This window comes from Sturnira hondurensis, unplaced genomic scaffold (assembly GCF_014824575.4).
Source record: "Sturnira hondurensis isolate 20B ecotype Veracruz unplaced genomic scaffold, ASM1482457v3 Scaffold0022017, whole genome shotgun sequence".
NCBI classification, from domain to species: Eukaryota; Metazoa; Chordata; class Mammalia; order Chiroptera; family Phyllostomidae; genus Sturnira; species Sturnira hondurensis.
In genome coordinates, this window is record NW_028094648.1 from 6374217 (window position 1) to 6499510 (window position 125294).

At 45.5% G+C, this 125294-nt stretch overlaps 1 protein-coding gene and 1 pseudogene across 4 annotated transcripts; both read right to left on the minus strand.

Moving 5' to 3' along the window:
- Positions 1 to 4309: 4309 nt before the first annotated feature.
- On the minus strand, positions 4310 to 53174 carry PDGFRA (platelet derived growth factor receptor alpha). Of its 4 annotated transcripts, XM_037034189.1 has the most exons (24): positions 53017 to 53174; positions 51845 to 51963; positions 43318 to 43378; positions 40118 to 40435; positions 38564 to 38824; positions 37298 to 37428; positions 35499 to 35670; positions 35218 to 35407; positions 32608 to 32723; positions 31559 to 31685; positions 30285 to 30478; positions 29451 to 29545; positions 29115 to 29247; positions 27097 to 27201; positions 26608 to 26718; positions 26197 to 26350; positions 25168 to 25334; positions 22217 to 22332; positions 21742 to 21864; positions 20281 to 20392; positions 18908 to 19007; positions 18669 to 18774; positions 12025 to 12266; positions 4310 to 7185 (listed from the first exon to the last, which is right to left on the minus strand). In XM_037034189.1, the coding sequence occupies exons 2-24, from the start codon at positions 51872 to 51874 to the stop codon at positions 7038 to 7040; spliced, it is 3312 nt and encodes a 1103-aa protein (XP_036890084.1). In that variant the 5' UTR covers positions 51875 to 51963; positions 53017 to 53174; the 3' UTR covers positions 4310 to 7037. The 4 variants fall into 4 exon arrangements, with proteins under 4 accessions (XP_036890084.1, XP_036890085.1, XP_036890087.1 ...); XM_037034190.1 differs by lacking the exon at positions 51845 to 51963; XM_037034192.1 differs by lacking the exons at positions 51845 to 51963; positions 53017 to 53174 and adding an exon at positions 50141 to 50297.
- A 13488-nt stretch (positions 53175 to 66662) lies between these two features.
- Positions 66663 to 121146, minus strand: LOC118978599 (40S ribosomal protein S2-like; annotated as a pseudogene).
- Between the last annotated feature and the right edge of the window lie 4148 nt (positions 121147 to 125294).

Consider the following 125294-nt stretch of genomic DNA (forward strand, 5'->3'; position numbering starts at 1 on the left):
CTTGCCTGTTGCATTAACTCCTGAATCCCAGAACCTAAAACAGTGCCTCACTAGATACCATTGAAAAACAGAGGGATAATAGTTGGGGAGAATGTGTATGAAGGTGGCCATGGAAGTATCTAGAACCAATCAGGGGCAGGAGTCGCAGGTAGCAAGTCCACCAGGTGAGGGCTACAGCAGCCTCAGCAACTCGCTCTCAATTGTTCCAACAGCACGCTGTGTCCTCCACTTGCAGAAAAGCTTCAGGTTTCTCCGCAGGCTCCAATAAGCTACATTCTGTCTCCCACTCTTCTGACTTTTTGTTGCTTCCAGGTTAGGACTGTGGCTTCCACCTACCATGATTTTCTGCTCTGCGCTACACTGCTCTGTGACATAATGCTCCCCCTCAGGTGATTAGCTGGGCAGACTCCACTCTGCCAGCTGCCTCACTTAGGCGTTTAGAGATTTAGGCATTTGAGAGACGGAGTAAACAAAGAAGAGGCTGTTCTCTAATACAGTTTGTTGAAGGAATTAATTAAAAAATAATTTTCTGCAGCAGGATCATTGCCTCCTGTTCTCATGCATTTTCCTCATTCAGGAAACCAAGCCCCCACCTTCCAAGGGAGAGAGAAAGGATGTCTAGTAATCCCGGGGTGACAAAAGACACGTCCAACTCTGCCATTGTCTTTGGGCACCAGATACGACACGCCGCCCCGTGGGAGAGCAAGCTGAGGAAAATGAGAAATGGGCTGCGATATTCGACACAGAGAACAAAACCGTTTTCCTCATTTCAAAGAGCTACTCAATTCCTAATCTAGTGCCCAACGTTGACCAACCGGGCGGTGCGCAGCTTCGTCGCCACCTAGAAGAGACTGGATCCGATTCTGTGTGGAGCAGTCGGCATGAAATGTAATGCAATTCAAAGCAGACAGGATACACATGCTCCAGAGGGAAGTCATTAATACCCATGAATAACAATAAAGCAAAATACCATCTGCCAGGATAATGTGGCAAATCTTTTTAAAATTCCAATTAGCCTCTAAACCAGAAACAGCGAGCGAATATGCTCCCCCTGCCATGTGAGACAATGTGCTCTCGATGTCTCCATCACTTTGCATGTAGACTAACATGTGAGTGATGGAAACATTAGCCACGGATGCATACATTTGGGGGATGCATTCGTTATTCTTTAGGGCACGGTGCTCGTCGTGTAGCCAGGCAGAACAGAATGTTAATTAAGGCCACATATGTATTTTCATATATATTTTAATTGCGGAAAAAATTGTGCCCATTATAAACGCAGTATATTGATTTTGCTGTAACAATGTGGTTCAGTTTAATTCATATATGTGTTTGGTGTCTGAGATAATGAAGCATTTCTGTCGCTCCGTTATCCCAGGGAAAATTGCCTAGTTTATAATGGATTCAGGTATTCTAAGCCATTTCCCTGAATGGCATTTTATGAAGCACGTAACTATTAAAATCATAATGTCCATTATTAGAACGGTTGTGCTATGGACTGAAAAGAGACTGTTCTTATTACAAATGCATGAGAGAATTCTGCAGGCCGACCAGTCCACCCCTTGTCTCTTGAAACATCTCAAGGAGCAAAGCAACCTACTGCGCGCCTGAGCACAGACGCTTCCCACGCGCTCTTGCTTTTCCATGGTTTACCGCAGCACGTAAACAGCGCTGGATTTCGTGTATTTGAAATTTCTGACCTCAGTGCTCTCCTTCATCGGCCGTGTGCTTTTCACAAGTCACTTGGTTTCCTCATCTGTGAAATGTCTCCCCAGCTTCAAAGCTCTATGCTATGCATCAAAATAAGTCAATGTAAAGAGTATCTTCAAAAAAATGTCAAAATGCTCCAGTGGTAATGGACGAGACAAAGGATGCAGAATTGTCCGCATGATATTAAGAGGTAAAATTGCACATTTAAGAGAAGAACAACAAGATCTCTCTGCAGGCTTGCAGCATGGATTTGATGCTAGATGAGGCCACCATTGTTCAGTCAGCAGGATGATCTGTCTCCTTCCCGGGGTTGGAACAGAGGCCGAGCCCATACTCAACCTTCAGCAGCTCCTTCCAGCTCTTAACTCCGAGGAGGTGTGTTTGAATTCACAGACTACTTGAACTGGGGTAATAGGAGTTAGGTTGGGATAGGGCGCTAAATTCCAATTATTAACAACATAACCAATTTCCATTATCCCGATGCTGACAGTGAGCTGTATCATTTTTTAAATCCCCAGTCATTTGAGTGGGCATTGTTCAGATTACAAAGGCCCACACACTCCCGCACATACGGCATCCCGGAGAGCAACACGAGGCGGGGAGAGCCTGGAGCTGCAGGCAACCTCCAAGCAGGTGGTTCATGTGCGGATGTTCAAGAATTCAGTGTGCCAGTCCTACCTGAAGACTTGGGCTCAACAGCAATTCATCTCTGCACACCCTTGGGCCTGGTGATTTCATTTCTAGGAATCTGTGCTAGCGTGAGGGCACAATTATAATAGTTACATAGTGGGATACTATGCAGCTGATAAAAACATGAGGGAGGTCTATCTACATATACTTCTCACATAAATCTCCAAAATGTAGTACTGAAAATAAAAAGCACCAGGAACACCTTGGTGATAAGGACATGTCATCAACTGTAACAGGTGCACCACTCACTCTGTGGGGGTGGTGATGGGGGAGGCTGTGCAGGGGCAGGGGGGTATGTGGGAAATCCCAGTACCTCCCTCTCAACTTTGCTGTGAACCTGAAACTGCTCTAAAAAATAAAGAACCTTTAAAAAGAAAAGCATATTACAAAGCATAACCTAAAGTACCATCCTGCCTAGGTAAATATAAAGCAAAAATCGCTTTATTGCACTTTACAAATGTTATGTTTTGCACACTGAAAGCAAGACCCTGCACCAGCAAAAAGAGGATGCCTCGCTTTATCGCGACGCTTGCTTCGTTGCGGTGGTTGGCATGGAACCTGCAATGTCTCAGAGGTGAGTCTGTGCGTGTGCGTGAGCAGAGGCACAGAGAGGGGGGTGGAAGGATAAAAGAACGCACAGCAGATGATGCATGTCTGTCTCTGGGACACCGGATGGAGACAGAGAATAAGGTGTGGTGGAAAATGTCTTTAACTTTGTACTTGACACACTTCTGTGGTGTTTGAATGCTGCGCATGGTGAATGCAGTCTTTACTCTTTACCTAGGGTAGTTACATGGGGTAGAAAATATCACACAATAATACACTGCCATAGACACAGAGAGCAGACGGGTGGTGTCCAGAAAGGAGGGGGTTGGAAGGCTAAGTGAAAGAGGTGAAGGGATTAATAAGTACAAACTGGTCCTTGCAAAATAGCCAGGGGGAGGAAACGGACAGCAGAGGGAATACAGGCAGTAATATTGTAACAACTATGTATGGTGTCAGATGGTTACCGGAAATATCGGGGGGACACTATGTAAATACTCTATGACGGTCTAACCACTATGCCGTCCACCTGAACCCACTACAAAATAATACTGAAAGTAAACTGTAATTAAAAAATGAAATTTAAATTTGAAAATAACAATGCACCCCTATAACGACCAAACAAGTAAAGATAGAATCAAAGATGAGCCAAGTGCCAGTCATCTTTAATAAGTCAAATGCTGGGTCTGAGAACTGACACGCTGAAAAGGTTTTTAAGCCTTAAGTTTCCAGTCGGCTTCATCAAAACCTTAATACAATTTTTTAAAATTGTAAATAAATAAATAAATAAATAAACAAAACAAAGGAAATATAGTGGAAATGCATTATAGGAAAGCGAAGTTATGTTTTTAACCTACCGCTAGCAATATTTTATTTTTTTAACTTTAGGAAAATTTTATTAATCTCTTGAGCTTTAAATCCTGTTCAGTCAAATAAGTTTTAGTACCATTTTTTTCCTGAAGCCTATGTGGTTTTTTTTGTTTGTTTGCTTATTTGTTTGTTTGTTTTCTGTGAATATTCAATATAGTTAAAAAAAAAATTTTGAGAAAACCTTAACCCAGAGTCCTGCTGGAATGTTGCTAAGAAAAAAAAATGAACAAGATTGCTTTAATTTATATGATTCAACTAGAGACAAAAATGCTGGAACCTTAGCATAACTTTAAATTATATATATCTCATTTATTGAAATATAAAGATCTTCATTTACATGTTTAAGAACAAAAACATGAACGGGGATTTGTAATACATTTTGTATCGGTAGACCCTTACGATCGAGTTAGTTCTCACACATTCACCACACCACGGTTTTGGGAACACTTACGTATTTTTCTCTTTATTATTTCTAAAATATAAATTTTGGACATTCAAAAGTGCAACAGTTAATGTGCCTGTGGGGAATATCACAGTTAAAAAAATATAAACAAAGGCAGTGATACAGCTTGTCATAAATGTTTTGGCAGTATTCTCCAAGTCTACACAGAAATATATATATACATATTGATGTATAACATCATCTTATCTTATGTCCCTCTTCACGAAAATAGGACCATTTTGTTACAGATTGGCAGACCACATTTTAAGAACATCATTGATCATTTTATAAGTCACAAATTGTGTCTCTGAGGCCAGCTTTGATTGTCTTCATAAACACAGAAAATAGGAAGAATTGGCAAATTTTCACCTGGGGACTTCGCAGGAGGCCATTCAGGAAACAAATCTATGATACACTGAAAACACTTTTTAAAAAATGCAATTACACACCAGCTCAGGTGGGACCTTCATTAGGACTGGAACCTGCCGGCCTGAGAATTTCCAGCCAGCCTGCTGATGATGGCACAGAAGACTCAAAGGAACAGCAAAATGCAAAGTACCAAAGAGAAGGCTGTACAAGGGAGAGTGAGTGATAAACAGAACACTTGAGCTGTGATTCTAGAAACACAAATGTATTTCAAGTCTAATTGGCTCAACAGAACCTAGTCAGGTGGGGCTTGTTTTTTCTTTTTTAATTGGCCAAGCTGGCTCAGTCTTCATAGTATGAAAAAGGTGGATAAGAAAGCTGGAGCTTGCACTGAGGTTACACCAGTAGGTAGTCAAGTACCTTGTTATTGCTTTTATGTCTTCCCAAGGATCACCTGCCAGGAGCACACACAGTGATTGCAGCAATCACAGCCTATGTTTCATTCATCCGGTGCCAGCGATTAAGCAGTATTGCAGAGAATGCCAATGAACCCACACCAGCCTCTCTGACAGTTTCAGTGGATGTGACAGTTTGTCCTCCCATCTGACCCCAAAATATCAGTAAAACTTTTTATTTAATTATATTTCTACCAAAACATTGACCTGGTTCTAGAGATTTGGCACACTGGATCGCACCGTTTTTGCACACGCACCTTGGGGACGGAGGGAAGAGGGAGCTCCGTTTCCCCGTGCAGTGGGAAGCAGTGTCTGTACTTTCATCTGACGCTGAGCACGTAGGTCTTCGAACACTGACAAGTTAACGTAAGGGTAGCAGTTACTAGACATGCGGCATTACATGGCACTGACGCGAAGCCAAGGAGTTAAATAGGCTTCCCGCGTAGTTGATTTCTGGCCCGGTTCCTAATTTTAAATTATTTTTTTTCCCATGGCAGTTTCCTATAACCTAAGCCGGCATTTCCCAAACCGGGCTAATCAGAAGAGCAGGGGCATTTATAAAAATAGAGGCTTCTGCTCCCCTCCCCAGACTTAGTAATTCAGAATCTCTGGAGTGGGGATTTAGCACTGGGGGTTCCAGTTGCCAGTTCCATTTGGGAACCAAAGATCCAAACAAAGGCACACACAGCCTTCACTGAGCAATGCCTTTATGGTCTCAGAGTTTCACACCATTTCTCCTTGGGCTAAGAGATGAAGATGGAGGACTCACATTGAGGACACTCTTCTGACTCTTTTAGGGTTCGTAGAATTTTTAAAAATATATATGTCAAGATCCAAAGTTACCACGGGGCATGAAAAGACCTCTGCCAGTGCGTCTTTCTGCTGATGATTCTATTTTCCACTGGTAACAACGTGAGGAGTCATCTGAGCCACAGGCTTAAGTCTTCATACTGAGAACATTTAGGATCCAGGGGTTTCACGTGTTTGTTTCGAGACCCATTACTTCCGAGGGCCGTTCATTGTTTTTCGTACAACAATCAGGGGACCTACTCCACACACAGTCAAAAAACTGACTTCCTGGAAGACTCTGCTTTTACTTTGTTCTCTACCTTCAGCTAAATTTAATCCACTAAAGCTATTACCATACTTTATAGAGACACAGATGTTATTTGATATAAATGTCAGACACTGTCAAACGTGTCACCTACTTAGTAAGGATGTTTTAAAAATTGTGCTTTCTCTGTAGGGAAAACGTGTTACATGTTACACATTTAGCATTACCGATAACAGTAGTATTATTATAAACATCGATTACAATAGGAAAATGAGTTGTCGGGCTTCTAAATGACCCAAATCTATTAAACAAGGTTGGTTAATCATTAGCTTTTACCTCTTTAACACTAAAAATAAAAAGTAAAATGCTGTAGTACCAGTACCTTTTAAGGTTCAAAAGTGGTTGTGCATGTACTTCGTAAGGAAGTTCAACAGCCGCTGACAGCAGGTTCCAAGCAGGAAGTACATGGATGGGTTGAGTGGTCGGTCTCTTCAGAGGTCCAGAGAAGATAGTTAATACAAATCTAAACACATCCTTGGTTAGAGTTATTTACATAATTACAATGCTGGAGTTTTGTTGCAACAGAAATCGTGCATGTTGGAACCGCACCAACGCCTGGAAACACAAAGCTCATCTTCCGCGGTCCACCACTTCCTTGTCCATCTACCTCCACATTCCACGTGCTGAGATGCTACTGAAGCATTGCAAGAGGCAACGCTGAAGGAGTTCACTTCAAAATGTCCCATTCACTCATACGGAGAAGGCTCCCTGACGCCCTTGGGCAGGAACTTCCCATTACACATCATCCAAGTCCTCCGTTCAAACTTTGCATTGCAATAAAGTGGTTTTTTTCTTAAAAGGATCCAAAGTGGCTCCAGGAGTGGAAGGTACCCCTCAAACCCACCAGTTAAAGGAAGCTGTCCTCCACCAGGTCTGAGGAGTCAATGCCAATGTCGTCCATCATGTCGATGTCCTCAATGGTCTCGTCCTCTCTCTTGATGAAGGTAGAGCTGCTGGAACCTGTCTCAATGGCACTCTCTTCAGAGGTCTGTGAGCTGGAGAAGGAAAGACAAGAAAGATTACAGCCAAGTACAGACCAACCTGACCACAGTGTTGTTCCTAGGGAGGCTCCTCAAAGGCAAAGGACCTCTTCCTACAAGATCCTTTGCGTCCAAAGGTGGACTACCCAGTTGGGCAAGATTCTACCACCAGGCCAGACAGTACTCATTGCCCATCACACTGCAGTGGGCCACAGGAAGACCAAGGTCCACAGGGCGTCTCCACACTTCCCCTTTCCTTTTCTTCTGCTAAATCTTTCATCCGAGTTGCTAACAAGCTACAACTACTTTTCTAACTCAGTCACGGAGCAAGAGAAAAGCAGCAATGCCTGATCAAAGGCCTGGGGAAGGAAAAGCAGAAGGAGTGAGAAATAGGGGCAAACTGCAGCTAGCCCAGGCACTTGGTCTCCCCGAAACTTCCTGAATGTCCAAACTGTGTTCTCAGGATGTCACCCCCTGCCCAGGAAGGCCCTCCTTCCCTTTCTTTTTACATCCAATCCCCCTGAGTCTTGAAGGCCCACATGAAAGCCCTTAGTAGGGTCGTGGCAGAGAGGGGACATTCTGGAGTCAGAAAGCATTAGGTCTGGGATGGTTTAATACTCTCACTGCGAGACTTCACACTAGTCACGTAACGCCCTTGTGCCCCTGCCTGTAAGATAGATGACAATAGTGCCAACAATACTTCTGTTTGTTCAGGTGACTAAATGAGGTAATAACCATAAAGCACTGAGCACAGTGCCTAGAACATAACAGGTGCTCAATAAATGTTCACTGGTATTATTGTTAGTATAGGGCCTGGATATTAGATGTTAGGAAATAGTTCATTTTCTCATGTGTGACCATGCTTTTGGAATTATATAGGAAAGTTATCTTTATTCTTAAGGAATGTATGCTGGAGTTTCAAATGATTTACTTTCAAACTATTTTACAAGGAAAAAATGTATGAGTATGTACGCATGTGAAACACACAATACCTATTATACACACAGAGTTATATAAAACCAAAGGTGGCAAAATGTTAACTACTGCTAAATCTAAGTGGGACATGTATTCTCTCCATTTTTCTGGACATTTGAAAGTTTTCACAAAAAAAGCTTTTGGAAAATAATCTTCCCTAAAATCTCCAGCCTGTAACAATTCCCTGTCTGTCCTTCCTTCTCTGAACTCAGTAATTACTGTTTCATGGCTATCCTGCCTTGTATTGCTATATCTTTATGCATATCTTTTGGCTCCAAGCAGGCCATCAGCTGCCAGGCAGGAAGGGTTTCTCCTCCTCACTGGGAGAGGGCAGCACCGGGCTGGATGCACAGCATGGAAGCCACACTGTCGGCTGGCTGGCCGGCCAGAGGCTCTGACACACACCAGCAACAAGGGCTCTCAACCCTTTCAGCCATTTCCTGCCTGTGGGGCCTCTCTCCCCTCCTGTCCACATCATTTCCAAGCTGAGAACGGAGCCTGGCCCAGTGGAAGCCTGTGGAGAACAGTCTGCTGCCATCTATCCTAAACCCCCATGGCCTGGACAGCTCTTAAAACATGTGGGGTTACTGGGCTGAAGTTTCCTTTCACAACCCCACAGGTTGGGCCCTTCCCAACGATGAGCTTTTGCCTCAGACACTAATTTGTACTCCACCTTTCAACAACACTTATAGCCTGGTGCTGGAGCCTCGCTGGGAACCCCGGACCACTTGGCTGATCTTAATAACTGTCTAGTTCTGACATCCCCTCTTCCCGGGTAGGCCACTCTGTTTCTGGGGCCTTGGCCAATGGCTAGAGGCCAGAGTCAACCCTTGGATATTAATCCCAACTCGGATGGGACCTGCATTTATGACACTTCCTTGGATGCTGTGATTTGGACTGCTGGCCCCCTCCTTGAGGGCAAGTTGGACAGCTGAGTCCTGCAGTAGAGGCAATCCCCCTGGAACTGGCCCTCCAGGCCCGGCATAGGCTTCTTGCTGACAGCCTATCTCACAGAGAGAAGGCAGGTGTGTGGCCACCGAAGCTGATTCCCACAGAAACTCAGCCCAAGATCACCCCTGCTGCTCCTCAGGCTGCAGGGTGGACCCGAGAGCTGACGGCTGTGATCTCCCCTGTTCCCAAGCCACGGTGCCCACCTCATAGCCCAGCGCTGGCTCCCAATCGTCTCTGACCCACAGCCCTGAGCTCTCTGCAGCAAGCCATTGTCCTCTACCTGCCCACTCCCTGCCCAAGACCAAGCATCCTGGGCCTGATGACTGGGCCCCTCACTCCTGCCCGCCACACCCAAAGCCCCCTAGTTCAGGGATTCTCCTTTTCTACGGGCTAATTTGTGCCCCTCCCCAAAATTCACATGCTGAATTTGAAATCTTAATATGACTATACTTGGAGATAGAACTGTTAAAGAGGCAATTAAGGCTAACTGAGGTTATAAAAGTGAGGCCTTAAGCCAACAGGACTGGTGTTCTTATAAGAGGAGGAGGAGATGCCACAGGTACTCAAACACAGAGGGTCACGTGAGGACCCAAGAAGGAGGCCATCTGCAAGCCAAGGTGAGAGGCCTCAGGAGAAACCAAACCTGCCAACACTTTGATCTCAAACTGCCAGCCTCCAGAACTGTGAAATAATAGATTTCTGATGCTGAAGCCTCCTGAAATTGTGTTCTGTGTTACGACAACCTGAGCTGGCTAAGAAATGCACCATGTCCAAATGGTGAGCAGCCTACTGAGCAGCCTACTGTCCCAGTCTTGTCCAAACTCGTGTAGTCATTTGGGACTCAGTTTCCACAAATCAAAGAGCAAATGGATCACCCTATCACACGTCCAACACAACTACTTACCAACTGGAATTGTCCTCTCTATTGAATATGTGTCAGGTTCTGCAGTCTAGCCTCCCGTGCCCCCCAAAACTCTGGGGGTACCTTTCTGATGCTATTTATCCCAAAGCGACTTTGTAGCTCTATTTAGATGCAGGATCCTTTTCAAAACTAAAACATTATTCAAAGCCCCAAACCCAGTAACCAGGCCGATGACGGACCTGCGGAACGTGCCAAGACCCACTGTTCGGCCATCCACGGACCCCGAAGTCCTACCACGGATACCCAAAACTCGAACCAACACTCTTTGCTAAAGGAACATAGACATGTTTTTAAAATTGTCCTGAGCTAAGGAGAATTAGAAAGGTAAGTCAGACAGACTACTTTGCCCCATCTCCGAATCTCATACAAACCACACATCTCCAAACAAAAACAAAAGCCGTTCTTTCCAAATCATCGGGTACATGAGACAAACAAGGGCTGTCTAGACCTTGTCCCTCAGTTGGCTGAGCCGTCACAATCATAAGCCTCCAAAATAATAACGCCTGTGCTTCCAACTAAGTAATTGTATGTAATCAACTGAATGAGGAAGAAGGAACAACGACGGCATGACGAGGGGAAAAGGAGACTCGCAGCAACTTGGACCTTGAACCAGGGGCCCCTGCCCCTTCCCCTGGCTCTGTTCAAGGGCTGGGCAAAAGGAGCGAGGAGCTGGGACACTCCCTCTGGACTGCGTCAATCAGGGGTTCTAGTCCTGGCTGTGCGCATGCAGCATCTTGGTAATAAATTAATGGGCCTAGGTAACGATCACCAATGGCTGCTAGCATCACAGACAGACAACTGGACAGCAGGGAGCTCCTGACAGAAGGACATAGCACCATCTTTGAAGCATGCTTGCCTCACAATCTAACCTGAGTTAGATCGAGTCTCACGACAAAATACCTATTTACAACAAAAATACGAGACAGGAGCACATAGTAAAATACACTGCAGAAAGCAACCAGCAGAGTTGTAAGTGTGAGAACTCTACAGGCAAATGTTCTGGTTGCTTTACAAATAACATGCAAGGGGGAAAAAAGAGGCGGGACAAATTTATAGAGATATATCAACTAAATGCTCTGTGTGACTCTTATTTGGGTCTTGAACAGAACAAACTGAATGTAACATATTTGTGAGAGGATAAAGAAATTGGAAGGCTAACTACTAGACCATAATTTATTGTCAATTTAGGGGATGAGCTAATGGTATTCTAGTTATTTTTAATGAACTCTAGTTATTTTTAAAACAGAGCCTTTATCACTTAGAGATACATACTAGAATATGTATGTCTGAAACGATACAATGGCTCAGATGTGCCTCAGAATAACCCAGAGTGGGCAGAGGAGGACGAGTAAACACAGCTACGCATGCAGACTGGCCGTGGGGCCATACACGTCGCAGGTGAGTGGTGGACACCTGTGAGCTCACTATACTGTTTCAATCGTGCATGTTAAAACTCTTTCAGAATACAAAGCTAAAAAGAAAAAACAAATCAGCTAGGCCATGCTTGGGCCCACACCCAGAGATTCTAAGATTTTGTTCTGGGTGAGGCTTGTATATCAGTATCTTTAAAATTTCCCCGGGTGATTCAAACTTGCAGCTAGGGTTATAAACCGTTACGCAGGGTCAAATAGCCCAGTCTGGCCCCTCTCTCGCCTTTCAGGATGACCAGATAAGAAAACAGCAAAAGAGGCTTATATTGTCTCAATGATCTCAGTTGCTATGTCAGTGTGATCAAATTTCCTGAGAACGTAGGTCAAAGATTCTCCACCAGGGAAGCACATCCTTCCCTCCCCTACACCTCCCCCAGCCCCAGGGGGCGCATATTAAAATCACTTGGAAAGCACTGTGAAAACTAAACAGACCCCTTGGGGATTCTACCCCTTGTTCCCCTAAAACAGATTCACCACCAGAGCCTGGTCATCCCGGCAACGGCTCCTCTCTCTGTGTCAGCAGCGCTGGGGCCTGGGTCGGGCTCTGCTGGAAGTGGAGGCCACGCCCACATCTACCTGTGTCTGTTCCTCTTGCCCAGGTCTTCCTCCTCAGGAACAGGATCGATGTCAGGCAGAGGGATGATGTAGCCGCTGTCAGCACTCAGCCTCTGCTCATCCAGGCCACCCTCCCAGTCCTTCAGCTTGTCTTCCTCATTTTTGTAGGTGACACCAATGTAGGCATTGTCAGCATCCACTCGCATGCGTGCCACAGCGGGATGGTCACTCTTCAGGAAATCCAGGTGAATCTTTTCATAACTCTGCAGACATTCATTTCCCATAGTTAATCAGGTGTTATTGATCAAACTGCATACGCATACACGCACACACACACTTTTTAACTGTTTTCAAATTATCTCACAGATGTGGGATTTATACAACTGAAGGAGAGTCAGATGTCAACTGTCCCCAGAGATATGGGACATGAAGAAAGGGCTACCACTTCCAATGACCACATCAACATTACAACTAAATTATTAACCTGGAGAATCAGCTGGGACTAAACAGAAGTCCTATGACTAAGGATATAAGGAAGCAGCCATGTAGGAGGGGCAGAGATGCAAAACAGCTGCCCCTGTTCCCACGTGTGGTAGTTAAAAATCAGAAGATACATCTCAGCTATAGAGGTCCCCCGACATGTAATTAAATGTGTTAAGGTTAAAGACAGAAAGAATCTTAAAAGCAGTAAGAGGAAGATAGTTATCTATAAGAGAACTCCATAAGACTGTCTGCTGATTTCTCCACAAAAACTCTGCAGGCCAGAAGGGATGGCACAAAATATTTCAAGTGATGAAAAGCAAGGACCTACACCAAGACTGCTCTACCTAGAAAGGCTATCATTTGAAACTGAAGGACAGATGAAGAAAGTCTCAGACAAGAAAAAATTAAAAGCTCAACACCACCAAACCAGTATTACAAGAAATGTTTTTAAGGGGAAAAAAACATAAATATCATGAATAAAATGGCAGTAACTATGTACTTATCAATAACCATTTAAATGTAAATAAACTAAATGTTCCAATCAAAAGACATAGGGTAGCTGAATAGATTAAAAAAAAAAAAACAAAAAACAAGACACCACCTGGCTCGCTGGTGTGGCTCAGTGGATTGAGTGCTGGCCTGCAAACCAAAGCATTGCCGGTTCGATTCCCAGTCAGGACACATACCTGGGTTGCAAGCCAGGTCCTAGTAGGGGCACGTGAGAGGCAACCACACATTGATGTTTTCTCCCTTTCTTTCTCCTTCCCTTCCCCTCTCTCTCTAAAAATAAATAAAGTATTTTTTTTTAAAGACCAAAAGTTCAATTTAAAAAGAAAACACATACAGGGACTTCTGGTCCAGATGGCAGTGTAGGCAGACAGGGCTTGCCCATTTCCACCACCACAGCAAATTTACAACTAAAATATAGAAAAACCATCACTCAGAACCATCAGAAACTGAGATGAATGGAAGTCTGACACTACGGAATTCAAGAAACCACATCCATCCAGACTGGTAGGAAGGACGCAGACGTGGAATGTGCTGGTCCCTCACCCACCTGTGGTAGACAAATATTCAAGGGAGATATCGGGAGCGAGGAGTCCCAGTCTCATACCAGGGCCCCCAGCCCAGGGTTTCAGTGCCAGGAAGATAAGTTCCCACAACTTCTGACTGCAAAAACCAGTGGGGATTGAGTTGGTGGAAGAAACTTCTGGAGCCCCAAGCAGTTTCTCTTAAAGAGCTCACACATGGGCTTACCTACTCGGACTCCCTCTGAGTTCCAGCATGGGGGTGGCAGGTTGAAAGGCACCAAGGCCATATAGGGAAAAAAATGAAGTGTCTGGCATCAAGGTGAACAGAGGCCATTGTCCTTTCCTAAACCCTCCCCCCAATAGAGCCGACAAGCTGATGCCATATCTGAGACTCCATCAACCTGCTAACACTGTTTAGCCTGACTTGGAGATCCCCAGAGACTCCACCCCAACCAACTTACGGGCCAAGCCATGCTGCTTTTCCATATGAATGACTCTCAAACAAGCAACAGCTGGCCTCAGTGAGCCCCAGGCCCAGCACTAGCAGCAGCCATCTCAGATTGCTTAACAGCTCAGACAGTATGGCCCTAGGCAAAACAAAGGTGGAAGCTGACCTTGGCCTGCACCATCTGGGAAACCCCATGGCCAGCAAACCCAGTGGACAGCTACAGACCATGTCAGAGCACCACCACCCTGCCCATACACAGCTGATCTTCCACAGAGGGCAGAGGTTGGTGGTCACAGACAATTCTTGCAGCTGACTGGCCTGGGCAAACCCCTCCCACTGATCTGCAAGTAGCAACAAGGCTCAGTACAAGAGGAGGGTGTACTTAGCCTACACAAATGGCACACCTTGAATAGCCAGCTTGGGTGACAGGGGAGGCTGTGCTCCTGGACCCTACAGGACACCTACTACATTAGGCCACTCTACCAAGACAGGGAGTCAGAGTAGCTCTACCTAATACATAGAACAAAATACAGGGGGTTGCCAAAATGAGGAGACAGAAAAACATGGCCCAAATGAAAGAGCAGATCAAAACTCCAGAAAAAGCACAAACAAAATGGAGCTAAGCAATCTATCAGATGCAGAGTTCAAAACAATGGTTATAAAGATGTTCAAGAAACATAGTGAGGACCTCCACAGCATAAAAAAGATCCAGTCAGAATCAAAGCATATGCTAATTAAAATAAAGAACAATTTACAAGGAAACAAGAGAGTAGAGGAAGTCGAGAATCAAAACAATGATTTGGAATATAAGGAAACAAAAAACAACCAATCAGAATAACAAGAAAAAGAATGCAAAAAAAAAAAAGATCATGTAAGCAGCCTGTGGGACAACTTCAAGCTTTCCAATATTTGCATCATAGGGGTGTCAGAAGGAGAAAAGAAAGAGCAAGAAATTGGAAATCTACTTGAAAAATCAATGAAAGAAAACTTCCCTAATTTGATGAAGGAAATAAACATTCAGGTCCAGGAAGCACAGAGAGTCCCAAACAAGATGGATACAAAGAGGCCCACATCAGGATACATTATAATTAAAATGCCAAAAGTTAAACATAGAGATCTTAAAAGCAATAAGAGAAAAGAAGTTAGTTACCCATGGGGGAGTTCCCATAAGTCTGTCAGCTGATTTCTCTAAAGAAACTTTGCAGGCCAGAAGAGATTGGCAAGAAATATTCAGTCATGAAAAGCAGGGACCTACAGCCAAGATTGCTCTACCCAGCAAAGTTATCATTTAGAATCCAAGGGCAGATAAAGAGCTTCTCAGACAAGAAAAAACTCAAGGAGTTCGTCATCACCAAACCATTATTATACAAAATGTTAAAGGAATTTATTTAAGAAAAAAGATCAAAACTGTGAACAATAAAATGACAAAAAATATATATTTATCAACAATTGAATCTAAAAAACAAACTAAGCAAACAATAAGAACAGAGACAGAATCATGGATGTGGAGCGTGTTTTGATGGTTGCCAGATGGGAGTAAGGAGTCGGGGAATGGGTAAAGAGGTGAGGGGATTAAGAAGTACAAAAAGGTACTTATAGAATAGCCATGGGGAGGTAAAGTACTGTATAGGAAATGGAGTGGCTGAAGAACTTATACACATGACCCATGGACATGAACAATGGTGGGGGGATTGCCTGAGGGAGTGAGGGGTGTTAGGTGGTGGGGGACCATGGGGGGGAATAAGACAACTGTAATAGCATAAACAATAAAATATAATCTTTAAAAAATAACAAGATATATATATATATATATGTATATATATATACACACACACACACATACATATATGCTGTCTGTAAGAGGCCCACTTCAGATCAAAAGACACACAAACTGAAAGTAAAGGGATGGAAATCAAGATTTCATGCAAATGGAAACCAAAACAAACAAACAAATAAACAAATGCTGAGGTACCAGTACTGACATCAGACAAAACAGATTTTAAAACAGAAGTTATAGTAAGAGACCAAGAAGGATATTGATAATATAAAGATCAATTAAACAAGAGGATATAAAGTTTGTAAACATTTATGCACTTAATATAGGAGTATGTAAATATATAAAGCAAATATTGATGGACATAAAGAGAGAGATTGACAGTATGGGACTTTAACACCCCATTGCTATCAATGGATAGATCTTCCAGACAGAAAATGAAGTAAATAGTGGCCTTAAATAACACATCAGACCAGATGGATTTAATTGATATTTTTAGTGCAAAGCAGCAGAATATACATACATCATTTTCAAGTGCACCGGCATAGAACCAGCATTATTTTCAATAGCCCAAATATGGAAGCAACCTAAATGCCCATCAACAGACAATTGGATAAACATGCGGTACATATATACAATGTGCTATTGCATGGCCATAAGGAAAAGAAGAAATCTTTCCATTTGTGGCAATGTGAACGAACCTAGAGGCTATTGTGCTCAGTAAAATAAGGCAGACAAATACCATATGATTCAGGGGTGTCCAACCTTTGGGCAGCTCTGGGCCACACTGGAAGAAGAGTTGTCTTGGGCAATACGTTAAACCCACCACAACACATAATCACAAAAAAATCTAATAATGTTTTAAGTAAATTTACAATTTTGTGTTGGGCCACATTCACAGCCATTCAGAGCCACGTGTGGCCACAGGTTGGACATCCCTGAATGTGCGAAACCTAAAGAACAAAGTACTGTAAGAGAACAAACAGAACAGACTCACAGATACAGAGAACAAACTGATGGTTGCCTGATTGGAGGGGGGTTCGGGGTGAAGAAAGCAAGGGGATTAAGAAGTACAAATTGGTTGTCACCAAATCAGCACAGGAATGTAAGTACAGCATGAGGGAAATAGTAATATTATAATAAATAATGATGTATGGTGCTGTGGGAACTACGCTTTGGGCGGAATCATTTCATAGATTATAACCACTATGCAGTACACCTGAAACTAATACAAAGTCATATTCATTTTATACATATACATATCACATATAAATTGTCAACTGTGGTTGAAAAAAACTTTTAAAGGGGACCACCAATGGCAGAAATCTTGTGCCATTGGGCTAGTCCCCCGCTTGGGGACTAGCATGGACTCATCTGACCTCCTCGCACAGTCTCTCCCAGGCTTGAATGGGTCCTGGTAAGAGGTGACAAGGACTTCCATAAGGAGTGCCACACCTGAAGCCTGCCTGATTCCAAAACACTGAAGAAATTTAACTTATAACTGACAATCTTTGATCTAAAGAGACTGTACTTTCAACACTAATTCCAGTCTCGTTCCATGAAACCACATTCGCCAACCAGGGCGTCTTTGAGGGACCTACAGTGAATTTCCTTCTGCTTCCCCACTGCCTCACTTAGGGCCCTTGTCATGGGCAGCAAGATAGTGAATAGACAAAAGTATCTCACTTCCAGTCCAGCACTGCTCCTCCTCAAGAAGAAGGAAGAGAAGCAACAAGTATGAAAAGCCTACAGGGCGACTCTAACTTGAATCTAAGAAATTGATTTTATTATACAAGTGTATCTGGGTTTCTTTCTCAGCATCTCAGCAGAAAGTTTTTTCATTCGTTAACATATCCTGCTTGGTTCCATGAAATTACATTTGTTCCTTTGAACAGTGCTTCCTATTCCACAAAAAACCAGCTGGAGCCACAGATAACAGCTGAGGTTGCTCCTTCCAGTCGGCTGGCAAAAGCCAATTCTGCATGGATTCAAGTGCATTCGAATTTGTGGTGTTACGGCTGTGGATGCCCTGAGACTTCTAACTGCACAGTAGCTGCAGATACGCAAACATCTGGAAAATAAAGTGCTTACAGGTGTTGCACCCTGAAGATGAAAGAGGAGCCCTGTTGGAAGAGGTTTTCACTTGCCACTGCCACCAGGGCCCTGGAGAGCCCTCACAAAACCTCAGCCGCTGGGTCACACCATCTTTTCCCTTGTCTGAAAACGTTCCTTTAAAACAGTGTTGAACGGTGCTGCCCACTCGCATAACCACCAGCTATCATCTCCTCCCTTTGCGCATTCCTTTCCACTCATCTTAAGAGGCCCAGACAAACCTTTCATTTTTTAAATACTTTTTAATTATAGTTGACATACACTCTGACATACACTATGACATAGTGCATGCATGACATACACTATGTGTGCATGATAGTGTATGTCATATATGCAGGTGTGCATCACATGTATGTATGGTGGTGTGTGGTCGTGTGTGTCATACAAGTGTATATGCATTACATACATATGACATGTGCTTGATGTATTAGTTTCAGGTGTACAACATGCTGATTAGACATTTATATAATTTATAAAATGATCATCTGATAAATCTAGTACCCATCTGACACCATACAAAGTTATTACAATATTATCAATTACATTCCCTATGCTATTCCCCATTCCCTTACATCCCTGTGACTGTTCTTATATCTGTCAATTTGCACATCTTAATCCCCTTCCCTTGGTACCCAGCCCCACAAACCTTCTCCCATCTAGCAAACATCAAAATGTTCTCTGTACCTATGAGTTTGCTTCTGTTTTGTTTATTTTAGACTCCACACATAAGTGAAATCATATGGTATTTGTCTTTCTCTGCCTTATTTCATTTAAAATAATACACTCTGGGTCCATCCATGTCGTCCCACAGACAAACCTTTTTATATTGTCCAGGCAGCAGGTTCTCCACAATCTCTCTCAGGTGGTAAAAGGAGGGTCTCTTCTCAGGCTCACTGTTCCAGCACTTGACCATGATCTCGTAGCTGGAGAAGCACAGAACTCAGAGTGAGCCTTGGGAGGAGTGGATGGTACCACCCCACAGTCCCTCCTGCCCCCACCTGCCCCACAGACCCACTGGGCAGGAACACAGGGCCCACAGGATGGGGAAGGGCTCACATTTCACTGGTGGCGTGGTCAGGCTTGGCCATCCGGTACCCACTCTTGATCTTATTGTAGAAAGTAGAATCCACCATCATGCCGGGGTAGGGTGTGCCCCCTGAAAGCCAAAGAAGAAAGCAACCAGGATTAACAAATGCCTGGTACATTTTTTAAACACTTGGGGTGATACAGCACATTTAGAAAACATTTGGGGATCCCCACTGTGAAGTACTGGTTCTCTCAAGGAAAGAAGTATTATCTCCCCACCAAAACCTTACATTTTATCAGGACTTCTAGGTTGGTCAAGTCTGAACCCCCTGGGCAAAAATCCGGTATCTCTAGAAAGAGCTCAAAAGTGCTTTTCGATGTTCCTGACAACTGGAGCTACACATACAAAGCAAAATAGATTTTGAAATAGAAATAGAAAAGAAATTTTGAATCACTAAGGTCACAAAAACTCATTTTCACCTGAAATTAAAGCAAAAGTCAACGTTGGGGCTTGAAATATTGAAACAATTCTCTGCTTTTCATGAACCGTCTCGCACTGGGATGATCCACAGTGACGCCCAAGGAGGGAGAACTGAGAACAAGGACGCCAGGCAGGGAGAAGACTCCCTCCACTGCCTTATCAGAGTAAACGTAAATTCACATGGCCAAGGCCAGGGCGAGCTTAGTTTCCTCTGTAAAGCCTTCCACAGCCACTTTAGGGCTCCTTTTTCCTTTATCTGCACTTTCATCAGGATATTTAATCAGGACCAAACAGTTTATCACTAAGTGTGTGAGTCTCATCTCCTGGGATGGACCATCTGGCGGTCAGGCTCGTGAATCAGCCCCCACTGCAGAGCAGGGGGCCCCTGTGCTGTTCAGCAGCTGGTGACTGACTAACTAAACAAATGAATGAATGAATGACTAGGAGGTGTCACTCCTCCTGAATGACCACCAGGAAGGGGAGCCACACCCTTTTCCTTGCCACACGACCTTTCACCTGAGCATCTACCACCATGATGTGAGGGAGAGCAACTCTCTACCGGTGAACCCACTTAACCCAAAGTCTGAGGTGAAAAAGCAGCTGGTGAGTGGGTATCGTCAGGAGCACTCCCACTGGGAGAAAGTCACTCTGGTGTGGCCCAAAGAAGAGGAAGGGCAAAGGCCAGGAATGAGGGCAAAGGTCAGGGGTGAGGGCACAGCTGCCCAAGACCCCCGCCTCATCCTGCACAGGCACACACCGGACATCACACGGGCACAAAGTGTGCTAAAAATCGGCCACAGTGCACTTGACTCACACCGGGTATCTCAACCCTGATGACCTCCTGGAGCATGGAAACACACAGTGTTGCCCTTCCGATGTTGTTCCAGAACCATGCAAATGAGCCAAGCAGCCAAGTACGTACCAAGGGAAAAGATCTCCCAGAGCAGGATGCCGTAAGACCAGACGTCACTCAGTGTGGTGTAGAGGTTGTCGAAGATGCTCTCAGGAGCCATCCACTTCACGGGGAGGAAGGTCTACAGGGAAGAGGGATGGAAGTTAAACCCAGGGGCTGCACTGATGATCCACAGCAGCAGAAATAGGAAGAAGTTCTCTCCCCACCAGGCTGAGAATAACTCGGACTAACAATGTTGGCCCACACGAGTGCCTTCTGTGTGCTGTTCACTGCTGTTCACCCAGTGGGCACTCAATAAGTATCTGATGAATGCTGGATGGCCAGTGTTCCCTCTGATGTTCTTCCAAGGAATAGCATCCAAACATACATAATCTTGAATTTTTACCCCAAAGTGTTGAGTCCTGACTGGACCTGTGCCCTAGTGTAAAGCGTTCTTAGGAACAAAATTAAGAGCAGATCCAGGGATCTGAGAGCCAATTACATTTTGAACTGAAGAAACGCTGTGAAGAGTGTGACAGAACGATCATTTCACAGCCTCCTTTTGCGAGGCTGTCCAACCTTCTGTGGAAACACTAACCTGGGCAGACACTTCAAACAACCATGTCGGCATCCTCCAACCTTCTAAAACTGCTGGGCAGATTATAGAGATCCATAACCTGTTTGAACAGACCTGGACTCCACCAAAGCCCACTTTTTCCCAAGAGGCCTAAAGCTACAGGTCATGGCCACAGAGCCCATGAAACACACAGAGCGTGGGCATAGCCCAGTGTCCGTCTGCAGGTGGCTACGGCAGCCCCGTGGGCCGCCTCACGGTCTGTGTGGTGGGGCATCTGGACTTGTACCTACAGGTGGCAGACGTATTCCCAGCTACTCCATCTGCTTAGATGTCAAAGGGGTGGGCAGAAAAGTTAAAGTGTAAGATAGAATGACTATCTTTAAGAAAATTATGCTTCTAAGATATATGAGTTCAAATGGTTTTCCAATTTTAGGGGTAGAGATGCCATTTGAAAACTTGTTAGAAGTTAGAGATGCTCTCCCTGCAAATGCATGCACATACACCCTTGTGCACAATTCACACATTAATGGCTAATGCTGACTGGGGGCTGTCTGTGCCAAGCACTGTCCTAAGCATTTTACATGGATTCACTGATTTAATAATCCCTCACAGCAACTCAGGAGGGAGGTATCCCTGTTGCTTCCTTGCTACAGATAGGGAAATTGTGGTACAGAGTGGTCAAGTAACTTGCCTCAACTGCCACACTAGTAAGTCCTGGAGCTCAGGCTCCCAGCTGGGCAGTCTGCTGCAGAGCCTGTGCTTTCCACACTGACCCCGGAGCCCACCCACCCATGGGTCTTGTGGACTCCATGCTGAAATGATGGGCACCCCAATGGCTGCAAACAACACCTGATTTCAGAGGGTTGAGTGAGGGAGGTAAGCATGCCAAATGGGGGGAGGGGGGAACCACTTACGCTGCCTTTCGATACATAGTTCGAATCATGCATGATGTCCCTGGCTAGGCCAAAGTCACAGATCTTTACGATTTTCCCTTGTGCCAGGAGGACGTTGCGAGCGGCCAGGTCCCGGTGGACACACTGCGAGAAAAGAGAAGAAATGGCGTCAGTGTTGATTTACCCACCGCTAGGCGGCATCACCCCTGCAAGACTGGTCATGCCATGGTGGCACGTGGAGCTGCCTGGCACACCTCGGAGAGGCTCATCTGGCAGAAAGAGCTCACTTCCCAGGTTCTCATTCCAACTTCTCCCAAGAGCAAAAAGGTTCTGGAGAGGAGTAGACACTGATGGTGTCAGACTCCCCACTCTGCTCTGGGAAGAGGAGGAGAGGGGCAGCCATTGCTCCAGGTCTCTCCAAGAGCTACTTTCCACGCTCACCTCACTCAGACCTGCAACCTGAGTCTAAAAACATCTGTTCCATGGACGCACTTACATTTTTTGAAGCCAAAAACTCCATTCCTCGGGCAACTTGGTAGGTGAAGCTCAACAAATCCAACAAAGTAAGGCCCTCCGAGCTATCATCCGAAAGGAGGTTTTTGACTTCTGACTCTGCAGAAAAACCAGTAAGATGTCAGTGCTGTCACAGGGCAGGAGGCCTCAGCCCCAACCCCTGTGCTGTCCAGCAGGGGGCGCTGCTCGTCAGATGGCTGAAGAACATCTAAAGTGACTTCTTTAATTTTTCTGTTTTTTTTAAATTTCTTCAATTACAGTTGCAGCCCAACACAAAATTGTAAACTTGCTTAAAACATTTTGAGATTTTTTCATGATTACATGTCACAATGTATTTTATGTGTAGCCCCAGACAGCCTCTTCTTCCAGTGTGGCCCAGAGATGTGAAAAGGTTGGAAACCCTCAGGCAATCATATACTTTACAAAGTATTCTCTCCGATATTTCCAGTGCCCAACTGGCTCCATACATAGTTATCACATTGTTGACTATATGTCCTATGCTGTACTTTACATCCCCATAAAAATTATTTTTTTACTTTCATTTTTATTTTTTATAGAGGGGAAGGGAGGGAGAAAGAGAAATATTGATGTGAGAGAGAAACATCGACAGATGCCTCTTACACACACCTGGACTAGGGACCCAGACTGCAGGCATGTGCCCCGACTGGGAATCGAACCAGTGACCTTTTGTTTTGTGGGATGATGCCCAACCAACTGTGCCACAACAGTCAGAGTCCCATAAAGTGATTTTCTTATTATAGAGTTTCCACACCTCACAGGTGGGTATCTAAACTATGCAAACTCTAGACAAAAAGCCTTGGAATTTAAGTAATGAGCTCCTCAGATAGAAGGAAACATCTGGCCCTGGCTGTTATTAAACACGTGGCTCCATGGAAAACTGGCCTGAGAGCCAAAGGGTCGCTGGTTGGATTCCCAGTCAGGGCACATGCCTGGGTTGCAGGCCAGGTTCCCAGTGGGGGTACTCAAGAGGCAGCCACACATTGATGTTTCTCTCCCTGTCTCCCTCCCTTTCGCTCTCTCTAAAAAATAAAGTTTTAAAAAGAAATATGTATCTGATGTATATATCTATGAGAACCAACCTAATAGATTCTCACACATTTTGTTGTTTGCCTCCAAAGTTTCTTTTTTCAACCTTAGCACATCAGCTCAAGCACCATTAAAACACATAAAAACTAAAATCTTCCGTGATGAATATGCATGAGGGCCTTTTGAAAAAGCATCTTCTAGGAATTGCTCCTTCTTTTTTTTTTTTTTTCTTTTTAAAGCCACCTTCATAGTACTTGGCTCATTTGGTGAATGAAATCAACCACCAGTCAGACCAGAGGTAGCAAGCTTAAAGATGGGTGCCAACAACTCTGCGTTTAGTTCCCTTTATGACTTGTCTACTTTCCTGGTTTGTCCCAGCTGGAAGGGTCCCAGGGTTTTCGAGGAAGGAGGCAATCTAGGCCAACAGTTCTCAGTTCTTTTTGAAAATTTTCAGGCAAGTGCAGAGTAGCTGCAGCCATTCACATTTTTCCAGCCAGCTAGAGGCAGGCCAGGAAGCGGCGGTCTGCCTGCCAACAGGGCCTGGGCCGAGCATGAATCAGGTTCCCCTGACATCTGGAGCCAGGTCCAGCCTGGGAAGCAATGTAAACTATTTTTAACAATACAGGAGTGGAGAGGAAGCACTGATTCCGACAGCCCTCACTGGCTCATCTTTAAAAAGGGCTTGGAAGTTTACCCATTTGGCAATGGGGAATGAATGGAACTTGGAACTGCAGCAATGGAAAATATTATTGTGTACTGAGTGAGCTTTGCAAAATGAGCACATTCTTTTTTTTTTAAATCCTCACCCAAAAATAAATTTTTTTTTTAAATTGATTTCAGAAAGGAAGGGAGAGAGAGAAGGAGAGAGGGAGGAAAGGGGAGAGAGAAAAACATGGATGTGAGAAACATCCATCAATTGCCTCCTGTATGCATCCCAACCAGGGATCGAACCTGCAACCTAGGTACATGCCCTGACCAGGGACTGAGCCCACAACTGTTTCGTATATGGTATGACACTCCAAACAACTGAGCCACCTGGCCAGCGATACAGATTCTTTTTGTAAGAGATTGTACCTTCCACTTAAGAACCCTGAAAGCATTCAGAGCACATTAGTAATTTGCAAAGCAATTCCCATAGCAGCTAAATTTTTTTTGTCATTGACCAATGTGGGGGGCTCAGAGCCAATAACGAAAGATCATAGGACAAGCTGACATTGGTCCCATCTAGTAGCCTCCTCTGCCTGGCAAGCCTGCGATCAGACTAGGACTGTGGAGAGACCACCCCCCAGCAGATGTGGGGTGGTCCATCTGGTACGGGCATCGGCTGGGCTCCCTAGAGTTTATAAATCAACTCAACCCTGCCACGTGCCCATCTGCTTCGAAACAGACAGGTCTCCCTCCAAACAACACCCTTGTCAGAAAAAATAACCTCAAACGGTCCACTTTCCACTTTCTATCACAAATTGGATATTAGCAAAAGCTAAAGCAAGGGCCATTGAACTCAAAGATATCAGAGATTTACATAATTAAATTTTACAATGTAAGATTGCTGACTTTTAATTTGGCCAAGTTAGGGCATTGGGGGCTGGGGGGGGGGATCATCAATACTACCTTCCCTTAAGAAAAAAAAGACATGTCATAAAAAGATCATTATATTAGAATAAACAATTCTTTAAAACAATTATATTTAAAGTCTGAAAAATTCATTACATCAGGTCTGTCTTTATTGTTTTTCGTCTTCTCAAGGTCACTGGTAGGTTGTACAGGGACTATGAGGCCTGGCAGTTCTACTTAGCAGGTGTGCTCACCTTCTTCTGGGTATTCTGAGTATCACATTAAACCTCTGGGAGAGCACAACACCCAAAGAGCCAACATACACACTGTTACCTAACATAGACTTCTTCTTATACGAGGCTGGGCGGTCATACAGCGATCTCTGGATGTCCGAATACTTAGAAACCTCTTTCCTTTCCAGCATGGGGACATACTGGGTGGTGTCAGCTTGCTTCATGTCCATGTAGTCGCCGTTGTTTTCAAAAGATAAAACAACATAACTGTAAAAACAGAAAAAGAAACCTTATCCAGGTGCCCCTTAGAGTGATCATACAGCGTTCAGTAAATGATGACCAGGTACCTACAGTCTGCAAGACAGCGTGGTGGGCACGGGGGTGGCAGGGCTGAGTAAAAGTAAGACCCATCTGCAGGCTCCACATGGGGTGGTCTATTTGGGGAGGTGAGCCTTAATCAGTAATCAGACAAATGCACCAATTAACTCAACTCAGGTGTGGCTGGACTGTTATTCAGTTCACAAGCCACAAACCTCTGCCATGTGACATGTGGCTTGGCAGACAATTCCTGCTGCTCAGTAAATTTAGCACCAATTTGGTGTCCATCGAGTAACTTAGTATAAAGTGAACTCACTGTACTTCCTGATGTTACAGAACATCAGATCTACAGAGACTGTTACAGCCATTTGTGGGTTTCTGCCCTGGGGATTACTATCATTGGTTTGATCTATGGACCCAGGTTCAGCAAGGACCAGTATCTCAAGCTTTGGGACCCTCAGGCAGTTTCTCTGAAAACATAAGCACTGAGGCATCCCTGACCAGTGCCGCATTTTTGATAGGTGTTTGGACCACATACAAACAGGAAAACGGCTCCCAGAACAATTCCAACTCTGGCTTTCACTCCAACCTATCAGCAAGGCTCCGTCTACAACAGCCTGCTCTCAAACACCGGCAGACACCATGTACTCATCGGCACCGTGTCATGGGACGGTGGGGCAGGGTAGTTGGACTCTGAGTCTCGCTGCCTCCTGGCACAGAATCTACAGACACGGATTCTACCCGGACATGGGTTTTCTCCGCGGTGAGACTTGCAAAACAATGATTCACAGCAACGTCTCTCTGAACCCACCTTCGAGTGCTTTCATCAGCAGGGTTCAATCCAAAGATGTCCAGCTCTTTCTTTGGCTTCTCTGGGTGGTGGCTCAGGAAGCTGTCCCTGTTCTTATGCAAATAGTTGACCAAATCTCCATAGAAGCAGTACTCAGTAATGATGTAAATGGGGCCTGTGGGGACCACAATTGGTTAAGAGATGGTTTTGAATGTGAACAGATAAGCCAGGAATTGCTGTGTTTGCACTAGTAAGAGATGCTGCTCAAACACAATGAGCTTTCCTCAATTCAGTGGAATCCAGTCGACTCCATTCAAGGGATTTATTCGCTGGCATGTTTGGAGGTACAAAGTGGGGATTTAAAAAGCTGGGTTTGACAGTTTGTACAACCACCAGAGTTCTATGAACTCCCTCCCAGGTCAGTAGGCCTACCTGACTTGGTACAGGCTCCCAGCAAGTTTACAATATTTAAATGTGGCCCGAGGTGGGTCATTATCTTCAGTTCAGACATGAGAGCTTGTTTTTCACTGGATCTGGCTGTGGCTGTTGAAGAAATAAATTACATATCAGTTCTGAGCAACCTACTGCCCTGAAAAAGCCAAAAACATGGCTCATCCTGTGACTGGATATTCTTTTATTTCCCAAGAGTTTAAAAGAGAGAGACAGTGACTCTGGTCAACACTCTAGTAACTGATCCCGAGCCTTCAGGGTAAAAAGAGAAGTCATTAAAAATAACAACTCTTGATTTTCCAACATACGGGCAACAGAAGCAATCTAAATAAATCTAACTGACAGGTGTCCAAATAGAGTCAGAAGAATCAAGAGCTATCCTAAATTTGGCATTTACTGGCTTTGTGAGTTTGAGCAATTCATTTAATATCTCCATGTTCAAAAAAAAAATCTTCAGGAAGGAACACTTACGTTTAAGCATCTTCACTGCTACTTTCATGACAGGTTGGGACCGGCTTAATCCATAGGCAGTGCCTTCAACCACTTTCCCAAATGCACCAGATCCCAGTATACGGCCTGTGGGCAGCCAAAACACAGCACACACACACGTCAGGTGTCTCACCAGCTTTTTTTAAAAATTTATTTTTAGAGAGAAGGGAAGGGAGGGGGAAAGAGAAGGAAAGAAGCATCCATGTGCCAGAGAAACAATGGACCAGTTGCCTCTGACAGGCCCCCAACTGACCCACAACCCAGGCATGTGCCCTGACCAGAATTAAACTGGTGACCCTTCGCTTTGCGGGAGGACACCGAGCCCACTGAGCCATGCCAGCCAGGGCTCATCAGCTTTATTTACCACAGCCTGTGCTTGTGAGTGCACAGCTGGGTGGTGTTTTTCCTCCACAGAGGAAGCATAATGATTCCTCCAAGTCATCGTGTCAAAGCCAGAATTGAGCCCACAGGGAAGGAAATTAGTATAATTGCTTTTGTCAAATAACATTTGCAAGGAAAAGGATAACACAGGCAGGAAAAAGGAGGGCACAGCCCTCCCTGGTGGGAGCACACTGTCTACCAGCTCATGTGCTGGGCCAGACCCCAAGCTCAAGTGCACTTGCTTTCTGTGGCTCTCACCCAAGCCCCCCAGATTCTCTGCCCTTCTGTTTTCCATATACAAACAGCGGCTCCTTTTGCATCCATAAGTCCTTATCCACTGCAAGTACTTCAGTATTCAAGATGTGCCCGGCTCCAACGAGCAGTGAAGTGAACTTCAGGCTGGCCCCTTGTCTGTCAGTGTGACCAGAACCGCACAGTAAACCTGCCCTGAGAGCCCAACACTTTGCTGCGTGTTAGGAGAAACAAAACGAAGTGCAAGCTGTCATCCACACTCTTAAAGGGCTCAGAGTCTAAAAGGGACACTCCAGAGGGGTTGGTCCCAGCACCTAGAGCCACACCAGGAAATCCTCAGCTCCTCAGGGATGCTGACAGCAAGCAAACTGGGAAGGCACTGCCCGACTGCACCTTGGCAGTGCCCAGGAGCAGAGGGACACCGGGGTGCCTCTTGGCTTACTGGGGATTTTGCGGTGTTCCCTCACATTTTATTACTGCTTAACTTTCATCAGCTCCTTGTCCCTTTTTATAAAACAAGGGGAAATTTTTAAAAAATAGTAAGTTTAGTGCCCAGGTATAAATATTTGAATTGGGAGTAGCCAGAGTGTCTTGTTTGACTTCAGGTTAAGTGATACTAAGAAAACTTAACCTTGCTGTGTTTCGGAATTACACGTAGACTATTAAACACTGCCTTTGGCATCCTCCAGAGCACGTATTGTTAGAATATTCTCGGTGACACACCTCGAGATCTAACTTTCATTTCTTTGTCCTGTTTTCCTTCATTCAGAATGTGATGGGATTTTTTTTTTGAAAAATCCTCTGGACTAAAGCTTCATACATTTGGTCTCAACCCAAGATTAAAATATTTTAAAAGACTGTGATAAACTGGCTTGATCATTTTTACATGTTTTGCTTAAACATGTACCTATAGTTTTATAGTCTATATTCTAAATATTCAATATATATTGTAAAGAAGTATCTAATACATCCTCAGAATGTATTGGATCAAAATCCATTTTGTGGTTGTCCTCATTCATTTCTCATCTGTTACCTTTTAGTCACAGATATTCATCTCATTTTCAATTTGTGTCATTTCTAAAGCAAAGCCATTTTGATGGATATCTTTGGCAAGTCTCATATTTTCCTCTTTTATAAAATTTTCTTTCACCATAATTTTATATAAAATGAGATTTTAAGGAAATCACTGCAATTATCCAATTAACTCATTTTCAAGACCAAAAAATATATATCTGAAAGCCAATTTCTACCACCTAGCTGTTATTAAGCACAAGCTCAGATCCCTCCTTCCTCCATGGGCCTGCAAAGAACAAAGTTATGTACAAATTGAAAGGGAGTCTTGGGAGATAACCCCAGGAGAAGCTTACCCAACACTAGTCCATCTCTGGGAAACTCCCATCTCGAGTCATAAGGCAACTGCATTGGGTCCACATAAATATATTCATGTCCATCAGGGCTGATTGATTCAATGACCCTCCAGCGAATTTCATACCTCGGTTTCTGTAAATGACCAGGTCAGGTAACTGGTGAATCACCAAAGGCTCAATGCACCAAAGCTTAACTGCAGCAGCGAAGCGGGTGGACACAGTGACTCAACCCATTATCACTGAGCTCCTTCTCTGTGCCAAGCACTGAACCTGGTTGCTATTCTCCCTGTTCTTAATGGCTTCAGAGATTTTTAGTTCTTTGAGAAAGATACCTACCTGTTTCCAGATGACAACCAGGACAATCAGTGAGATTATCACAATCACCAATAGCACCAGGACTGCGGCTGCCACCGTGAGTTCAGAACGCAGAGCTAGAGGGGAAAGAGAGAGGCAGGATGGGAAATTCGCATGAACACACAGGAGGGTGGGAAGGCAGTGCAACTGGGACAGGGACCAAAATCCCTGAATGTTGTGGAGAAGCACGAGGGCTGGCTGGCTCAGTTTAGGGATGGGCAACAGCATCTCTCAATTACCTGCACCCATGAGACTACTCCAACTCTTTCCTTGGAAAAGAAAGGGACAAAATTCACTCAGGGGAATGCGATTCATTCTCTTAGATGCTCCAACATTAACCTTCTGGACAGAATGTGAATTGGAACATAAAGACTGATAAATGAGATTGAGAGCAACCATAAGCTCAAAAGCTTAGGTTCAGTTCATTTTGAAAGGTTGCATTTTGTTTATATTAATTTCAGCTTCATTAATTTTTACTCAAGGAATTCAACCTGACTCAGCTGTCATAAGGAGGATAAAGGCCGAAGATCCTTCTTCCTCCTCCATTCCCACACTCACACTAGAGAGACTGGGTAGCTATACAGTTGGACAAGCAACATGCCACGGGGCCTCTGCCAGGTGAAGTTCTGGATCTGAACCTAAAACAAGGACTCCCATACAGATGCCATGAGAAGGCCCTTTAAGAGCAATCAGAGCTGAATTTCGGATGGGGGATCTTCATTCCTATAGGGCCCCCAACTGGCATTCAAAGTTCCACCTCGGGGAGAAAGGGCCTGGCTGATGACTTAGAGCTGTCCTCACTGATAAGCAACTCACTGGGGGCCACCAGCTTCAGCTCTCGGTTCTCCACCCCAAGGAGATTCTTCGCCAGACACCGGACGGCAATGGTCTCCTCCACTTTGGCGAAAGTCACCTGGCCCTCCACCACACTCCTGTCCAGGGGGTGGACCTCCGTGATGATGTTTGAGATGTTGCTGGCCAAAACTGTCCACGAAGTCTCATTATTACATCTGGGAAGAAAAAGGGCACAAATACAGAGCCAGTTGTCTGGAGTAAAGGAGGTGAGTGGAACAGTGAGAATTATCTGGGAGAGCTGGCTGTTCTAACCTGGTCTACATTTGGGGGTGCTACAAGTTGATTTCTTATTTTACATTCACACGAACATTAAAACTTGTTTGCACATATTCAAAATTGAACAACCTATATGCGGATAATTGAAAGTTAACTGATTATGAAGACAAGGCAGAGATAAGTCCAGTCAAACATAACTGCCAATCCTGAACCCTGAACCCAGGAGCAAATTGACAGTTTTTTTTTTACTTCCAAGAATGTTGAACTCTCCCAATTTCCTACCCCTTCAAAAAGGCCTGGAGTCCTTCCTTCTCTCTAACCGCACTGTAAAGAGGCCCCGAGGGTCATAGGGTTGGAGCGAGCACCTGGTTGAGATTTGAGACCTAGACTGTAGCTGCAGTCACATCCAAATCTGGTCCCTTAGCCCTTAGGAAGGCGTTAGGTCTCAGCCTGTACGAGAAGCAGTCAAGGCTTCTGAACACAGCCAGTCTCCATGGACAGAAGGGTGAACAGGTTGCTCGTGTGCCCACTGGAAAAGGTTCAGGAATGGGGGATGAGGGAGGAACTGGTGAGTTAAATCCCATCAGACTGCAGGTAGGCATACAAGGCAGTGTGCAGTCACATGGGCAGTATTTTCATTTATGTTCACATGCCAGTCCAGCCACCAGTTAAAGTTCACCATGTAAAAACTACGAGGTGAAAATGTGGGTCAGGGTAGCAAAAATCCTCCTGTAACAGTAGCTCTTTAAATTCGTTTTCTTTTTAAATGAGAGACCCTTGGAGAACCTGATGAAAGCCATGGACCTTTTGCTCACATGTTCATGAACACACAGGCACAGGTGCACATGTGCACACACATGTACATGCACAGACAAGGACCATGTAAAGAACCCTATCTTGTAGTTTAGGGGCCAAATAAGACTCTCAAATACAAAAGAAATAAAATGCATTTGAGGTCCTCTGCATCAAGGAAGAAGCATTCTGACCACAAATGCAAAAGGAACATCCGATTTCCATACTTTTTAATATCCTTGCAAATCATCCACTCGATATCAGGAAGCGGTGTCCCTGCAGCTTTGCATTTCACGGTCTGTGCCCCCGTGGACCCATGGTGGTCATCGACCAGGTCCAGGATAGATGAGGGAACTGCAAGAAATCAAAAGTGAATGGTTCTTGGCCCAAAACTCTGGAAACTACAACAAGGAACATGACTTCAGAACTTGCCCACAGGGCATTCGAACCTACAAATCAAGTAACCACCCGAGAAGAGGTTGTGTGCACAGTAACACTCCAGTTTGCACAGATCCACTTGGTGAAGAGCATTTTCACAGTTGCAGTGTTTTGGGATTTGTGCCCCCTGGTGTTTTAGATCTGGAGTGAAGGAAGCAAAAAGCCCCTGTGGTTATTTGGCTGGAAAGGCAAAGAGGCTCTTAAAATTAATATAGCTTGGGATTCAACTAATGGATTCAGCTCAATAGGAATCTGAAGCCCCATTTACCAGAGTGCATCTGCAGGATATTATTAAGTTTTAAAGATTCTTTAAAATCTGTGATCAAACAACTTAGAAATAGGCTACTGCTTTTATCCTAGACTTACCGGGAGGCACAAATGAGCCCAACCAAGAGGGTCCCTGGCACATGGTAGGTGCTCAGTCAGTGCATGCTGAACCTGAACGTGAAAGGACTTGGGTTTCTGGTCAGGGCCACTGTACCACGTCTACAAGGGAAGCTAAGCAACAAGGGCCAAACTCTCTGGAATCATCTAAGGTCCTCTGGACCAAAAAGCATCATTTCACTCTTCCCTGAACTTGTCGGTGCCAGACTAAGAAGTGGGGGGCAAGGAAGTTGTTAGAGCTCAGAAATTTCCAATCAGACTGTTTCAGAGCAGCCTGGAGCCCCCTAGAATTATGTGAATTCTTAGGTCCAACAACACTATCCAGTCCCTGCTTCCCCCCTAGAAGTGTTGCTTTTCCCTCCTGACCTGGGACAAAAGTACCAGACTCTCCTCGGGAGACACTCACTCACTCACTCGCCAAGCAAACATTCTCTTCAGACCGCCCTGAACTTACCTTGAGTTAGGAGTTCAAAAGTGTAGCTCTTCATGTCATCTTCATTTTGAACTATGATAGTGTAATGGCCACTGTCTTCTTCCTTAGCACGGATCAGCTTTAACTTGCTTCGATACCTGAAAAGAAAAGGACTCTGTTTCAGCAAGAGGCAGCCAAATACATTCCAACCACTTCAGCAGTTACCACGTTCAAGTTAAACTTTATTTTTGTAGAAAAAATAAAAACATCTTTTTTTTCTCCTCGGGGTCATCAGGACCCAACACACTTGGTACATACTGAAGGCTCGAGTTGCAGACACTTAATTCTTAAGCAGAAGCCCAGATATTCTGAGACAAGCAATGGCTCGTGTGGCCTCAGGTGCCATTGACCTCCGGTAAGGCCTGCCTTCTGAATGGGAATAAACATGCCCCACCAATTTGCTTTTTACCTGTTTAAAAAACACTTGCTTCCTCTAAATATCTACCATTTTGGTGGTTTGGCCAAACCACGAAACACCAATGGAAAAATAAAGGGGGGGGGTTCTCTATATATGGATATGGAGAAGTTTCCCAGATACAACATTCCTTCTTACTTGTATTTGCTTTTAAAAAGAAAACCTCTGGAAGATTACATGGAACCTAATAAATGGTTTCCCTGTGGGTGGCAGGAGAGAAGTGTGGGGCAGATGGGGACAGGAGTAGAATGAGGCTTCCTACAATGCACCTTCATGTCTAAACAGTTTTAAAGCACAGGATTCCATCACTTAGTAAAAAAAAAATCAACTTAAAAAAATGTATTTCTCCATACTTTATTAAAGTGAAGTCCCCCCCAAAGTTTTGCACATGTGCATTATAAATGACACTGTGCCTGGCATACGTGTGTGCGTGCGCATCAACACAATATTCGCCTGCTTGTCCTTCCTTATCAAACATCACAGGATGGAAGAGCAACGAGAGTGGAGAAGAGCAGTAACTAAGGTGAGGAGAGCTCGGCCGTTCTTGACGTTCTTGTGGGGAGCAGACCCTGGGCACTACTGACATTCTCATTATTGAAATGTCTTAGTTTCCATATGTGCAGCATAGAAAAACTGTACGCCTAATGCAGAGTCATTGACAGAAGTAATTAAATAAAATTATATGTGTCGAAGCATTTCGTAGCCTCAAAAGTGTCCTGCACATCACAGTCTTCTAGCCCAAGAGGCTGGGCACTAGGACACGTGTAAGAGCACACAGGGCCGGTTTCCCCTTGGCGGCACCATCCTGGACATGCTCCAGGACTGGATTTCCCTAGGGCACATCTGGCTGCTGATTACCCAATGATCTTCTGTCCTTCACTTTCTATACTGTTCAGCCAAGAAAGCTGGTGGATCCACTAGGTCTGAGCTCCAGGGATCCAGACACCCTACTCACCCTGTTCCTCTCTCGCCCATAACTAGTAGAGTATGTGCTGAAGGCACGCTGCGTAACTCTAACAGGCAGCTTTCCCGAACCACTCAGTTGTCATTGCAATGGACTCTCACTTGCAGACAGTGCTGGTACAAGTGTTTGAAGTGCTGGCTGTGCCAGAGGCACCCCATTCCTCCTGGCCTCACAGCCCAGTGGAAAGTCCGGCACTGCCCCCCTCTCTGTGTCCCTGCATTTTGGGTCACCAGAAAGCCTTTCAGAATCAGCATTCCACTTCATTTTCCATCATCGTCTACAGAGGTTGTAAAATTTCACGTTCTCAGACACTGTTCTCAATTACACGTAGAACTTAGGTCAGAAAGGAGAAAGCAAATTCGGAGGTGAAGTGAACTGATGAGAGAGGCTCTGTCTCCTCCTCCCTGGTGGCTTGAAGGAGAGGGCTGACTCTGGTCTCTGCAGAGCAGTTTCTGATGAGGACACAGGGCTGGATTAGCTGGGTCCTTCAATGGGGTACCCTCTGCTCCTGGATTCTAATCAGAGCTTCAAAGTACAAGAGACCTGAAATATCACTGGCTCCAATTCCTCGCCTTGAAGGACACAAGGTGTTACTGACCCTACGTTATAGATGAGGAAACTGAGGCTGAGGCGTGACTTACCCAAACCTCTACCACCAGTGAAGAGAACAGTCTACCGCTCTCTGGAGGGAGGGGTCCAAACTCCTCGTTTTACCTTTTCTCTTAACCAATTTGACCAGGCTCCACCCTTGTTTCCTGTGGAGGTCTCGCTGGGGCAAATGTGTCTCCAAGGAAGTTGGTGATGATTTATGTTATGTCAGTTTACACGATAATTGCCTTGTGACTGTAATCACTGTACCAGTCCGACTGCAATGTGAATGATGCCCATCAAGGAGCGTATTCAGTCCAAGTGGGTCCAATTTTACTGCCTTTCCTCCACCCCTCACTGGATCTGGGAGCCTGCTTGTCCATGGGGGACAGAGATTTTTACTTCTTCTTTCTTCGATGTAATCATTAAATACTTACCAACATACTATTACCGCATTGCAATATTATCCTTTAAGGTACTTGATTTCCGGTTTCTCTCCAATCCGATTGCTGGATTTTCTAGATGGACTCCAGGTTTGGGTTGTAGGACACACAGATCTCTGTCTATCCAGGGGCACACAATAAAAAGAAAAGGCATGGGGCGGGGGCGGAGGGGGGAGTGTTACCTTATTTCCTGAATCTTTTCGATGTCGGTGGTGATCTCTGTGAGGTTTTCAATCAGAGTCAGGTTGTCCTTGAGCCAGGATATCCTGGGAGGCGGGTAGGCCTGCACGTCCACCACAAAATGCTTGACTTCATGCAGGTTGACAGCTTCCAACTGGCTGAAGTAGGGTTGGATTTCAACGAACCCTTTCTCTGTACAGGGAAGAATTTCCAGTAAATAATGATTACCGCACAGTGGACCCCGAGCAGCGTGGATGCTGACATTTTAGAAAGCAGAATGTACCATGGACAGAAATGGTGACTTTCTTCATTTCTTTGACCTCGCTGGTGGCCTGGCGGGCAACACACTCGTAATCTCCACTGTCTTTCACTGTGGCCTTGGGGACCATCAGCGTGTACACCAGTTTGAGGGATGGGTCCTTGATTTCTTCCAGCATTACAACACCTTTGCTCTTCTACAGCAGAAGAAGGAAAACTGATTTTAAAAAGACAGCTCCTAGGAGGGAACCCGCCTGTAAACTAAGGACGGTGGGTGACAATAGGTGGGTGACAAAATACTGCCCTGTGAGGATGGTGATGTGGGGTAGGCCGTGCACATGTGGGAAATCCCTGTACCTTCCACTTAAGTTTGCTGAAAACTGAAACAGCTCTCAACAATAAAATCTGATTTAAAAAATTGATTTTAAGCTAGCTCCTTACAAAATCATGTTTTGTAAGGATATTTAATGACAAGGTGTTTGTGCTATATTGCCAAAGGGGAAAGGATATAACAAAGTACTATTAAAAGTATAATACCTATTGATTATTGAACACTTATCACATATGCAAAGTATTTAAAGGATTTATCTCCCTAAGATACTAACAGTGATGCTCTGGGAAATGGCTTTTCCTGTTTCCCTATATTTTATAAAGTTTCAAGAGTAATGCTGCATTACTTTTATTATCAGACAAAAAAATTGATTACATATCTGTATATTTGGAGGCCAAATAGCATGTACTTTGGTTTGGGGAGAAAAAGTGTCTCTCTCTAATAAATGAAAAAGAAATTTTACGTTTCAAGTATTAAAGGCAATCAAGTATGAACAGAAAGATCAAATAGCTTCATTATTTCAGGGAGGATGTACAAAAGCAGAAATTTGCACATCAGGAGTGAAGGGGAAAACATATGTGTGGCTTTTGTCCTCCAAGGCTGCTGTAATGAGCCCTGTTCATCACTTCTGTGTCGGACTACCACTGCCTTTCACACCCAGTTCTCCTGTGTACATGTAGCACAGGCATTAGCAGGAGTGAGACCCTGTGTGTAAATGCATGGTGACCAGAGATGGCGCAGCGGCCCCTCTTGCCCACCCCCACCTCCCTCCACTCCCCCTTCTTCCTCCTTCTGTGCATGGACTGGCTTCGAGCAGACTGCTTGGAATTTAGCAAAGCCACTGAATCCTTGCTGAATGATTCAAGTGATGCTTGTTCACTAAAGATGAGCCAGGCAGAGAAAGACTAGGCAGGTAGGGGGCAGAACTGTGTCCTGGGTCGCCGGCAACAAAGCAGGAATGGAAGGGGTCGGGCAAGGCACAGGAGTCAAGAAAGTGAAACTAAATGACTGTTTCACCAATAAGCAGTAAAGTACATTCTTTTTTTCTTTTTGCTTTGCTAACATTTTGGTTGTTATCTTGTAGGCACTGAACCTTCTTATTTCTTTTTTTAAATTGTTGTTCAAGTACAACTGTCTCCATTTTCCCCCCACCACTCCCACCCACCCCAGCCATCCCCACCTCCCACCCTCAATCCTACCCTGCTTTGGCTTTGCCCTTTATACATTGAACCTTCCTATTTCTTTCTGACTTACAAACAAGAAGGTTCAGAGTACAACCTTGATACATGCTGGATGTCCATGGTCCAGCTATTGTCACCTCAAACTCTCCCACTGCTCAAAAAGCCATCAGGTCATCTAGCCAAATATGTCCGCTGTAGAGACGAGACGCTGAGGTCTGGAGAAGCAAAGTGCCATGCCCTGTCCATGACGAACAGGGCTCTTGAGCCCTCCCTGCTCCTCACCACACCACCAGGAGCCTCGCAAGTACCCACCACTTCTCCAGGGTAAGTCCACTGAAAATCCACCACCTCGTTGTTGAAGACGATGCAGGTGAGCGCAATGGTTTCCCCTGACTTGTACACAGTTTTTGGAGCTTCCAATTCTAGGTCAAGTTCTGAGGTTGCTATTTCAAAAAAGAACAAACAAAAGGACCTAAATATCTGTGGATCTTAGAGGAGATCTTAGAGTTAGGATCTTAGGAGGTTTGGGGCATTTGGGTTTTTTTAAGAAAATCACAAAAAATAACCTACAAACCACTTTGATCAAGGCAAAATTTTGAAAATCTCAGAAGCCTTGATTTTGAGTTGGCATATATAATTTGGCATGTAGTTATCATACAAAATAACACAAACACACACACACAAATAAGAACAGTAAGAATGAGTTCCAATTGAACAGAACACCGCATTGCCAGGCATCTGGGTTCACTGTACTCTTCTGCAGTCGCCTTTGCTGGTGTGTTTAGTCATTTAATCAACCAGCCTCTACTGACGAGCACTCCTCTGGGCACTCGGCTCCCATCCCGTCCTTCACGTTCCCCTTCTCTCCTACTCTGCTCCCCAGCCATTCTCAGAGCTTTTCAAGAGCCCCACACAGTGCCTGGCATAAAACAAGCCCTTAATGAGAGTTCAGTGGCATACTCTCACTGCTGCCTTACCTGTGTGTGAAGCGTGCAATCAATTGCTGACACGAACGTGTATTATACTTTCCCAGTCTCATTAAACTATCACATCAAAGGGATGAAGTCTACAACTACATGCTTTTCTCAAAATCAAAATCACTTTTCTTTAGTTACTAAAATGAACCTAGGCATCCACCATGCCCCCCACCCCAAGTGTGTGCTTGTTTTTAGGGCCTCTGTAGTCAGGAATGTGAATGAAAATGTAAGAGGCTTATACAACGAAAAAATTCCTTATGGTATTCTGAAGTCAGCTGATGAAACACAAAATCTGACAGGGGTAAGAAAGCTTTTACCTACAGTAAGGCTAAGCTTCGTGTTACTATAGCCACAGAGGTCAGCCTAACAGTGCCCGGGAAAGGCGGGCTCGAAATCCCCAAGTCGGAATTCAGGATCTCCATCACCAGGGACTACTAAAACAATATTGTATGCATGTGATTATTTTCCCTGTAACTCTGATTTTTTTTAATTGTTAATATTTTTGTTTTCAATCACAGCTGACATACAATATTATATTAGTTTCAGGTGTACAACATAGGCCTGTAACTCTCATTTTAAGAAGGAGGGCCAGGGCGGTTACCTTTTAAAGCATAAATGTTAAATGGAATGGTCTGGAACTTCTTCCCTCTGACGATGGCCTCGCAGATGTAGGGCCCACCGGTGAAGCTTCCATTAAAGCCCTGTCTGCTGTCATAGGCAGCGAGTACCACTCCATCCCTGCTGAGTAAGGTCACCGGCGTCTGAGGATCAGTCGTGCGACAAGGTATGATGGCAAAATCGTCGTTCTCCACGATGACTAAATAATCTGTCATTCCTAGAGGTACGAAGGCTACATCCGGGTCTGTGGTTTAACAAAGAAAGAGAAGCACATTAGGTATTAATTTCACATATATATATATATACGCACATACAAAATTTACCCCATTGGCATTAATCTTACTAGGTATGAATCTTACTTTACACATATGTTCAGAAGCTGTCACCTCACTAACATTAGTCATCATAATATTGCTAGAAGATGATTTTAAAGTATGAACAATACAAAATTGCTTATACCCTAATAAAAAAGAGTGATAATACATATATTAGCCAGGAATTGAAATCAAAATTTAAATTACTAAAACAAACAAACATGGGCAATAAAATAATCAACTCTGTTCAAAACTAAAGAACATTGAAGTTTTAAATTAGGAAATGCTTTTTAAAATGCCTGCCCCCTACAGTCAGCTCATGGCTAAACCTAGTCAATCGGAGTGGCAACAGTGAGGAGGCAACGCACAGCATTCCTCCAACTGCAGGCGTCAGCTCTGAAATCCATCACTACCAAGGCCACGCCCCCCGGGGCTGCTTTCAGCCAATGACCGTGTGGAACTAGGTTGCTTAGGCTGGAGAACTCCAGGGCCTTCCATAGAGGGTAGAGGTCGAGGACTCCTCTGCCTCAACTTCCCTCCCACTCTCCTTCATTCAGGGTCACGCTTACCATGCAAACAACTCTAGCAGGCTCTGCGGGATCCCTCCCCATTTTCTCACATAGGTCTCTCCCTAATAAAGCCCTCACATGCTTAACCCCATCTTACTCCTACCTTGGCATCTGCTTCTCAGAGGACAGAAGATAACATCATTACTAGGAAATGTGCCCCTAAATTTAATAAAATGAAAAAAATCCCTTCCAATTCATTGAGAGTAGACACGTGTATTCGTGAATTGGAGAAACAGTTTGTTTATTTGTAAACTATTATAATGATCTATAAGCAACTCCAAGACAGCGCATACCTAATAAACTTGTGCCCCCAACACGCGCGGCACAGTGCCTGACACACAGGAAATGTGCAGCAAACATTTGTGGAACGTGATCAAATTGAATAGAAACGAGCACATCTCCAATTTTTGGATGCTGACAAAGGAGATGCCACCATAAAAATGATTTCTGAAGCTTACTACCGTTCTAAAATGTTAGCAATGAATTCTTTCATGATGACATTACAAATGATCAACTTAATGTTGTGTGTTAGCCTGTATTTTTCTAACTTTCTCCTATAAATAGTTATTACTCTTCTAGTCTTTTAAGTCTCGACAAGAGAATACAGAAGAGACAGGACAACTGCCAGCTTGGTCCAGGGACCGGTCGGCTCACCTGGCACATAGATGTAGATGTGACTGCCTTCGATCTCGTTTTCTTCCGTCTGCGTGTGGTTGTAATAGCAAGTGTACAATCCCGTGTGGGCTGCCGAGGCATTGGCCACTTCCAGCACTTTCACAAAAAGGCCACTGTTGTTCTCCTCATTTCTGATGGTCACATTGGCCTTCTTGTCCTCAGATATGGGGTATAGCCAGGACACTTCACTCTCCCCAAAGCATCTCAGAGAAAAGGATGAATTCAGCTGCACAACCTTTTCATTTTCGTTTGGGAGGATGGAGGGTAATGAAAGCTGGCTGAAAATTAGGCTCGGCCCTAGAAAAGGAAACAGGCTCTGAATAGGATGCAGCGAGAAGGGACGGTTTCACCCAGAGAACCAAGAGAAGCCACAGTAGCCGCTCACATGAACAATGACCGTTTCTACACAAAAATCCGTTAGCCTAGAGGCCCATGAAAGGCGCCCCCTTATAAGAGCCACCGCATCTGCTGAGAGCAGCAATCGCTCCAAAAGCTTCAATAGCTGCACTAAGCCCTCCAGACTCACAGCCCCCAAACACTCGGAGAGAGGACGTCTGAGTCCAATTCCATATTTCAGACTCTCATGCGTGACCATAAAATATCCCAAGACGGTATAGGCTCAAGTACATATGGGTTCTTTATCGCCCGCATCCCCTGCAGAGGCCTCCCTGAGTAAGAAAGGGGAGGAGGACAGGGGCGGGGAGACTCACTGAACCAAGCACAAAGCAGATTTGTGCTCAAGAATGACCCGTTTTTCATTTCTTACCACACTCCGGCGTGCCTTCTCTCTAACGACTTCCAGAGACCAAAGAAGGACAATGCAGATTTCATTCAAAAATAAGAGTAAGTAAAGCCCAAGAAGGGAAAGAGTCTGAGTTTATCTTAGGGCCTGAAATTTCAGCTTCCCCTGTCTACAAAATTGATAGAAGATACATTGTGAGTTATTTTTTAATCTTTAAACAAATTTTATTTCAGCTGGTGTTGAGTTACCCATACATACTTTTTTCTCTCATTCACACACATACATGTGTATTTTGTTGAACTATTTAAGAGTTACTTGTAGACACTGCGATTCTTATTTAATACGTCAACATGTTACCTCCTAAAAACAAGGACATTCTGCATAACCAAAACATGATGATCACACCCAATAAATTTCACATTAACATAATGTTACTAGCTAGTGTGTGTGTGTGTGTGTGCGTGTGCGTGTGTAAAATCTTTCCCCAGTTGTTCCAGGGTCTTTACAAGCCTTTTTGTTGTTGGATCCAGGGACCACTCAAGGACGATGCGCATCTACAGTCTAAGGTCCTCAGCCTTTTTGTCTTTCATGATACTGACATTTTTTAATTTAAAAGAGTTGACAATTTTATTTTTACATTGCACAATACACATGAAAATAGCATTTTGGGGTTTTTTTTTTCAGTCCCACTACTTCCCTCCAAAACTGTTCTTCGGTAGGAAGGGGGAATGAGTCTTCCCTGTCCTGCTGTTAGAAAACACCCAAGTAATTAATGATCTCTAATCTGCCTCGGAGCCCGAGATCCCACCCATCTTTAACGAAGGCCACTATAAGCCCTGTAGCTTGTTAAGAGAGAAGTGGTAAGCACAACTGAGTCACCTACCGCTCTGTTGATGACACATGATTAGTGGAGTTTAGAACTATTAAACCACTGATCTTACTCAATTCTATAGTATCCATATAGATAAAGCCTAAACGTGGTAATAGGTTTGAGTTAAACACCTCAGACTAGAAAAACTACTGGTTTTGTGGTGAACATCTGCAATGCATAAATATCTGGATCGTAATTAAGAAAAGCCCAATAAGTATTTCAACAAATGGCTCCAATGGCATCTTCGTGGTGAAGAAGAGTTGGTGGGAATCCCAAGAGCCAAATATTCTATTAGATCCTTTACAAAAGAATGGCTGGAAAAGGTGGTTCTAAGATTTCCTAGCAATTTAAGCATCTTCCACTTGAGACAGGTATGACTTACTGTAACAGGGTGCATCTGAAGAAATTAGCTGGTGTGTTAATAGCATTAAAACTTGTGCCTGCGTGGGACCAAGGAGATCAGCATGACTTGGACCCATGATGCAGCTGGGAGGCAGCTCCTCCCCAGTTACAGCGCCTGCCTGAGAGCTTGGACACAGTTCACTTCACACCTCAGGGCCACACCTGCCCAGACCAACTATGACAGCCCAGAAGGGCAAAAAAAATACGGAGTCCCAGCAGGTTTAGCCAGTGGTGGGAAGAGTTGGAAATGGGGTTAGGGAGCACGATCCAGCATGGGATTTGAACAAAAAGGCAGGTGCCAGGTGAGGCGGAGACCACATGGGACCTTGCCGGCCCACTTAGGTCAACAGGGGGTGAAAGGACTCTCACAGGCTGTCCAGGAGGAGGTGCCACCTGGTTTCTCGTGGTTTTGGATTGATAACTGGAGATCCCGGTGACCCAGCTGTGGTGCCGGGAACCAGGGAGACCTGCCCAGCAGAGCACGGATTACTGGGAGGCACCGGGAGAAGTGAGTTGCAGACTTCTGTTTGTTTTCTTCTACAGGGCAGTACTTCTGACTGGCGTGCTCAGACTAGCCTGACTGGGCAAAGGGGGAGGGCAGGACTGCGTGTTCACGGTGTATCTTTGTTTCTGAAGGGAGATTTAACGGCAGAATTCCACCATTACTCTAAGCCTGTATAACTCTTTATTAAATAATTCCTTTCCTTTTTACCAAACTCCTGCACTGAAAGTCACAGGTCCTAACACGGCAGCAAGCATAAAGAACCCAGAGTAACAAAGACCCCGGGAAGGGTGGGTGTTTCTCTAACATCACAACAGGTGTAATTTCCTTGACTAGAATTTTCCTTTTCTTTTTAAACTTTCTTGAGCTTCTCTGATCCACCTGTACTGGAAGCCCAAGTTAACTGGAAGCCCATGTCTCGAGAAAAGGAAGAGGGAGGGCAGTGAGATGCGTCCTAACAATATTTCAATACTAGGATTGACATACCCCTAAAACTGCCCCTGGAGAACATTCTTTTTGAAATAGGAAACAAAGGTTTGTGGTCAGTCTAGATAACACTCTATAGTTTTCTACTTCTCTTCACTCTTGGATTGGCTACGCCCTGGAGCCCAGAACATGGACAACAAGGCTTCCCCCAGGATAACAAACCCTGAGACCCATACCTGTGAGGAGACAGCCTACGACCAGGAGTGCCAGGTGGGGCGTCCCCATGGCTCCGGAAAACTGAAAAATGGAAAGTCAAACAGAAACAGTATTAGCCAATAGAAAGAGCCCGTGAGCCTTGCTCTCTTTGTGTTGTGAGCTACAGAAAATGTCAACAACATCATTTTAGTAAAAAAAAAAAAAACACCCCAGTGTAAGAGTCACAGTTAAAATAATACGATGTCTATAAAAAATGAGTCAAACAGCCCGACAGGGCCCGAGTCCATGACAGAAGCCATCTGAAGCCGAGACACTCTGGATGGCACACAGTTTTCAAATTCCGAAACGTCTCACTTTACAGTTGTGGCATGTGTCCAAGAGAACTGTTCCTTTTACACATTTCAATTAAGAGCATGAAAAACAAAGACGTAAACACATGTATTTACTCAACTTTCCAAACTGGAGCTGTTTTCACTCAAAATGGATTGTCACTCGCTGTGTTTCACCACAGAAAGCACAGGAAGGTCACATCCTCTACAACCTTTAGAAAAGATGCTTGGCTGGAACAAATATCTCATTCTCTAAGATCCAGCGTGTTTGAAAGTCCCACGAACCAAGGTCACCTAGAGGATAGTGTCACTCTGTGATGCAGAGGCCCACTCCAGGCTCCGTTTTCCCAGGCGCATTTTGGTTCTCCTAGGGCCTCCTGGGCTCATTCCAGCCAAACGAGGCACAGAAAGCCCCACCCATGGGTGTGGAAGGGAGATGAGCAGAGAAGGGAAAGGAAATGGGAGAGGGAAGTGTGACTCAATGCCTGTGTCTCGAGGGATGTGGCAGAGCACAGGACCACATCTGATGGAGACCGATGGTTCACTTTCATGCGAAGGTTACAATAGCACCTACAGAAGCCAAGTTCAGAACCCTGATTCCCTGCAGCCAAATCTGGGGAATGAAGAGAAATGGAACAAGAGACTGAAACCGAATGAGCATCACACACAAGATGGGAAAGCAGTGAGCAAAAAGGAAGGAAGGCGAGCAGGATAATAAATATTAAGGAAGAGAACAATTGAGGAGGGTCCCCTGTTGCCCCGTGAGAAAATCGCTGATCCAGCCAACCCTCTGAAAAGTCCTTTTCTTGATCTTTATCTTTTCATGCATACCCCCACCCACTTTATTTTATCTCCCTCTGCCCTTCCCACACGAAGTCACTGATAAAGGGGTCTTACAGAAGGCAGTGAAGAGGACCTGTAAGTGGGCTTGCTGGTGTCGGGCTGCTAAGCACCCACATTTTAACTGAAGCAGCCTGGGCTGTCCTGGGTCCCCTGAATAGCTCGGAACCCAGCTCAAGCGTGAGAATGACACCGCAAGGCTGAATCTGGTCCATCACTGACTTTGGAAACTAAGATGTGCCTACGCAATTCCTGAATTAAACTGCCTCAAAAGCACAATTAAAAAGTAGAAATTCAATGTATGCGTATTTATTCTAGGTATTTGGTTTTGGTTTGGGGTGCGTGTGTGTTTGGGTGGCGGGGGGGGGGATCCAGGAGATAATAGCCTACTGGTTTTGGGTGATACCTGATCACAAATTTTGGCTTTAATGTGATGAGGTGATCTATTTGCAGAAATCGGATTTCTGCTTCATTGAATTCTCCCAGGAAAATGAAGGAGGAAGAAAGATGAAGTACCGGTAACAGGGAAGAGGGTGGGTTAGACAGGGAAAAAAATTATTGTTTTCTCCAAGGCAGGAATGAGAAACCAACATTTACTCTGCCAAAGTTTTCCTGTGTGCGTTGTGATTGTTAATGATAACCCTGTGACCGATTTAAGTGGCAACTGAGGCTCAGAGAGGTTTAGCAAATGACTAGAAGTCACACAGCTGGTGGCAAAGCCAGGATTCTAACACAAAGACGCTTTTGCGTCTATGCGATGCAAAAGCCACGCACTCTCCAATCCACCATATGGTCCCTCTCAAGGGAAGGTCAGTGTTTCAGCCTCGTGTTCCCCTCCCCCACTCCCAACTATTTCCTTATGCAAATTGGGGCCCTGCTTTATCTCTCTGCTCACCACAGTGAGAGGAGCACAAGGCAGAGCTGTGAACCCGACTGCAATTTGTACAGTGATGGCTGGCTGAGGGCGCCTGAGGACCTGGGCATGTGCCCCTCCTGGGTGCAGGGTTTCCACACAGCTGCTGAAATGGGCCCAGTGGGCCCCAGAGCCAGGATGGCTAGCCTGAGTTACCTCAATTAGCAGTGGGGGCTGGTGTGTTTGTCCGTATTTATATCAGCCTCCCACTGATAATCCACTTAGACAACTTCAAAGGAGCCCTCCAGAACCAGCTTGCTGTCTTAGGTTTTATCACATTTATATCCTGTATTTCTTTAGCAGGGCTTGCCAACAACCCATCTTTAAAGCATTCTCTGGCTTCAGAGAGGCCTCTGCCGCTTTTAAAGGGCGGGCTCTGAGCATCGTTTTGCCCTGGCCAGGCCCCACCAGATTTCCTTCTGTGCCTCCAGATACAGTGGACCCGCTGCCAGGTAAGACACTTACTGACATACAAAGTGGGCAATGAAAACAAGGCCTGGGGATAAGCGATAATGATGCCAATAATAAGAAATCAACATGTTTTTGCTTAAGATTTCGAACGCCCTTCTCTGATAAGAGTGGTTCCCTGGCTAGAAATCCAAGTGGATTTAAGTTTCATGTCATTACTCATCAATTGCCTTGTGAGTAATAGCAGTGTTCACCCTGCCGGGAAGTAACGGAAAACCACCAAAGAGAACAGAGGCTTCCCTACCTCGAGGCCCTGCAGCAACAACCTCCAGGACACTTGCTGTATTCGTGCTCCTCTCCTGTGGGAGTAAAAGCTCGTCCTCGATCAGTAACCTCTCCCCTGGAGCTCATGCAGAAGTCACATGTGCAAATATGACTCACGGACATTACAAATTCAGAGAAACACGGCACATGACGAGTGAGCTCGAACAAATCAGTTTTGAGAAGAGAAACAATACTTTTCAACCACAGCTTTTCCTAAATAAATCATAATCATTTCTCTTGTGCCAACTACTGGTATATGTTGGACTTCGCTCTCAATCCTCTATAGTCACAACTCAAAAACATTTGCCACAAGTTCGAGAAACGTTCAATTTCAGGCAAGGATTTGTGATCCTCCCCACAATGCCCCCCTCCCAACCCACGCGCACACCTTTCTCTTGTCTTTCTCACTCCTTCCCTTAGAAGATATGATAGAAACCAGCCCTGGCTGGTGTGGCTCAGTGGATTGACTGCCTGACTGCAAAGCAAAGAGTTGCTGGCTGGTTCAAGTCCCATTCAGGGCACATGCCTGGATTGCAGACCAGGTCCCCAGTAGGGAGTGTCAAGAGGCAACCACACAGTGATGTTTCTCTCCCTCTCTTTCTCTCTGGCCTTGCCCTCTCTCTAAAAACAAGTAAGTAAATAAGTAAGATATTTTTTTAAAGAAAGAAGGTATGATAGAAATCACATTGGACTAGGCTCTGATTCCGCATCTTTCACCTCTCTGAATCTGCGTCTCTTCTTCTGCAAACCAGGGATAATCCCACCAGACTTGCTAGCTTGCCCTACTGCATCATTGTAAAGATTAAATTATATGGTTTAATTGCTTTGGAAATTACATCTACTGGTTTTCATATTGACTCTTTTTCCTGCAGACTCCTCAGCTGTTTTTGACGAGAGGAATGTCAAGCGAGGCTACTCCACTTCTTCCTGAGAAAGCCAGGCCCCAGAGGCTGTGCGACGTGCCCTGAGTCATCTGCCTAGGGGAGAAGCTGATCTGAGCTCAGTCTCTGCTGGGGCCTGGTGTAGCAATTCAGACTATTTTCAGTTGAACCAACACACCATCACATAAACAGAGATCGTATCTGTTCGCAGCCATCATTCTCTCTCTTTAGTAAGTTGCCATCTAGTCCTGCAAGCAGAAGTGAAGAGCCCTTGAGTGTGGCTCTACAACCAACGACAACATGCTGAGTGGGAGAGTTTACAGAGCAAGCGATGCAAGGGCCCTATTTCCAGACGTCCGCATGCAGCATTATTCTCACAAAGCCGCAGACCAGCATCCCACTCACCCACTGCACGACGCGCCTGCTGCAGAGCTTGTGAATATTGAGATGCACCCCACCCTGGCCTGATTAAAGGCCACAGGAGACGCTCTCACAGTCCCAAAAGCCACTGACGGCTTCAAGATTCAAATTTCCGAGGTTTAGTTAATTTCAGCTCTCCTAAGTTAATTCTAACTGTGAAAATTACATATCCTGTTTTTCCCCCTGTGACAAATGTTCTACTCAGTCTCATAACTTCAGCCCAGTCAGTCCAAGGGCCTTTCTACACCGGTGGTAACTTCAGGGAGGGTGTGCTGATCAGGATGTGTATCTCAGTACAGCGCGTTTTGCTGTTTTGGTCTCCCTGAGCTCCGTTAGACATTCCAGCGGTGGGTTGGGGCTGGAGTATTTCTACATGGAAGCATTTAAGGGGACCACGTGCCTCCGCAAACACTTCTGCTCTCCCTGCATCAGACAGTTAACCATGGAGACTAACATGACACTCCCCTTGGGCTGTAACCAAGCTGGTGCGACTCCGAGTGGGACGACCTTAGGTGTAAAAGCCTGTAGTACCCCTGAGCTGGGGATCATCAAGCCTGGGACACTAGGGCTTTCCTCATAAAGGGAAATGAAAATTCTGCTCTAATATGCCAAGAAGGAACAACCAAAGCAAAAAAGAAAGTACACAAAGATCCACAAAATAAATGCTAATCTCCCAACGATTCTCGCAGCTTCATAGGGAAAGATCTTCAGTCATCTTTCACTAGGTCCCACCCGCTTGCCCTCCCCCCAAAATGCATCCTTCTGCCACAACTTGGCTTAGAATCTCCGCAAAGGCCCTCCCCTCAGAGAGGTGCTGCAGTTCTCAAGTGTGGGCAGCAGATGGCAGTGTTGGTCTAAGAACGAGGGTCCACAGATGCCTCCGTAAATTCTGCGCTAAAATGTCCCAAAGCTTAATTTTTCATTTCTTCCTTTCTTAGATGGTACTTTTAGGTTTCATAGTGACGTCCTTTCAAAGACCGAAGAATGGAAGCAGGAATGGAGGCACTGTTTCTGAATCTCCCGGAGGCGGGGGGGGGGGGGCAGGAGAATTCAGGGGTCAGGGGACAGGTACTATCACTATCTCACTGCGAACAGGGGCAGCCGGGCCTCGCGAGCCAGGAAACGACACTGCCATACCAGGCCTCGAAAGTTCAGGAAAAGCCCCTGGAGAGGAGGCTCGGTGGCTCAGCGTTTTGTTTAGCCAACGCTCTTCCCATCTCGGAGTTTCCACCCACTCGAGGAGGAAGGCCACCTGGGTCCCGTGCAGCCCAATCTGTTCCCATGCCATTGTCACCCCTCTAATCCCTCCGGGCTGGGCCGTGACAGCCGCGCGGCCACGGAATCGAGGACTGGAAACGACTGTTCCCGTTTACACAATAACGCGGGGTCGTAAAACAAACAGCAACAGGCGCCTACACAGCAGGAAAGTTTGCTAGAGGTTGGAAAACAAGTCAGGGACTAGTCCCTCCTACCCACCACGAGCTCAGGGGACCTTCCAGCGTCTGTGGTCCTCCGCTTCTCCCATACTTAATTATTGCGACGCTCCATCCTCACTCCCAAACCCGGGGACCCCCGCTCCCTACCGCCCACCCAGCGCCTCACAGGCCAACGTAGTGCCTGCGAGGCGCCTACTGGAGGCCTCCAGAAGGAGAAAAGGTGACCCGGGGTAGAGTATGGGGCCCCCTTGGGCTCAGCCCGGCTCTCCGACGCGGGAGGCTGGCGGAAGATTGGACCGCACTCTGGAAGCCCGCTAGAGGGCGCAGCAGCCCCGCAAATCTTACCAGCTGGCTTGCTACCTTTCCCGTCTGCTCAAGCTCCAGGTCCCCGACAGCGCAGTCCCAACCACCGCTCGCCCTCCGCCGCTCGCCCACCCTCGCCTGGGAGGTTCCGTGATAACACTGTCCAGCCCCTGCCCCGCCACACCCACACGTACAGGGAAAGGGCCGCTCCCACTCCTGCCACCTCCACGCCTTCCACGGCTCGAACACCAGGGGATGGTAGTGACGACCCTCTGCTCCGACCGTCCGCTCCGGGGCTCTGCGCCCTAGTCCTCCGCGCTCCTGACCTCAGAGCTGCAGCCGCCGCAGCGCCCCAGGCAAGACGTTTGGCGTTTGCATTGTTTTCAGTTGAGACCCAAGAGGGGGCTGGACTGGGTGGAGGGAGGGGAGCTGGGAGGGGTGTAAAAAGAGAGGAACCGGGGGTTTAAGGTTACAGTCGCGCGCCAGCGCCTCCTGTGGGCTGGAAAGCAACACGGCCGCGAGCTGCTGCTTGAGGAGAAGGCCCCGGCGATCCGTCGGACACTGCGCCCCCTCGGCTTCTAAGCACCGAGCCTCCCCCAGCAACCCCTTGCTCGACGCTCGCCTTTGCGGCCGCTACCAAAGTACACACTCGCGCCCGCCGGCACCTCTCGCTCCGCTTCCGCAGGGAAGGGAGATTGAAGTAAGAAGAGAAGAAAGCCACGGCCGAGGTTTTCTTTATCCCCCTCCATCCTACTTCTAACCGATCTCTGGCTCACTGTTCAGTTTTTGAACAAAAGGAAATGCCACTGAGCAAATTCAGCAAAAGTGTATCAGTCCCGACTAGAAAGCAGTGGGCAAAAGCAATTTGCCCTCTACCCTGCATCCCGTGCAGGGAGACCAGCCCGCAAGACCTCCCCGCATCGCCCCCGACAGCTGATGCTACTCGGGGACCCCGCGAAACCAGATGCGAGGGACGCAGAGAGCCACACCTTTCAGTCCCCGAGCTGGCTTTTAGCTCTTTCCCCAGAATTGCTACTTTTCCATCAGCAAAAAGGAATCGTCTCCCAGCTCCACAGAGGCCAGATGAGTCCCCCACCCCCAACTGCTGGAGTTTGCGGGAAGGCTCTGACCACCATGTCCCCCGGACGCGTCCCAGCACTGCGCGCCGCCCACGGCCGGTCCCCAGGAGAAACAAACCCAGCCCGCCTCGGCGCCAGACGCGTTTGCAGCTGGAAAGCCTACCCCATGCCCCTCCCCTTTCACCCTCCCCAGCCCGGGCCCTGGGAGGAAAGCGGACCTGGACCGGCAGCCGAGAGCTGGGGTGCTGCTTAGGGTCCTTCTCGGTCAATATACGGCCGGTGCCAGGGCAGAGGGTCAGTTATGGGTTCCTCACCACTATCTCCTCCCCCTTCCCCATCCTACCTCCCCTTTCTACCTCCCCGCTCGCTCTCTGGACTCCGATTCTGGAGTCCAGATACACTTGGGTCAAACCAGAAGCAATACTGCAAGAGCCCCGAAGCAAGAACTGACCGAGGCAGTCAACGCTAGGCTGGTCTGGCCCTCGCCTGTCGGGGAGCAGGAGAAGGGCCGGCCCCCTTTATCGTGAAGACTATAGGAAAGAGGAAGCCGAGGGGCTGGAAAAGAGGAAAGGGATGCAAAGCAGCAGCACCACAGACCGGGTGGGTCATATGGCGGGGGTGGGGGCGTAAAAACAGAGCCAACGCGGCAGCGTGTGTGCGCACGCCCGGGGCGCTCCTTCTTCCCCTCCTGAGGCCCCTGGGGCTCACTGAGCTCCGGGGTGTTAGTCCCCGGAGCCGCGCGGATGATTGTCGCGTCCATTTGCCCTGGATGTCTCTTCCTGTTCTAAAAAGCTGCCTAGTCCTGGTGGGGAGCGACCGTAGTGAGGCGGTCCAAAACGTTGAGCAATTAGGCTGTGGAGCCAAAAAGCCATTTCCCACACCGCCCAGCCCCAAGCTTTTCCAGGCAGCCCGGCCAGGCGCGGGGCAGCTCGGACCTGATAAGAGCCATTCTAGCTCCCTTTCCAGCCCGGGTTTGCCTCTCACTCTCAGGGATGAGTGGCAAGTTCTTCCAAACACTCTTTCTGTACATCGTAATGTCTTCGTGGGGCTGGGGGAACAAAGTGCCGGACGGACGCTCTCGCTGCAGGATAGACGGACAGCCGACTGACAGCTGAGAACTTCCTTCCCGACCGAAAGGCCCGGTCAGGCCATTGGCAGCTCCAGCACACCTGGCCAGGCAGCCGGGACCTGGGGCTCCCTCACTGGGTCACACTCCCTCTGACTCTGAGCTGGCCACGGCCACCCTTTCCGAACAGAACCGTTGTTCCCAGTTGTTTCCGAGCCAAGTGAACGTCGCCCGCTTCCTTTGCTCTGCGGGGGAAAATTAATCTCACGTGTAAACGTAAGAGCCGTAAAAAAACGTAAAAGCCTATTTCCACGGGGATAGACGACAGAGAAAGTAGGGACGCAGGAAGACCGCTCCGCAGTGAGCAGGAGGCCCGCTTAGAGAGCGGAACAGAGAGTGGACGCCGGAGAGGATGAAGCAGCGCAGGGCTAGTGCAGGCGGCGAGTGCCACGCATTCCCGCGCGGAAAGAGGCGTGGGAGGGAGATCCGGGGCTTTGGTGCCCGGAGGGGGTTGGTGAAGATGGTTCACCTCCCTCTTTCCGTCTTACCTGGAACCAAGTTTCTCTGTTCCAACTCATCCCTAACCTTCCCACAAGAAGTCGGACGCTCTGGAGATCTTCCTTCTTTCCTCCCTGCGGCCGGGACTGGGCAGTAGCAGAGCTCCGGCCTTTGCAAAAAACGGTTCCCGCGAGGAAGGGGGCGCGCAAAGACGGGTAGTGGTGGGGACCACAGCGCCGATGAGGGCCCCTTGGAGCGCGGTTGGAAATTCCTCAAATCCCAGTTGCTGGAATGCGAGGCGGCGACGACTTCTTCACTCCGGGCCAAATGTGTTTGTCGTTACTCCAGACAGCCTGCCCGCCCGCGCGCGCCTCCGTCGCCCCCGCGCTAGGGCGCGCAACCCGAGCGCACTGCGGGGCTGGCGCCCTCTCTCCCTCACACTTCACTGATCCCGCAAACCGCTGGGGAGCTCCCCAGACCCTCTGCCATTCCGTGCCCCCTCTACTTGTCTCGCAGCCGCCACCGTTGCACTAAAATCTGGCCCCGGCTCGCAGCCGGCGCTGCGCCGTCCAGTAATTATGCGCCCCGGGCCGGCGCCGATTGCGTCCAGCGGGCACCCAAGGTCCAGCCTCCTCCAGCCGAGCCCTTCACTCCAATCCTCCCCGCAACTCCTCCCGCGCCCCACGCGCGCTCTTCTGTCCCCACCTTCCCCGGGGTTTCAGCCGCGCTCCATACCACCAGCGGCAACGTTGTCCCGCCAAACCGCGAGCGAGGAATGAAAAATACTCATTAAAAACCTGTCGTCTTCCAGGACCCACTGCCAAAAAGAGGGCAAACACCTCTGCCCCCACTCACAGCAATACTTGGTGCTCGTCCCAGTATACACTAATTCCACCCCAGCCCCAAAGGAAACCTCAAAAATGTGAGCCTAAACAATTTCTTTGGGAGGCCATAGAGTTGTTAGAAAAACACTGTTTTTAAAAATAGGTCTGGAAAATGTTTTTTTTTAATCCTTAGACTTTCGAACTCTATGGTTATCTTCCTTCCAACTGAAATTTATTCAAAATAAATTACTTTCTGGACATTCCACTGGAATTCAACTTCAATTTTGTTTTTTCCTCATTGCCAAAGTTTGAGTGAAGTTACTTCACTTCTTCTAGCCCAAAGGGCCTGACAGGGACTTCTCTTAGAAACAAAAATCATTTTTTTTCTTCTCCCTTACCTTCTCCTGTTATGTCAATTCGAAATGAAAATCCTACATATGTAGTAAAAAGTGTGTCCACGGCCTGCAGTCCCCTCCTGTAGTCCCCTCCTCTGTTTCTCTCCCTCTAGCTCCAACTGAATTGGGCTCAAAAACCGCGTTTTGTAATTGATTCAATGTTATAGTCCATCCTTCTAAAACTAATCATTTGCCCTAAGTAAATAGCTGTCAGGAAATGAAGCCCCACCCCCTTGGCCTCTTCAAAATAAAAGTTTCCAAGAACTCAGTGCTCTCCGAAACTCCCAACCTTCAGGTTGTGCCTTCGCTGCTGCTCTTACGCAATCAGGGGGTCCAGCCCCAACCCCCAGACTTCGACAACAACTGGGGGGCGGGGAGAAGCAGACCAGATGGGGTGGGGGTGGAGGAAGAGGGAGGCGTTGATGCTTCGTGGGGAAAGATGTTCGTGAAAATACAAACTGCCCATCATTTCCCGAATGAGTTTACCTCCTCGTTTGGGGGTATTTCCTACTCTGCTACGTTGCTTTCTCTTGGAAGAAAAACGACACGTAAAATTGTACTTAATGCCCAGAGAAAACATAAGTCTGGAATCGAGAAGTGTGCTTCTGCAGAAATCCCCAGCCCATCTAGAAACAGGGCCCTCAGGAGAGGTCTCCAAGCGGTTGGGTCGTTTGAACCTGAGGTCTTTTAGGAAAAGTGCGGCGTAGTTGCTAATCCTTTAACGAGATTAGACAAGCTGTTGAGCCCTACGTGAAGATGGGGGGGGGGGGTGAGGAGTTCTTGCTTGTTTGTTTGTTTGTTTGTTTGTTTCGAAAACGAGTTTAAAAGAAGGTGCAAAGAATCGAGAGTTTGTGTAGATTTTGGAACGATCTCCGACAGAACGACCTCTAACGGGTCTTTGTTTTCGGGGCGGGAGGTTGCCCCGGCTTCTCTCACATACACTAAAAGGCTCGGGCTTGGGCGTTTGGAGAATCGTCCACGACGCGCCCGCCACCTCCGCGCTCAGCGGGAGGGTGCATTCTGACCTGACCCGAGCTCCTTCTAGCCGCGTGGGTGGGACCCTGCCTACGCCGCAGGGTTCAGAGCGGAGGAGCCCCAAACCCTATCCCAAGGCGCCAGGGGAGACAGCGATCCTGCTCGCGAAGGAAAGGGGGCGCTAACGCTCCAGTAACCAGACCTGGGCGCAGTGGGGCTTCCCAGCGAGCGCGGGGGAGGGGAGTGCGTTGACCTCCTGGCCTGCCCCAATTTTGAATTCTCTTGCAGGGGGGTTGAGGGGCGGGGGTCATCCTTTCCCTCCACCCCATCGCAGTAAGAATTCCCTGGGCCAGGTTAAGACTGGAACGTTGGCCAGCCATTACCTTCTCCTTCATCAGAAAGGTGGACGCGGGACAGTGGGCAGAGAAGGGTCACAGAGAAGTAGTCCAAGGGGTGCTAGGCTTAACTGGGACCGGCTGCTGGGGTGTTAGGCTCGGGAAGACATCTGGGGCTGGGCCAGGGGCCCCATTACCCAGCTCTTCTGCGCGCCAGCCTCTTGTGCATCTTCAGTTCGGGTGACTGCACGGCTCACTATTACTTCCACATGTTCCTCCAGGAAATCATTGAAGGCAAATATATGAACAGCCCCTTGTTCGGAATGCTAACAGGATACCGTAATGTTTGTAGATAACGAACGGGGACTAACGACCCCCATAAAAATTAGAGCGCGGAGAAATAGGAAAAAGCGGGTACTGGCTTCCAGGCTATTTAAGAAAAGTTGAGATCTGAGTTTTTTTATCAAGTACCCAAGAGGGTAGGAGGCGAGTCCGAGAGCTACCCACCGAAGGCCTGCTCTGCTACCCGGACAGTGCCCACCTTGTCGGACCGGAGTCTCCTGAACGCAGGACCCCAGCGCTCTGGCCCCCAAATAGTGACTTCGCCGTTCATTTCCGAGGCGCTTGTGCCCGAAAAGGAGGCTAGGTGGGGACTGTCTTCTAGCCCTAACTCCTCGCGAATTTAAAGCAGAGCGAGTGGATGAGCAAGAGAGCACCCAGTTGTCCTTCTGGTAGTAATTACCTGTCTAATTCGAATGATGCCTTTGTTATGATCATTAACAAACATTTGCTAAAGGTTTCCATGTGTGACATTCCAGAAGGTTTAAAGGCCTGGGGAGCTGACTCCTGGGATGGGGCGCCGGTGGGGGGTGGCGCAGGGAAACAAATGGTTGGGGGGAAATGTCGCCGCGTCTGGGCCAAGCAAAGATGGAAGAGGGCAACATCTGCCTTCCCTGCAAAATCAAAATAAACCCAGTGGTCAGGAGCAACCTCAGGCTGGAGGCCCTCGGAGAGAGGCGGTTCCTCCCTTAAAATGAGTCTTGCCTGCAGCCCCCCACTCGCCCGCCCCTCCCACCGCTCAGAGGAGTTCGGATCCTGCCCTACGCTCTCCTCCGCGGCTCCGAGGCTCGGGAGAGGTCGGGTCTGCTCCCGCCGAAGGCCCCGCTCGGGGAAGGGGGGGAGGGGGCGGCGGCGCTGAGGCTACCTAGCCGCGCTCCGCCGGTGTTGTTTTAAGATGCTTCCAGATTGTTCCCCGGACGCCGGGTGTCCTGGGTGGTCCTGGAGCCGCGGCCCGCAAGAATCGGGGTCTGGCCCACGTGGACTGCGGGGTCTTGTCTTCGTGGCTTCTGCCCAGGGCATCCTGGGGGGCCAGGCTGCCCTGCGTCCCCCGAGGGGTGACCGTCGCTGGCCTGCGCCGCTGTGCGAAGGTCCCAGCACGCACCTGGATTTTATTTTTCAACCTCGTGTGTTGTTTCCTTCAGAAATAGTCGTGGGGTTAAGAAGGGGCGTGCTCTCCTCAAACCGGGAGTCTGGACCCTGGGGCTGCGCTGGACGGGGAAGTTCGGGGAAAGCGGCGGGGCCTCGCACGTCTAGGCCCTCGGGCCGCCCGAAATTGGATGCGATCGTACGAAATAGAAACGTGGTCGAGCCGGCCGTCACAGAGCGGACACCCGCAAGCGTTTTACTACCGACTCAAAACGGTCCCTGAAAACAAAAACAAAATCCCCCCTTCCCCGCCTCCCAGACTCGCTCTGCAGTCCCCGCCCCGTGGTCACCCGGCGGCGGCTCGGGCGTCCCTCCTACGGCTTTTGGGGGCGTTTCCCCCAGAGTTGGCTTTTGGTTTCCACCCCGTCCTCCGCCGCTGTCAGCAACCCCCGCCCCCCCCCCCTTGGACTTTCCTTGGAGAAGACCGAAGGTCCTTTTGCCTTAGGAGACCTAGGGATGTAGCAGTTATCAAAGCCGTTAGTTGTGAAAATCACATGTAAACAAACTTGTGATTTTTGATGGGGTGGGGACACATTTTTAGCTTCCTGATTTGAACATAAAGGACCCTCTCTGGTGGTTTGCCAAAGAAAACAGCGCTACCGGCCCCTTCCCCACTCCGTTCAATCCTGGCCCGAGAACCGCCTCCCTGAGCCCAGCGAAGGGACCCTTCCCGGGAAACGCTAGGAGGAGGCTTGTGGATGCGGCGCACAGATGCGGGGTTCCCGCGGGGAGACCGGTGAGGGCGCGGCCCTTGCCTGGGTCTGAACCCGCGGAATTCAGAGGGGCCCGAGTCATGGAAAAGGGGCAGGAGGAATTCTACAACGGGGTCTCCCCCGGCGTCTGTAACTTGGGATGACAGTTCTCTCTCAGACTCCTTGGACATTTCCCCTTCTTCCAGTCGCTGGCTGGACCTAAGGGTGCGGCATCTCTTCTAGGTTCCCTAGGGCTGGCTCTCGCTCTCTCTCTCTCTCTCTCTCTCTCTCTCTCGATTTGTCTCCGGAGAGAAGTAGCAAGCAGTTCCCTACTTGCAAGTGCGCAGCTGCACGCTCTCTACGGGTTGCTCCCACCACGGCCGGCCTGCGGACCTCCGCGGGGACCAGAGAGGGCAAGCTCTGTTTGTGGCCCGCCCAGCCTAGAAGGGTCTGTGCTCCTCAGAGGTGGGAATGATGTGGCTCTGCATGTGGACTTCTGACACCCTTCTCCTAGGGAGAGAGCCTCGCTTCCTTAATATTTTTGTGTCTCCTACTCCCCTCTCCTTTGTAGGCCTTAGCACTTAGTACTTTTAATTTGAAAACCACTGCGAGGGGAGGGGAGGGGAGGAACCGAGGAGACTGGGAGGCCTGCTCTCCATTAGGGGCCTCAGCCATCCAGCTTTCCATTGCACAGCTGTGGCTTGGGAGGGGAACCAGGGGGCCGGCTCTGTTTAGGTCAGCCTGACTGAAGAAAGGGCCTTGTCCTCTGGAAGTCCCAGGAGTACAAGTACTGCAGAGCCCTGTGATTTAAAAAAGAACAAAAAAGAAAAAGAAAAAAAACTGCCAGAAAGGCATTGTGAAGTGCAAAGCCAGTAAGCCATTGGAACCTGGGTTCCACAATTACACTAATTATAGTGCATACGTTTGAATATGAGCCACATTACTTAATCATTGTATTATTTTATGTAATCCTCAAGACAACTCTCTGGGTTGTGCATGATTATCCTCATTTAATAGAGGAGCAAACAAAATCTGGGGGCTGAGTAATTTGCGTACAGCAGTGCCAGGATCTGCCTAATCACTGGTCCCAGTCACTCTGTGATGCGAGGAAGGCAGCTCATTTCTCTGAGCCCCGTGTCCTCATCTGTACAAATAGGCACAATGTCCGGATTGTCATGATTAAATGAGATGATGTATACGAAGCCAGGGAAGAAGCTAATCCATGTTCTTGCTCCTTCTTCTTCCAGCTTTTCCACAGACATGGTCCCTGTCACATTCATCTCTGGTTCTCTTGGATCGGCCTCCACAGCTGAGTGTTCTACTAATTTTCTATTTCATGTTCTCTCTCATGAGGGTGGGGTGGGGGTCCCCGAGGGCCTAGGCACTACCCCCTGGTGTGTCAGGCCCTCTCAAAACACAGGCTCAGGAAGGAAGGCAAGCAGAGGGAGGTGAAGCAGGAAGGATCAGAAAAAGCAACTGACAATGAAAAGCCAGGCCTGGCAGTATCAGTCCAGGACTCTGTCGTGACCCCAGCAAGAAGGAAAGCTAAGGCCGCTGCCTTGAGGAACTTAAGGTGAGGCTCAGTGAGTCCTCACCTCAGGAACCCTTGCAGGGGTGTACGTGAGACACCCTAACTTTGAGAGAACTCACTTGGTGGGGCAAGGTGTCCCGTGTATGTGTCTCACAGGTAGCCACCCTCCCCAACATGGCTTCCCCCTAATCTTAGTTTTAGAAGACTTTCTTTTTCCACCTTTTGATTAATCAAAAATGTATGGCATGTGCTAATCAGAACTTCTTCTCAGGTTTGGAGAGTTGCTTCATGGATTCAAGAAACACTCATTGAGCATCTCCCTTGTGTCTGGCTCTCTAATAGGCATTACGGATATAGAAGGAGGTAGAATGGCTATGATTCTTGCCTTCAGGGAATTTGCTAGAATACTCTCATCTAGCCACCTGGGTTTCCCCCATTGCAGTCTCACTGCTGAGTTCTAAGAGAGCATCCATTAGAACGACACTCACTTCTTTGTGACACCGTTATGAAGAAGATGGCCAGAGAAGGCAGACCTAGGAAAGTCTTGAGTCCTGGGCCATACAACCTCCCCAAACTCTCCAGAACATGTCCAGCTGGGATCTGCACCATGGGCTGAGAGGAACTTGCTTTAATCCAATTAAAGACAAAACTTACTGAGTCTAATTAATATACCTAAGACTCTGTCCCAAGTACTAAGGATACAGCCCTGCCAGCATAAGGTTGTAGGCTAGTAGAGCAAACAATCACTTAAACATAAAGTTGCTATGAGCAGATGTTAGGGGTGCACAGTGATGTCAGAGCGCAGAGGAGCCCAACTCCAACTTGTGGGGCAGAGAGGACACTCAGAGGGAAGAGACATCTCTCTGAAACTAAGAGGAATAAGAATCTTGCTGGGGAGAAATCTAATGTGCACATGCCTAACGGTGAAAGAGGGCATGAGGTCATCAGATGTCAAAGAGGTTTGAGGAGGCTGGAATTTGGAATGTGGAAAGGTCTGGATGAGGAGGACCAAGAGAGAGGCCAGATCATGGAGGTGTCCAGGCCATGTTAAGAGTCTAGATTTAATTCTTTGAAACTACCACAGTTAATTTAAGGAAGGGCAGGACTGGGGCAGAGTTGAATTTTAGGCAAGATCAGCATGGATGTCACCAGGAGGCGTGGAGGCTCCTGGCCCTGGCGCTGATGGCAGGGGCTGGAAAAATGAATCAGAGAGAAGGAAGTAGAATGCCTGGCAGTCTTGATTGAATGGGAACTGTGAGGAAGAGTGGAGTCCCTGGCTCAAACCAAAGCTGGTGTTGTTTACTCAGCGGGGGTACAAAAGGAACACAAATTTGGGAAGGCAAAAGATAAGTCTACCCTTTTTTAAAAAAAAATTGGATTTATTTATTTTTAGAGAAGTGGGAAGGGAAGGAGAGAAACATTGATGTGTGAGAGATACATCAACCAGTTGCCTCTCACATGCCCCCATCTGGGGACCTGACCCGAAACCCAGGCAGGTGCCCTGACTGGGAATTGAACCAGCAACACTTTGGTTCCCAGGCCGTCACTCAATCCACTGAGCCCCACCAGCCAGGGCACACTCTTAGACGTGATATATTTGGGAAATCGCAGAAAGAAAGGATTAAAATGAGAAAATCCAGAACAGAATCTTAATCCACTCCAGTATTTCTTGGTGGACAAAAAAAGATGATGAGAAGAAACAATGAAGAATCTTTATCTCCTAAATACTCAACCATTGTCTCTGAACTCATACAATGGGAGTTAGTTGAATTTAAAGAGCTGTCTCGACTTAATCTAAGTTCAACATTACAAATCTTGGCTAGTCCTATTTGGTGATTTTGTATGCATTTTGCATGCATGTTTTCAGGGAACGTTTGATTACAAACATTCCCTGAAAACATGAGGGCTTTAATTATTATGGGACTGGTAATATTAGATTATTCTTTACCTTATTTATACTCTTAAGTTACATTTGTACCCACCTTTGGGTTTCGGATCACGCGAAGACCCCAGTGGGATAGAAGCCAGGTCCTTGTCCTGAGGATGTTCTCCTAGCCTGACCTCGCACCGGAGATGTGGAAGCAGGGCTCACTTTCAGGGACTCTGTGCACGTGATGGCAGTAACAAAGGTTGCATGCTCTCCTCAAATGATCATTCTCCTTTCGCAGTAACTGAGCCTCTCGTTTCTCGCTGTCCCTCCCCTACCCCCATCCCGGGACAAAATCTATCTTTCACAATCTTTCCTGTAGTCAGATGCGGTCATTAAGAAAACGTCTGGTCACTGGGATGTAAGCAGAAGTTGTGAGTGCAACTGCCAAGAAGCATTCTCAGTAGTAAAGGGCACATTCTTCTCAATCCAGTCTTTTTGCTGGATGGAAAGCAGGCATATGACTGGAGCTTCAGCAGCCTTCTTATACTATGAGACGACTCTAAAAATAGAAATTGTGCACAATAATGTAATAAAATGAAAAGTCCCTGACCCGTGAACCTCCAAACAAACCCTGATAGCCTGCTGTCTTCTTGAAATAAAGGAGAAATAAAATTTCTATCTTGTTAAGCCTCTTCTTTTGAGTTTTTCTGTTAAATGCAGCCAAGCTTGATCTTGTGGATGAAATAGGGGTCCCATACTCCACACCAGCCAAGCTTGGAGGAGGCCTGCATGGCGGGCCTTACAAACTCAGAAACCAAAAGTAATCACATAGGATGGTCTGGACATAACAATTCCTAAGTAAAAAGAGCTTATGATGGTAGTCACATCCTGGGCCTGCAGCTTCCCTGACAAAGTCAGCCTTTACTTAAACTGAGCTTGTCTATTGTCTTTTTGCATCTAAGATAACATATTCTTGGAATCTCAGAGTAATCTCCTTTGCCAGACCCCTCACGTCATATCTACCCTACCAGAGCGGGAGACCATAGAACCTGTCCCTGTAATCTTGTTCCCCTAGTAGCAACTCCACGTGCTATAAGGTTAATAATTAAGTATCCTGTATCCACCAGTGTAGAAGAAGTATTTGTCGCTCCATTTTATTTTTCCTCCGATCACCAGGATTTCCCGCTTTGCTTTCTCCCACTCCCTCAACCTCCCACCAATGAATGGGGGGGGGGGCGGGGGGGTTCAGAACAAATCAGCCCAAGATGGGTCTCTTGTAAGCAGACTGTTTTGCACTAAAGAGAACTTGAGCAGCCGCTTCAAAAGAAACTTCTTCCCCTCCACTGACTTCCTGGAAGAACTTGAATTAGAAGCCTTGCTGATAATGGGAGATTATCAGAAACAACGTCTTTCGATCTATCTACAGGGCAGGGCAAACTCTTCTTTGCTGAACATCTGCTTTTCTTATCATCCTGCAGTGACCCTTTGAAGCCCCAAGGCACCTCACCTGATCCCTGGCTCAGGACGTCCTCAGTGCCTGAGCTCCCTTCTCCCTCTGAGCCTCTCGTGCATTCGGGGTCCCTGGCTCTCTCATGTATGCAGGGTTCCCATACACATATAGGTATTAAATTTGGTTATTTTCTTCCCCTAATCTGTCTCGTGTCTATCTGATGACTAGACCAGCCAGAAGAACCTGGGGGGCAGAGGAAAGTTTGTTCCCCCCCCCCACAATTTCACATAGCCCTTGATTATAATATGACTGGTAATTCTACATGTTTAACTTATTTATACTCTTAAATATACATTTGTACCAACATTTGGGTTTCATATCACCCAAAGACCCAAGAGGGGTTGATTCTAATGCATAAAATAAACTGCAAAACTACCATTCTTTTCTTTTTAAGATTTTGTTTATTTATTTAGAGAGAGGAGAAGGGGGGGGAGAAAGAGAGAGGGAGAAACATCTCTAGATGTACAGATACACAGGCCCCAACTTGGGGCCTGGCCCGCTATCCAGGCGTGTACCCCAACCAGAAATCAAACTGGTGGCCTTTTGGTTCTCAGCCTGTTACTCAACCCACTGATGAACATCAGCCAGGGAAAACTGCCATTCTTTCGAGCACTTTCTCCATCCATTGAGATGTTGCTTCCCGGCAACTTTCACCATTTTGGCTCAGGTAGGCTGGCTGTTCTTTCATGGACAGTTACTTTGCATAGTTGGCAGGATTCCAAAGAAGTCTACCGAGGACCACCCTGCGGACCTGGATGGGGGGCTAGGGACCAGCAGAACCCACTGCGCCCAGCTCCTCACTTTGTATCAGGTGAACTTGGGTGAGTTTTTCTTGGAATTGTTGATTTCCCTGTTTTAGGGTCAGAGGCCCAGACATTATTTGAGCTGTTCTTAAGGAAAAAAAAAACTTGGGGTAATACTCAAGGTTAAGGATAGAGATAGTCCAGGCTAAGGATAAGGGTTGAGATAACTCAGGGGAAGGAGGGGAAAAATGAGTGGCTGATTCCTAAGTTTCACTTTTCAACTGGAACCACCTACTGCGCACCTGAACAAAGCCCTGCCCTGGATAAACCAGAGTCTAGACTTGTTTGGCTCTAAGATAAAGGGTGTTTCCTTACCTCCAGCTCCAATTTTAGGTATCCTTAGGTGATGCAAAACCTATGTGGAGGCATTTGAGGGCACCCCTCAAAATGAGGAGAGCTTTGTAGGGAATTCCAACAGAACTGTAATTAGAGGATTGGCTAGCCTGAGGACACACATGTAAAGGCTGGTTACCTTGTGCTCCGAGTCCTCATAGTAGCATTAGACACCTGAGCGGATGGTTCAAGTGACCTGGGTGGTGACAGGCCCTTGGAGCCCAACCCATAAGCAGCACACTTCAACCCACTCCACGATACCACTGGAAATTTATCCAGACTCTGCAGATCTCAAAATAAAACTAAAATTAACATGGAAAATCATGTCTCCAAGGCCAACGTGGCAAATCGTGCCTCCAAGGCCAGCATGGCTTCATACCACTGCCCCCACTAGTTCTCCTACACATGTGCAGTGAGCAGTGTACAGGAAGCCTTTGCTTGCAAGTACTGACAAAAATGGGAATATTTAACCAAAAAGCAGCATCAACTTAATAAGATGGCCAAAAAGAGTTTTTTAACACCTAAATTTGTGTATGTGTGTGCACACCATGGGGGGGGAGTGGGATCTAAAACTCAAACTGAATGGACAAGAGGCTTACCCCAATTGGCAAATAGAAACCTCTGAGATGTAACACAGAGAAACTTCCTTCTCTCCAGGGTGTTAATAAGGAGAGTTTAGAGACTGTCTCTGAATTAAAGACGGTTCTGAAGCTGCTCAGTGCCAACACCCCCTCCCCCCTCTTCTTCACCTGCCCCCACTGGGTTGTCCTTTACTTTGTCGTCAGGACTTACTCTTCTTCCCTCCTCTATCTTCTCCCCCTGATCTACATGCACCTCCCCACTGCAGCTCCCTGCTCTCCTAGGGGAACCTCGGAACAAGGAAATCTGGCAGCTCCCTTTGGAGGAAAGTTGGTGTCAGGTGGAGGCGAACCAGCCATTGTATGCATTCCGTGGACTAGAACAGAATTGAGAAACCCACGGAAAGGTTTCCCCATCCCTCTCCAGGACTCTGATGGGTTGGTTCACAGAGGGATTTGGTTTAACTGCTAGAACACATGGTCCTGGCTGTTCAGACCTATGATGATGAATGCACCTACTGGTTTCTGAGAGGAAAACAACAAGTAGATAAATAAGGTCTGCTGAGAAACTCCCATAGAAAACTTTTTACAACAGAGAGAGACGGCCCTGGCTGGGTAGCTCGGTTGGTTAGATTGCTGTCCGGGTACGACAAAGTTGTGGGTTTGATCCCCAGTCAGGGCACATATAAAATTCAACCATCGAACGCCTAAATAAGTGGGACAACAAGTCTTTCTCTCTCTCTCTCTCTCTCTCTCTTTCCCCTCCCTTCCTTTCTCTCTCCAAAGTAAAAAAAAAAAAAGAAGAAGAAAACAAACAAACAAACAAAACAAAAAACAGAGACAGACCAGGATAAATGCAGAGAATTAGCCCACCCGCTTTTCCAAACCATACCTGGCATTTTTTCCCTGGAAAACGGACTAGACCAAGACCAAGACCAAGACCCAGCAATGCAAGAGAGCCAGATGAAACAGTGCTTGATTTCGAACATTCCAGAAAACTTTCAAACAATACTCAGGTCTGTCTTCAAATAGTTTTAAGGGTCATTATGATGACCCCTTGCTAAATTGACATTTTTGGAAGGACTAGATAGAGGGCTTGTAATTCTTATTAAAATGTATAAGCTACACTGGCTGATCCTGGATACCAATAAACTGGCCATTCTAGCTGATCAACTATCTCCAACTATTCAAAAGAGAGAAAGACAAAGGTGCCAAAATCATGAACGTGTACCGCTAGCAATTAAGCAGATCAGGTCAGACCTTCCCAAAAGTCTCTGAGACAAGGGGACAGGGGAATTTGTCCTTATTATAAAATGCCAAGTCACCTTAAAAAGGATTATAGAAAACAATTGGGATTTGGAAAAACAAAATAAACAGAAGCAAGCATGGGGCTGTTCCGGGGACCATGACAGGAAAGTTCCCCTTCTCCTTCCTGATACTTCAGGAGAAATGGAAATCACCATGACAGAGGAAACTACTAAGGCCCTCGTACAATGGATAACGAGGCTACTTTATCTATTCTTAACCTTCTTCAACCGAGTTGCCTTCTGCCTTGGAGTAAAGCTTCTGTACAAATGCCAGGCATAGCCAACCAACCAATGTCCAATCAATCTGTTCCCTTTTAACTGGGAAATGTCACAGGGCAGCGTATATTTTGGCTCATCAGATCTTCCCCATTTACCTGATATGGTAAGACTTTATTGAAATCAAGGATGCCCATGTATCCTCTTCCCAGAGGGTGAAATTTGTTTAGAACTAAATAAGTCAAATACTGAATCAATTAGGGAAATAGTGACTTTAACAGAACCTCCACAAGAGGAAAGTAATCTTGAGACTGACGGAATGTTTGTGATAGGGTGTCCCAGTGTAACTCTGGGCCTTCCCCAGTACAAATACTAGTAAGACTTAATCAGCCACTCCTGTTAAAACAACTATTGACAATACTTTGCTCTACCTAATATTCACCAGTATCCTTTTAGACCGGATGCACTAGCTGGAATTAAGCTCATTTTGCAAGATTACTTTAAGAGGGAATTGTAATTCCATGTGTGAGCCCCTGTACTTCTCCTATCCTTCCTGCATAATAACCTAATGGAGAAGGATAGAGATTTGTACAGAATCTTAGAGCTATATATAAAATAGTTACACCGCCCTGGCTGGTGTGGCTCAGTGGGTTTAGCACTCCTGCAAACCAAAGGGTCGCTGGTTCAATTCCCAGTCAGGGCATGTGCCTGGATTGTGGGCCTGGTCCCCAGGAGAGGGCACATGAGAGGCAACCACACATTGATGTTTCTGGCCCCCTCTTTCTCCGTCCCTTCCCCTCCCTGTAAAAATAAATACATAAAATCTTTTAAAAAATAAAATGTATTCCTAGACATCCTATGATTCAAACCCACATGCTCTATTATCAGCTCTTCCTGCAGACTACCAATATTTTTTAGTGATAGATTTACATAGTACCTTTTTCAGCATTTCTGCTTTTTAAAAAAACCAACAGTAAATACCTCTTTCCTTTCCTCTGGGAACATTGGGAGTTGACTTGAACAACAATGCCCCAGGGACATACAAAGACTTCCACCTATTTCTTTCAGATACTAAAGGCTGATTTGAATGATGTTGAGTTTCCCATAAATTCCACTCTAATCCAATACATGAATGATTTACTTTTAGGTTCTAGGACATATTAGACTCTCAAGAGGACACAATTAACCATTATAACAGCTTAGAATGCCCCTAGGTCTGACTGGATATTGTCACAGCTGGATTCCAAATTATTCGTTAATGGCCCAGCCTCTATGTCTTATTAAAGTCAGATCCATCTGATCCAGTTCAATGGAACCCAGAAGGGAACTGAGCTGTAAAATCTCTAAAAATATCATTATTTAAATCTCCTTCTCTGAGATGCGTTATATAGAAACCTTTTTCATTTTTACACAGAGTTAAAGGAAATACTTTAGGAGTTTTTAACTCAAAAACATAGACAGCACACCCTGACCAGTGTGGCTCAGTTGGACAGGCATCATCCCACGAAGCAAAAGGCGCTGGTTTGACTCCTGGTCAGGGGACAGGTCTGGGTCTCCGGTCTAGGCCTTGGTTGGGACATGAACAAGAGACAACCAATCAATGTTTCCCTCTCATGTCAATGTTTCTCTCCTTCTCTTTCTCCCTCCCTTCCCCACTCTCTAAAACTAAATAATCTGTTTAATAAATAAATACAAAGCATAGAGATCATCACAGACCTACAGAATATTACAGTCCATAGCTAGACTTAGTAGCTAAAAGGTTCCCGTCTTGCATGACACCCACCTCCACTACAGCCGTGCCGTGCAAACGAACAGAAGACTTGGTCACGGGCTCTCCTCTGCCTGTGCTCCTCATTCAGTTGAATTTCCACTGAATTCTCATCACACTGAACACTTCTGTCAGTCGACTGGCTACTAATGACCTACTCTTGCTTTCTGTACCAAGTGTTACTTGAACTTGATGTAACAGTCTTTAAAAAAAAGGCTTAATTCATTTTATTTTTCTTGTATAAAATTATGTGGTGGCCACAGCTGGAGCCTGGGTCCTCTCTATAGAAATTCTGGTGCAGTTCTCTACAAGATGGTCAGTAAGTTTCTAGTAGGGAGACTTGGTGAGCAAGTCTCTTTCCAGAGGTCGAAGTGAGGTAGTTGTAGGTCTTGGAGATGGCATCATAGGTGGCCTTGGCCAAGTTGGCCAGGGTGGCAGTGCTGTCCCTGGCAAAGGTGTAGCTGTTGCCGATACTAACCATCAGCAGCAGCTTCTTGGACACAGGAGCTGAGACGACACCAGTGTCCCTAGGCTTGGGGATGAGGTGTGTCAGCACAGAGCCTTGCAAGGCATGGTGTGGGGCTTGCCGATCTTATTTCCCTAGTAGCCTCACCGCACAGGGACAACAGAGACCGTGACCAGGATGATTGTGCCATGAATGGCAGTGACTACCTCCTTGGGGCACCCAACGCTCAGAGCAACATGTTCATTGGAGATCCCAACAAAGATACACGCCTAGGACCTGGTCCTCCGGCCAGGGTGGGTCTGCTTTTGCACCAACGTAACATTCAAACCTGTGCTCTCGAGGGATGGCCCCCAGGAAGAAATCAATGATCTCAGATTCCTTGGTGGGCAGGGAGAAGAGACAAAGCTCCTCCAGGGACTTGACCTCCATGTCCTTGACCAGGCATCCCAGCTTGGTGACGAGAATCCACTCCTTGTCCTTGTTCTGGCCTCTGTGAACCCCACAGCCTCAGCCTGGGCTCAACCCCAGTCGCGACCTTTCCCTATATACCACTGTCACATCCTCCAGAAGAACAGCCATGGCCTCTCATTCCAAGGCCCCTGGGGTCTCCAGGCCTTCTGAGGCACCAATGTCATTGCCCTTTAGTGTTTTCTCAAAAAGGAAAGATGTAACAATCTTAACCCAGTAATTTTGCTGCCTTGTTTGGATGAATACATCCAACAAATGCGTTTCGCTTACTGGCCACCTTCTTGTTCCCCTGAATGATTTATAGGGAACTTATTGACAAAGCTGACTTAATTTGGTTTACAGATGAATTGCATCTGAAAGATGAACAGGGACATTACCAAGCTGGATGTGCAGTAATCTCCACGATGGACATTAACTGAAGGTTTTTATTCACTTGAATACGATCTACCCAACAGGGTGAGTTGATTGCTCTAACTCAAGCTTGTCAATCAGCCAAAGATCTAATCGCCAATATTTACACTGATAGTTGCTATGCCTTTGGTGTAGCTCACAACTTTGGAATGTTATGGAAGCAGCGAGGCTTCTTAACTTCCTCAGAGCAGCCCATGCAGAATGAAAAACTGGTTGCACAATTGTTAGATTTCAAACAGCAACCAAGACAATGGGCAATTATCAAAATTCCAGGACATTCTAACGCTGCCACCATGGAAGAAAAAGGAGATCATGTGATTGATGCTGCAGCTAGACAGGCAGAATTAAACAGCCAAATTATTCAGACCCAAGGATGCCCCTTGCTTCCCATTAAGTCCATAAGACTGTCTCTTATAGTTCCAACAAACAGCTACAGAAGAAGAAAACAGGATATGAAAAAAAAGTGGGGGGCAGAAATTGTGACCCAGATAAGCAGATCTGGTTTGGACCCTAGAAAACCAATCCACCTGTAGGAGCTCGATTACCTGTATGCATTTCAATATGCACTTGAGCTAACACATCGAGGTCCTTAGAAGATGATTTCATGAAGTAAACAATACAGGGTGGGGACAAAAGTAGGTTTACAGTTGTTTGTATGGAACATAATACACAATTAATGAGTAATATAAGAGTAAACTCTGTTTTGTGCATTCACAACTGTAAACACACTTTTGCCAACCCCTGTATTGCTGGAAACCTTCTCCTGTGGCTCATAAAGTGTATAGAAGATGTTCTATGTGTCCCAAATATGACCCTGGAAAATCGCTCCATGGATCCCAAGGATATTTCCCCATTCCTTTGGGTTCAGGTGAAGTATGGCCATTGGATTTTCTCCAAATGCCACTGTCTCAAGGAGACACACATGTGTTAGTTGTGATCTGTAAGTTTTCATAACACATGTGTTAGTTACAATCTGGGTGTTTTCTCAGATGGTTACATAGTGATTGGGGGACTCTCTTCTCTGGACAAAGACAGCAGCCTGTCTGTAAGCCTTGGCCTGGGCAACAACATTTTCACTGGGCTTCTTACCCCAGTCCTCTGGGTTAGTAAAATATACAAATGGCACAATTAAAACTCAACTAAAAATTTTTTTAAAGCTTTTATTTTTTAAAATATATTTTATTGATTATGCCATTACAGCCATCCCATTCCCCTTCACTCCCCTCCACCCTGAAAATCCCTCCCCCACCATTCCCCCCCTTTCATTCATGTCCATGTGTCACAAGTTCTTTAGATTCTGTATTTCCCATAGTATTCCTGCCCTCCCCCTTGTCTATTTTCTACCTACCATCTATGCTACTTATTCTCTGTACCTTCTCCCCCCTTCTCCTCCTCCCACTCCCCTGTTGCTAACCCTCCATGTGATCTCCATTTCTATGGTTCCGCTCCCAATTTAGCTGTCCTCTTAGTTTACTTTTATTTTAGGTGCGGTTGTTAATAACTGTGAGTTTCCTGTCCTTTCACTGTTCATATTTTTCATCTTCTTTTTCTTAGGTAAGTCCCTTTAACATTTCATAGAATAAGGGCTTGGTGATGATGAACTCCTTGAATTTGATCTTATCTGAGAAGCACTTTATCTGCCCTTCCATTCTAAATGAAAGCTTTGCTGGATAGAGCAATCTTGGATGTAGGTCTTTGGATTTCATGACTTGGAATACTCCTTTCCAGCCCCTTCTTGCCTATAAGGTCTCTTTTGAGAAATCCGCTGACAGTCTGATGGGCACTCCTTTGTAGGTGACTGTCTCCTTATCTCTTGCTGCTTCTAGAATTCTCTCCTTCATTTTAATCTTGGCTAATGTGGTTGTGATGTGCCTTGGTGTGCTCCTTCTTGGGTCCAACTTCTTTGGGACTCTCTGAGCTTCCTGGATTTCCTAGAAGTCTATTTCCTTTGCCAGACTGGGGAAGTTCTCCTTTATTATTTGTTCAAATACATCTTCCACTCACGGCTGTTTCTTTTCCCCTTCTGGTACCCCTATAATTCGGATGTTGGAATGTTTCAAGATGTCCTGGAGGTTCCTACGTCTCTCCTCATTTTTTTTGAATTCTTGTTTCTTCATTCTTTTGTTTGGTTGTTTCTTTCTTCCTTCTGGTCCACTCCCTTGATTTGAGTCCCAGTTTCCTTTCCATCACTATTGGTTTCCTGCGCATTTCCCTTCATTGCAATCAGTTTAGCCTTCATATGTTCCTGTAATTTGTGACTAAAATCAACCAATTCTGTGAGCGTCCTGATCACCAGTATTTTGAACTGTGCATCTGAAAGGTTGGGTAGTTCTTGGTCACTTAGAATCATAGGCTCTGGGCCTGTGAGCTGTTCTTGAGTCATAGTGTTTGGTCTGTTCACACCTGTTATGTATGAGGGACGGAGCCTTAGGTGTTCACCAGGGCGACCCAGTAGCTGGGTTACAACGCTGATGTGGGAGCGGGGTCAGAGAGGGGAAAAAATGGCGCTTTGCTCCGCTCGGCTCTCTCTCAGATTTCTGTCCCCTCTGTGGCTTCCCACAAGCAAATTGGGCCCCTCTGGTGCTGGTTCCTGGGTGTGTGGGCCCATGTACTCTCCAGGACCCTGTGGTCTCTCCAACAAACTCTCTGTGAGCCTGGGAGCCTCTCCTGGCCCCTCGACCCTGAGAAAATCTTTCCAGTTGGTGCTTTCAGACTCTACTTCCCGTTGCTGGGGCCCTAGTCTGAGCGGTCTGTCTCACTGTTCGCTCCTTCGCTTGGTTTATTTGCTCGCAAATGTGTGACGCAGTCAGCCAGCTGCCCTGTGCCCTCACTGGGTCCTCCTGTCACCACCCCACGCCTGGCATCCACCAACCGCCTCCGACTCCGCTCCTGTGTCGGTTGGACCAAAGATCTTTCCAGCCCGACCCCACTGCACCGCTGACTCCGCCCTTCTTACCGGTCTGGCTGAATAGTTCCTTGTTGTCGGACTTCGGACTTCCGTACAGTTCAATTTTCTCTGTTATGGCTGCATTTTTGTTACTAAAACTTCGTTGTCTTTAAATTTAATTGTGGGATGGGGCACAGTGATTCCACCTACGCCTCCATCCTGGCCGGAAGTCCCTTTTGGCCTTTGCTCGGCACTAAGTCTTATACGCGCCCCCTGTAAAGCTGCGAGGGAAGGGCTGTGCTGCTGGGAGCCTGTGCAACAAGACAGCTTTTTAAAGCTTTTGATCTCCCTTGGCCAAAAGCTCTCCCTATAGTGCTCCTCAACCTGAAAGCTACTCCTTTCAGTAAATATGGCCTTTCTCATTTTATATTTGTATAAAAAATATAAGGCCTTTATATATGGCCTTTCTCATTTTATATTCTCATTTCTTATTTTACAGTCACTGGTCACCCTATGCATCTGGACAAAGGGTCCTATGAACCAACCTTCCTAAATGGAGACTTTCTGAGTTACTGTCAAGGACTTAAAGAAATGAATAAATTAGTAACTTATTTATTTCACAGCGTGCTCCTGGAAGATGGAGACTTCAAAGATCATGACTTACAACCAGGAGAAATTGTCCACTGGAAAAAACATAAATTAAAGACTCTCTCCTACTTCATTGGAAGGGACCTTACCAAGTATTCCTAACTAATCCGTGTGCAGCTAAACTTACAGATAACATACAAGGCTCACATTTCTCAGGGGGAAAAAAAAAGTGCCTGACTGCAAAGGGGCGTCTGCCCCGTCTGACAGTCACCTCCCCCTCCAGCGGGCAGCACAGACCCCTCAAAGGTGAAAGCTGCTGCCGTCAGGGGTAGCAGCTGTCCCAAGACATCAGGAAGGTCTGTGAACCTGACAAATTGACGTTGACACTGTTTTATTGTCTTTACCTGTCTGCTAATAATAATAGAACAATAGTTATACCTGTTCTCTGGGCTTTTCTCAGACCTTGTGCTTATATAGCCCAACTCTTAACAATTGTTGAAAGTGTGTAAGATAACTTCCTATTGTCAATGACACTCTGCTTATGGTTTCTATTTTGAAATTTAGAAGAAATGCTATCACAAAAGGATGGAAAGGGATGTGTGTGTCTTTGAGAAAAGTTAAAAGGCAGCAATTTATCCTAATAAGTTGGTTAGTTCTGATGAGTAAAAAGAGACAAACTAAGAAGGACAAGGGAAATTGAAGACGGTCAATGGGAAAAAATCTTGAGAAAGGAATTTGATGTATAAACACTATCACCCAATTATGGGGACACACTCACCTCTTAACCCAACAAAAACTACTAACTGTGTTCATTCCAGTGGACACTGAAGTGGCCATTTTTAAAAAAGACCACCGTATCAGATGCTGAGGCACAGGACACTTACTTATCAAGCTCTGACTGTCCTCTTGATCTCTGGAAAATTTTAGATGGTAATTGTAATTTACACCACTGTGGTCTTATAGCTTTGGCCCCAATTCCCCATTAAACCTTGAAGCTACAGTTCCTAACTGCACAACTAGCAGGAATCTGGTCAATAATGGATGACACTGGAGTATTTCCAATGGGAAATAAATGGGTTATATTAAAATAATTAATAATAAATAATAATACCACCAGTAAATGGTAACCTATTACACGGTCAGATTGTGAGAACTGAAGAGATGCACGACTGTGCCCTTGAACTATAAGTAAATATTATATTAGATGCAAAATGCAGAAAAGTGAGACAGACAGCAAAACCTAGGTCATGCCAGCTTGCAGGTTAAAAATGACCCAAAGTGGGGTTTTTTCCCCCTTAGTGAAGGCCCATGAGACCTGACTGCCTCCCATTTAGTTGCCTTTCCCTTTTGAGAAAAATTCGACCTTGATTTGCATCCAAGGTTATGGTCTTGCCCCACCCCCAGTGGTCCACCATTTCAGCAAGACCAACACCGACACTAAGACTTCCCAGGAAGGAGCCCCCCTAAGCACCATGGGAGTACCTTATTCAGCCAAGAGGATGATGCATCCTGTGTGTTGATTAACGACCAAAAGGGGGAACTGTGAACCAAAAAGGGGCCACATACTAAACTTGACGAGCTCAGGGGAGGCCTACATGGTGGGCCTTAGACACTCAAAGACTGAAAATAATCACATAGGATGGTCTGAACATAAAAATTTCAAACTAAAAGCAGGTCATGACAGTAGTCATGTCTGAGGCCCGTAGCTTCCTTGACAAAAGTCAACCTTTACCTTAGGTAAGCCTGTCTATTGTGACATTTCCACTCTGAAATGGCAGAGTAATCTCTTTTCCCAGACCTCTGGGAGCATCCCCACTGCCACGGAGCAGAAGGCCACGGAACCCCTCACTGCTATCTTGTTCCCCACATGCCACCTCTCTGTGCCGCAAATGTTCATTGTCAGCTCTCCCGTGTCCACCAACGTAAAGGAAGTTTGCATCTCTCCCTTCCATCCAATCCCAGAGGTTTTTCCGCTTTCCTTCTCCCACTCCATTCATCTTCCACCAACGGATTTCACATAACCCTCCTCAAATAAGCTACAAAACTGCCATTCTCCAGAGCATTTTCTTAATCCATTGAGACTTTCTTTGCTGGCCACTGTTGTCATTTTGGTTCAAATAAACTCTTCTAAGACTTTTGCTTAAACTGGACATTCTTTGGTGGACAATCCTAGCAGAGAAAGTTAGAACGGGTCTGCTCGTTCCAATCATGCACACAGCCACCCTCCCTCAAAAGTGAAGCGTGTCGGGGGTAGGAGGGCTGAAAGTGTGCACACAGCTGCGCGCGGTCCCGGTAAGCCTACGGAGACTTGGATGCGTCCCTGCTGACGCACGCACACGTACAGCGTTCCTGTGGGATTCCAAGTGCATGCGTGTTTACAATACTGGGTTTCAGACATGCCGCTTGTTCAGCTCAATTCATCTCTGGGTAGTCAGTGACACCAATGGAAATCTGAAGGAGACAAAAGAAGAACACATCGGTTCTCTTCTCCATCTCCTCTCTCCTTGTCTCATATTTTCATTCTTCATTATAGTCTTGTTCTTGCCCTTTGTTATATTCTTCGGGTCTGCACACTTCCAGCCTTCTCTCCTTGCAACTTCCAAATCTTCCATGTATGTACAGTCTCATCTCGTTTTAGTGTTTCAAAAATATGCCTTCAGAAATGTAAACTCCACGCCCACATTTTGAGGTAATAAAATAATCCTTAGGTCAGCCATCGCCAGAGTTTAGGCCAACCCCCACAAGGCCTTTGGCAGAAAAATGCAGCCCCATGAGGCATGGAAATGAAGGTTCCTGCTTGATTCGGGAATTTAAGCAGAGAACTCCGAGTTTCTCTTTTCCCTACATTCATGTGGCTACATATGTGCATTGTCCTCTGGGTGCTAATCTCAACCATCCCAACCAGCTACCACTGAATCTTTAACCATATGTTCCTTCTACTCATTTTGAGTGAAGGAGCCCCTCACGCCCCTAAAGTAAGAATCCAAATCAGCTTCCCTCTGTGACCTCGCGTTACACGTCTCCTCTGCAGGCAGTGACCCGCTGGGTTGCTGGATTTTATCAGGCGTTGACAAATGTTTATTCAGCATCTCCTGTGCCAAGCATTGTGCTAGACTCTGGGGTGGGGGGGTGGCAGAGAAACAAACAAGACCTCTGCACTAGGAGGCTGAGCTTCTGGTGGGGAAAACAGATGGAAAACAAACCAGGCCCTGATTACATGGCGGCATAACAAGGGCTCTGATGTCATCTGGGGCTGCAGGCGGCTCTTGTGGGAAGCCGAGCTGGTCCCATAGCTCAGGGAATCTTCCCTGAGGAGGTGATATTTAAACGTGTGAGCAATTCTGGGGAAAGTGGGTATATTCTGCTATTGTTTCTTAAGTGACTCAGAAAGTTAGGTCCCATAAGAAGTGTAGGTTTGGGGCAGTTACAGAACATCCTCTCCTGTTTTTGAAATGACGGTTGGTAGTGTCCAACAGGAACTGTAATTTTCTTATTATTGAATCACAAAGTGATGGAACGCATTCAGCTAAGAAACTGTCCTTGTTCAAAAGAGACAGTTTGATTCCCCTAGGACTGGAATTTGAATACAGCCGAGACTCCTGACATCCCCAAATCTCATTCCTGAGTCAACCTGGGGTGAAGTTGTCTTGGGAAGATAAGAGAAACACGTGCTGTCATCCAGCTCCCTGAGCTAATGTTTCACAGGCTGACAATGACAGAGTGATTGCCTTTGATTGAGCACATATTCAGTTATTCACTGGGTACATACAGCCTGTTAGAGCATGCACTACAAAATAATGAACACAAAGCCCTTCAAGGGCCCCGCAAGATTGTCCAAGTCTAAATTTGCATGCATTTAGTTAATTATTTTATTTTTCGCTGTGTATTTATGAAATAACTTGACTGTGTGGTAAACATCTCAATAGTTAATGCGGATTCCCCCTTGCAGAAAACCGGACCTCTCTGTTCAGTTCTTGCTATGCTTGGCTGCGATTTTGAACCACTAGAGGGCGCGCGAGGCCAGCTCAGGCTCTAGCTAGGTCCCTTCTGGGACAGTCCACAATCGGAGCGTGAAAGGACGCCAAGTGTTCCCAAATGTTCTGGAGAGGAACCAGGTCAGGGCCTCTCCCTCCCCTCAGAGTCCCCAGTCTCCCCTAGAAACCGGTTCAGTTCCAGTCCGGCGTTCAACAAGCCTGAAATTCCACTTGAAGTCCAACCCTGTCTGGAGTCGTCTCAGAACACTGTGTGTGTGTGTGTGTGTGTGTGTGTGTGTGTGTGTGTGCGCGCGCGCGCGCGCAAGCACGCGAAGGAGAAGGGAGGAGGGCGTGTGGTGCAATAAAAACTAAAGCCATTTTCCATCTCCTACCAAGTGTCAGGCTCTGTGCTAGGTCGACAGGTAATTTCAACATAAAAGAGCTGGTGATAGCATAGAGGTATAAATAGAAAGCCGCGAACGCGCAGAATCAGGGTCCTTTGCCAAACTTCAGAGGTTGGGGAAGGCTTCTAGGGGCAGTGCCTGAGTTCGGACCTGGAGAACTAGTAGAAATGACCAGGAAAGAAAAGTAAGAAAGGGGTTCCTTACAGAGGGAGCAGCTGGAGCGAAGGCGCAGAGGCCAGATCGGGGAGAGGCACCGCCGTGGCTCCGTCAGAGACAGGGATGGTGCTGGTGCTGCTGCGCAGCTCTGGAGCAGCTAGAAATCCAGCAGGCCCGCAGGGACTTCAAAGAGATAACCCAGGGCCTGAACTTCAGTTCAACTCAAATTAAAATGTCCCAGATTGGCTCCCGTAGCCAATATCAGTGCCTCACCATGTTCAATCTGCATTGACTGCTAAAATTCTCAAACAGTAAAACAAAAATCTTAGCTGCTAGTAAGTGAAGCATGGCACCACTCCATTTACTACACACATAAAATAGTACTTTGACAGACTGTCCTGCTTTGTGGAGCTCAAAGATTCAGCTTCCTGAGGCTCCCCCATGGAAATAGGGGTCGTAAGTCAGCAGGCATTATTGGAAATACGTCTTACTAACAGTTTTTCCATGGCAGCCCGGTGAAATGCCCAGTATAATTACTATAGGTTAGCCTTGTTTATGTCTACTCGGGAACACTAAGGCCAATTGAACCAAAGTAATTTATCCAGTTAAAAGGCATGCTTTTATGGTTAAGTCATGTTCCCACAGAAACAAATTACACTGAACAGATACATGCACACATCTTGAAGAAGAACCTTGATAATTCGGATCCGATACCTATTTCCACTGTGGTTGACTTCAGGCATGATTGTGATGACTTCTCACCTTTGCATTTCATTCTCTACGACTAACCCGTCTTCTACTAAGTAAGAGTGCAATGGCATGATTTGATTTGTAAAAACACATACAAGAGTGTAAATTTCATTTGAGATATGATACAATACTCCTTGAGATAGTTAGAAACACACCAAACCATGATACATGCAATAAGTAAGGAATGACTAACACGAATGCTGTCAAAGACTTCTGTGGGTCACCTGGATTTCCCAGTGACAGAGTCTGAATTACACTTGACAACTAGTATATGAACTGTTGCTTATAAACTGTTATTTAGTATATGAACTGTTGTTTCTCTAGAACAGAACATCAGCAATTCATGAGGTTTTACCTAATGCCTAGCCTACTAAACCAATCTATTATTGCAGGTAGAAATTCACATTGTATATCTATTCTGCATGCTTGATGAATGAATTGTCTGTAGGTATGTGCTTGAATACCTAAGTTTTGGCAAGACATTTAAATGAGATTTAATGTACTCACAACAAAAAACAACTTAAAATTGCAGGCTCACACTTCAGATAGTGGTTATCTTATCTGCCTGTCTGAGTGCTGTTTGCTTTCCCTGAAGTCGCCAATAAAACCTGAGAAAGTGGAATTGGCCACCCAAGAGTTCCCTGCCCATCCATTGCCTCCTCCACCAGGACGATAGAGGAAGTTTATTGATGGGTGCTGCTTAATTCACTGGCTTGCCAAAATGACTGGTTAAAATCACAGCCCTCTCTCCACGAGCATTACACGTGTCTTTCTAAAGCTGTGTGACAAAAAGCTTATCCTTATATCACAGTCACACATCCTTCCAGGGGATAAATGCCAGCTGCATCCACATCTTGCCTAAAAGGTAGGTGGAAAATAAATATTTCAACTATCCCGATACGTTCAAACCCAGACAGACCGCTGAAAGGATGGGTAATTTATTTTATTTATTTATTTATTTATTTTTAGAGGGGAAGGGAAGGAGAGAGGAAGAGAAGCATCCATGTATGGTTGCTTCTTGTGCACCCCCTGCTGGGAACTGGCCCCTGCTGGGAACTGGCCTGCAACCCAGGCATGTGCCCTGACTGGGAATCGAACCGTGATCATCTGGTTCGCAGGCCTGTGCTCAATCCACTGAGCTACACCAGCCAGGGCAATGGGTAATTTTTTTTAATTTCAGTTTTTCTGTTCCATTTTAGATGACCCCATTATCCCATGTCACTTTCCAAAAGTGTCTTCTGATAATGCTAGTTTACCTGATGCCCCTCACAGCCATGGGCTGAATGGGTAGCAATCCATTGCCATTTGACCACACAGATGGAGGGAGAGAGGCTGAGGAAGTATCTGAGCTGCCGTTCTCGGGTGAGGAAAGAACGGGGACCTCCAGTCTTCCGACGACGGTCTCCCAACAATGGGAATAGAGACGCTAATCAAGAAACTCAGAAGTAAAATGCGTTTTTCCTCCTCTAACCCGAGCAGGGTAACTTTTCCTGTGCCTGTGCCTTTTTTCTAGTATTATGATTCACACCACATAAAATCTGCAAAAAGTAAAAGGCTTATTGAATCCCTTCTCTGAGCAAGGCTAGATGCTTGCTTGGTTACCAGGAAGCAACACCAGAGAAATTACAGGAAATAGAAAGCTATTTCCCAGAAGTTTAAAAGCTGCTTATTAAGAAACAAAGTATTAGCATATAAATAAAATGGAGCACTCAGGGATTCTGTGCCTGGAGGCAAGGGTAGGGATGTGTCTTGAACAATGAGGATGTTTCTGGAAACGGGACCTAGGCTCTCACCAGGTCAGGATTCAACTAGTCCAATTCAAACCTCTCCTCCAAACATGTGTCTTTTCTTGTATTCTCTCCACTGAGATATCACAACTCCAAGCATCCCTCCAAGCAGAACATTATCCTTGACTAGCCCTTTTCCCTCCCCAGCTGAATCTGTTCAGTCCCCAAGACCTCCAGATTTATCTCCCAGATCTCTCCTTGCACTGTATTTTCCTTTCCTTCCGCTTGCCTCCAGGGCCCTATTTCAAGTCCTTGGCATCTCTCCCTGAGATTGATCACAGCCTCCTACCTGCTTTGCCCAACTCCAGCCTCCCCAGCACTATGGGAGGGCCCCATCTGAAATGCAAACCTGACTGCTACTCCAAGCCCTTCAGTGGTTCCCCCAATGACTAGAAGATCAAGTTGCAGAATCCTTGGCATTGCCCACCCCAAAGCCCTCCTAACAGGTCTCTGCCGTCTCTCCAGCTTGGCCCTGGGCCCCTCCACCAGCACCCAGCAGCCCCAGCACCGCAGCTCTGTCAACATCCTGTTGTTCGGGTCAGGACCAAGACCCCTCAGAACACCCTCTATTTTCCCTTCCCCTGTGTCTCTGCTGGGATTTGGGATCCTTTCCTTTTTTTCCCCGGTAAAAGTTTTTTCTTTGCTTGCAACTGTCTATGGTCTATAGGGAAGAGAAAGGAATTTTCTGCTTTCTGGCTGAAAAAGAGGAGGGTAAGGCTACCTTTGGCATCCCTCTATGTAGTGGCAGTTTGCTTGTTAGATCCAGCGCTAAGGGAGTGGAGAGGAATTGGAGGGGGGACTGGGGAATTCTAGGAAGAGAATATCTCGTTCTGAATGGGAATGTTCCTTATTTTTCTGCTCAGGGGTCATTTCAGGACTGGCAAGGTCATAGCTGCTCCGAGTCACTTTGACTTTCTCCATTTCCCCTAGGATCAGCCTCACACCAGTGGAGGTGATAGGAAGTCTTGATTCACAAGCTATAGATTTCCCCCCCAACTTGATTCTTCTGTGGTGTTTTCCATCTCAGGTAATGGCATCACTACCATCCTCTCAGTTGCCCAAATTCCAAACTAGGAGTTTACTTCGTTCTTCCTTCTTCCTATCTCCCATTACTCAGTTTTATTGGTAGGCTTAACTGATTTATGCCCATGGAACCTTGTTACTCTAGGAATTGGAATGCTTGACCTATGTGACTCCAGGAGCTTGACAAGTAATTCAGCCTCTGGACCAGAGGGTCTGCAAGTCATCAGGATGTGCCTGAGCCATTGTGTTTCAGGGAGGGAACATCAGCGATGCGGATAAAGAATTGTCTGTCCTGATGGGGAGCTCAATTTGCTAAGATGTCTTTGTTAAGACATCTTCCTGATATGCCAAGGTTGTGAATGGGATCCGCAGTCAGGTCACAAACAGGAATCAACCAATAATGCCTAAATAACTGGAATGACAAAGTGATGTCTCTCTCTCTCCTGTCCCCACCCTGCCTCTCTCTCTCTCTAACAAAATCAATTAAAAAAAAACTTTTTTGGAAAAGGATTGTTGATCAGCAAATAAAGAAATCCAAGGAAAACCACTGCCTCTAACTCTTACCTTATTAACCTTTTATTCCAAACCTTTTACCTACTCTGTCTTCCCCTCATAGAAAGGTTGGTTTGAGACGGATGTTGACATGGGTTTTAGGGTACATAACCCACCATCTTCTCGGATTGCCAGCCACCTGAGTAAAGCGCCCATACAGATTCAACCAACCCCTTTCTCTCCTTGTTGGTTCCGGTAGGATCAGGGAGCACGAACGCCAGCTTTTCCAGTTTCAATAGTATCTGAACTCTGCCCCTTGCTCCCTCTCCAGTGCACCCACCTAGTCCCAAGAGACTCCTGTCACCAGGAATCACCTTTTAATTGCTTTTCTCCATCTCTTGCCTCCAGTCAACCCACTTTCCATTCAACAGTCAAGGTGCTCTTTTTAAGTGTAAAGTCGTATCTTTTATGTCAGTTAAATATATGCTGTTGAAATATCACCTATATAGAAAAAGAACACAGGTCATAGTGTATAACTCGGGGGGTTTACATAAAATATATAACTCAGTGACGATTTCACAGAAAATGAACACACTCATGACCAGTATCTCAGAAATCCCTTCACCACCACCCCCCGACATACACACTTACCCCCTTCCAGGGAATCCCACTGTCCTAACTTCCAACACCATACATTGGTTTTGCCTCTTTAAAATTTTCTGTACATAGAATCATACAGTGTGTGCTCCTCTGTATCTGGCTCCTTTCACTCAACACTTTGTTACTGAAATTCATTCATGTTCTTGCTTGTAAGTCGTAGTTTGTTTATTTTCATTTCTGGGAAATATTCCATTGTATGAACTCCTCACAATTTATTTACCCACCTACTGGTGATGGCTACCGTGGACCCAGTTTTTAGCTATCAAGACCAACACTGCTCTGGACACTCTCGGGCCTGACTTTTGGTGAGCCTGTGTCCGCAGTTCTGTCGGGAATATACCTAGGAGTGGAGGTGCCGGGTCCTGGGTTGTGCGCGCTCTAGTAGATATGCCCGTTTTCCAAGCAGTGGTCCCCATCTATGCTCTCACTAGCAGTGGTGTGTGAGCATTCCACTCGCTCTGTGTCCTTGCCAACTCTTGAGGTTGGTCTGTCTTTTTAATCCCAGCCATTTTAATGGGCAGTATGCTTGTTCATTAATCTGACCAATGTCACTTTCTACTGGGCCTTCAATGGATTCTCACTGAATTTAAAACAAAACCCAACCTCCTGTATGCGGCTCTGCGTGCTGCCCCCAACAATGTTACCTATATCACTTTCTTTTCTTACTCTCCTTCTACACTGCTCTTTTCTTTCTTAAAATCATTCCAGCTCTTTCCCACCTCTGGACATTCACCCAGCTCTCCCAAACCTGTTAAACATCACTCCATCCCACCTTCTCTCCACCCTCTTCAAAGCCTTCCTTCCTACCCGACGTATCTCAGATTTGAAGTCTGTTCTCTGTGAGCACTCCCTCCTGTTTCTCCCTTCGAAGAACTGATCACATAGTACTATGATAAGTTACTTCTTTTTCATCTTCTTTTCGTCTCTCCCCTTGGACTGTTAAGTCCTTGAAGACTGAGAGCCTGTGTGCTTCACAAACTACTCTGGGTCCTACGACTGGCAGACAGTGCTTGGCATATACTGGGCACTCGTCAAATGTTTACTGAAAGAGCAAGTGAGCCCTGGCTGGTGTGGCTCAGTAGATTGAGCACCTGCCTGTGAACCAAAAGGTTGTATGTTCAGTTCCCAGTCAGGGCCCATGCCTGGGTTGTGGGCCAGATCCCCAGTGGGGGCACATGAGAGGCAACCACTCATTCATGTTTCTCTCCCTCTCTTTCTCCTTCCCTTTGCCTCTCTGTAAATAAATAAAATCTAAAAAAAGAAAAGAGCAAGTGAATAAAGTCTATGTCATATTATGAATAAAATAATGTTTAATATCACCTTTGAGTGTGGAGTTTGGACACCCACTGAAGAAAGGAATCTGCCTGGGGCCGTGGACGAAATACAGCCAGAAGTGGGTGTGGAGAGGCCCTGAGGGGTGACTCAGTGACACTAACACAGGCAGCCCTGTGCACGTCCCTGAGCAATGGGTCCCAGAAAAAGACAGAGTTGGGGTTAATCCTAAAGGAGCTAAAATGACTTAGCCTCTGGAGGAAGGTTTGGCTACTCCAGGAAACAAATCTTTTAAAGAAATGCAATCTCCCTCCACGTCTCCAGGAAGCACCTTAGTCTTCCAGGAAGGAACAGTCTTTTCTAAGGGCATAAGTTGTCCCCGGGGAGTGGGGTAGGCGCAGGTAACAACGGTCTGAGATTCTAAAGCCAGTAACATCCGTGTACAAATATATATGTGCTTCAAATATTCTATCGTTTCAATAACAATAGGGGCAGAATTCAATAACACCAAAAACAGTGTTCCTGGCCAGAATTTTGGGAACACATGTATTATTATAAATTGGTAATTTTGTGAATTCCTTAAATACGTTCAGCTCTCTGGTGTAACCCAATTCCCCTCTATGGCCTATACCCTCAAACAGCACCCATCTTGCCTCAGGTTCCCAGAGGACTAGCTAGGAAAGTACAGCATATTCAAATGAGAACAAGAGCGGGGGTTACTGTTATTTTTACTTAAGTGCCATATGAGCTTTCCAGAGAATGGGAAGGCATTTGTCCTCCATAGCATGTACATTTAAAAGATTTACTTTGGCTCCGATAATCCTACTGAGTTAGCCACAAAAGTATGTTTCACATAATGAGCTGCGTGTTGGACATAACTCAGCACTATATAAATGTGCATTTCTGTAGGGCATCTGGTATTTTAAATTAAATGTAGCCACTTTGTTATGTAGAAGATCTAATTTCAGGAAAAAATGATGGTGGTAGATCATATCAGTAAACCCTTGAGGGTCTCCTACTTGCTTAGGGATACAGAGACATCCAGACAGGTCTCTGTTCTCAAAGAGCTTACTTTACTGGGAAGAGACAAAAACAAAAACAAACAAACAAAAAAAACCCAACCAAGCAGGCCACTGCAGGGATGTCCTAAGGGCACAAACAGGGGATTCCGGTTGAAGACAAAGCCCAGAGGAGGAGGGATTACCTCAGAACTGGAGCAGGGGAGGGGCTGTCAAAGGTTCTGGGAATCTGTTCTCTCTGGCTTGACATTTCTCTTCCTGTTTTTCAAAATTCCTTTCAAATGTCAGCTTTCCCGATCTCTTGGCTGGAATGACCCCTCTCTGAAGATTGTACTTGCATTACTGCCATTTGCACACACTTCGGGGGGCAATTTAATGTTGGGGTCAGGAAGGAGACCCTGGGATCAGACAGCCTAGATCTGAGTCGTGTCTTCTGCTTGCTAGCCGTGACACCTTACTTAAATTTCCTGTGCCTCAGTTTCCTTATCTGTGTGAAGATTAAGTGAGTTAGCACAGTGAGCACTTAGAACAGCGCCTGGCACCAACTGAGCCTCACTAGGAGTTCACTTATTCTTCCACAAGCATCTCGTCTCTTTCATTTCGTCGTCAGTTCCTTAGAATCAGGCTCTGTGGTGGGCATCTTTGGGTCCCTCCCACGGAGGCCCCAAGCATTCTCCACCCTTTCAGGGTCTAAAATGTTTCCTCGTTCATTTCAAGTGCAAAAAAAAATAACATGTGCTGTGATTCATAACGGTTTACCAGGTGCTGTGGGTTAAATTTGAGTTCTTGTGGAGGTGATTTAAAAAGTGCATACAGTGAGTCATTTATATTAAATGCTTACTTAGTTACACGCTGTTGCCAAATGATGACACCTAACACCTCCTGAGCATTTACTTCGTGCCGAACACTTGGCCACGCACGTTTCACTCCTTATGTTGCTTCGATCACACTTAAATCTCCAAGGTACTTTCACACTCTTACAGGAAGCCTGAAAATCTGCCATCACCCTTTTTCCTGGCACCGAAAACCGTGTATTGCCAATAAAATTAGATTTCATATCATCTAAATACAATACACTTACATTATATACTATTTCAAAGCCGTTTCTTTCCACAAACTTGCTATAATTACAGCGGTATTATACTTCTTCATGTTATAATTCTAAAATTACCATGTGCATAGAGGGGAGATTCCTTTGTACTTTCATAATGGAGTCCCCCACCACTCCCCAGAGTGCAGACATACAAATGCGCAGTCAGCGATGTTGTTAGAATATACCGCACAGGTCAAACCGTAATTAAAATAATTGTTGTTTACATAGCATGGTAAATGTATCCACTACTTGAGTCATAATCACAGTAGTTAGAGACAGAAAACAGCAATTAAATAATCCAGTCAACCCCAGCCAAAGTGTGTCAGCCAAGATCCCAGCAGAGAAGATCTGAGAATTAATTTCAAGGGAAGAAATATATACGTATATTACATATATATATCAGGCACATGGCATCACTCTTCATTCTCATTTTCTTCCCATTAGTGTGGTTTTTATTCATTCATTCATTCACTCACTCACTCACTCATTCAACATAGCTCACCATTTACCACAGTAACCATCTACATGGTTTGCTATGTGCCGGGCCCTTTGCTAGGAACAATATCTAGAAGAGCGAGAACAGGTCCCTACCTTCAAGGAGCTCTCAGTTCCTGAAAACGGACCGAGACGAATGCCCTGAGTCTGCTCCTCAGCTACCTGGAATTAAGTGGGAGTGGCCTGCATGTGTGCGACCAATTGCAGTGTAAGTATCGCGGGGAAACTGTAACTGACGTTTACGGAACTCTCACGGCAGGTGAGGTGCTGTGCTAGATGCTTTACACGCGTTATTTTATTCAACCCTCACTCCCAACAAATGATTATGGAGAAATTGTTATTGTTATTCCATTAATAGAGAAGGACAAGGAAGCCTGGAAAGATTAGATAAACCAGTCTCCACCAGCCTCCACCCTTCCCAGTCCCCAGTCCCGTCCCTTATCATTAAATATCTCCTGAGGCCGTAAACAGGCAGAGGTGCACCTGGGCTGCTTTGCAGGAGCTGACGAAAGGCTCGAAGGCGGGTGGGGAGGCCCAATCTATAATGGCTTGCCTGGGTGAGGGGTGCCAAAACTTGGTTCTATCCCAGCTATGGCCCTGGGCACGGCCCAGGCATGGCCCCCACTGCAGTGTTTTCCTCTCTCTGTGGTCCTAGCGGCCCAGGACCCCGGAGCTTGGTGCGGGTGTGGACGCAGGCAGTAGCAACCTGGCAGAAACTACCCTTCCCCCCAAACATTTTCTTCCCACTTCTTGCTCTCTTACTTCCTGTCTCTCGCTCACTAAGTCCACACTCTCAGAGGATTAAACCGTCTCTAACAAACACCACCAGGGGCCAAAGCGTCTCCCTGAGCTGCAAAGGGACTTTCTGAAGCCCCTTTCCTTAGACTGGAAACACACATACGCGTGCACACGCCAGCTCAGTCTCCATCCGGGCTTCTGCTCCGGAGAACTGCGTGACGGCGCTCACATTTGAACATCACAATGTTTCCTAAGTATGAGGCTTCCATCGCTGGTGACCTTGGTACCACCCCTGTTTGCGGAGGAGGAAGTGGGGGGAAGTGGCTGGTCATGTCATCCTCTGAGGCCAACAGTGCTCTGTCATCTATTGTACCAGCAGGCGGACTGTGCCTCTGGCACTTCTGCAAAGGTTTTTCTGCTTCCTATTGCCTGGCAGTGGGGAGCAGGAATGGCGATGGGTGCGCCAGGGGACCAGCTCTCTGCCAGGACCCAGTGGCGGCACCCATGGGAGGTGGCAAGGTGCCTATATCCTTGTTTCAACCACTCGCTCACCTCCTAAGGTATCCTAATTCTAGCTCTCAAAGCCTCCGCTGATTTCTGGCTCCAAAGGTAAAGCGCAGTCAGGATGCCCTACTGCAGCACCTTCAAAATTCTGTAGGAGATGCTTTGCGCCTCCTTGGAAAACCTCTCTTTGGGTAACCTTGCCATTGTTTCTGCCGCCTACCAATGACTAAAGTGCTCTGATGGCTCTCAACAAATATGAAATAAGATATGGATGACTTAGCACTTATTTGCTGTTGATCTTTCTTTCATCAACTAACACCAAAGTTGTAGAATAATGGTTCAGTCCTTATTTAAATATCAGCCCTCAGTGGGAGACATACTATCAAAATCATCGCAGTTAGCAGCAAGCACACACTGAGTTCTCACTGTGATGGTACAATTCCACAGCAATGAAATGATTATGACTATTTTAAACCCATTAAAGGAAAATTTATGGGAGAAAAGAGAGCATTCACTTGGTGTCCTTCTGCAGTACTTGACCCAGATGATCAAAACCCCCTTCTAGAAGCAATTGCATATCCTAAAACAGAAAACAAAAGTGTTTCCATGCTGCCCTGTTTCAAACAATAAGCCTCTCATTTAGAATATAATAAAATGGGACTTCCGGCCAAGACGGAGGCGTCGGTGGAAACACGGTGCCTACTTGCACAACTAAGGTTAAAGACAATGAAGTTTTAGTAACAAAAACACAGCCAAAACACAGAAAATTGAACTGTACAGAAGTCCGACAACAAGGAACTATTCAGCCAGACCAAATCACAACCCACCGACTGGGTTGCTCTGCCCTGGTGAACATCTAGGGCTCTGTCCCTCATACATAACAGGTGCGAACAGACCAAACATTATGACTCAAGAACAGCTCAAAACCCCAGAGCCTATAATTCTAAGTGACCAAGAAATTAGCCAACCTTTGAGATGCACAGTTCAAAATACTGATGATCAGGATGCTCACAGAATTGATTGATTTTAGTCACAAATTAGAGGAATGAATGAAGGCTAAACTAATTGAAATGAAGGGAAATGCACAGGAAACGAATAGTGATGGGAAGAAAACTGGGACTCAAATCAAGGGAGTGGACCAGAAGGAAGAAAGAAACAACCAAACAGAAAAGAATGAAGAAACAAAAATTCAAAAAAATGAGGAGAGACTTAGAAACCTCCAGGACATCTTGAAATGTTCCAACATCCGAATTATAGGGGTACCAGAAGGGGAAGAGGAACAGTCACCAGTGGAAAACTTATTTGAGCAAATAATAAAGGAGAGCTTCCCCAGTCTGGCAAAGGAAATAGACTTCCAGGAAATCCAGGAAGCTCAGAGAGTCCCAAAGAAGTTGGACCCAAGAAGGAACACACCAAGGCACATCACAACCACATTAGCCAAGATTAAAATGAAGGAGAAAACTCTAGAAGCAGCAAGAGATAAGGGGACAGTCACCTACAAAGGAGTGCCCATCAGACTGTCAGCGGATTTCTCAAAAGAGACCTTATAGGCAAGAAGGGGCTGGAAAGGAGTATTCCAAGTCATGAAATCCAAAGACCTACATCCAAGATTGCTCTATCCAGCAAAGCTTTCATTTAGAATGGAAGGGCAGATAAAGTGCTTCTCAGATAAGGTCAAATTCAAGGAGTTCATCATCACCAAGCCCTTATTATATGAAATGTTAAAGGGACTTATCTAAGAAAAAGAAGATGAAAAATATGAACAGTGAAAGGACAGCAAACTCACAGTTATTAACAACCACACCTAAAACAAAAGCAAACTAAGAGGACAGCTAGATCAGGAGCGGAACCATAGAAATGGAGATCACATGGAGGGTTAGCAATAGAGGGGTGGGAGGAGGAGAAGGGGGGAGAAGGTACAGAGAATAAGTAGCATAGATGGTAGGTAGAAAATAGACAAGGGGGAGGGCCGGAATACTATGGGGAATACAGAATCTAAAGAACTTGTGACACATGGACATGAACTAAAAAGTAGGGAATGGTGGGGGAGGGGTGTGCAGGGTGGGGAGGAATAAACGGGGGGAATAGGACAACTGTAATGGCACAATCAATAAAATATATATTTAAAAAAGAATATAATAAAATGAATCACGTAAGTATTTCGTCACTATCCTTTCCCACCACCACCTCTCCTTTAAGTTATTTGATATTCTGATCTCTCACTCACCGAAGTCTGGGTTGACACAAACTCCCTGTGAAGCAGGCAAGGCAGGTAGAATTAGCTTCGCGAAATGGACGGGAAAACTGAGGCTCGGAAAAGTTAAATGGTCTATCCCAGTCACATAGTCTGTGACAGTATCGGTTAAATGCAGATCTCCAATTGACCTCTCCCCCTAACTCTGATTTTTTTTATCCTCACTGGAGGATATGCTTATTGATTTTAGAGGGAAGAGGGGAGGGAGAGAAGCATTGATTGGTTGCCTCTCATACACACTCCCATTGGGGACCACACCCACAGCCCAGGTATGCGCCTGATCAGGAGTCAAACCTGAGACCTTTCAGTTTACTGGACAGTGCCTCACCCATGAGAGCCACACTGGCTGGAGGTAGGCCTGGGGATTACTGGTCCTTGACCTCTGAACTCGGGGGTCCAAAGGTCACCTCTTCTCTACCTGTATGTTAATGGTTGGCTCAAACCTTCTGCCCTCTGAAGAGCTGTCAAAGATATGGCTAATACCAGATCCTATGACTATTGCAATTAATCAAGACTAATAAAGTAAAAATTTGCTAGCAAGTATCCTAAAAAAAAAAAAAACAAGCAAACACACACATAACTTTTGAGCTCCATTTTTACTGAAATCCGGACTTAAATTTGTTCTCTGACTGAGCGGTCAGTCTTCTTCCAACAGTCACTCCAAAAGCACTTATTAACCGACCACCACGCCGGCGGAGAGTGAGAAGTGATCCCTGACCTCAAGGAGTCGGAGTCTAATTGTGGGGAGACAAACAAAGGAACAACCAGTAAGTAACGCTAACAACTCTTCAATGCCAACTCTGATGGTGTGTAAGGGGAAAAGTGAGCCCAGGACGTGGGAGAACAACCCAGGAGCCCGCCGGGCTGGCTAGGGCTGGGCCTGGTGAATGTCCTAAAGGGAACAAGAGCTCAGGCCCCACTGTTGCCTGAAGTCTTCCTGCCTAGCTGTCCTGAGACAAAATCCCCTCAAGGAGCAGACCATTTGTTGATAAATCTCTTTATTCCCACAGCTCTCATTCAGGAAGCACTGTCGAAAGACTGTGGAGCAGATTTTCTGGGTTCAAATCTTGGTTGCATCACTTATTGGTCCTATAACCTTGAATAATTACTTAAACTCTCCATGGCCCAGTTTCCTCATCTGTAAACAAGTACTTATTGTAGAGGGTTATTATAAGAAGTAAATTAATTACTACATGTCAGGGGTCTAGAAAAATACCTGACACACGAGAAATATTCCAAATGTATTAACTGCTATTACAATGATTTGCATTTGGTCAAGGTCTATCTGTTCAAATAGAGCATAACAGCATAAGAGCAGAGTCTGAATGTCTAAACCTTTGTGAGGATATTCCTTCAGCAGTTTTTCTTGAGCACCTACTTCGTGGGATGGGTATATAGTGATGAACAAGAAACACAAAGGTCCTCAATAAACCAGCACAGAGACAAGATGCAGTAGAAAGCAGAATTTTTCTTTATGATGAAAATTGACCATTTTGAGTCATATTGAGTTTTTGAAACAGACTTTACTTTCCAAAACAGTTTTAGGCTTACCGAGAAACTGAGCAAATACAGAGAGCTCCTGTACCCACACACATGTACACACATGGTTTCCCCTATCATTAACATCTTACGTTAGTGTGGTTCCTTTGTTAAAAATGAACCAATTTTCATATAGTAAGAACCAATTTTTTATTAATAAATGCTATGGTCTATATTAGAATTCACTCTTTCTGTTGTACAGCTCTATGGGTTTTGAAAAATACACACTATTGTGCATCCGCCATGATGGTATCATAGCAAAGAGTCTTGCCACCCCACAAATAACCACTGACCGTTTTATTGTCTCTATACTTTAGCTTGTTCCAGAATGTCATGTAGTTGAAATCATAAAGTATGTAGCCTAATTTATAAACCGACTTGAACTTGGCAATACACATTTAAATTTCCTCCATGTCTTTTTATGACTCGATAGCTCATTTCTTTTTATTTATTATCTGATGTATCCCAATTTATCACATCCACTGCCAAAAAGCATTTTGGCTGTTTCCAGCTTGGGGCAATTACACATAAAGCTGCTATAAACGTGTGTGCAGGGTTTTGGATGCACGCAGTTTCCATTTGGGTAAATACCTGGGAGTATGATTGCTGGGTCGTATGGTATGACTATGGTTAGCTTTGTAAAAAGCTGCCAAGCTGTCTTCCAGAGTATCTGTACCACTTTGCATTCCCACCAGCACAAACGAGAGTTCTTCTTACTCCACATCCTTGTCAGAACTCGGCATTGTCGGTGTTTCGGATATTCACCATTCTAAGTGTACAGTGGTATCTCGTTGTTTTCATTTGCAATCCCCTAGTGGCATAGTGTTGATTACCTTTCGGTATGCTTATTCCATCTGCTTATTTTCTTAGATGGGTGTCTGTTCAGATCTTTTGCCCATTTTTAAATTGGACTTTTTTTTTTATTGCGGAGTTTCAGGACTTTTGAAAATATATATATTTTGGATACAAGTCCCTTATCAAATGTACTTTGCAAAGCATTTCTCCTGGTCTGTGGCTTGTCTTTTCTTTCCTTAGAAGTCATATTATTTTGAAAGCAAGTTAATACTCGTTGACCCACTAGGGTTAGTTTTCCACTGTGCCACGGCTTTAGTACCAGTGCCACATTCTTTCACCAAATCAGTGTAGAAGGAGGAGACAGAAACAGATAAAAAAATCTTAAGGAAAAAAAAAATCGTAGGGACCATGGAACAATTTCAGTTCCTCAACTGAACTGAATTCATAGCCACATTGCATCTCACCAGATATTTTCTGTTGTAATATTAATTTGAATGAATAGGCTCAAATAGCATCAGAAAAATTACATCCAAGTGGAGTTGCGTTAGGAAAAATCCTGTCCTGAATAAATGCGTGGAAATAAAGGCTAGGCTTCAGCCCCCCAAACCCTACCCCCATCTCTACTTGTATACCAAGAGAGTTTCTTTGCTGTAGAATAAGCCTGTGTTTAATAAGCTCCATCGGGAGCTTGTCGGCACAAGGGTATTAAATCCTTGATGGGTTGTTATAAATTTTGTTTTTGGCCACACTTGCTGAAACCCAGCCCAGGAGCCCCTCACCCCACCTCTACAGAACTTTACAATGTCCGTTAGTCATCCACGTCAATGACTTCATTCGTTACCTATGCCCAGCCAGTCTGCCAGGCTGCACGCTGCAGTCAGGCTGCATCAGAAGTTAACTCTGCCCCACATCTCAAGGGGAGCGGAGGAACAGGGAAAACTGGAGGGAGAGCCTAGGCATGGATGGGAATCAGCTGAAAGTTTTCCAGGGGCACTGAAACATTCTTTCTTCACTTGTGGCAAATGACATGGGTTTCCTTAATGAGCACATGCAGCCAAAAACCCCAGTTTACACACTGGAAGGCGAACAGTCTCCGGGAGCAAGCAGCAATGCCCAGAGGAAAGGACTGAGACACGACTCCAGACCCACAATGCTAAGAGCTGGGTCCTGCACCCCCAGTTCTCAGACCACGTAGGCGTGGGATCTGGGCCTCTCACCGTGGCCTTTAGGAAGTCATCAGGGCCACCTCTTTCAAGGTTTCAGCCGTGGACAGCAGCACCATTAGCACGAAGGATAATGCAATCTGAGGCCTTCCAGCAGACAGAGAAAGAAGGACAATATTTTCCATATGGCTGCACTAAAAAGTTCATTAAAAAAAAACCACTTGCAACTATTACAGAAAAGTCCAAGTTAAATGTGTTTTTTAAACAAATCTGGTCAATATTTTGCTGGGAAATTTACACTTAAAGAGATGGTCTTTGGGGCTCCTGGGGAGACGGCATTAAGCTGACACATTTTTTCAGATCAAAAAGGCTGCCCTAAAAATACATACCTTCCCAGGAAACAGTGAAGAGACCCAGGTCTTTCCATGCTGGGCCACTCACAGTCCATGCCCAGAAGTCCAACCTGAAAGAATCCTGGCTTCAGCCCTCTTCCTATTGGCCAGTGGAGAACATGGGGCCGTCCCTTGGCTTTCCGTTTTGCTTTGTTTTGTTTTTCAGACTGTGGTGATCACATCTGTTACTTATCTTTCCTCTTCCATAGGAATTGTTTACAAGGGTCCCCCAAACAACAGCGTCTGTCAAATCTCCACAGAGATGACAAAAGACAAGACACGGGGAATTTGGCCCGTCTGCAGACCTTGGAGCCAAAGGCGGGGTTTTCAGAGTGGCCGCCAGGGCTCTCCAAGTGACTCAGGCCCAGGAACTGGGAAGGAGACTGGAAAGAATAGGGCCTTGTCTCAGGAGCTGCAGAGAAACACAGATGCAGCCTCTCTAATGTCGTCTCTGCAAGGGCTTCCCACTTCCTCCCCACGCAGAAGCCCTTGTGTTTTGTAGGAGGCTTTCTCCCGGCTCTGCCGTTTCTGTCTCTGGTCTTCTCTGTCCCTCTTTTCCTCTCTGGATTCCCAGAAGTCAGGGCCAGAGCAGCCTTACCAGCCTGCATATGCCATTATTTTGGAATGTTGAAGGCCTGCCAAAGGTGAGCTGGCGGCTTCACCTCGGCACCCACGAATTCAACAGCACACCTGTGACTTCTCACAGTAGAAGCCAGGCCCTCGGTTTTATTTTATTTTTTGATGTTACCTGTTAATGTCGTATGTCCAATGTGGAAACATCGGAATGCAGTGCTACTCAGGCCGAGGGCCAGGAGTGGCTGCGGTTTCGTAAGGGTGCGGCTCCGGCGGACAGTGAGATGCAGAGACAGGGGAGGCATCAGACACTGTCACAGCAGTGTCCCCGGGGGCACCCGTGTCTGTCGTATCTAGCTGTACATTTTATAGGTCTTTGCTTTCTCTAGATATTCCTTTTTATTGTATCTACAAAGATATTAAGCTGTAATTGATTGGAAACAACAAGAAAAAGTTTTACCACATAGAGTTTGAAAAGCAAAACACATACTATAAAAAACACTCATACCCCCATTAATTACCCAAGCTTCATAAAATCTAAATATATCACCATCCTTGCCTTTGTCTTTTTTTTAAATGAAAACATTACCTATTGCTCCTCCTCTTTTTTTCTCTTTTTCTCCTCCCTTCCTTTCCTTTCCCCACTTTCCTTTTAGGTGGATGGAGCACAGTAGGCCCCCATGACTAGGGAGAGAGGGGGTCACAGGGGCCCAGCGTGAGGAGCCAAAGCTGGACCCCAGGAGACACACGGGACTCCTACATGAAGGGAGGGTGTGGGTGTCTCCCCCTTCAGAGCTCAGGAGGGGTGAGGAGGGTGTCCAACGCAGGGGGAGCTTCTGGCACAGGGAATCACATCCCAAACAGGAGAGGAAGGCTTCGTTGTAGGCTTCTTCTCTCATGGAAGAAATGAGAGATTAGTTACATTCTAAATATATTGATCAAATTAAAAAATATAATTAGGATAGTAAGAACCAGCTTTTTATGGAAAGGGAGAAAACTAGAATAAATTCTGTGGTGTTGGACTACAATTAGATATGTTGGCAAAAATGTATGGTGGTTCATATATATATAGGTCAACAACAAATATAGATGGAGATGCATGTATGTGGAGGTGCACGTATATTCCCTAGCTCCGTCTGCTGGGGGCAACAGCAATGCATATACCTAGTGCTCAGATCTTGACTTTGAAATACTTTTCTCCAGCAAAAGAAATGAGGGCTCCTTAGAGAAGTGGCTGATTCCAGAGCAAGGACTAAGGAAGAACAAGAGGAACCTGGAACATCTCGTGCCAGAAACCAAGAAAGTGCTCGAACCACAATGAGGACCTGGAGGCACAGAAGGAAGTTTGGAGGCACCCCCCTGGGCAGCCCAGACAGAACCTGAACATAAAACTAAATAACAACAGTAGCAAATTATAACCTATTTCATAAAGTAGAAATCATGAGCCCCTATAGAGTTAAATAAACACATGAATAAGTTGAGAGTTTAAAGAAGGGTGGGATATTTACACAGTTATTAATTATCAAGGAGAGGAGATGACCTCTCCAGTGAAGGCTGGCAGGCACCCCTGTAATCACGTTATCAAAACCATTAATTATGGGACAACTTGAAATTGTCCCCATCTGAAAGACAATGAGAACACATCGCTTTTGTCATATTTCTGCCAAAGATGAAGAACATGACTCTAATCACAAGGAAACATCAAAAAAAAAAACAAAACAAATTGAAGGACATTCTACAAAATAACTGACCCGGAATCTTCAAAAGCCACAGGGTCATAAAAGTCAACAACAGACAGAGGAACTGTTTCATGAAGGAGAAAATTAAAGAGACATAACAACTAAATGCAAAGATGAGATGGGGGATCAAAGGAGAGAAGGGACACTTGAGGAAAGTGCCTCAGATAGAATCGGTCAGATTGCAGCTGACTGGATGTGGGTGAGGAGAGGGAAGAGTGAGCCAAAGACGTCTGGAGTGTGTGAACCTGGACGCCTGGGAGTCCTAGAAACAGGAAGAGACACTGAAAGCGGGTCTGATGGGAAGGTGGTGAGTCTGGTCTTAAGTGTGTTGAATGGACAGAGGTGGAAGCCAGCCTGGCCAAAGTGGCAATCTGAATATGGTCGTGGAACTAGAACTTGGGGCTGCATAGAAATAGACGTGGAAGCTCTAAAAGACAATGAGGCCCGGCTGGTGTGGCTCAGTGGATTGAGTGCCTATCTGCAAATCAAAGGGTCACAGGTTTGATTCCCAGTCGGGGCACGTGACTGGGTTGCAGGCCAGATCCCCAGTAGGGGGTGCTTGAGATGCATCCACACATTGATGCTTCTCTCTTTCTCCTTCCCTTCCCTTCTCTCTAAAAAATAAATAAATAAATAAATGATTTTTTTTTTAAAAGAAAACATTAAAAAACCTTTAAAAAAAGATAATGAGGTAATGATAATAACTTTCTTTTATCAAGGACTACTTCCTGCCAAGAACTACCTTAAACGTTCTAAATCTTCCTTTCCCAATGCTCATGGTACACTGTACATAGGTATCACCAACTCTATCTTACAGATTCAAGGGGGTACATAAACTAAGGATTGGGGGGATTAAATAACTTTCCACGCCCGAGGAACTCACATTGATCCAATGAATGAGAGACTGGAACTCGGACCCAAACCTGCCTGACCTCTCACGGTCTGAGGCCAGAATTTGGCAGCAGCAGCCGGAGCCCATGAAGGAGACGGAGGGGAGCCGTTAAGAGAAAGGAAATCATAAAGCTGTCACCTACAGAGGGTAAAGAAAAGGGGGGAAAGAAATACCAAGGAGAAACGCACCCGTCAAATGCTGCAGAATTACACTGAGCCCACTAGGTTAGCTGTTCCGTCTGTTTCTGCGGAGGGAGAAGGGCAGATTCCCAGCACCAAATGCAAACCTGCCCCCCAGCGAGGGACAAATGGGGGTGTAGGGCTGCTTCACTTTCAGCACCAAAAGCCCTGCCTCTCAGGAAATCCCTCTGTTCCGGAGACCAGGGCAGTCGTTCAACCCAGCAGGGACTATGATGTGTATTTTATTGTAGTAAACTCCACATAAAATGAACTGTATCATTTTAACCACTTTTAACTGTACAGTTAAGTGGAATTAAATACATTTATAATGCTATGCTACCGTCACTACCATCCATCTCCATGACTCTCCCACCCTGTAAAAACTGAAACTCTACACCCATTGAACAATAGCCCCCAATCCCCCCTCCGTGGTGCAGACCACTTTTAAGAGCCTGGGTGACAAAGAACAGAAAGATAAAGTGGATGCTTCGAGGCACAGCAAGGTCAAAGAAAGGGTTTTTTTAATTGTTTATTTTAAGATAATATAAATTTAAACCTGTGAAGCCAGAAGAGACCAAGAAATGCAACCAAGAGTAGGAATACTTGCTGGAGTTCAGCCCAGAAGGAAGTGAGATAACATTCTCCAGAAAGGCAGAGGGCAACGTCCAGTGCTTGTCACAGCCTTTCCGCGGGGTCCTGGAGCTGACCAATCCTGGGACTCAGGCAGGCAGGGAGCTCCCGCATTCTGGCCTCAGACGTGCCTTCACAGGCCTGCAGTCCAAAGAGTGTTGGACTTAAGTCAGACAAGTTAGACTTTGAATCCCAGGTCTGTGGATGTCACAGCCTCTCTCGGTTTCAGTTTCTTTGTTTGTGAAACGCAATAATATCACCTTACCTGGGCTGGTAGTTACAAACGTAGTGTACTGGCAGGTCATAAATTCCAGGCACTCACTGTTTTTATCATTTCTCCTACCTGCTGTTGAGGAATTTTCTTGCAAGGCCTCTTCCCTCACTCACCCCAACCGCTTCTGTCCTGAAGCATAATCCGGGTGACACCAGGCTGGGGACCAGGCAGAGAGGTAGGGTAGGATCATGGAAACCCATTTAATGGCCCTGCTACAGAGCGCTGGGCTCAGGGACCGCCCGTCTGCATCCCTCTCCACCTCAGGTAGGAGCCTGATGCTGCGTCTTTGGGTAGGTAGAGGCCAGGAAAAGATGAGGCTCCTGAAGGTTTCAGCAGAACCCCAGGCTAGGACGGCTCAGCACGCTTGGGGTGGGGGAAGGGGCAGCAAGAAGACGGAAACCGATGAAAGCAGGGACCGCTGCTCCCGGCACGCAATGGGTGCCAAGTAATTGTTTCAGTGAGTGGGACTCTAGTCTTGCCAAATCTATATGCTTCAGCGCATTTTTTTGGAAAAATTTTCCGTATTAAAGTGTGCGTCTGGTTCATCTTCCTCAGAGCAACTCCTCCCCCTCCGCTTACCCCAACGCTGACCTCCAGGCAGCTCTTCCCATCAGGCGGTATCACTGACTTCCCGGAGATCCTATCTCAAGACCGGCAGGGAGATAGGCAGGGCTTACCTACAGAAATAGCATTTGAATGACTTTAAATAGATGTATTTGGAAATCAAACCCATACCGATTAGCCATCAAGTGTTCTGAGATAAGAAAAGTCCTTTTATTTCCTAGAAGAAATGTTTTTGATTGCTAAAAAACTTTTTGTGAAGAAAAAATATGTCCTGCAGGGAATTAGAAAGCTTAACTACAGTATCAAATTAAGCTCTTAATTATTGCATAATCAGAAAGTGGTATCACCATTGCCACCTGCCTTACCAGAACCGAAACAATCAAATTCATAATCTGACGAGTGGTAAACGGTGTACCCCTGTGGCTAACTAAATCTGCGACCTTGGAGTCAGACAGCACGGTGTGTAATTCTAGCGCCCCCTAGCTGTGTGACTGCGGGGGAGTTACTTGACGTCTCTGAGCCTCAGTTGCCTCCACTGTACAAAGGGAATAGAAAATAACGGTACCTATCACATAGGATTGTTGTGAGGATTAAACAAGATAATGTATATAGGGCACTCAGCATAGAACTATGAATAGAATCAACCATCAGTAAGATCACAAAATATCTAAAGTTATGTTTAATATATTTTTGGCCCTACATGCAGTTATAACATGCTGATTAAAAAAGAACCCAACCCCTGAGGTCTGTGTTTGACATAGATCCTAAAACCCTAATAGCTGATGGGCATGGGGAGTAACTGTTTACTGAGTGAATGAGGAGAAAATCAGTTTGCATTCTGTACCCTCCCACCTTCTCCCCACAGCTTTCAAATGGCAGCTTCTTAGAACAACGCCCCTGTGGCTAGAAAGAGTTAATAAAGATTCCCAAGAATCTTAGTTTACCACCTCAGAAAAGCTGAGGTGCTGGAAGGTTCTGACTCATTTACCCAAACACAAAGGCTGAACTAACAATCAGCCCACATTTTCTTTTGATACATGGCATAAATTTTATTTTTAAGTGCATTAAACTAAAATTTAAACTACTTTTAAAAGGATCTTATCAAAAGAAACCCCATGTAATGACAATCAATGTTTATAATTCAGATTTTTAACTTGCAACATTGTAGTTAGCAGTTGCCTCTCTATGTACATCACCTATCTAACTTATTTCTTATTAGCAATTCCGTCCATTGTAACAAATAAGTACAAAGATAGAACTGTGCTGGAGAGGTTTGAAGATTTTCACTCCTTTGCTTTCCTGTAAGTATTGCCTTTTAAGAGACATCTAAATAATGGGTTTTAAATATTCTTTTGGAAAATGCATCTGTATGCACTTCTTTTTTTTAAAGATTTTATTTATTTATTTTTAGAGAGAGGAGAAGGGAAGGAGAAAGAGAGGGAAAGAGACATCAATGTGTGGTTGCCTGTCCAGTGCCCCCAACTGGGAACCTAGCCTGCAACCCAGGCATGTGCCCTGACTGGTGTACTTCTTTTTAAAAAATATACGTTTGTCTATTTACTTATTTATTTTTAGAGAGGGCGGAGAAAGAGGAAGTTTCCCTCTTTCTCCAAAGAGAGGGAAACATTGATGTGAAAAAAATATATTGCTCAGTGGCCTTGTGCATGCCTACACGCACCCCAACCAGGGACCAAACCACAGCCCAGGCATGTGCCCTGACTGCAAATCTAACCGGCGACCTTTTGTTTTTTGAGACTCCAACCAACTGAGCCATACCAGTCAGGGCTGTTTGCACTTCTTAATTTTGCAAGCTAAAACTATGCTTTAAGATATTTATTTTACGCAAAACATTTATCTTCCTTTTACACTTATTTCTAATTCTTTATGTGTTTGCAAACATACTTTTTTTTAAAATAAGAATTTATATTTGTTTTTAGGTAAGCACCAAAAAAAAGGTACGTTTTTGGATTTCATTTTTTCTTCAAAGTATTTTTTTCCAATGGAAAGATAACATTTAGTATCAAAGGTTACAAATCAGCCCTGGCTGGTATAGCTCAGTGGATTGAGCATGGGCCTGCAAACCACACGATCTTGGTTCGATCCCTGGTCAGGGCACATGCCTGGGTTGCAGGCCAGTTCCCGGTTGCTGGCAGGGGATGCACAAGAGGCAACCATACATTGATATTTCTCTCCCTTTCTCCTTCCCTTCCCCTCTAAAGATAAAGAAATAAAATATTTTTTTAAAAAAGGTTACAAATCAGAAACGGTCCCCACCCTCATGGAGCTGAAGGCCCAGGCAAATAGACAAAGACTGAATGGGGCATCCCAACTGCGGTGAACATTAGAAAAATGGAGGGGACACAGGGTGGGAAGAGATTCGCTGACAATCTGGGGCCCTTGGGTTCGGGCAGCAGAAAGGAGGATGACAATACTGCTGGTACAGGAAACAGTCTAGGTGCAGCCTAAGGACAAAGAAGAATGTGGTGAGCTGGGTAAGAGGGATAACGGGCCCAAGATGAGGCTGGCGAGGTAGGAGGGAGTCTGGATCATCAGAGACCACGGCCATGGGAAGAATTTGGGTGTGATTCTCAGGGCATGGGGAAGTCAAGAGACTGTATGCAAGAGAGTGGAATGATCACGTTTTGTGTTTCATCAAGATGATGTTCAGGTGGTGAGAGAAAAGAAAGAGAGCCAGGGTGGAAGCCAGGAGACCCGCTAGGGGACTGTTGTAATAAACCAGGGGACAGGTGACTATGGCTGGCACGAGAGGGTGACAGTAGGGATTGGGGAGAAGTACCAAAGTGAAGAGGTATGCAGCAGGTAGAATTAATACGACTTCGAGTTTGATCAGATTGGAAAGATCAGGGAGATGGAAGAGCCAAGCATAGCTTCCAAACTTTTGGTTTGAGCACCAGGATAGGTGGTGCTGCTCCAGGAGAAACTTCCAGAAACTCAGTTCTTCTCTCCAATGCAATAAAGAATTAAAGATGAGTGAGTCTATTAACACACAAACAAAGTTTATTGGTGATCCATTCTCATAGAAGAGAGCAGGCCTAGTGAAGGCAGGGGTGGGGGTGTTGAAAGGCATAGGTTCAGGGTGAAGCAGGGTAAGAGTGGCGAAGATAAGAGAGCCCAAAGGCCAGGGTGGCGAGCGCAGGAGAAGTGAGGGCTGGGGTGGCGAGCACTTGAGTGTCCTGAGGCTGGTGGCCTGGCTGAGGCCAAAAAGCCAAGAGGGCCAAGTCCCTGAGGCCTTTGTCTTGATGACTATGGGTGAGGGGGAAGAAGTTACATATTGATTGATAGGTAAAGGTGGTGCCAGCTTTCCAGGACCAGGGTGCAAGTACCCAAAGGTATTAATGGGCTTCCTCGTTCAAGCACTTTGGGCCCTTTTCAGCCTTTCAGGCCTTGGGATGAAAGCAGAGTTTCAAAGGCTTTCTTTCCCAGACAGTGGAAAAGATACATAGAATTTCAAGCACTGCTGAGTCATCGGGTGGGACATACATCCCGTCTCTTCCCTGCCTTCGTTTCCCCTCTGGCTGCTCATTCTACTGTAACAGTGCAAACTGTTCACGGGGCTGAGAACCCTGGAGGAAGGGCAGGTTTGAGCACAAGGTGACATGTCTGAGACAATGATGTTCAATGTGCAAGTAGATATTGGGGTCTGAAACTGAGAGGAGCAACCTCAGTTGGAGGCTTGGATTCCAAATTCATTGGCATTTAAAGGGTGCTTTTTTAAAAAGATTTTACTTATTTATTTTTAGAGAGAAGGGAAGGAAGGGAGAAAGAAAAGGGAAGAAACATCAATGTGTGATTATCTCTTACACGCCCCCTACTGGGGACCTGGCCCAAAACCCAGGTATGTGCCCTGACTGGGAATCAAACCAGCAACCCTTTGGTTTGTAGGCCAGCACTCAATCCACTGAGCCATACCAGCCAGGGTTTAAAAGGAGCTTAAAGTCCATCACATGTGTATAATCTGAGAAGAGCAACAACCCTAGAATCCAGCCTGGCAAAATTCCAACCTTTGATGACTGGGTAAAGAAGGATCTGACTGGAAAAGGAGAATGTTGTATCACACAAACCAGGGAAGTGAATGTCTGAAGAGAGAGCAATCAGAAATGTTAAACGCTACTGACCTGTCCAATAAGAAAGAGATTAGAAAGGATCCTCTGTACCTACCAACAGGGAATAGAGGTCACAGGAAACCTTAAGAACAGCTGGGCCTCACTAAGGTGGGTCTGGCATGTCAAAAGAGGACATAATTAGTTTTTAATGCAGTAGGCACTGAGGAATCACTGAAGGTTTTTGAGCAAGAGGGTATGATCACAGCTGTAACTAAGAGGTATTATCCACAAAATAATGTACAGGTCACAGCAGTACAGACTGGAAGGAGGAAGGCATTTGAAAGGGTATTGCCATAGTTCCAGCAAGAGGAAAGAGGGCCTGAACTAGGATGCTTGCAGCAAAGCGAGAAAATAAGAGATGAAGGTTGCATCAGTCAGTGTCTTTCAGTTGCAAGTGAAAAAACAAAAAAACAATTCAATTGGCTTAAATAATAATGAGTATTTATTAATCACATCGATGAAAATTCCAGAGGCAAAGTCAACTTCAGGCAAGACTGATTCCAACAGGTCAAGCGATATTTCCAAGGACCGATTTTTTCCCTCTGTATCTATCCCATCTGCTCTTTTTCATTTCGCTCACCTTAGGCTCCATTCTGGCAACTCTGGGATCTCTTCTCTTTACAGAAAAATGACTTTCATAATTCCCTATCTTAACACCGTACAGAGAGATGGTCAAGCTCCTCCACATCGAAAGTCCAGCAAACATCTCCTTGCATCTTACTGGCTTTGGCTGTGTGTGCTTCACGCCAGAAGCACCCCAAGTGGCCCTGGAACGTGAGCCAGTCAGGGCCCATCTCTGGATCTCTCTCTCTCTCTCTCTTCTCCTCTTCCTATCTCTCTCTAAAATTGATCATTAGAAAAAATTAAAAAATAAATAAACAGGATAGGAGAAAGGAGAAAGGGAAAAGTGGAAGATAAGTGCCAGGGAGGTCACCAAAATGTGAAAAAATTAACCTTTGGTTTCTTTACTCTTTGAGATCCAGTGTTGAAAGCTGTCAGGTCCATCTGTACTAATGGAGCTAATAGAGTCCAATTAACTCAGTTACAATAAAACTACGCTAATTAAATTAATTAGCCAGGAAACAAGTAGAATTGATTTATAAATGAATTAATGAATATTTTAAAATAACATACCGTATAAGGAACCAAAGTTGAGACAAGAATTCACTTGTAAGAAGGATGGGTTTCAACAAAGAGATTAGCCTAATTTGTAATTATATTTTTAAAATGCTGAAATTATTAAAACTAGATTATGTTCTTGAGTAAGAAACCATATTCCGCCTGGCTGGTATAGCTCAGTGGATTGAGCACAGGCCTGTGAACCAGAGGGCTGGAGGTTTGATTCCCAGTAAGGGCACATGCCTGGGTTGCAGGCCAGGTCCCCAGTGGGGGCCATGTGAGAGGTAACCACACATTGATGTTTCTCTCTGTCTCTTTCTCCCTCTCTTCCCCTCCCTGAAAATAAATAAATTTTTTTTAAAAAGGAAGCAAGCAATGAATGCATAAATAAGTGGAGCAACAAATTTATGTTTCTCTCTCTCTTCTGTTTTCTCTCCAAAATCAGTCTATGCAATTTTTTTAAAAAAGAAAGAAAAAGAAACCATATTCTTACACTCCCTCAATATATTTTTTCTGTTTCATTTATTTAGAGCCTCTAGCCTGCATATGGAAATCTGCCTCCCATTTCCCAGAAATTACAAAGATGTAATTTCTCTTTCGAATTACATCTTTGCAACTCTACCTCCCTCCCTATAGTCCAAAGAGATAAAAAGATAGCAGCCAACCTGGACCTGCTTGGCTCGGTTGCTTGAGCGTTGTCCCTCAAAACAAAAGGTCGCTGGTTCAATCCCTGGTTCAGGGCACATGCCTGGGTTGTGGGTCAGGCCCTCAACTGGGGTGCATTCAGCAGGCAACTGACTGGTATTTCTCTCCTTTCCCCTCTCTCAAAATAAGAAAAATTAATTTTAAAAAAAGGTAGCAGCCAGAAGCTCTCTGCACCTTTACCAACTTGCATTTCCAATGGCAAGCATTAGTAGCTGAGAAACCCAAACCCTCCTGCTATAGGTACAAGGTTGAGACCCTGATCTGGGCTGGCTCTCACGTGGTGGGGCACTGGTTGGCAGCAAGCTGCTCCAGCAGGCCTCACATGGACAACTGGGCTTTCTTCCACAGGTCGCTCGCTCAGCCTCCAGCAGGCTCGCCCAGGCTTATCTACGAGGCTACCACGGGGTTCCACAAGATTGAAAGTATGCAAAACCTCTGGAGGTCTAGGCTTGGAATTGGTACACAGTCCCTTATTCCGCATTCTGTTGGCCAAAGCAAGTCCTTAGTTCAGCCCCGATTCGAAGGATGAAATAAACACTCCATCAGTTGGTGCAAGTTGCTCCCTGTATGGAACACCTAGAATGCACGGTAACGGGCAAATAAGCACCTTGGGTGATGGTGTGGCAATGGCAGTGGCGTTGTCCATTCAGGTTTTGGGCATGTCTGTCAACATGTAAAACATGCACCCACTTTGAAGAGTTTGATTGAAAAAATTACAAGTAAGCAAAGAAATCGGAAAACAACTAAGCCTGTTAGAAGCACACTTTTCTAAACCATCCACGCTCTTATCAATATCTCTCTAAACAGTTTGGCAAGGAGAATAGAGCATTTTTATGGAAAATGCTTCACTTGTTTATAATTTGATACAGAGATGAAATCTTTTAGAGAAAGGAGCAGGTGCATGCTTACCTTCTTCTCATCGTAAATGGTTCCAGATGGTGACTATTCATTTCAGAAACCTCTTATGAAACATCTGTTCACAATATTTATATTTGACTTTATTACATTTTCCAAAAATTGCATTTTAAACACATTTACCTTGAAATTAAAAAAACATTCACTTTTCTTATTCATAAGAAGAGTCTTTGCATTAGTTTACTCTCTCTCTGTGCACAGGCCCTGCATTATCATATCACAAAGCTCAACTTAAACGGTGACTTTGGGAAGTGGAAAGTGTAAGGAGTACGCAGAGTCATCTTTATAGTACCCTAATATTGTCATGCACAACCTAATTATTTCTCGATTACGAGAATCAAATTGGTTTCAGTTTTCTCTTTCAATTGCTATTCGTCTGAGTTTTGCCACCCATTTTGAATATTCTCAGGGGGGAAAGCAGGTTGTGCAGGGATATCGATAATGAAGCCGAGCATTTCTCTGGTTGTGTGAAAAGCTTTTTAAGACAAAATGCATTTTCCTAAAACAAAATACATGATTATCAATGCAGGAAAATTGCACACTATGAAAAGCCCACATGCGATGGGAGAAAAAGAAACTCTTTTGAACATTTAAACAATAGTGCACTAAAATTCTGTGTACTCGCTGTAAGGAGCAGCTTTTCTAAGGGTTTGTAAGGATTCTAACTCGTGATGCGGTGAAGATAACCGGAGAAGTGGACGGGACGTTTAGCACTTGGTCCAATCAATCCTTAGAACAAGACAATGCTGGGTTAGTGGGGCGGCCAACCCACACCTGGTCCTCTCTGCCGGCCCAGTCCCCCTGCACTTATTACTCTGAATGAACGGTTTGATGTGGTGGGATAAGGTGAGTCCTGGTTCTTTCAGCTGGCCCAGCCATCACTCACTCTTCTCGGAGTGATGGCACCCCTCCTTGTCTTTGGAAGTGTTACCTCTCTAATACTCTCAGTCTCTGCAGCTGAGACGGGTGAGCTGACTACAGTCTCAGCTCCTTGTGTTGACCTTTTTTCAAAAATTTTTCATTGTATTTTTTCCATTACCATTTAGCCCCCTCCGCCCACAATCACCACACCATTGTCCATGTCCGTGAGTCCTTTCTGTGTTGGTCTGTGACTAAGGCCTGCCTTTCAGAGGGTTCCTGCACCCTCCCTTTTCCCTGCCCACCCCCAACCTCCACAGCTATGTGACTAGTTTGGGGGTGACACTCCACTGAATCAGACCAACTCTGAGCAAGCCCCACACCTTTTGCTTAAGAAATCAGGCAGTGGGCAGTCTCTGAGCTGCTGTAGGCAAGCTGTAAAGAGTAGTCTGACCATCTGCTGGATTTCACCTTTCCAACAAGGACTAGCCTGAGGGCAAGGTCAACACACAGGAAAGTCTAACCAAGAGATGGACCTGACTCTGGTTAAACAATTTGAGATCCGAAATCCAGCTATGCCAATGGAGCCCTGGCCAGGTAGCTCAGTTGGTCAGAGCGTCATCCCCATATGCCAAGGTTGGGGGTTCCATCCCTGGTCAGGGCAGACACAGAAAGGAGCCAGTGAATGTATAAAGAAGTGGAACAAATCAATGTGTTTGTGTCTGTCTGCCTGTCTGTCTGTCTCTCTCTCCTTTCTCCATTCTTCTCATCCTTGACGCATTATTTTTTTTAGAAATTTGGTACATATATAGTGTCATGATTTAACAGCAGAGCAAAGTGAAAGACAGCCATTTTCTGTCCACACGGTATGTAGTAAAGGTCCAGGTAGACAAGGTGCAAGAATGAAATCAGACACAGCAACACCCAGGTGCCCCTGCAGCATCTTTACCTGTGAGCCAGCATTTCCACCCCTGCTGGGCAAAGGGGTTCCCTCCACTGAGCAGCAGGGGCAAACTCCTGTGACCCAGGCTGGTTGTTAGCCACTCGATTTGTGTGAGGAAACTCGAGGCAAAGGATTTTTTAAAACCAAGGGATTATTAGATGGCCAACCAAACACAAAAGGGAGAAAGTCACAGGTATCAACTGTGACTTCACATTTTCTCTTGTGAGGCATCTCTTGAGAGTTTATTGTGAAGAACAAAATTGAAAGAAAAATAAAGGAAAAGAATTGTGGCTGACTCTTACAACTGAAAGAAAATGTCTAGGTCATTGCATTCCACGTCTTCTTCCTGCTGGTTGAGCACCTGAAGCTGGGCGGGCAGAGTTGCTGGTAGACGAAGGAATCCAGAGGCCTTGGCTGATTACTGTTTCTGCTACACTCAGTTTTCCCCATGTTTGGACTGACACAAAATTCCAGGAAAGCTTTTCTAAACATATGCCCTAATGGTATAAAAGAGTAGAGAATAGTTCAGTGCGGTGTGTATTACAGGGTTAAAAACTTGTCAACACAGGACAAACCCAGTTTTCACCTTTCCTTTTATTCCTCAGGACTAATCCCCACCAGAAGGGAAATCTGGCCTTCTCTGGAGTTCTCCACAGCCTCTTTTGTTCCTCTAGGAAATGTTGCCAGGTCCCTTGCCCTCTTAGTGTTATTTTTTCCCCCTGGCAAATAGAGTCTCTTGGTCTAAGCGCGTACTTCCCTCCCTGCCTCGTGGAGCTCTTGTCCAGAGAACCCAACTAGAGCTCCCGGAAGGAGCACCACCTACAATACACAACGCATCTGTGCACAGGAAAGTGAAGCCATTTGTGTTTGCTGGTAACTGGAAGGTATCAGGTAACAAGCATTTTAGGGATTAAAAACATTTATTGCAACTAATAGTCTCATTTTAAAGCAGTCTAGATTGAAGAATATTGCCACTTTCAACCCTAACAAAATTTTTCTAATTTCATTTCTGCTTCAGTAGGTTACACAAGTTTAATAACCAAAACAAATTAAAGTGTGGACATGTTTCATAGGAAAACAGTTTCCAAATACAAGCATATTTATCTACCACTGAAAGACTTAGAATACCAAGGCATTTGAAAAATATTACTCATTCTCTCTTTTTTTGAGTGCAAAGTAGAGCTCTTCTCCTTCTCCTCTATTTTATTTTCAACGGTATCGTGTTTGACAGTGTGACACCTCTAACCCATGATGCCATTTGCTGATGTTGCCACATATTTTTTGGAAACAGCATTATATGACCACATATTTGAAAATGAGGATAAAAATTTGAAGGGGAAAAATAGCAGCCCTTTGCTTCAAATCCCATTAATAAGAAAAGGAAAACCATCTCTCATCAAGTAAAAAGATTAAAAAGTTAAGGAAGATAGGAAAGAATCAGAACTGGAAGATAATAGAAAAGGGGAGGGACCAAAGAGAACAAGGCAGAAAGGGTAAATAGAAAAAGCATCTTAGTATCATTCATTTATCTAATAAATACATGCTGAGCACCTTCTGAAGCAAGACTGCCCAGATAGAAACTCTTTACAGTTTCTAGCAGTGTGACCTTGGGTAAGATAGCTGTAAACTAAAATAACAATGTACCTACCTTTAGAAAGCTGTGAGAACTAGATGTAAAGCGCTTATAACAGTGTCTGGCATAGGAGAGCATACCGAATAAGTACCTGTTAACTTAATGAATGCATGAACAAATAATATATAAGGTAGGGAAGGGTTTTCGAAAGCAAATAGATACAAAACATGCAAAAAGCTCTTAGAACTCGACAATACGAAAATAAATAACCTGATTTGAAAATGAACCAAACCCCTCAACAGACATCTCAGCAAGGAAGACGTACAGATGGCAAATAAGCACCTGATAAGACGCTCCACAACAGTGTCGTCAGGGAAACACAAGTGAAAAGAGCAATGAGATCCCACCGCACACCCATTATCATGGCCCGAGTCCGGAACACTGACAACACCAAAGGCTGGTGAAGATGTGGAGAAACAGGAACTCCCATTCACAGCTGCTGAGGATGCAAAATGGTACAGCCACTTTGGAAGACTGGTTATTTCTTACAAAATTAAACATACTTTTACCATCTGATTCAGTAATTGTGCTGCTTGATATTTATTCGAAAGAGTTGTTCACACAAAAACCTGCACACAGGTGTTTAGAGCAGCTTTATTCATAATCGCCAAAACTTAAAAGCAACCAAGATGTCCTTCAGTAGGTTAATGGAAAAATAAATTGTGTATATTCAGACAATGGGATGTTATTTAGCACTAAAAAGAAATGAGCCATGGAGGCATGAGAAGACATGGAGAAAACACATGCATATAAAACTAAGTGGAAGAAGCCAATATGAAAAGGCTGCATACTGTGTGACGCCAACAATGGGATGTTTGGGGAAAAGCAGAAGTATGGAGACAGTAAAAAGATCAGTCAGTGGTTACTGGGGATTAGGAGGGAGAGAGGGATGAACGGATGGAACACAGGATTTTCAGGGGAGTGCAACCACTCTGCACGATGTGGTAATGGTGGGGACATGTCATCGTGCACTTGTCCGAACCCACAGAATGTGCATCACCGGGAGTGAACCCTGATGCAGACCAGGGACTTTGGATGACAGCAATGTGTTGATGCACATCCGTCATTTGGGAAAACTGCACCACCCTGGTGGGGGATGCTGGTGACAAGGGAGGCTGTGAGCCCGTGGGGTCAGGAAGCACTTGGGGAATCTCTGTACATTCTCCTCCATTTTGTTGTGAACCTAAAACCACCTTAAAAAATAAAGTCTGGTTTTTGTATATTTTTTTAAGCAAAGGAATGAAGACTGAGACTATCTAAAATGATCGTTCTGGCCCAGTGGGAATTCTGTTGGGTGGGATGAAAAAGAAATAACTGATCAGGTGGCCTGGGCTATTGAAGTGTCCTGGGGCCTCTCCAGAAATGGCCTTGAAGTTTTATTAGAACTTACTGCTTTTCTATCGCCTTCTCTCACCCACTTTCTAGTAGGCAGTCACACCATCTTTAAAACATCCAGCAGACTGCGTCACCTCACTGAGTTTCCACAACACTTGGAGAAAAAAAATCCTGACTATGTAGCATGGCACATGAGTTCCTGAACAAAAGGAGGCAAGCTGGTGTCCTCCAAGCCCACAGACTGGCTTAACCCTCTCAGTGAGTGGGTAAAAATCCATCTTAAATGAGTGGTCCAGTTTTGAAAATTGGGAAATTTTATCTAAAAATCTGGATTTATGGGATCTCTTGGAACTCAATACGATAGGCAGTATTTCTTCATTCCCATTTTATAGATAAGGAAACTAAGGCATGGAATTCACAACTTGCATGGGAAACACATGCAGTGCAGTGGGAGGCAGAACTGAGACTTGAACCAGGAAATCTGGTAGCCTTCTCTGTTCTTTCACCATGTCACGCTGCCCCTTCTACAGTGTTTGTGTCTGTTGCCTCCCACTCTGGTGGTCCCTCCACCCCAGAACCCTGTCTTCCCCAAATAGTCTTCCCTCTACTGCTCGGGTGCCTGCCTCATTCTCATCTTTCTGTCAACTTAAGTGTCATCACCTTGAAAAGCCCTCCTCTGAGCAAACTCAGAAGGCTCTTTCTCCATTTTTCTCCATCACTAGGATCTGCGCTTCCTTCATAGGATTTATCACAGTTTTTAACGCATTATTGTCTGTGACTTTATTTTGTCTGTGGCCTCCACTAGATTATCAGCTCTGTTGCAAACACCATTTGTGTGATTTGTCCTAAGCCCCTCTCAGAGACCCTGCACAGGTGATAAATGAATAAGTGGGTAAATGAAGACATGAATATCCTCACAATTTCATTTACAAGTGAGGAACATTTGCAGACATAGCTTTAATGAGCTAGAATGACATCCCAGCAGGGGCAGATCTTTCCTCAAAGACGAGGAAAGGCTTTTTCTTCTTTAACTCATGAAATCTGCAGTATTGAGCAGGCTTTGGGAAATTCGCATCAGAACAAGAAGAACAAAGATAGCTCTTTATCAATTTCCCGCTCCCATCAAAAATGACATAACCTCTCAAATGTGGATGAGGCCTTCTCTGGAGAAATGAGTGCTGCCACCTGTACTCTCCAAGTCACTTACCCAGGCTTCTGGGAGGCGACACCTGTATCCTGACACTTCCCTGTCCCAGGGGCACTGCATCTTTGAGAGAAAGGTCATGACGTGTCTCCATCATAAAGCAGAATTGTGAGTGAGGGCTGGCACGCCAGTTTCTTAGGCGCAGGCTATTTTCCCCAACAATTAGTAGTTTAAAACAAACATGTGGACCCTGCAGGCAGATGCATGGACAGCTTCTGTCCCTAGGGAGATAGGAAAATCAATTGTGAAAACCATGAATTATCTGTCACCTAAGAGGAGCTTATTTTCAGTGGGCTATGTGTCAGTGTGGAAGTGTCGGCAAATATAAGCCCCCTTCAGTTGTCCTAGGTGAAGTTAGCTCTGTCTATGGCTCTTCTAGAGCCATTTTCAGGTTGAATTATAACGATTTGTTCTTGGGCTACATCTCCATTAGAACTGGAGTGTTTTTAAAGCAGGAGGCATGTACCATCTCAGTTTGTAACCCTAGCTCAGGGCCAAAAACATAGTAAATACTCAGTCACTGCAGAAACGGTAAGTGATGCAGTCCTTGTCCTCCAAGATGTACAATCTGTCATGGAACTCAGACACAGGGAAGTGGACAAATAATTCCAAGACACTTATTTGCTAAGGACTAAAAGAGAGATTCATAAGAGCTGGTAAAGACATCCAGGAAAGGGAGAAGTTGGTGTGTGCTGGGGTGCACAGGAAGCTGTCCTGGGAAGAGGAGAAAAGGTGCGGAGGTGAAGAAGAGCTCTCAGGTACAGAGGACGGCATAGCCAAGATGTTGAGGCAGAAAAACGTACAGCACGCTTCATGAATTGACTAATTAATTGAGGGCATTAAGAGGTAAGAATGTTAAGAGCCCAAGTTCAGGCAGTGACACTAAAAATGGATGGAAAAGAAAAGATACCTTGTCTAGGTTAAGCCTGCGTGGCTGGAGGCACGGAGTTTCCTGCGGAAGGAGATGGAGTGACCAGCCACAGCACAGCCAGGCGGACGCGTCCGGCAAGAGCTGGAAAAGTGGAGATGGCACAGAGGACACAGGTCGCCAGGAGAGGCGTTAGAATAGTTCACACCCACTTTATGGCAGCATCACTCACAATAGCCAAAAGGTGGGGACAGCCTGACTGTCCATCAGCGATGCACAGATAAACAAAAGTAGTATATCCATACAGTGGAATACACTGTGATGGGAGAATGGTGTTTGCAAGGGCTGTGTGGAGGGAGGAATGGAGAATGATTGTTTAATAGGTAAAATGTTTCGATTTGGGAAGATGAAAAAGTTCTCGAGAGGGATGGTGACGGTTGCCCAACAACCGGAATGTGCTCAACGCCGCTGACCTGCACACTTAAAAATCGTCAGCATCGTAAATTGGATGTCGTGTATATTTTGCCACACACACACACAAGATGTCAGATATGCAAATTTTCCTTAAGAAAGGGATCGGCGATCCCACTGGAGAAGTGAGCACTCTGAGGAGGAAAGTGGAAAACAAGAAAAGAAGGGAATCTTAGAGAACGCCTCCATTAGGGGCAGAAGAAGGAAAAGGAGTTGAGTCAAACCTCCCAAGACATTCCATCTCGACCATTCAAACTTCTAGCCTGCAAGTTAAAAGAGAAAAATCTGAGTCCTATTGATTATTCCTGAAATGTTCAGCGAGGCATTGAAATGTAAAGTTGCCGGGGATGGAAAAGGATGGTCGTGATTTTAAATTACTTTGCAAGTTGTTGCAGGGGCAACTCTATGAATATGTTTTGAACAAATAACAGTGGCTGCTTGGCAAGCAATGAGTTCTTAATGGCCATTGGCTTCTGGCCAGTTTTTCTCTTAGAGCTTGGAGAGAAAAAAATACATCATAAAACGTATTCATTTCAGTCAGTTGCAGGATTGCGTTTCTGTGCATGTGGTAAGCAGGAAGGGATGAGTATATGTGTATATGTGAAGAGGGATATAAGACAAAGAATGATTTTTAGGCTTTAATTAGGCTATAATTATAATAGCCTAATAATTTTAGGCTATTAATATAGCACCCCAGCACCCATAAGCATGTTTATCAGAGAAATTATGTCTAGGGAAATAGAAATATTAAAACAGTTTGAGGGAGAAATACTGATGGTCTTTTCTTTGTCATTTCAAACAAGAATGCAGCTAAAACAAGTAAGTCTTCATAAATAGCAAATAAGATTTCAGTACAAAGACATGAAAAACAAAAGTCAATTTGAAATACAACAAAACTTGCCAGGAATACATATCCATAGTTTTATCATCTGGTAGATCCCATGCCCTCAGAAGACAGTTTTGAGCAGGTGGAGGAATAGTTGTTTCTCAGGAAATACACCACAAAATTATATACGGCTATAAGATAAAAATGGGTATGATGGAGGGTTTTTAAAATTTGTATTTTTCCTTAATTATCTGGAACTACTACTGGTACATCTGTCTTCACAGTGACAAATCCACAGTGAAATGTGATGACCCTCCACAGTCGATTGCAGGAGCGGTTTCTGTATTTTTTCAGCTTGCAAAATCTCTGACGAAAAACTGGCATCCAAATTAGAAACGTTTTTAGCCTCTAAGAATTAAAAGAAATGTTTAACTTCAGAAAGTTCTCTTTGCTGAACTAAGGTTAAGTTCTTTGGGACCTCAGCTTTCTTATCTAATATGAGGAAGTAGGACCACACTGGGGACTGAGAACTGGCGGTCCACGGACTGAATTAAGTTAATCGCTATATTTTGCTAGGGTTGTACCATGGTTCGAAAGAATGTTTAATTATTTGCCAGCATGAAATATTGGGGAATTTTACAGAAGGATCTCAGTTTCATGATTCTTAGAGAAAAACAGAAAGAGAGGAGGATCCAACCACCTGGACTGGAACAGGACCGGCGGGATGGAGCTGGTGTGTGGCTCCCCCTTGGCTCCAGATTAAAACGGCCCCCTCTGAATGGCTTCGTGTTCTTAAATTACCTGCTTGACTCTTGTGGTCCAAGAAACCGGTGACGGAACTGGAAAGCTTAGCGATCTCATTGTTCCACGGTGCTTAGATGGCAAAGTCCTGCTGGAGGAAAGGACCGGATTATGCTGACCACCTCTGACACCCGAGGTGAACTGAACTGACTCTAACTGAAGTGAAAACCCCAATTCCGATTAGACTGAAGAGATCGGGCCTCACAACCTAGCTTCCTGATACAGGAAAGGGAGTGGATTTTCCTAGGGATAAATGTTATTTATAAACAAACACAAATAAAATGTTTGAAATAAGAAATAACAATGTATGTGAAAATGTGACCCATAGCAAAGAGAAAAAATAATAAAAGCAGATTCACATGTAGTCCAGGTGTTAGAACCAGCTGACAGAAATTTTTAAATAACTATTACACACATAGTAAAGATTTTAGATAAAAAGGTGGGCAAAATGAGCAAAAAGATGGAGAATTTTAGCTGAAAAATAGAAACTCGAAAAAGAGGACTTGGACAAAATCACAATATCTAAAATGAAAAATGAATTGGGTGAGCTTAATATCATATAGATATCACAAGGAAAAAGTTAATGACCCCCCAAAAAGTCAATAGAAATTATTCAAACTGAAGAAACAATAAAATTGTGAAGGAAAAAAACTCTGCAAAGAGTCAGAGACTTATGGGACAATATGAAGTAATCCTGCACGCAGGTAGCTGGTATCTAAGAATGGAGGAGAGACTGGGGCGAAAGAAGTAGTCGAAGAGCATTGACTTGAGTGGCTTCGTTGGCAGGGTGTTGTCCCACAAGGCAAAATGTCACCAGCTCAATTCCAGTCAGGGCGCGAGCCTGGGTTGTGGGCCTGGGACACGTGCGAGAGGCAACCAGTTGATGTTTCTCTCACACATGGATGTTTCTGTCCCCCCTTCTCCCTCCCTTCCCCTCTCTAAAAATAAATAAATAAAATCTTTAAAAATAGTTTTAAAAAAGAGTTGAAGAGATAATGGCCAAAAATTTTCCAAGATTCATGAAAGAAATCGATCCATATATCCAAGTATCTCAGTAAACACTAAGCAATAAATATATATATTTTTTAAAAAACCATACCTAGAGACATCTTAAATCAGTCAGATGAGGGAAAATGGACAATTATGTTTAGGAGGACAAAAAGAAAAATGTTGGTTGACTTTTAATCAGAAAAAAAAAGGAAAGCCAGAAAACAATAGAATGACAGCTGAGAAAAAAAAAACCTGTCAAGCTATAATCCTATATCCTGTGAAAATACCCTTTAAAAATAAAAGCTAAATAAAAACCGAAATGGAGAGCGTGTCCCTTGGAGACCTGTGTACTGAGGGTGAACACTAAGAGAAGGTTCTCAGGCTCAAGGAAAGGGACTCCACGTGGAAGTCTGGGCCGGAAAGGATCCCTGGAAGGGCCCCCGTGTGAACGAATATAAAATACTCTTCTTAGCCCTGGCTGGTGTAGCTCAGTGGATTGAGCGTGTGCCTGCAAACCAGATGATCGCGGTTCGATTCCCAGTTAGGGCACATGCCTGGGTTGCAGGCCAGTTCCCGGCAGGGGCCAGTTCTCAGCAAGGGATGCACGAGAAGCAACCATACATTGATGTTTCTCTTCCTCTCTCCTTCCCTTCTCCTCTAAAGATAAATAAATAAATATTTAAAAAAATTAAAATAAAATAAAATACTCTTCTTAAACATGTTCTTCAGAAGACTATTGATTAAAAACATACGACAATGTGTTATAACAGATCATAAAAAATATATAGCACAATGGCAGAAGGGTGACAACTGGAACCTCACTGTAGCAAGTTTCTCACGTTGTTTATGAAGTGGTATAATAAGGATAGGTTAAGAACGCATACTGCAATCTTTAGTAGCCACTTAAAAGAATACCAAGAAGTATTACTAAGAGGCCAACAGGAAAAATAAAGTGGAATACAAAAATAACACTTAATTTTATTAAAAAGTCATGAAAAGAAGAACAGAGAAACAAATGAGAATTTTTTTAAAAAAGCGTCCATTCAACCAACCATTCCAGTGGCTAAGTTAATATAAATGGCATAACACTCCAGTAGAAGTTAATGCACTTGATTTTAGAAAAAACAAGACTCAAAAATATGCTGTTTATAAGTAATACATTGTAAACATAAAGACATAAATAGATTGAAAGAAAAAAATGTCCTATCTGGGTGGCTCAGGTGGTTAGATCATCATCCTGATATATTAGTTTGCAGGTTTGATCCCCAGTGAGAGCACATACAATCAACCGATGAATGCATACATAAGTGGGACAACAAATGGATCTCCCTCTCTCTCTCTTTCTCTCTAAATCAATAAATAAAATTTTTAAAAAGGAAAGAAAAAATATGCTATGAAACACTAAGTTACAGCTAAGTACAAGCATTATAGTATAGAAAAGTATACAAAATTTAGTATACAAAAATTATAGTCTATAGTAATGCAAAACTGTCAGCAGACAACTATAGTATAAATATACAGAGGGTCAATTATAAAATCCTTAGAGATGAAGTGATTTGTGTCCAGTTTTTTAAAAACTGAGATATACATGTGCTGATTGATATAATTTTGGTTATACTGACAAAAAAAATGTAATTCAAACTGCCTTTGAAAATACAAAGAACTTATTAGCTCATTTAACTGGAAAAGGGTGGGGACGATTTCAGGTTAACTTCGATCAGACTCCAACTCTGTATTTCCCTTGTATATGGAGGGGACAGTTCTCTTCCCCTCCACGGCAGTTTCATTCTCAAACTGACTCTCCTCCTGGAAGCAAAGTGACTATTACATCAAGAGGGCTCCTCCCAAAGGCCCTTCCCAGTACCAAACTCCTGCACTTCGCTCCGCTCTGCGACTCAGGCAATCTCGACCAGTGTCTGAGACTGGGAAATTTTCCAGTGACCGATTGGCCTAGGCCAGGCCACTAGCTATCCCTGAACCAATCATTGTGGCAAGAGGGATGAGACGGTGTTTCTTATGAAGAATGTCCTTTCCCATTCCTGATATTGCTTCAATGAATGTATCTCCAGCCTCTCATCTGATTCGGCAATTTTGTAAAGACTAACAGATGCTCTGTTCAGCTCTGTCCTTCGTTTTGGGAGCTCTCTTCCGTTACTCTGTGTAGCAGGCCCTGCCACTGTGGCCTGTGAAGGGTGCCTAAATCTACATAATTTGGTGTTGAGTATTAGTAAGTCCATTTGTTTAGCAGACCCAAGCCACGTGTCTTATCCTGGCCTGGGTGGCAGTGAAAGTGCTGTTTGGGACCTTCACATTTACTTTTTGCTTCATCTTTCAAGCTGTTCAGAACTTAGCCCAAGAAGAGGTGCCAATCTCAAAAAATCCTGGTGGATGGATTTATGCAATTGAAGCTTACTTTTAGAGCTAGCAGAGGGTCCACACTACCAAGCAAATGACTACTCCTATAGGGAAGGGTGGGTTCCCCGAAGTCTAGGTGCTGTCAGGATGGGGCAAGTGCCCCAGGAAATACTGAGAAGGCAACCACAGTATGCCCACTACTGTGGTTTGGTTGACACCTTTCTGCTTGTTTATGTCAGTTGGTCAGGTAACACACCTGTGGATTTAATGTGTGCTATGGTTTTTAAATATACACGATTGTATCTGTCAATTATTCCTCTATAAAGCTGAAAAATAAAATAAAACAAAGTTTTAAAAAGAGAACGCAGAAAAGCAAACTTCTAATTATATAATATATTATTTTATATTTAGTAAAACCACATCCATGGAGCTGGTGATGTTATTATAACCACACATGTATCTGTTGATTAACATAATGAAATAAGTCATATCTCTCAAAAACTTTGCTTCACTCTTTTTTTAAAATATTTTATTTATTTATTTATCTTTAGAGGGGAAGGGAAGGAGAGAGGGAGAGAAACATCAATGTATGGTTGCCCTTTGTGCATCCCTGCTGGGAACTGACCTGCAGGGAACCTGCCTGCAACCCAGGCATGTGCCCTGACTGGGAATCGAACCGCGATCCTCTGGTTTGCAGGCTCGCACTCAATCCACTGAGCTACACCAGCCAGGGTGCTTCACTCTTTATTATGCCAGAAATCACAACTCAAACTTTCATGTCTTTAATGAAACCTCCACTATTTTATATCCTTTTTTAAGGATGTCATTTTAGCCCAGAGAATATGCAGAAATCCTTTTTTCAAACATAGTTTGATACCAGCAGCCATTTGCTGTTAACGCTGTAAACAGGCACATTTCCACAACTCAATTTCACCTTGTCAGCTATTGAGGCAACGCTGCTGGACCCATAAGGCTGACTCGTGTACGTGGTACACGCCACTTGATCACTGAGCAATCACAAAAGGCAATTCAGCAAAGAGAGAAATTCATAACAAGAGAATAAAGCTTTGCAAAAGAGAACCAGTCTTTGGATTTTTGAAAGTGACTAAAAGATTTTAATGAGGCTGTTTCAGTGCCTCTTTCTGCTTGCCTATGAAATATTGACAGGTCTTCTTGACTGTGAAAGTCAAAACCCATTAAACTCACTGTGTCTTCCTTGATTGAATAAAGAGTTGGAAAGGTAGACCTGTTACTATGAGAAAAGAGAAACAATACAAAGTGTAGAAATCGAAGTTCCAAACATCAATCTTAATTTGTGCATTCCTGAGCAAAGTTTTTTTGCTAGGCATCAGCTCCCCACTCCTCTTGTGTTGGGCCATTCCTCTTCTGAGCATTCCCAGGGCATCCAGACCTGACGCTCAATACCTTTCGGTTCATACGTGCCTCAAAGGTCAAACTTGTCTGTTCCATTTCCATTTTCTGAGATTTCCCCCAAGATGGGCATGTTGGCTTTTGTTTTGAGACTACATACATGCAAATGTCACCTACCCTAGTACTTCTGGCTTTGGAAGGATTCTATGAGCACAGAGAAATCAGCCCAGTGCCCATCTGAAGATGCAAGCCTTTCTGGGGGTTAGATTAAGGAAATGCCATAGTGAGAGGAAAATAGGTGAGGAAAGGTGATAACTCAGGTCCGCTACTGAGGTAATACCTTTTGAGTAAGCTATTTGAGTGAAAGACCCCTGTGTGTTAGAAGGTCTTTTCATGTGGGCCAGAGGGAACACAAACCATTGTCAGGCATGTGTGAGATGGTAAATTGTTTAGTCTGCTTTTTCGTGGTGTTTGTTCTCCGGCCTCAGGTATGTTCTTCATGTACTGATGAATCAGCTAATAGATGGAGGGGGAACTTCTGCAGATTTCTAGAGCTTTCTGAGCAGTTTGCTACTGCACAGGTATTCTGTCTTATGAATTCTACCCACTTTGGTCTCTTCTACTTCTGAATTCTGTCTCTTCAGTTCAGAGAGATTGCTGGCCTTTGTTCAGTTACCGCCCGGCACTGTGTCGGGGAAACTCTCTCCAGGCAATAAGCTGTGCCAGTTTATACGACTCACCTCATTGTTTTCCTCTCTGCTAGCTCTCTACCATCTCCATGACTTTTCTTTTCCATGCTTTTAGATCTCTGAGTTCTCCAGGGCTCGTCCTTGGACTCCTTCCCCTTTTACTCTATGTTCGCTCCCTTATGAGCTCACAGGGCTTTAAGACTCAGGGCCACAGATTCAGGTTGTCAGCAAATCCTGGCCACTCTCCCAAGTTAGATCCCAAAGCCAGTGCTTCTCCCCATACCCATTACCCTTAACCTGGCCCACACCACCATCTCTTTGCTTAATCTAACAGCTTTTTAATGTCCCTCCTTCTTTCAACACAGCAGCCGAATTCAACCCAATTTGTCATTAAGTTACAGCATATCACTCCTCTGCTCAAAATTCTCCTAAGTTTTCCCAGTTGACCTAGAATGAAAGCCCAAGTCCTTACTATAACCTACAGGACCCACTCCATCACCACTCTGACCTTCCCCTCTCCCATCCATAGACACACTCTCTCTCCTCTAGTCACTGTGCCTCTTCATTGTTTCTCAACTGTTTCAGGCATGTTCTCAACTATTTCAGGCAGGTTTTAGCTCTTGCTGCTATCTCTGTTCGAAATTTCCTTGCCTCAGTAAGCCACATGTGGGGTCAGTTCTCCACATTCCCTTTAGGTCTTTATTCAAATTAGGTCTTTTTTCAGTTAGAATGTATCTAACTTATGTAAATAGCCATATATTTAACATATATTTCCTTATTTAATCCTCAACTTCCTTATTAGGAAGATACTATCAATTATTCCCATTTTACAAATGAGGAAAATGAAAAAAAATTTAAGTGAATTGCCCATGGTCCTAACACTAGTCAATGGTGGAGCATGCAGACTAATTCCAGAACCTTTGCTATATCCTATGTATAGTTATCCTACATATAGGATATTTGTCCTATATGTGTCTATATATGATGTGTGTCCTATATATATTTATCACCTATATGTACCAAGGTCTGTCTGGAAAAAGTCCAGCCATTGTTAATATAAAGAGAATTGTTCGTGAGACATCATTGTAACCTGGCAGCCAAGGAGAGTGGGCTGGAATGTGCATGTGTGAACAGTGATGACTTCACTGTACTAGTCAGTGGGGGCAGTAGATGCTGTTGAGTGAACACATGTACTGTGTGGCCATCACATTCAAAATGACTGATCGAGTAGAGCTATGAATCTGCATCAAATTTTGCATTAAGCTTGAACATCCCTCCTCAGAAACTATTCAGATGATTTAGAAGGCCACAGCCACGTGCAGCTGGTGATTGGCAGCTTCACCACAACAATGTGCCTGCTTATGCGTCACACCTCATGCAGAGTTTTTGGCAAAATGCCAAATCACCCAGGTGACTCAGCATCCCTACAGCCTAGATTTAGCACCCTGTGACTTCTGGCTTTTCCCAAAACTCGCCTTTGAAAGAGAAGACATTTCGGACCATCAATGAGATTCAGGAAAATACAGTGGGGCAGGTGATAAGGATTGGGAGAACTACATGAGGTCCCAAGGTGCCTACTTTGAAGGGGACTGAGGTGTCATTGTCCTATGTACAATGTTTCTTGTATCTTCTTCAGTAAATGACCCCATTTTTTAAAAGATTGGTTTTATCTATTTATTTATTTATTTTTAGAGAAGGTAAGGGAGGAAGGAAGAAAGAGAGACATTAATGTGTGATTGCCTCTTTTGTGCCCCCTACTGGGGGACCTGGCCTGCAACACAAGTATATGCCCTGACTGGGAATCTAACCAGCAACCCTTTGGCTCGAAGGCCAGCACTCAATCCTCTGAGCCACACCAGCCAGGTTAGAATCCTCCCATTTTTCATATTACATGGCTGAATACTTTCTGGACAGACTTCTTACAATATAGCTACAATGAAATAGAGCTGTTTCTAACCTCCTGATGGCAGGAACTGGTAGAGACCTGAAGTAGAATGCCGTGTTGATTCAGCTAGTACTTATTGAGCATTGACTATTGTTGGGCATCATGATGAATGCTGAGGATGTGGAAATGACAGACACAGTTGTTGTCATCAGGAACCTCACAATTGGGAATAGGGCAAAAACAACACCTGGGAGCTCCATGGGGAAAGAGCATGGCAGCATCCATGACAGAAACTATGAAGGAAGATTCTGATTCAACACAAGGAAGAGCTCCGAAGGGTCAAAGTCTGAGGTGGAATGAGCTCGAGTGTGGAGTTTCCTCTCAAAGGAGATGTCCCACCAAAGTGCAGAGACACGCCCTGAGTGGTGTGGCTCAGTGCGGTGGGCGTAGTCCTGCAAACAGAAAAGTTGCTCCTTCCATTCAGGATCAGGGCTCTTGCCTCTGTTTCCAGACAGTTCCCAGGATGGGGGCCTATGAGACGGAACTGACTGATGTTTCTCTCCCACATCAATGTTACTCTCCCTCTTTCTCCCTCCCTTCCCTTCTCTCTAAAAATAAATGAATACCTCTTTTTTTAATGGGAGGAGACAACTGGCCTGCTGTTGTAGAAGAAATTGAACCACCAGGCAACTACTCTGAGCTGGAATTTTTGAAGAAGCTGTTCGATGAAGAGACCGTGTCAGGCCAAGGGAGCTGCTGAGGGTTGTGATGCACTGAGGGACTATTAACAGCCTCAAGTCATGTCCACCCTCTTTCAGAAAGTCACAAAGGAAGCCTGATTGAGAGCTGGAGCCTTGGAAAAGAGGCTCTCAGAGGGAAAGGGGATGTCTAGAGAGTGGCACCCCCCCGAAACAGTGGATTTCCTCCACTTCTCTCTCCTCGGCTTCGGCTTCTGCTGTGGTTTGCGGTGACACTCCCTCGCCAAACCCAAAGGGAGGTGGAGGCAAGAAGCTGCAGGTGAGCAGTTAAAGAGGAAATGATAGAATCCACAGAAGTCGCTGTCAGAGGGCACCCAGCAGGCCAGAGGAGCAAATGGAGAACAGCCAGCATAACTGGGTAAGAAGGAAAAAATTCTCTCTGGTGAGGGTAAAAACAACGATTAGGAAAAGAACCTCACCTGTGGGAGGAGGTGTGGAGAAGGCTGGAGTTGGACTGCAAATCTGAGTCTGCCCTTCCCACAGCTTTCGGATTGCAGCGTCCCCCTCCTGCGCTCCTGCGCGCACCACCTGCCGCGACGTCTGGGCGAAGCCCGCCTTCTGCGAGGGAGACCGAGAACAGCCGGGGACTTACGCACAGAGCACTGGGACGAGAAGGCTAGGCTGGGGCACGCGTCCCACCCCGCCCGTGCGCGGGGGTCCCCCCGGCCTTGTTCGGCGCGCCAGGGTCGCCGCGACCATTCTGGATGCCCTGGCTGCTAGACAAGCGGGGCTTTCCACGTGGGCAGAGGCGATGTCATTCAGGTGGCAAGCATCCAAGGAGGAGCCTTCTTCCCCTCCGGATCCACCCACCGCTCCTCTCCCTCCCCGACGCAGAAAAGGACACGCACACAAAAAAACTTTAGCCACACTATTAATATATTCGCGTTTCCTCCCACTTTCCCAATGGGCTACCAGCTGCAGAACTCCTGAATAGAAAGCTTAATTGTGCTTTGTCATGCAGAGTACCTCGATTTTCTATAGAAGGTTACAAAGGCCCATTTGAAGTAGTTCTTTCTCGCCTAATAGTGAACCATTTGCATAGGGCACCTCTGCGCCTGCCAGACCCAGGTAGCAGCGCCGCGTTCCCGGGCCCCCAGGGAACAAAACTCGGTGCGGTTTCCAAGGGCGCCCTACTCCGCCTCCAGCCCCGCATCCCGACCTTTCTCTCCATTCCCTGGGGCAGCTAATTTAGAAGACCCGAAGCTTGAGGCCTACACGCCGCTGTGGCCCTGCCCCTCTGGCTGACCTCTTGGCGGCCTCACGCCATCCCGGCCCCTCTACCCTCTGCGGGGACCTGCTCTCTGCAAGGCCTTGAGTCCAAGCTGTATTTTTCAGTTATTACCTGGGGTCCAGCGACCCGGCGGTTACCCACCCGGGGCCCTCGGCCCTCTTACCTGTGGCATAAGGACCAAAGGAAATAGCTGACAGCAACTCTGATCCAGGCAGTTCCGTTTCTCCCTGTTGATTGGCAGCGCTGCCTCCAGAATATCTTTTCTTGTTGCTTGTTTTGACAATTCAAATCCAGGTCTAGGTGACATATAAAGCTAATAAAATTCTAATTTCATTGTTAATCTTATTTCATTGCAGTATAGGTTTTTACCCTCACACCTGCGTGGCAGGGTGTAATTCCATCAATAAAAAAAAATCAACATATTCATGGCATGTCTTTGCCCTGATGATATATTGTGAACAGTGTGAGTTGAAAAAGAACCATTTATTCCCACCGTGAATAAGCCTGCATGGGGCGGGAGCTTCACCTGCCCCTCAGTCAATTAGGAATGTATCGAAAAGTCTAGCAGAAAACGCGTTAAATTAACCGTTCGCTAATTTCCTTGTGTCCCTCCTACATAATCCCCCCTTTTCAGCTTGCCCCAGAAATTACCACATGTTGCAAAGGTTCAAATAGTGCCTAATGAAACAGTGGCTAAACGCTTCTTCCCCCAGCGCCACGGTCGGGGGAGCCATTTCCATGGCCTTCAAAGCCCGTGCGATCTCCTGCTCCCAGCTCCCGTCCCCTTAAAAAGGGGACGTTTTCTGCCCCGTTTCTTTGGGAGGAAAAATAGCGAGGCTGTCACTAACTCTAGATGCAGCAGGTGAAAACACTCTGCTGCCCACTCATTTCCTGCCCCTGACCTGCATCTTGGAATCCTGGCATTCCAAGAAGCCAGCGGCCTAGTGGGTTGGGGAAGTGGGGAGCGAAGCTTGCGCATCCTCTCCTCTCCACTCCTGAGACAGCTACGGTTCTGAGGTTGGGAAGGTTGAGCCGGGGCCAGGGGAAATTGGAGAAGGGTGTGGAGTTGGTCCTGGAGAACAAAGAAGGGAGCGAGGGGGAGAGAGAGTGAGAGAGAGAAACCCAGGAAGAAAGTGACAGAGACAGGCACAGAGGAAAGCAGGCAGAGGCCTAGAGGGAGCAGATACAGACATAACAGTGAGGCAGGAAGAGACGGGCACACCTCCAACTCTCCGCTCCCTTCCTGCAAGTTAAAAACCACGTGTCTGGCTCAAGCAGCTCATCAGCCCCTCGTTGAAGGCATCTTGTTGAGATGCAAGACCCTAATAATTAATTGTGGTCATTAATTAATTAAGGAGGAAAGGGGGGAGGTGGCTTGACCCTAAACAATTTAAATTAGGCTTTGTGAAGGTGGCCTCCCAAAGCCTGCCTCCCCCTCCTTCCTATTCCTTCTCTTTCAAGCTCTCAAAAATTTCCATTATAATCCTCCACAGTCTGGGGCCGGCTGGGCTGAGCACCCTGCTACAGCCCTTCCCAGCAAACTGAGTCCGAGCTGGCTTTAGCTCCTCAGAGCTGTCTGCTGCCCATGGGCAGGGAGCTTTTTCCCATCAGGAGGAGCTCCCACCTGCCTTTTTATCTCTGCACCTGCTGTGGGTTATTTCTCCGTGAACCTCCGAAACCCAGTAGTTGCCTAAGAATTAGTCCCACTACAGTACTCACACAGGCTAAATATTGCTACGTTCTCTGTTCTCTCCGCTGCCTCTCCCCCTGTCTCTCTCTCTCTCTCTCTCCTTTCCCTCCCTCTCACTAGAGACTTGAGTTTCTTATTTGAAATGGTGCAGCTAATACAAAGTCATCAAAGCACTATGGTTCTTGTCTTAAAGTGACAGCCCTCTTTATGGAGCTGTTTGAAATACGCCCCCTGCTTTTCAATGTCTCTCTATCCATCTTTGTCTGCTCTTCAGAAAAGCGGACAATATAAAGCCCAGCCTGGCGAGCTCCCCACGCTCAGGCCTGGGCAGTGCCAACCTCCGCCTTTAAGCAGATTGAAATTGTCACTGCTTCATTAATCTGAAACTAGTTACTTTCCTAAGCACACAGCACACACTTCCGATCTGTCGGGATTCACTCAGAGGAGTCCCTGGGGCCTTCCTGAGTTTGGGATTTGGAAGGCTCAACAAAGGTACCACAAAGGGTCAGGAAAACAGGGCTCAGCTGGAAGAAAAGCGATGCCCGGTGTGGAAGAGCAGGCCCTGACATCAATAGAAGGGCACACAAAACACTCTTTTCAGAGACAATGGGATGCCCAGAATTTTGGAGGGTGCACTTGAGAACAAGGAGTCCAACTACGGGAACAGACAAGGACATCTACCCCTGCGTGGCGTAGTTCAGGGCTGTGAGGGCTCAGGCTTCCGATTTTCTTTCCCCGAACGGAATAAACTTGCTTCCAAATATGAGTGAAGGTTGGTTTTAGTATTTTCACATCTGAGCTCTGATTCCACTCTGTCCCTAAGAGATGTCTCTAAATCCCCTTTTTTGGTGGCCCTCCCAGTCCCAGCCTGTGTAACTGACTCCCAGCCAGGGCCGTGAGTGTAGGAGCCCTGGGTGCGTCCCCGTGGAACTTCTCATTTTCTGTGTGACGTGCTGTCTTTCTTCTTCACCACTAATAAAAGGCAATACAAAAGATTCCTCTACTTTAATATTTCCAGTTGGCTGAGAATAGCAAGTTTTGGGATTCCATTCCATCTAAATTTAGGGAAGAGATGTAGGCATTTTTTTCCCCAGAGAAGCTCAATGTTCTGTAATGTTAAGCTTAAAGATTTATGAAATAGATTTATATTAAATTGTTAATAGAAACCTAATCAATGTACCATTTAATCACACTGGAAAAATGTTTTCTTTTCAGAGTTCTGTCACCTTAACAGGTACATGCAAAGATTTCCTATGAATAATGAAAATAGGAACAATTGCTTTCCTGCACCGAGCTGCATTCATGCCTAGGAGAGTGTTAGGCTGTGTTTGGAGAGCATGGGAGGAGCTCCTTTTAAAGCAGTGATTGCACCTTTAAACCCAATTTCCTCCAGCGAATGATTTCTACTGGAAGCGTCATACTCCTCCCCTCTCACGTCCTTAAGGCTCGGCCCGAGATCCAACGCAGAGCTCTCTCCAGTCTCCCCTCACTGTTCAGCTTTTTGCTCCTCCCCCCAACCCAACTCTGAGCACTTTCCCACCTCCCTCAGAGAAATCTCCCAAAGAGCACCACGAAAAATAGTGGAACCTGCAGGAAAGGTGGAAGCAAGAAAAACAAAAAACCAAAGAACACTGGTGAAAATAACTCTTCTCTTTTCACAACGTGACCACCACCAACAGAGTTCTTTTTCTTTCTCACAGTCACAGATACACATGCACACGTACACACGCCCATGCGTGTACAACACATACACGAAGCCCCTGCTGCCCTCTGTGACCCTTTTAGTTAGAGCAAGCACCTTTCCAGCAATTCCCTGACCACGGTCAGGATGGGCCAAAGAAACTGCATTTCTAATCCTGATCAGATATGAAAGGGCAGGGTTGGTGGGGAGGAAGAGTGAAGGAAGGGAGGAGGGAGCCAGACGTC

Excerpts from the sequence above, each read along its gene's own strand:
- PDGFRA (XM_037034189.1), bottom strand. The coding sequence starts at position 51,874 with ATGAGTTGGAACAGAGAAACTTGGTTCCAG. Across the intron at positions 40,436-43,317 it reads CGTAGGCTGTCTCCTCACAG|GGCCGAGCCTAATTTTCAGC; the intron begins GTATGGGTCTCA and ends TTCCTTTTCTAG. Across the intron at positions 31,686-32,607 it reads TTTTGAACTCCTAACTCAAG|TTCCCTCATCTATCCTGGAC; the intron begins GTAAGTTCAGGG and ends GATTTCTTGCAG.